General features: G+C 51.0%; 1 protein-coding gene across 1 annotated transcript; it reads left to right on the top strand.

Moving 5' to 3' along the window:
* The first annotated feature begins 32581 nt into the window (after positions 1 to 32581).
* Positions 32582 to 112513, top strand: KANK4 (KN motif and ankyrin repeat domains 4). The gene is made up of 10 exons (XM_062193375.1): positions 32582 to 32658; positions 79772 to 79841; positions 87016 to 88917; positions 90710 to 90821; positions 93324 to 93542; positions 95563 to 95650; positions 97016 to 97235; positions 102258 to 102400; positions 107136 to 107336; positions 112054 to 112513. The coding sequence occupies exons 2-10, from the start codon at positions 79826 to 79828 to the stop codon at positions 112156 to 112158; spliced, it is 3006 nt and encodes a 1001-aa protein (XP_062049359.1). The 5' UTR covers positions 32582 to 32658; positions 79772 to 79825; the 3' UTR covers positions 112159 to 112513.
* Positions 112514 to 121211: the final 8698 nt, after the last annotated feature.

The raw sequence follows: 121211 nt of genomic DNA, 5'->3' as shown, positions 1-121211 counted from the left end.
GCATTGTTCCAGTGTGAGCTTTAATCACGCGCAGTGGTCTGGCCACATAAAGCAAATGCATGGATCGCATCCATTTGGGGACAGTATAGTCAGTGTAAATCCCCCCGTTGAAGAAGGTCCTGCAATGAATGGTCAGAGCCCCTTCCCGTCCCTGGAGTCAGCGAGGCCTTCACTGTGCAGAGCAGACAGGAAGTCTCGTCCTTTTCTGAACTGGGGCCAGTCTGTTTAATAGAGGAACAAGAACGTCTTCCAAAGGCTGTTCCCCCTGTTCCTCCAGGAAAACACACATCGCTGTGTGCCTCGCTGCCTCCCAGGGACCATGAGCGTTGCTGCTCGATGACTGATTCTTCGCCATCTCAAACACCACCACCGCTGAGCTGCTTAGGAGGAAAACCTTGCCCCTCACGTCCGCCTAGGGCCCTGTGCAACTGGCATGCAGGTTCTGTTCGGTCTATCTTCAGAACAGTCCCCAGTCTGAATGCCGCGATCTGTGGCCACTATTACCCTGCAGAGTGATTCCACTTACCATGCACCATGCTATTGTAACTGTACAACCGATCATCAACATTAATGGATTTTGTATACATGAATTCATCTGTTCACTAAAATTGATTTGTGACCACAAAAATCAACACCTTTGAAGTCATTCTGTACACACCTGTGAAGCAGTAAAAAAATTTGAGTCACCTGATTCGCACGTTCTCAGTTGAGGTCTAACAAAAGGGTTCTTTTATCTTCTTGTTTCAGCTCTAGCACCGTGAACACATGTCCTTTTCATGGTCTACTTAGTGCCACATTTTTTGCATTTTTGTCCTTTTTTAAAAATATATTTATTTATTTGAAAGGCAGAGTTACAGAGAGAGAGAGTCAGAGGCAGAGAGAGAGAGAAAGAGAGAGATCTTTCATCTGCTGGTTCACTCCCCAAATGGCCACAACGGCCAGGGCTGGGCTAGGCTGAAGCCAGGAGCCGGGAGCTTCATCCAGGTCTCTCACATAGCTGCAGGGGCCTAAACACTTGGGTCATCTTCTACTGCTTTCCCAGGGGCATTAGCAGAGAGCTGGACCGTAAGTGGAGCAGCCGGAACTCCAACTGGCGCTTATATGGATGCTGGCACTGCAGGCCACAATGATAGCCCTGCATTTTTGTGCCTTTTGTTGTTGATCTCACTGTTTGAAGTGTCCCCCAAGCCTAGTGCTGGAGTGCGGTCTGGTATTGCTAAGCAAAGACAATGATGTGTCTTACAGAAAATATGCTTGTGTTAGATACGTGTTGTTCATGTATGAGTTGTAGTGCTTTTGGCCTTGAGTTCAGTGTTCAGTATTCAATACACATTGAATAAAGTGTCTTTAAAGAGAAACACACATAAAACAAGGTTATATTGATTGACTGACAAAAATGTTTTGACAGAGGAAGCTAACCCTATATTTCCCATAGGGGCAATAGTTCGCTATTTGCTAATTTGGTGTTCGTGGTGACATTATAAAACATAACTGTTGCGAACAGCAAGAATTGATGTACTTTCCTGTCATCTGACTCTCGGTGAGAATAAAAACTCCATGGGAGCAGAAACGCCGCCTATGCTGGAGTGATGCTCCACACACAGTAGATTCTCAGTAAATACCTGCTGATTGAGTGAATGAATGACTTGGGAGAGACTTTGGATGATGAGAAAAGTAGCATCTTTATTGTCATTGCTCTCTCACTGCAAGTGAGCAGTTCCTCCAACCATGTACAGAGGCAGGCACAAATCATAATGGACTAGGCAGGGGCAGGCGTGTGGCACAAAGTCAGCCACCTCCTGGGTGCTCACCTTACGCTTCAGCAAGCTAGCCTGAACTCCAACTCCTCCACTTAAATCAAGCTCCCTGATAGTACGCCCGGGAAGACAGCAGGTGATGGCCCAAGTACCCGCGTTGGAGACCCTGATGGAGTTCCCAGCTCTTGCCTTTTGCCTGGCTCAACCCTAGCTTTTGTGGGTGTTTAGGAAATGCACTAGTAGATAGAAGACCTTTTTTTTAATCTTTCTTTCTCTCTCTCTGCCACTCGGATGCTCAAATTAATAAATACATAAATCTATAAAGTACATTAAAATACTTTAGTATCTATGCCTGTCACAATAGAAATCACAGATATTTCCATAGCACATTGTAGTAGATAACCTGAAACATAGTTTATACTCATGAATACTTCAAATTAAAGTAAATATAACTAAGCCAATCAGAGACCTTAAGTCCCTCTCCAAAAAGCAAAGATAAGTAAAGCCTCTGCTCTCCTTAGAGCAGACATGCTCTACCCACCTTGATTCTCTGGGAGCTGTTACTGACAATAAAACTCCTAATGGGTTCTTTTATTATAACCTTCTATGCTCAAGCTAAATGGGTTTATAATCTACATAAGGGTAGCTTATCACCACCCACTTGCAATTGGTTTTGTTCTAGTTTTGCTTATACTAATTAACAAACTTACAGGGTTCAGAACTCAACACCTTCTGGGAATAACTGACCATGCAGGGGACACAGCCACTGGGGATGACTGAATGCTCCAGCTCATAAAGCGAATTTGTTAGATGAAATAGGCGAACGCTGCCTGACGGAGGACAGGCAGGGCCTGCGCTACACCCCTCATCAGCAGGAAGCAGCTTTAGAAGATATGATGATTCAGGCCGGCGCCATGGCTTAACAGGCTAATCCTCCGCCTTGCGGCGCTGGCACACTGGGTTCTAGTCCCGGTTGGGGCGCCGGATTCTATCCTGGTTGCCCCTCTTCCAGGCCAGCTCTCTGCTATGGCCCGGGAAGGCAGTGGAGGATGGCCCAAGTCCTTGGGCCCTGCACCCGCAGGGGAGACCAGGAGAAGCTCCTGGCTCCTGGCTTCGGATTGGCGAGATGCGCCGGCCGCAGCGGCCATTGGAGGGTGAACCAACAGCAAAAAAAGGAAGACCTTTCTCTCTGTCTCTCTCTCTCACTATCCACTCTGCCTGTCAAAAAAAAAAAAAAAAAAAAAAAGATATGATGATTCTACACCCTTAAGAGCTGGAATCTCTCCAAGGGTGGAATGATGTAGGCAGGCAGATAGGATAACATTGATTAGATTTGTGTGCTGGAAGACCACGCCTTCACCACGCCCCTGTGTGATCTCATGCCCCTACCTGACCCCACCTGTACTCCCACCTGCCAATCAGGCTACGTAACCACTCCCCTTTGGAAGTGGATAGAAGGCCTGGAGCACGGTGGGCCTCTCCCTTATTGCCCTTGCTGTGCTTGTTGCCCTTGTTGTCTGGTGCCTTTGGGGCACGCGGCCTTGGGGTGCCCGCTCTCTGCCTTCCTGCCTGCGTGCTTGCTCCACGTGGCTTGCTCCTGGCCTGCTCTCTGCTTGGTATGGACCCAACTTAGCCTCTAGGCTTCTCTTTCTCCCCTGAATAAAGCCCTCACTCTCCTGTGCATTTCTCTCACTGAATAAAATCCTTAAATAAATACATACATTGCCCACCACTGCTTATTATTTATTGTGTTAACAAAGAAATTCTTCTGAATCCACAGTTACAGTTTAGTAATTGTATTTGAGAACAACAGAGTTCCTTTGAAATCTTGTAGATTTTATTTTCTGCAGGTAAACCATTAAATGTCAAAGTATTTGGAGAAGAGATCCAGAGGCTACCCCACCCCCACCCAAGACTATCAAAAAAAAGCTCATGGTGCACAAAAACTTAAGACCCTTAGGAGGTCTAGTTTCAGGTCAAGGCCATAGCCGGGCAACGTGCCCAGGGTCATGAAGCTACCCAAATGACAGAACTGGGGTCATACCCAGTTCTGTCTCTAAGCCTCCCCAGAGTGACGACCCCTCTAGATGCCACTCTCCTGAACATCCCCTCAGTCCCCCAGCAGAGCAATTCAAAGGAATCCCATACGGTCCATCAAGTGTGGATGTGACTTAATGAAGGATTTTGAAGTGAGGAGACGATCGTGGATTATCTGCGTGGGCCTCATATCACAGGGCCCGTGTAAGGGGGAGCAGGAGTGTCAGAGTTACCAGTAGGCGGTGTGACAGAGGACGCACGAGGCTGGGGCCATGCCAGAAGAGGCTGTGCGCCACGGAAGCAGGTGGCCTCTTGAAGCTGGGAAAGGCAGGGTAACTGACTCCCTCCTGGATCCTGCAGAGGAGCCAGCCCTGCTGACACGTTGATTTTAGTTCCCGCAATTCTGTTTCAGATATCAGACATCTAGAAGTGTAAGAGAATAGATTTGTGATGTTCTCTGCCACCCAGATTGTCATCATTTGTTTCCATACCATAGGAAACCCTTGAACCATCTTGCCTCTCCACCCTTCTCCTTGCTCTCTCATTCTCTCTCTCACTTAGCACTGTCCAGAAGTTCCTCTGTGATGATGGAAGTGTCCTGTATGCGCACTGCCATCCATTAGCCCCCTGTGGCCACTGACAATTTGAAACATGGCTACCGAGGCTGAGCACCTGAATGGTAAATTTTATTTAAGTTTAATTAATCTCAAAGTAGCCACATGTGGCTATTGTCTACCACACTGGGCAGTGCAATGATTCTTTTTTTTTTTTTTTTTTTTTTGAAAGTCAGAGTTACGCAGAGAGAGGAGAGGCAGAGAGAGAGAGAGGTCTTCCGTCCAATGGTTCACTCCCCAGAAGGCCACAACGGCCGGAGCTGCGCCGATCTGAAGCCAGGAGCCAGGAGCTTCTTCCCGGTCTTCCACACGGGTACAGGAGCCCAAGGACTTGGGCCATATTCCACTGCTATCCCAGGCCACAGCAGAGAGCTGGATTGGAAGAGGAGCAGCCAGGACTAGAACTGGTGCCCATATGGGATGCTGGCGCTTCAGGCCAGGGCGTTAACCTGCTACGCCACAGCGCTGGCCCCATAATGAAATGATTCTTACTACAGTGAAAACATGGATGTGTAAGTCTTCAGACTGGCTGCCATGGCATGTTTTGTGAATGAAAATAGAACAAAATGAAGATGAAAACGAGTCTTGCTTTTGACCCTACAATGTATGTTTTAACTGATCTCGGTCCACCAGGCCTCTAGGAGAAAGACCTGGGCCAGGAACCTGGGGTTCTCACTTAGGCTGTGTTGCAGGGTCTTAGTCCACCTGTACAGGATGGACTGGGTCCGAGGAAAGGTAAGTGCGCCGCTCACCCGTTCCCCAGCCTCCTGGTCCCGGAGACAATCAGACGCAGCGGGGAGCCAAGTCTGTAGCAAGGACTCATTTACCTTTTGCATAATAGTACCTTTTATAGCACAAAACTGCAGAGTCATTGGGGCAGGGCTAAGGACCAACCAATCACTTAAAAAATCACCTTATGGGGGGATTTCTATAGGACTAGCCCTATGTCTATACACTTGTTACTAGTTTTGTTACCTCCCCTGATGTTGCGCAGCCAATTAGTTTTAGTGGTAAACAACTTTGGATTCCGCCCATCTTACTTCCTCTGGGCGCCATCTTACTTGGCTCCACGGGGCTCCGTTCTACGCAGCTGGGGGGGGGGGCACCCGGGGGCAGCTGTGCATGCGGAGCCCCCCCGGGCCGAGCCTGGCCTGGCCGCGCCATGGCCGCGCTCATGCCCCACACTGTGTGACATCAGACAGATCACTGCCGGGAAAAGGATGAGAACTAATATCCGGGGCAAGCACCTGGTGTAGCAGTTAGGGTGCCCCTTGGGCTGCCCATACCCCAGATTATAGTGCTGGGTTCAAGTTCTTTCTCTCTTCCAATTCCAGCTTCCTGCTAATGCACTCCCTAGGAGACAGCAGATTATGGCTCAAATGCTTGGGTTCTTACCACCCATGTTGAACACCTGGCTTGGATTCTGAGCTCCTGGCTTTGGCCTGGCTGCTGTGGGCATTTGTGGAGCAAACCAAAGATGGAAGATTTCTGTCTGTCTCTTTATCTGTCTCTCTCTTTGTTGCTCTGTCTTTGAAATAAATGAAAAGTAAATAAATAAAATTTAAAAAAGAACAAAACTGTTGTTTATTGAACATTAGGAAAAGTAGCAGGCATGAGGTGTTGGGCATTTTTAAAGATGATCACATTTGAAATGTCACAGCAAACCCACGCAGTGGGCACTTTTATTCCTGTGTTACAGGTGAGAAAAGCAGGATCGCAGATGTAAGCAACGTGTCCAAGTGGCCTAGGCTGCGAGGGCTACAGAGTGTGCTCAGAGCCCACAGCTTGCCCCTGCACATCCGGGCTTCTCCAGACTCTGCTGAGCATCAGCCTCCCACCAAGGACGCAGGGCAAGCCGGCCCCTCTCCATCTCCCCTCTCAGCAGAGTGAGAACCAAATAAAGGAATGGCTCAGCCATGCAGACAAGGCCACAGGGCTGAAGGTGCTCCAGGAAGGGAGCTGACATTTTCCAAGACTACAAGCAGGGCACAGAGCTCTGAGATGGTTCTGCACTCTGGCTGATACTGAAAATACTTGAGATTTTCCATTTAAGAAATGCCTAAGGCCTAGCCTGCTTCAATCATGTAAAAACCAATATCAGTTTGGAAACTCGTTGCTTTTCCAATTCCAGTCAACATTAAAAATGCAAATGCTTGCGATTTAAATATAGCCTTTGGCCACCAGCTTAGAGTCTTCAGAACACAAGGGGAACAGCAGTGGGCACCCATCCCCTCCCTCCCCACAACCGCTCCCCCTTTCTCCCCTGGGGCCTGGCCAGCTCAGCAAGAAGGAGACAGAGACGCCAGGAAAGCCTGTGTCACGCCAGGGTGATGGCCCCACTTCCAGCGCTGTGAAGGCCTGGATCCTCAGAGGCTGTCCAGTTCCACCCATTCATCTGGACTAAGGGCCCAGTTGGTTTTCTTTGCCCTTGTGTTCCCAGGACCTAGCCCTTGTGCTTGCTTTAGAGTAAGAGCTCAAGGAATATTCGTTGAGCAGATGAATCATTAATTCATTTGCCATCTTTTTTGGGGATACTCTTTCGTCCCAGGCACTATGCTAGGCCTTTAAATTGTTACAGCAATGAGTCACTTGGGAAAGCACTCCCCCAATTTCCCATCCTAGAAGGACAGTAAAAAGTACAAATAGATAATAATAACGTAAAACAGTGTCCAGTTAACCCATCCGTAAGCACTACTTCTAGTCTGTCAACAACAGGTGTTTGGAAATGTGCCAGACAGGGGTGAGTGTTTGGTGCAGCAGCTAAAGGTGCCATTTGGGATGTCTGTATTGCTTATTGGAGTGCCTGGGTTCGAGTACCACTTTTTTTTTTTTTTTTTTTTTTTTTTTTTTGAGAGGCAGAGAGAGAGAGAGGTCTTCCAACCGCTGGTTCACTCCCCAATTGGCTGCAACAGCCAGAGCTGTGCCAGGATCCAGGAGCTTCTTCTAGGTCTCCCACACAGGTGCAGGGGCCCAAGGACTTGGGCCATCTTGTACTGCTTTCCCAGACTACAGCAGAGAGCTGGATGGGAAGTGGAGCAGCCAGGACCTAAACTGGCACCCATATGGGATGCTGGCACTGTAGGCAGTGGCTTTACCTGCTATGTCACAGTGTTGGCCTCTTGAGTACCATTTTTGTTTCTGGTTCCAGCCTCTGCTAATGCACACTCTGGGAAGCAGCAGATGATGGTTCAAATCCTTGGTCCCTTCACCCATACAGGAGACCACCCGGATTTAGTTCTGGTCTCCTGGCTTCAGCCTGACCCAGCCTGACTGTGGTGGGCATTTGGGGAGTGATGGTTCTGAGAATGTGGAAGTAACTGAGCAGTAAGGTCAGCAATGACAGCTTCTTGGAAGAAGTGCCAAAAACCACCCCCATCGGGAGCCCATGTTCTTGATAATCTCCTCCACTCGAGTGTAAACTCCATGGGGGCTGGGCTTATTCACCTGGCACCCTAACTAACACTTCGTGCAGGGCCTGACACAGAGTAGCAAGTAGCCATGCTGAATGAATGGATGAATGTCAGGGACCCATGGGCAACTGTAAGAAGAGGAGACACTGACTGAGAGTTCGGTAGGTATTAAGCATTCTGCGTGCATCTTCTAAATTAATTGTAACCACCAGGAGCCAAAGACTAAATCAGTTACTCAAACAGGGAAAATGAAACGGAAAGGACTGTTAACCAGGTAGCTTGGAAAGGTAAAGTGAGAACTGTGCTAGTCCATTTGGACTGCTATTACAAAAGACCATAAACTAGATATTTTATAAATAACGGAAACTTAATTCTAAGAGTTCTAGAGGCTAGGGAGACCAAGATCAAGTTGCCAGCAGAGTCATTACCTGGTGGGGTCTTGCTTGTTGGCTCATAGTGTATCTTGCTGGAAGAAGTGAGGCCGCTCTCTGGGGTCTCTTTTTAAACAGCACTAATCCAGGGCTGGTGCTGTGGCATAGCGGGCTAAGCCATCCCATAGGGATGCCAGTTCAAATCCTGGCTACTCCTCTTCCAGTCCAGCTGCCTGCTAGTGTGTCTGGGAAAACAGCAGAAGATGACTAAGTACTTGGGCCCCTGTCACCTATGTAGGAGGCCTGAATGGAGTTCCAGGCTCCTGACTTCAGCCTGATACAGTTCTATCTGGCCATTGTGGCCATCTGGGGAGTGAACCAATGGATGGAAGACTTCTCTCTCTGTGTCTCTCCCACCCCCATAATTCTGTCTTTCAAATAAATAAAATAAATCTTAAAAGAATAATAATGAAAAAAGACATTACAAAACAGGAAGTCCACAGAAAGCGAGGAGGAAGTAGCAAGTCTCATTTCTCTCACGCCCTCTGCAGCACCACCCCTCCCTCAAACTATGCGCTAGAAGATCCACTAACAGAACTAAAGAGGGAGTCAGCCCTGAGGTCAGCATTGTGGCACAGCTGCTTGCTATGCTGGTATCCCATATGGGTTTGAGCACTGGTTGCTCCACTTACAATCCAGCTACCTGCTAATGAGCATATGAAAACAGTGGAAGATGGACCAAATACTTAAGCCCCTGCCACCTGCATGGGAAATTCTGATTGCTTTCCTGGCTCCTGGCTTAGGCCTGGTCCAGCCTCAGCCACTGTGGCCATTTAGGGAGTGAACCAGAAGATGGTTCTTTCTGTCTCTCTCCTCTTTCTGTCACTCTGCCTTTCAAATAAATAAGTCTAAAAAAAAAAAAGGGAGTGAGCTGACTGAGCAGAATGTGGTTGGCACACACCTAGGCCTAGGCACAGAAGGGATTTTGAGCTGAGACACCACAGCTTTATAATGGGCACAGGAATCTTCTTATCAATTCTGCAAGGCAGGCGCTGCTAGAATCCATTATACAAAGGAAGAAACTCGGGGACTAAGGAAATCAAGGTGACTTGTCCAATAAGCTGAGTGGCAGAGCCCTGATTTGAAGCCAGGTCCACCAGCTCTGGACAGCAGCGCTGTAGCAAGTTTCCCTCACCTTTCCGTGTTAACAAGGTGTCAGGGACAGCTCAGATCTAGAGGGCTGGAGTCAGGCTGGCAGCTGGTATGGGGTGGGGGTGGGGGGTTTAGGCATCACCTATAGGAGCAAGGAAGCAGGTATGGGCAGTCCTGCCAGTCTTCCACATGCCACAGAGTGTTTGCAAGCTGTGACGAGACCTACTAGCAGCTGGTAGCTCTTGCCAGTTCCGCAAGACACTGCTTTTTTCGCTTTACTGTCCTCTGAGGAAGCTCAGATCTTTATTCTTTGACCAGAAATCAGCCAACTAACAAACTCCTCTCCACCCTTCAGACACCATTCAAGTGTCACCTCCCCTTAGAAGCCTTCCTGGTCTCTGCAGAGCCAGTCACGCCCTCTGGGAGCTTGCAGAGGACTGGGTGCAGACTCCTGGATGGGGTCTTCTGTCCGTGTGCTGTGCAAGGCTGGGGGCTCCTGGAGGGTGGGCCTGGGGCTGCACAGGCTCCCCTGGTGCATGGTGGGCAGCCGGGTCTAATGATGGCTCCAAAGGCTGGTGTCTCCCGGAAGTGAGAAGCTTCTGTGGGAGCATAGGAAATCCCAGGACCATAGTTTGGACTCAATCTCTGACTTCCAAGTGTTCTCAATCTGGTGTTCCAATCTGCTCATCACATTTTGGTCAGATGCAAATGTAATCAGCGTAACGTCACTGCTAAAGCCTTCGCATTGCTTCCCATTGCTCTCAGGACACAAATCAGCTCCTTGACACCATTGCCAAGGTCCCCTGGCATTGGTCCTCCAGCCCCTGCTTAGCTTCCGTCTCACCTCTGTCAGCTCCCATCCTCCCGCCTGCTTCTGCTTCTCGCTGTAGCTACTGAGGCTCCTTCACTCTCCTGAACCCCCCAAGCTCTTTGCATCCTGGTGTTTGCCAGTGTGGTTGTGTCTAATGAGGGTCTACTCTTCTTCCTCCGTTTACTAAGTCTCTCCTACTTAGCTGTGGCTCCCAGCTGCTGAGTCACTTTCCCTGGGAGGTTACTGACAGGGAAACTGGATGCCCCCAAGGCAGTGGGTTCCAGATCAAGGCTAACAGCCCGCGTGGGGTTAGTCTGCATCACCAACCCTGGAGCTCCCAGGCACATGGCAGGTGCCCTGGAAAGCCAGCTGGATTCATTAATTTAAAACTTAACAGCAGCAACAAAAACGAGAGGGGTCCCCAAGCATTTTCTGCAGTTTGGAGTGGGGAAGTACTTTCTCCCCACATCCAGGGCCCTAGGGAGAGGACCTCAGTGGTCGGGCCAGGGCTCTGGGAGTGGAGCCAACAGACAGGGGCTGGTGCTTGAGTGATGGGGAGGGGAGTTTACTGCTGTGTTTGTTTCTTCATCTCCAAGATGGGTACAAAAGTGCCTCTCTTTCCCAACATGCGAGGTTGTGATGGGGTGGCACATGTGTAAACCCCATGTAAACTGTAAAGTGCTCTACGAACATCAGGCACAGTCATTTTCTTTTCTTTTTTCTTTTTTTTTAAATTTAATGCTTCAGCAAATGCTGAACACAGGACTGCTACCAATTTAGCTCTTCAAAATAGTGGTGAAAGTTCTCTAGCTGCGCTCAGTACTACTTGGCTTCTACACTTTTTTTGGACAGGCAGAGTTAGACAGTGAGAGAGAGAGACAGAGAGAAAGGTCTTCCTTTTTCCATTGGCTCACCCCCCCCAAATGGCAGCTATGGCTAGCGCGCTGCACAGATCCGAAGCCAGGAGCCAGGTGCTTCCTCCTGGTCTCCCATGCGGGTGCAGGGCCCAAGGACTTGGGCCATCCTCCACTGCCTTCCCGGGCCACAGCAGAGAGCTGGCCTGGAAGAGGAGCAACCAGGACAGAATCTGGCGCCCCAACCGGGACTAGAACTCGGTGTGCTGGCGTCACAGGTGGAGGATTAGCCAAGTGAGCCATGGTGCTGGCCACAATCATTTTCATTACTGTCATCTTCAAGAGTCAGTCCAGGCCATGGCCCAGTCACTTTTCTTTATAGCAGCCCAAACCTTGGCCTTGAACTCTTCATCTCCTTTCACCCCTGGAGCCGGGCCATGGCTTCTTCCGCACATCAAAGCCCCAGTAGAGGTCTTTTGTAGTTCAACGCTGGGAAAGCATACTTCCCTTGAGAGATAAAGAGCCAGGAGGAAAGGTGGGGAGCCACCTTCCTGCACCTTAGCCCCCAGGCCTGACCCCCTCCCAATTCTCAGGACAACCCTGCTCCCTGGTTAGTCTACGTCATTCCTGAGCCCCCGCCCGTTGCTTCTCTGCATTTTCTTCCTGTTCTCTGTGGAAGCCAGAGAGACTTGTTGGGTAATAAAAATCAAAGGACAGAGCTCGTCGAACTTTATCCAGATGCAGGACTGGTACATTCTAAAGAGTCACAATTCTCCTGAACTTGACTCTTGAATAAGGCAAAAGACATCCATGGAGTGAACATTAACGAGCCTATTAAATGTCAGGTATTTATGTGTTTTGCATCACTTAACCTCTCATCAACTATCCTCATCTTATAAATAAGTAAATTGGGGTTCAGAGAGGTTATGGTTGGGTGGATGGTATCTGGATGGGTAGGTATGTGTGGGTGGGTGGATGGTTGGGTGAGTGAATGGATGAGTGGATGGGTGGTAGGTGGGTAGACTGATGGATGGTTGAGTGGATGGATGGATAGTTACAAGGATGGATGGATGGTTGGGTGTTTGGGTGAATGGGTGGTAGAACTTCTTGCAAGAGTCATCAGGAAGTGGCCATCTCTCCCTAGGAAGACAGAACTACAAGTAGCACATGACTTCATATCGAAGGTACTCATAGAAGGGGGCCGTGTGGGTCCCTAGGCAAGTGTATGACAAACTGGCAAAGTCACTTCCTGGAGCAGCAGTCACTTATTTTAAACCTAAGAGTATAGAGAACGTAAGTCAGTTTTAAAATTTTTATTTTATGAATATTATTTATTTCCATTGTATTTGAAAGGGAGAGGGACAGACAGAAAGAGATCTTCTATCTGCTGGTTCGCTTACCAAATGCCCAGGTTTGGGCCAGGCTGAAGATAAGGAGTCAGGTCTCCCATGTGGGTGTTAGAGACCTGAGTACTTAAGCCAGCATCATTGCCTCCAGAGTGCACATTAGCAGGAAGCTGGATTGGAAGTGGAGTAGCTGGGACATGTGCCAGTCACTCTAATATGGGATGTAGAAGTACCAAATAGTGACTTCATACTCTGTACCAAACACTTCCCCTTCAATTTTCTGAAATTGCAGCTTTGGGGCCAGCAGAATTTTAGTCTAGGCTATTCCATTTACTCACTGTGTGACCACAGAGAAGTTACCAAACTCCTCTGCTCAGTTACGTCATTTGGGACCGGCATTGTGGTGCAGCAGAAGTAGATGACCTAAGTACTTGGGTCCCTGCCACCCATGTGGAAGACCCAAGTGGAGCTCCTGGATCTTGGCTTCAGCCTGAACTGATCCCAGCCATTGCAGCCATATGGGAAGTGAACCAGGGGATGGAAGTTCTCTTTGTGTGTGTGTGTGTGCGTGTGCGTGTGTGTGTGTGTGTGAGAGAGAGAGAGAGAGAGAGAGAGAGGGAGAGAGACTCTGCCTTTCAAATAAATTAATAAATAAATAAAATCTTTGAAAAATAATTACCTCATTTGTGAAATAGTGAACTGCGCAGTCATAGTTCTGTGAACTTTAAATGATACTCAAGTAAGAGACGTTAAGTACAAGTCAGTTTCCTCCTCTCTATCCCCTAGTCAATGAGCTCAGAGTGGTTAGAATCTCCCCTGAGGGGGGACATCCAGAGATGGCTGAGTGGGCCTGGGCAGGCCTCGCTGAGAAAAGAATAATTTCTCTCCAGGCACCCCAAGAGGAGATGACTCCTCTCTGTGGTGTGGCTCCCACTGTCGGGGACCCCTGAACCATGGCTTCAATTCAGGGGCATCCAAGAAACCTGGGCCGGGACCTCCAGGGAGTGGGGAAGGCTGGTGGGGGGTTAGGGACAGAAGTGGGGAAGAGGCTGAACTCCCCCAACAGCCAGGGGCGCAGACTTTCTTCTGCACACTCCCCTACGGAAGAACAGAGGAGAATGCGTTCCCTAGGTTGCTTCAGGAGGCGAGGGCGTGTGTGCTCACGCGCTTGCGTGGGTGGATGTGTGGGCAGTGGAGTGTGTGGGTGAATGTGACCCTGCGGGTGCGGGGTGCGTGGTCGGGGCCGTGTGCGTTTGGGGGAGAGTGGAGAGGCAGAGTGAGGCACGGGAGCACAGTGGTGGGTGGTGTGCAGCTGTGGGTATGGGGGAGGGAGAGTGTGTGGGGAGGGGTTTGGGAAGCTGCAGGTGTGTGTCTGTGTCACACTGCAGGGATGCATAAAACCACACATCTGAGCACTGGTAATAAACTTTTCGCCACTGGGAATCTGTAAATAAGTCATTTTCCACTCCATCACTCATCCATTTTTCCATCATCAACCCTGGCCTACAACAAGAAAAGCAAACCAAGAAAATCCCTTGAGGAACTCACCATCTAGTTGGAGAAGGTAAGACACAGATGGGTTCCAAGATGGTAATGAACACATGGGCCGCGAGCCAGGTGCTGTTCTGAGCACCTGACGTGTGTTATTGAGTTAACTGCTCACAACTCTACCTCTTGGATACTATGCTGACTCCCATTTCACAGATGAGGAAACTGAGCCTTGGGGTAACTGGTGCAAGTTCCAACAGCTGGAGAGGAGTGGAACTGGGAGGCGATGCCCACAGCAGCCCCTGCCGTGGAGTCCCTGGGCCTCAAACACGCAGGTGAATCCGACTTCAGTCCCTGGTGTCAGGAGGTCTCCATCCCTGAGTTCTTTTTTTTTTTTTTGACAGGCAGAGTGGACAGTGAGAGAGAGACAGAGAGAAAGGTCTTCCTTTTGCCATTGGTTCACCCTCTAATGGCCGCTGCGGTAGCGCGCTGCGGCCGGCGCACCGCGCTGTTCCGATGGCAGGAGCCAGGTGCTTATCCTGGTCTCCCATGGGGTGCAGAGCCCAAACCCTTGGGCCATCCTCCACTGCACTCCCTGGCCACAGCAGAGAGCTGGCCTGGAAGAGGGGCAACCGGGACAGGATTGGTGCCCCGCCGGGACTAGAACCCGGTGTGCCGGCGCCGCAAGGCGGAGGATTAGCCTGTTGAGCTACGGCGCCGGCCCATCCCTGAGTTCTGACGGGAGCTCAGAACAGGCTCAGGAACTTTGGGGATGGTATCGCCACCTGTTGGATATCCATGACACCCCAATAAGGCAAGAATTATTTTCCCCATTTTGAGAGAAGAAAACCAAGACTCAGACAAGTAGCTGGCGAGCTGAGGTGGTAGCACCCAGATGAGCACACAGGCTCATCTGACTCTGGCCCCTGCTCCTGGCCCCCTGAGAGGCTACCTCCCCTCTTCCAGCAGGTTCCACATGGAGCAAAAAACTGGTCCTGTCGACACTGCTGGGTAGGGGAGAGTAGGAGTGGGTGGGTGTCTCTTTCTTTCTTTCTTTCTTTCTTTCTTTCTTTCTTTCTTTCTTCTTTCTTCTTTCTTTCTTTTTCTTTTTCTTTTTTTTTTTTGAAAATACTATTTTGTAGCTTAATGATCCACTTTTTTAAGATTTATTTTATTTATTTGAAAGACAGAGTTACAGAGAGAGGTAGAGACAGAAAGAGAGAGAACACTCCCCAGATGGCCACAACAGCCTGAGCTACGCCAATCTGAAGCCAGGAGCCAGGAGCCTCCTCCGGGTCTCCCATGTGGGTGCAGCGTCCCAAGGACCTGGGCCATCCTCCACTGCTATCCCAGGCCATAGCAGAGGGCTGGATAGGAAGAGGAGCAGCCGGGACTAGAACCAGCGCCCACATGGGACACCAGTGCTTCAGGCCAGGGCTTTAACCCACTGCGCCACAGCGCCGGCCCCGGGTGTCCCATTCTAAGCCACGTCCACCCTGAGGGCCAGACTTTCTAGGCAGGCCTGTCCCAAGTCTGCTGGGTCTGGAGACCATGTCTCCCAGGAAACAGTTTGCCCCTAGGGAAGTGAACCAGGCAAGGCCCCCCCAGAGGCTGAGGCAGAGGGAGACCTGCTGTCTCCCCTTACCTGTGCCCCAGCTCTACCTGTCCCCACCTCCCGTGCTGTAGCGCCTGGTCCTGGGGAAGGCGGCCTGCAAGTAAGACCTGAGTCGCTCCAGCCTCTCTAGGGGCCTCCAGGCCTAGCGTTGCGCTCCCCTTTGATCGTGGGCAATGGCAGCTCGGAGAAGAGCTTGTTCTGTAAGTCAGCTGTGCGAGGAGAGGACAGCAGCAGCCAGGGTGGGGTGACAGTCGCGGGGCAGCGCTGTGCGTGGGGGAGGCAGGAAGGACAGCACACTGGGGCTGACTGGCAGCCGACTGGCTAACAGGACAGTCGCCTTGGGGAGCCCCCAGAGACAGACAGGCTGGGGGAGGGGTGGGAGAAGTGTGAAGGAGAACCGGGTTAGGAGCAGTGGTGCGGGAAAGCTGTGTATTTATTGTACGTTCTAATTTCTAGCAGTTAACACCCTTATTTCTTTTATAAATTTTTAATTTTTTAAAAGATTTATTTGTTTCTTTGAAAGGCAGAGAGAGAGAGAGAGAGAGAGAGAGAGAGGTCTTCCATCCGCTGCTTCACTCCCCAGTTGACTGCAACAGCCGGAGCTGCGCCGATCCGAAGCCAGGAGCCAGGAGCCAGGAGCCTCCTCCGGGTCTCCCATGTGGGTGCAGGGGCCCAAGGACTTGGCCACCTTCCACTGCTTTCCCAGGCCATAGCAGGGAGCTGGATCAGAAGTGGAGTAGCGGGTCTTGAACCGGCACCCAAATGGGATGCCAACACTGCAGGCAGTGGCCCTACCTGCTGTGCCACAGCGCCAGCCCAACACCCTTATTTCTATACGCGCTCCTGTGTGGCCAGTGGAGATTGGAGAAGCTCAGTGCCATTGTTGGCTGTTGTCCCTTCTAAGAGCAACACTTCAACAAGCAGCCTGGCTGTAAGGGAAGGGGCACTCAGCCTGCTGCGTCCCACTCCACCCCTGGTTGCCTGGCTCAGCTGGTCGGCCACCTGTGACCTAAGAACCAGGATCTACTGAAAGGGAGCTGAGCCGAATGTATTCCCGAGGAACTTGGATCAAGAATTGCTGAGCCGGCAGGTCGCAGTGGAGCTGGCGGCTGCAGGGCTGCACTGGGTAGAACACGGACCCGATCCTCAGTCCACGGTGACATTTTAGTTACGAGGATGCTGAAGAGCTGTGTGAACACAGCAGAGAGAATCTGGGAATCATTATCAGTCGCCTCCAACCACATCTCACGCAACACGAGAGGATGCTGACTTTCTGTTTGAAAGGGAGAGTGACAGAAAGAGACAGAGGTCTCCCATTAACTTGTTTGCTCCCTAAACGCCCACCACAGTTGGGGCTGGGCCAGGACAAAACTGGGAGCTAAGATCTCAATCCAGATCTCCCACGTGAATAGCAGGGACCCAATTACTTGTGTCATCACCACTGCCTCCCAAGGTGCACATCAGCAGGAAGTTGGAATTGGAAGGAAAGCCGGGACTCGAACCCAGGTACTCGGGATATAGCATGTAAGCATCCGAAGCAGCATCTTCATGGCTGTGCCGATTGTCTGCCCCAGGAAGCTGACTTTGAGGACCACGGCCCGATCTGAGTCACACCTCTGGAGAGAGGCGCAACCGTGGAGCGATGACTCACAGGGCCCAGGAGGTGGGAGGTTTCAGCCTCTCTTTCTGCCTGTGAACGTTGACAAAGGTGCTCTCCCAAGTCTTGGTTTTCATGTCCCTAAATCGAGGCAGGGACTAGAGCCTCTTCAGGTCATTGAGGGTGTTCAGGGGCTTGGAATGGGGGTGACAGTGAGACACTGGAGAGCGCAGCAGCTAGCCTTTGGGGGGAGGGGAGGCTCCTCTCTAGCTGCAGTAATTCCATACCTAAGGCCTCTCGATGAAGGGCAAGAAGAGGAGTAAGAGACTGAAGATCCTCTTTCCCTGGAGACTTTTCTACCTGACATGACCCGGTGGGCCTGTCCATTGACAGGTGCACCCCCCCCCCTTCCTTATGGGCTCTATGGGGAAGGAGGTTTTCAGAGTCACACTGGCCACAGAACGGCCTTACTTAGCCAGGCTTATTAATAGGAGCATGTCCACTTCAGTCTTAAAATAGCTGTAGAAAGTCATTTGAAATGAACTTCCAGTTGGGTGGTTAGAGCACTTTTTATTGTCTTCCTCTCAAGAGAGTTCAAGAACTCTCATATTTTCCTGTTTCATTTATAGCAAGGCAGTCATAACAGGAAGATCCATTGCTCTGGGTTGTTTCCGGAGTTGAGGACGCCCAGAGGGACACAGAGACAAGCCCCACCCCCTCACCACCCACTCACCATTCTACTGTGTCCCTAGAAGATAGTCATCCAGCCTTGGCACCATGCTGTCCAGGGTAGGGACTTCCAGCCTCAAATGGGAGGAGCCTGACTAAGGTTTTGTTTTTGTTTTTATACCCAGAAACCTTTTGTTTAAGGAATACAAACTTCATACATTTAATAATTACAGCTTTAGGAACATGGTGATTCTTCCCACTGTAGCCGCCCTCCTGCCTAAGGATTGAGTCAAAAGAATTGAACTTGGAGGTCAAAGGCCTTGACCTAGAACAAAGGCCCTTATGACCTATAACACCCAGGATTTAGTCTGTTCTGAATACTGTGAGTTCCTGACTACAGGGACCTTGTAACCAAAAAGTCCTTCTCTTACCTCAGCTCTCACCCTCCCCCAACATTCCTTTCCCTCCCTATGGTTCTCTTGATCCAGATTTTATTTAGGTGTTACACCTTCTAGAATCTTCCATCCACTGTGAACACATCTTTCCCTCCAGATCCTCACAGAAGGTTCTGATCATCTCAACAAAATCTTCGTTTCCTCTGCAGTCCTCTGGGAGAAAGGTGCCCACCCACACCCTACGACTCTGAAGGAGAAGTGGCAGCCGGGTGGTCCTGGCGCACTCTTCCAAACTCAACTCTTTGTTTGAACCTCATGACCTGCAACCACTCTCATTGGAAGCCCTGGAAACTGTCCAAGTCTCATTCATTGCAGCACTCAAGACCTGACTCACCATCTTCCTCTCCAGCCCAGGTCCTATGTCAAACTCAGAGATTTCAATGCCCAGGCAGACCACTGACTGGCCTATACTTCTTGGAGCCAGAATCTCCATCTGGGCTTCCCACATGGGTACAGAAGCCCAAGCACTTGAGCCATCTTCTGCTGCTTTCCCAGGTGCATTAGCAAGGAGCTGGATTGGAAGAGGAGTAGCTAGATTGGAAGAGGAGTAACTGGATCTCGAACCAGCTGCAGTGCTGCGAAAACCCAAAAATACGAGATGGCAGGACAGGGCAAGGTTGATCAGAAAACTGTGAACTTGTAATTATTACCAAAAATCAAAGCTGTCCTTGGGCTCCAGGGCTACCTGTGATCTGTTTTTGCTCTAATGAATGGAATTTATTCTCACTAATTGGTGCTCTGAATGCTGTAGGAAAAATCTAATTAAATAACTGATAACACAAAATTAGAAGACTTAGAAGCAGAGGTTATTGTCCTAGATTAAACAGCTATCATCTATCTATCCTTTTAAGTGTTAATCAAGCATTTATTGAGTGTAACCTAGTTCGAGGAACTGGAAAGAAAAGGATTGGAAGATATGGTCTCTTGTTCTATCATGGGAGAGATAGGCAAGTCAACAGCAGATTACTTTAGGGCATTGTAAATACTGTGACTGTGGGAAGCATCGAGTAGCACAGGGCCAAGAAATCCAACCTGGCGTAGGAGAGGTGAAGGTGGGGGTTGCATTAGTTATTTTTTGCTACAGAGCAAATCAACTTCAGCTCTTCATAACAATGAACATGCATTAGCTCAGTTTCTGAGGGTCAGAAATTTGGGTGCAGCTTAGCTGGGTGCCTGTGGCTGAAGGCGGTGTGAACTTGGGGCTGTTGTTGTCTCGGTGCCTGATGGAAGGAGGGGAGTCACCCTGAAGCACACTCTCTTGAGTGTCCACAGGCCCCGAATCCTCACTGGCTGATGGCCAGAGACATCAGTTTCTTGCCACTTAGCATCTCTTTAGGACTACACCCAATAAGGCAGCTGGCTTCCCCTAGAGCAAGAGTTCTGAGAGAGAAAAGACAGGGAGCCCAAGATGGAAGCCAGTCTCATCACTTTTGCCATATCCCATTTGTTAGAAGTGAATCACAAAGTCCAGCCCATACTCAAGGGGAGGGGAATATACAAGGTCATGAATAGCAGAAAGATGGGGCCGCTGGGGCTCATCCCAGAGACTGGGAGGTTATTTACAGCACGTGATGCTTGGACTAGATTCAGAAGGAATTAGACCATGGGAGGCAGAGAAGCCATATATGAAATAACCTGGAAGTGAGAGGAAGAGAGCCTGAGGTGGGAAGAAGTGCAAGTTCAGTGGCGTTAGTGAATACGCTGCTGTCTGTGAAGACTAGAGCCCAAGCTAGCGTCGCTGACAACTGTTTGATAGCCAGCTTTGTCATCCAATGGATCAACTGTGCCTGTTAATTTAATGTCAAGTTCTGGGGCTGGCGCTGTGGTGCAGCGGGTTAAAGCTCCAGCCTGCAGTGCCAGCATTCCATATGTGCGCTGATTCGAGTTCCAGCTGCTCCACTTCCGATCTAGCTCTCTGCTGTGGCCTGGGAAAGCAATAGAGATTGGCCCAAGTGGTTGGGCCCTGCACCCACGTGGAAGACCCGGAAGAAGCTCCTGGCTCCTGGCTTCGATCAGCTCAGGTCTGGCTGTTGCAGTCATTTGGGGAGTGAACCAGAGGATGGATGACCTTTCTCTCTCTCTCTCTCTCTCTCTCTGGGTCTACCTCTCTCTGTAACTCTGTCTTTGAAATAAATAAAATAAATCTTTAAAAATTAATTTAATGTCAAGTCGCTTGCTTAATATTTTATTGTCCACTCTTTTTTTTTTTTTTTTTTTTTACAGGCAGAGTTAGACAGTGAGAGAGAGAGACAGAAAGAAAGGTCTTCCTTTGCCATTGGTTCACCCCCCAAATGGCTGCTATGGTCAGCACACTGCACCAATCTGAAGCCAGGAGCCAGGTGCTTCCTCCTGGTCTCCCACGCGGATACAGGGACCCAAGCATTTGGACCATCCTCCACTGCCTTCCCTGGCCACAGCAGAGAGCTGGACTGGAAGAGGGGCAACTAGGACAGAATCCGGCACCCCAACTGGGATTAGAACCCGGTGTGCCGGCGCCACAGGCGGAGGATTAGCCTAGTGAGCCACGGAGCTGGCCTGTCCACTCTATTTTTTTAAGGTTTATTTTATTTATTTGAAAGTTAGAGCAGCAGAGAGAGAGAGAGGGAGAGGGAGGGAGGGAAGGAGGGAGAGAGAGAGAGAGAGAGTGTGAGAGAGAGAGAGAATCTTTCATTTGTTGGTTCATTCTCCAAATGACCTCAATGCCAAGATGGGGCCAAGCTGAAGCCAGGAGCCTAGAACTCCAGCCAGGTCTTCCATGTGCTGTCGTGGACCATCCTCTGCTGCTTTCCCAGCACATTAGCAGGGAGCTGGATAGGAAGTGGAACAGCTGGGACTCGAAGTGACACACTAGTATGAGATGCTGGCTTCACAGGGAGCAGCTTAACCCAAGGAGCCACACCAAGCTCCCACTCTCCAATCTATGTCTTAACCAAGTTTTCAACAGTTAAGCAACATTGAATGTTTCACATATACAGCAAATCCTCTTTATATGTAAGTTAAAGAAATTGAGCTTACAGTCAAAATGCATCAGAATGGTTTTCCAGCAGAGCACATTTTTAAACCACACAAATGTGAAGCATGACTAGAACTTCCATTTGTCAGTGGGTAGAGATCCCTTGACACTTTGGAACGTACACATTTATCCAATTTTAAGTAAAATTTTTATGTTGAACATACAGAAAAGCACGCAAAAAATAAAGGCACAACCCATCGAGTTTTTGTAAAGCTACATAGTCTTACAAATTCATCCATATTACAGAAATAAAACATTTTCACTCCAAAGACCCTCCTTGTGCCACACTCCAACCACTAACCCTCTCTTCCCCAAAGATAACTATTGTCTTGATTTCTAACATCAGAGAGAAGGTTTGCCCATTTGTACTTTGCATAAATGGAATCATGAAAGCTATACTCTTCTCTGCTTGGAACTTATCATTCACCTTTGTAAGATTCATTCATGTTGTTGCATGTAGTAATGTTTTTTTTCATAGCTGTGTAGTATTTGATTGACTAGATCACAATTTATCTATTCTTTAAATTATTTCCAACGTGTAGAAATTACACAAAATTACATTATAACCATCCATGATTATGCTCTATGATGTAGCTATGCACACATTTCTGTTGGGTCTATGTTTACAAGTGGAACTGCTGAGTCACGGGTGTGCATGTGTTCAGGTTTAGTAGATAGTGACAGTTTTCCAAGGCAGTTGCACTAATTTACACTCCCAGGACTAAGGTTTGTGAGTTCCATTTGGCCTTCATTTATATCTTTGCCAATAATTTATACTATCACTTTAAATTTATTTGAAAGGCAGAGTTACAGAGAGGCAGAGGCAGAGACAGAGAGAGATCTTCCATCCACTGGCTTACTCCATGAGTGGCTGCAATGGCTGGAGCTGTGCTGATCCGAAATCAGGAGCCAGGAGCTTCTTCCAGGTCTCCTACACTGGTGCAGGGGCCCAAGCACTTGGACCATCTTCCACTGCTTTCACAGGCTATAACAGAGAGCTGGATCAGAAGTGGAGCAGCTGGGATTTGAACCAGCACCTATATGGGATGCCGGCACTGCAGGTGGAGGCTTAATCCACTACACCACAGCATCGGCCTCAGTATATATTTTTAAAAGATTTATTTATTTGAGAGATAGGGTTACAAATAGAGAGAGGGAGAGACAGAGAGAAATGTCTTCCATTCACTGGTTCACTCACTAAACAGCTGCAACAGCCAGAGCTGAGCCAATTGAAACCAGGAGCCAGGAGCCTCTTCTGGGTCTCCCACGTGGGTGCAGGGGCCCAAGTACTTGGGCCATTTTCCATTGCTTTCCCAGGCCATAACCAGAGAGCTGGATCAGAAGAGGAGCAGCTGGGACATGAACCAGCAATCATATGGAATGCTAGTGCCACAGGCAGAGGCTTAACGTACTATACCACAGTGTAGTATATATCAATATATTTTTAAAAGATTTACTTATGTATTTGAAGGGGAGAGTGAGTGAATGAGAGCGAGATCTTGCATCCGCTAGTTCATTGCCCAAATGGCCACAGTGGCCTGGGGTTGTTCCAGGCCACATCCAGGAGCCCAGCACTCCATCCCACACAGGTGGCAAGGGCCAAAGCCCCTGAGCCCTCTTCCACTGCTTTCCCAGGTGTATTAGCAGGGAGCTGGATTGGAAGCAGAGCAGCAGCATTGCAGCCAGCAGTGGCCCCATCAGTATTTTTACTGTCCGCTTCCTGATGGGTGTGCAATGGTATCTCACTGACGTTTAACTTGCACTTCCCTAACAACTGATGATGTTGAGCACTTTTTCATATAACCGACCTTTTAGATACCTTCTGTGAGCTGTTTATCCTTTTGCTCTTTCCTCTGTCGCATTGTCCTTTTCTTATTGCTCTGTAGACCTTCTGTTGCGGATTAGATTAATTTCCTAGGGCAGCTGTAACAAGCCAGGTGGCTCAAATAACAGAACTTTGTTGTCTCACAATTCCGGAGGCTGCAGACCTGAGACCAACGGGTGACACAGCTGACCCCTTCTGAGGCTGTTCCAGCTTCTCTCCCAGTTTCTGGCAGTTTGCGGCCATTTTTGGTATCCGTTGGATTTAAAAGCCATTGTCTCTGTCTTCATCTTCACACGGTGACCTCCCTGTGTACATATCTCTCTGTGCTCAACTTCTGCGTTTATGAAGACGCCTGTTCTATTGGATGAGAGCCCACCCCAATCCAGTGGGACTTCATCTTAACTAATTACATCGGCAGTGACCCTACTTCCAAATAAGGTCATGTTCTCAGGCACTGGGAGTTAGGATAGCAACAGAGGAATTTTGAGTGGCCACAATTCAACCCATAACATGCATGTTTAAAAAAAAAAACCTCCAGTCTGTGGTTTGCTATTACACTCTTTTAATGGCGTAGTGGTAAACTAAAGATGGCCGCAAATTCTTTTTTCACTTTCCCCAGTGAGAGTTGATGCTTGTTCTCTGCCTTGAATCTAAATTTTCCCTGACTGCTTAACCATTAAAACGTGTTCAAAGTGATGGTGTCTCAGTGTTGGGCCTAGCCCAGGGCAGGTGCCACTCCATCCATCTGGGAAGTCTGCTCTTGGCACACTGGCCCCCGGGACACCACGCTGTGAGGAGCCCAAGCCACACGGAGAGGCTGTGTGCAGGTGTCCCTGAGTCAGCAGCCCCAGCGGAGCTCCCAGCCAGTAACCAGCACTAACCAGCCAGCCTCCTGAAAGAGCCATTGTGGACATTTCAGTGAGACGACCTCCAGATGAATCACCCCGGCGACACGACGTGGCAGAGCAGATCTGCCCAGCTGTATCCGTCAACCCACAGCACCATCAGAAGGAGCAAAGTGCTTGCTGTTTATGTCAACACTTTTCTTTAAAGATTTATTTATTTATTTGAAAGGCAGAGTTACAGAGAGGGAAAGGCAGAGAGAGAGAGAGAGAGAGAGAGAGAGAGAGAGAGATCTTCCGTCTGCTGATTCACTCTGCAATGGCTGCAATGGCTGGAGCTGGACCTATCTGAAGCCAGGAGCCAGGAGCTTCTTCCACGTCTCCCACGTGGGTGCAGGGGCCCAAGGACTTGGGTCATCTTCTGCTGCATTCCCAAGCACATTAGCAGGAAGCTGGATCGGAAGCAGAGCATCCAGGAATTGAACCAACGCCCACATGGGATACTGGTGTGACAGGTAGCTGCTTAACCCACTGTGTCACAACACTGGCCTCTTATGTCAATACATTCTGATGAACAGAAATTCTTAGTTTCAATGCATTTCCAATCTATTAATCCTTTTCTTTGCGATTAGAAGTTTTGAGTTCTGTTTAAGAAATATTTGCGGGGCCGGTGCTGTGGCATAATGGGTAAAGCCACTGCCTGCAGGGCTGGCATCCCATATAGGCACTGGTTCAAGTCCCAACTGCTCCTCTTGCAATCCAGCTCTTTGCTATGGCCTGGGAAAGTGGTAGAAGATGGCCCAAGTCTTTGGGTCCCTGCTCCCGTGTGAGAGACCCAGAAGAAGCTCCTGGCTCCTGGCTTCAGATCAGCACAGTGCTGGCCATTGCGGTCATTTGGGGAGCGAACCAGAGGATGGAAGACCTCTCTCTCTCTCTCTCTCTCTCTCTTTCTCTGCCTCTCCTTCTCTCTGTGTGACTCGGACTTTCAAATAAATAAATCTTTTTTTAAAATATAAAGAAATATTTGCCTTCTTCTAGGATATGAGTATTCCATGTTACCTTTTTTAAAAAAGATTTTAAAGATTTACTTATTTATTTGAAAGGCAGAGAGAGAGAGAGAGAGAGGTCTTCCATCCGCTGCTTCACTCCCCAAATGGCCGCAATGGCTGGAGCTACACCGATCCAAAGCCAGGAGCCAAGAGTTTCTTCCAGGTCTCCCATGTGAGTGCAGGGGCCCAAGGACTTGGGCCATCTTCCACTGCTTTCCCAGGCCATAGCAGAGAGCTGGACTCGAACCGGCACCCATAGAGGATGCTGGCACTGTAGGCAGCAGCTTTACCCTCTACACCACAGTGCTAGCCCAAGCAATGAAAATTTAATTCACCATTTTCTCATGGATCATTTATTAAGCACCAAGATTTACTTTTGCCTATGCCAGGATCTGAACCAGGTGCTGAAACACCGGACGAGAGATTGGCCCTCACTTGATGAGTGGCATGGGCAACAAACACCTGATTTAAATTGTGTTGAGCTAATGCTGGGAAAGCAGAGCTGCCATGGGAGTGGAGACCACACACTCCTAAGGGTCCAGGAGTTAGGGGTGCGTCAGAGAGATTCCTTGTAGAAGTGGTGTGTAAACTGAGGCCCATGGTATCATGGTTTAGATGTGGCTCAACTCCCAAAGGTTCGTGTGCTGGCTCTTTGGTCCCTGGAATAATGGTATTGAGGTGCTGGAACCTTTAAGAAGCGGGACTTAGAGGAAGACAATTAGGTCATAGAGGCTCCACTCTCGTGAACAGGTTCATGCAGTCTTGTTGGAGTGGATGGGTCTCCTGTGACCGCATTACCTCTCTGGAGAGCAGGTTGTTATAAAGCAAGGGCAGGGTTTCATACTGGCTGCGTTCACGGGAAATGTATGCCTGAAGAGCTGGGTGTGATGGCTTTGCTAGGAATAACATCTGTGAAAGAAAAGGCGCAGGGGGCAGTACTGTGGCTCAGAAGGTTAAGCCAAGGTCTGCAGCACCGGCATCCCTATGCCCCCATGTGGGCATAGGTTCCAGTCCTGGCTGCTCCAGAGAGACAAAGGTCTTCCTCCTCTTGGTTCACTCCCCAAATGGCCGCCATGGTGGGCGCTGCGCGGATTCGAAGCCAGGAGCCAGGTGCTTCCTCCTGGTCTCCCATGCGGGTGCAGGGGCCCAAGCACCTGGGCCATCCTCCACTGCCCTCTCGGGCCACAGCAGAGAGCTGGACTGGAAGAGGAGCAACCAGGACTAGAACTCGGCACCCATATGGGATGCTGGTGCCACAGGTGGAGGATTAACCAAGTGAGCCACGGCGCCGGCCCCTGCTCCACTTCTGATCTTTGAAGAAAAGAAAATGAGCAGCAGCAGAACTGGAAAGGGAAAACTGTTGGGTGGCAGATGGTGATGCAGACCCTAAAAATCTCCACCAACCCCCTAGGCAAAGACTGCCCATTGCTGGGCGCTGTGGCGCAGTGGGTTAACACCCTGGCCTGAAGTGCCGGCATCCCTTATAGGCGCCAGTTCAAGTCCCGGCTGCTCCACTTTCCATCCAGGTCTCTGGTATGGCCTGGGAGAGTAGTAGAAGACGGCCCAAGTTCTTGGGCCCCTGCACCCATGTGGGAGACCCGGAAGAAGATCTTGGCTCCCAGCTTCAGATTGGCGCAGTTCCGGCCGTTGTAGCCAATTGGGGAGTGAACCAGCGGATGGAAGACCTCTCTCTCTGCCTCTCCTCTCTCTGTGTAACTCTGACTCTCAAGTAAAAATAAATAAATCTTTAAAAAAAAAAAAAAAAAAAGACTGCCCATTGGACCAGGCTCCTCTGGGGAGGAGCCGCCTTTGCTCAGGCACTGGCTGGGAGCTGTCTGAGGAGGAGAGAGCTCAGCCCGACGGTGGAAGCTGGTTTCTGGAGCCAGCTTGAACTGGTTTGAAATAGATAATGCTAAATTTTCAGTTGTTAAACACCGCTATTATTAAAAACCAAAGCACATAAACTTGCCATTAAGTAAAATATATTAGAAACAAATACAATACCAATGGCAAAGATGTTCAAGATCATTAGCTCTTAGAGAAGCACGAATTAAAGATATAATGAGATACCTCCACACAGCATTTTTCAAGTCTTTAAAAAACAGTAATAATAACAAGTACTGATGAGGACAAGGAACAACTGGGTCCCTTACGCATTGCTGGTTGTAATTTAAATGGTACATCTGCTCTGGAAAATACTTTGACAGGCCCTTATAAAGTTAACCATCCGGACGGAGGTTGTGGCACACAGAGACTTAAGCTGCCATCTGTGATGCTGCCATCCCATATCAGAGGGCTGGTTCTGATCCAGCTCCCTACTGTGTGCCTGGAAAAGCAGCGGAAGATGGACCAAATATTGGGCCCCTGCCTCTTACATGGGAGTTTCAGTTGGGATTCTAGGTCTAGGCTCCTGGCTCCTGACTGTTGTGGCCATCTAGGGAGGCAATCACTCTGTTGCTATCTCCTCCCTTCTCTCTGTCATTCTGCCTTTCTAAATAAATGAATAAAATTTTTACAAAACTACTTTAAAAAAAGTTAAACATGCTGACTATATGACCCAGAAGTTTTACTCCTCTGTGTTTTGTACTAAAGAAATGAAAATTTGGGACTAGTGCTCTGGCGCAATGGGTTAAAGCCATGGCCTGTGGCTCCAGCATCCCACATGGGCTCCAGTTCAAGTCCCAGCTGCTCCACTTCTGATCCACCTCTTTGCTAATGCCTTGGGATAGCAGCAGAAAGTGGCCCAAGTCCTGGGCCCCCTGTACCCACATGGGAGACCTGGAAGAAGCTCCTGGCTCATGACTTCAGCATGGCCCAGCCCTGACCATTGCTGCCATTTGGAGAGTGAACCAGCAGATGGAAGATTCTCTCTCTCTCTCTCTCTCTCTCATGCTCTCTCTGTAACTCTGCTTACAAATAAATAAATAAATCTTTTTTAAAAAATGAAATTTCATATTGACACAAAAACCTGCCCAATATTCTAGACACAAGAAAGGGAAGGAGAAAAACTAATAATGCAGATTAAATTTATAAATGTATCATGTCTGTCAGTGTTACATTATAAATAAAAAAAATTGAGGAATTCTCGTCCAATATTTGAAAACTTACCTGATTCACAAGAAAGATGCTCATGCCGTTGAAGAATGAGTGAAGTTCCCCGCAGTCATTTGTTGTTTTATTGTCACATTGATTCTTACCATGAACAAAAGTATCAGCCAGTGTTCATCTCAGAACCATACTTGTTTGTTTGTTGCATGTTGGATGCAATAGCTTGGGTACCAGTATAAGAGTTGTAGACAAAGATCAACAAAATTTCTCTGTGAGCATCAGTTGGCTTTATGGAATATGTAACCTGGAGTATTGTTTATTTCATTATTATTTGTAAGTTGTCCACTCTACAGCTTTATATCAGTAAAATTTATAACAGTTGACACACGTGTGCACACACAGGTATAAGGAGAGTCAATCCTCATTATTTGCAGAAAGCATGGTGCTTGCAAATTTACCTACTTGCTAAAGTCTATTTGTATAAATCCCAGTCAAGACTTGCTGGGCTTTTATGTTCTTTCAGGACCATGCAAGGAGTGGGGAAAAGTTTAAGTTGCCACCGTGCTGGCCCCCAGAGGAGGTGAAACAGCACATGGCTTTTCTGTTTTCTAGTTTCATCTCTCAGACTGTAAACAAGTGTACTTCTGGCCATCTGTTGAGTGTCACAGCTTTCATTCTTTGGTGTTCTTCGTTGGTGATTTCCCTGTTAAAACAGTGCCCAGCTTGGTGCTGAAGTGCTGTCCAGTGCTCCTGGAGAGCACAAAAAGCTGTGGTGTGCCCTGTAGAGAAAGTGTGTGCATTAGATAACCTTTGCTTGGGCATGGGGTCTAGTGCTGTTAGCCAGGAGTTCAGTGACAATGACTCAACAATGTGTACTGGAAATGTCTGCATAGAAACACACATAAAATAAGGTTACAGAATTTCCCCTCTTGTCTGTGGGTTCACTTTCCATGATTTTCAGAGATCCAGGGTCAACCATAGTCCAAAAACTTGAAGTGGAAAGTCACAGAAATGCACAATTCATAGGTTTTACATTGTGTATCGTCCTGAGTGATGTGACGAAACCGTGCACTGTCCCCTTCCATCAGTTATTAATGTTAACCTCTTACTGTGCCTAATTTATAGATTAAGCTTTATCATAGGAATGCATGTATAGAAAAAGGCATAGTATATACAAGGGTTGGTACCACCCAGGGCTTCAGGCATCTGCGGGGGGTCTCGGACTGTACCCTCTGTGGATCAGTGGGACTACTGTATACACTGATGGGGTGACAGCTGTGGGCAGAGGCTCACAGAGACCTAACTTCATTTCCCCAGAAGCAATGGTTCAGTATTTTCAGTGTTTGAAGCCACTTCATAGCTTACAGAGATGAAAGAGAATCGACTATATACACGCACACGTTTCCCCACTCCGAGGGCTGCTTGTTGAGTATCTACCCTCCTGCATGGATGAGGCCGACCCCATAGGACTTGCCACACTGTGGGGGCTGGGGGCAGTCCTGTCTGGGAGGAGACCAGAGTGAGGGATCACCATATTTGCTCCGGTTTCCAGGAGAGATTTGGTGTTCAGGTCACCAAGCTCAAGTTTGAAGCTCACCTCTTCAACCTACTAGCTGCCCTGTGCCGGCATACCTCATTAGCCACAGGAGAGTGATACTGCGGTGTGAGTTCTGATGAGGCCATGAGTGTGAGATGCTAGCACGGGGCCTGACACGTGGGTGAGAGTGAATGCATATGAGTACTTCTACGCTCCACGCCAGACTCCAGCAAGGTGAGGCGGGGAGGCCCCCCATTCTCTGTGTCTGTGGCTTCTGGTCTGGGGGAGGGGGCGTGGGGGCTGCATTTGCTTGGTCTCTCTCCGTTTCCTGACATCCTCCTGTGAGCTTCCGAGGCCCCAGCTACCCCCCCCCCCCCATCAGACCTTGCTCCTTGTGACTCAGCTTCACCCTCGAGACAGTGTCACGGTGAGTCATCAGGCCGAGCGCCTGCTTTCGAGGACAGCGCCTGGCACTCCTGCTGCATCTTCCCAGGAAAGGTGCTGCCTCCACACCCCGGTGCCAGCCCCATGCCTCGCTTGGCTCCCAGTGCCCAGAAATCTAGAAACAAATTCTTCGTGTGATCCGAGAACGCAGAGGGAAGCGACTCCAGCCCCGGGAGCACAGATGCCTGACCGTGTGACCTTGGGCTAGCTGTGGAACGCACCTGCACCGGGCTGCCTGCTTCTAGAAACAAACACATTGAATCTTTCCCACAAGGGTGCTGGGAAGCCCGAATGAAATAGTGTGCAATGCTCCAGACACGGGGCCACAAACCCCAGGTCTGCAAGCTGCATCTGCTCCATAAACCCTTTCATTTGGCTTGAACACTGTCCACATGCACAAAGTATTGAGTGACTTCACTTAAATGACTGGGTTTATGGCTTCTCTCAGAAAAAAGAGGCTAGCCTTTGAGGCACAGCATCGCCAGTCCTGGCTGCTCCAGTTCTGACCCAGCTCCTGGGAAAGCAGCAGAAGATGGCCCAAGTGGTTGGGCCCTTGCTGTCCACGTGGGAGACCTGGGTGGAGTTCAAGGCTTCCAGCTTCAGCCTGGTCATTGTAGCTATTTGGGAAGTGAACCAATGGATTGAAGACACCTCTCTCTGTCTCTCACTCTTTGTAACTCTGTCTTTCAAATAAATAAGAAACAAATCTTTTGAAAATTATTGACTCTTAAAAGAATAAACAAATGGGAGGATCAGGCCATATACACCCCTTTTCCCTGGAAGGCAAAAATCGCCCGGAGCTGTCGCAGCAGCCTCTTCACTTGGAAGGGAGCCTGGAACGCCTCTCAAACTCTCCACAGTCCTCTCCCATCCCTATCACGCCCACCACTGGACCAAGGCTCTGTTGCCATTTTTTTTTTTTTTAAGATTTATTTATTTTATTTGAAAGGCAGAGTTACAGAGAGGCAGAGGCAGAGAGAGAGAGAGGTCTTCCATCTGATGTTTCACCCCCACCCCCCTAGATGGCCTTAATGCAGGAGCTGCACCAATCCGAAGCCAGGAGCCAGGAGCTTCTTCCAGGTCCTCCACATGGGTGCAGAGGCCCAAGGACTTGGACCATCTTCTACTGCTTTCCCAGGCCATAGCAGAGAGCTGGATTGGAAGAGGAGCAGCTGGGACTCGAACCGGAGCCCATATGGGATGCTGGTACTGCAGGTGGCGGCTTTACCTGCTACGCCACAGCACCGGCTTCCTCTTTTGCCATTTATTATTGCTTCTGCTCTTCGGTCCCTAGTGGAAGTGATGTCATTCCAATAACCAGGTTTCTGTCAAATGGAAACCGACAGTCCCAGAAATGTCTCTTGCCTCAAATTATCTCCTCCATCTGGGTCACAAGGCCAGCAAACACCGGGACACTGGGAAAGATGCGGGGTGGGGGGTGGGGTGGGGGGTGTTCAGCCCTGGTTGTGGAGTCCGGTGGGCTATCCCCAACACTGGACTAACCTTCACTGTTGGTCCTCTGTGAAACAGCAGCTGCTTTCTCCTGGAGTGTTGTGCACAACCTGCTGAGCTGAGCATTCAAGGTTAGCGATTTAAAGGCAAATATCTGGGTGAGTGTTGTGCAAAAGCTGGAGGGAGGGGGAACAACCTGACTGGCATCCCTTATGGAGTGCGGACGGAGGAGTCCGTCACTCTGCTTCCCATCCAGCTCCCTGGTAACGCACCTGGGAGGTAGCACAGGATGACCAAGTACTTAGGTTCCTGCCACCCATGTGGGAGACCAGGATGGGGTTCCCGTCTCCCTGCCGGGCCCATCCCTGGCTGCTGTGGGCACTGGGGAGTGAATCAGCAAATGTAAGCTAACTCTCTCTCTCTCTCTCTTCTCTCCTCTCCTCTCCTCCACCCCTCCCTGCCTTCCAAATAAATCAATACATCTTAAAAAAAAAAAAGTAAAATGTAGCTATTTTGAATTAATAAGATTGATGGGAGGGCCGAGTGGGAAGTGAAAGGCAGGATTCTTGAATAAGGCTCCAGCAATGGCTGGGAAAGGAAAAAGAGCCAACCCAGGAGAGGTAGTTCTACCGCTGCCACCCCGCGGGACCTCACTCCCACACACCCGCTGGCTGGGGCCACACGGCATGCAGATTCCTAGAGTCCTGTCCTGGGCACTCATTTCTTGTCTGATGATCGTCTCCACCTATCTGGAGCCTAGAGGTGTCCAGATGAGCCGAGAGAAACGCACGCACGTGAACGCGTTCTGGGAACGTGCAAAGCGCCATACACAGGCCACGAGTTTTCTGGTGTCTTTTCGAAAGTTTTCCTCCAAACCCTGCCTGAGTTCGGCAAGGCTAAGACCCTCCCCTCGCTTTCGCAATTCTGCCCCTTCCTGCACACCCAAGCCGGCGCCGCCTCAGGAGCGCTCTTCCCCCGAATGAAGGCGGGGACTCGGCGGGGCTGGCTGCGGCGACGCGGGGCGCCCGGCCAGTCCCTCCTCCGCCGCGGTGGGTGTGCCGGGCCCAGGCTGAGCCCGCGGGCGAGAGGGCGCCGGCAGGGGTGCGCGCCTGGGACGAAGAGGTGCGCCACCGGGGGGAGCGCGCCGGGACGCGGACCGTGCACCGTGCACCGCGCACCGCAGGCTGCGTGCGCCCCGAAGCCGCGTGTGCTCCCGGCCGCGAGACCCCAGGCACCGCGAGCGCCTCCCGCCTATTCCCGCAGCTCGCCAAGGTAAGGGGCTCCGCGACCCCATCCTGGCGCAGGGAGCCTGCGGACGCGTCCTTCACCCCGCCCTGCGCCACCCGGCTCTTGGCGCGGGCGCTCTGCCACTCTCCTGTCGCCTCCGCCGCCCGCCTCGCCCCCTCCCCAGCGCCGCGTCCCCGGCTCCCTTTAAGGCAGAGGCTGCGGCAAACCGGGCCGACCCGGCGCCCCAAACCCCGGAGTCTGGGATCCAAGACGCGCAAGAGGGAGCTTGCCCAGGGTGGGCGTCGCTGCCTTCCCAGTTCTGCGGAGGGAGGGCATCGGTGGGGCGGGGAGGCCGCGTCATCCTTGCATCCCAGGTGGTGCAGCCCCTGCCCAGCCTATCCTTGCGGGACGCAGCGGGAGCGAGGGCGCCCCGCCGCCGGCCGGGCGCTACCTGGAATCCAGCTCGTGGTCTTTCCTTTCGCAGAAACCGGCCCCTACTTCTCACCCTAGTGCCCGACGGCCCCTGGCTGAACTTTGCCGCGCTCCCCGGGGCCACGACCTTGGGTGGAGGCAGTGGGGCGGTTGGGGGACCGGGAACGGTAGACGCCTGGGAGGGCACTTTGTCGAACCCAACTTGACAAGCCTTTGCGCCCGGTGGTGAGCTCCGTTCTCTCTCTCTCTCTCTCTCTCTCTCTCTCTCTCTCTCTCTCTCTCTCTCTCTCTCTCTCTCGGCTCTCTTAAGGTCAAAGCGTTGACCCCAAGTTCTTCATCCCTGCAGAACGGCCAGTTACTGAGTGTGGGAGTCAGAGAGTCCGGCCTGTGGCTCCCACGCGCGATCTGGCCGCATTCTTGCCATAAAACCTCGATTCCCAAGCCCCTGGGCTGCGGGCCTGCAGGGTGCGGAGGGGGCATTCTCCAGGAGAGGGAGGAGGAGACCCCTCCCCCCCCAGGCTGACCCTCTGAGGCCTGAGCAGAGTTCTGTCTGTGGAGGGGTAAGTCAGATGCAGCAGTGAGGAGGCTGCGCCCTGGGGAGGAAGCATCTTGAATTAAGTGTGGTTCTGTTGGGAACCTGTCTGGGAGAAGCAGATCCTGGCTTCTTAGAGCATCTCAAGACAGGACCAGGGAACACAGGACAGGGGTCACTCTGATAGGGCTGTTCAAGTCCCACCCTCCTGCTGCACTTGCCCTAATGTGTCCCAGGAGCAATGACTTTCGGGGATTGGCTCAAGGTCTAGACCACACGTGGAGTTAGTCCACAAAGGCTCTGTGCCAGGCACCAGGCGAGGTGGTGAGATGCGAGTGAGAGCAGGACTGGCGCTCTCTGGACTCCTGGAGCGTGCTGCCCAGTGGCCGAGATGGATGCGAAGCCCATCACTCCAGTGTGTGCAGAACTATGAGTGGGATGGAGTGGGTGCCCTGAGAACCCCCGTGAGTCCCCCTGAGAACCCCCATGGGTCCAGTGTCACTCTGAAGTGGAGAGCAGGGAGGGAGTTGGGGAGGGCGGGAAGGAGCAGCCTGTGAGAGCACCCTGCTCTGTGGCGAGCACCGGTCGAGTAGACCTCGAGTAGACAGGTGAAAGCCTTTGTTTGCCACGTGACCAGGAACTGAAATGGGCAAGTCCCTTAGTTCTGCATCCCATCAACTGACCCATCAGTGTCTGCCTGCCTGCCTCCTTTCCTTTAAGATTTATTTTTTTGAAAGGCAGAGTGACAGAGAGAGACAGACAGACAGATATCTTCCATCCAGTGGTTCATTCCCCACATGGCTGCTAAAGCAGCCAGCACTGGGCCAAACTGAAGCCAGGATCCTGGAACTCCAAGTCTCCCATGTTAGAGGCAGGCAGCCCAATACTTGAGCCATCATCCGCCTCTCCCCAGGTGCATTGGTAGGGAGCTGGGTGGGAAGCTGTGCATCCAGGACTGGAGCTGGTACACTTGTATGGGATGCAGGCGTGCCAAGCTCCAGCTTAGCACTGCCCAGTGTCTTTTCTCAGCAGTAACCATGGGCTGGAGGAGGGCCCCTGCTAGGTTATCGTGCAGTGAGAAATGGAGAGAGGCCTGCATTTAGTCCATGCACCTTGGGCACAAGCCTGTGTCCTCTCCCTATGCCAAGAGCAGTGGTGCTGCTGTTCACTACTGCCTGTTGGGCTCCCAGCTGACCAGTTTCTGCCCAACCTCCAGGGAGAGTCCTGCTGGGAGTGCTGGCTCATCCCAGTCTTCGAATTCCAGAAGGAATTCGTTGCCCACAATGTAAATGTCATTAGGTGGCATACATGTAGTTTGCCGATCTTGGCCCTGCCTGCCTCTCTAGCCTCCTTTCTGGCTTCTCCCCGCGTCCCACCCCCACCCCCCAGCCAGGCCCCTGCCATATTGTGTTCACAATTGCACTTCACATGGTTCCTGGGCCACCCACAGCCTTTGCACGTGCTGCCCTTTGTCTACAACACTCTGGCACTTGTTCACATGCTAAATGCCTACATAACCTACAACTTCAACCTTCAGCCAGGGTCCCAAACTCCTCCGCAAAAGCCTCTCCCTCCCGGTCAAACACTGCTTTTTCTTTGTTTCTGAAGCTCCCTTGGACGTGTGTTTGTCGCAGGGAACCTCCACTGTGCTGAACACCATGATAGCGCATTTGTAGTACCTAGCACATAGTAGGATACATAAACAGCTCAATATATGCTTGCTTGATGGAACCCAGCTGGTTCAGTATTTCTTAACTTTTTTTTTTTTTTTTTTTTTGACAGGCAGAGTTAGACAGTGAGAGAGAGAGACAGGGAGAAAGGTCTTCCTTTTTCCGTTGGTTCACCTCCCAAATGGCCGTTATGGCCGGCGCTGCGCCGATCCGAAGCCAGGAACCAGGTGCTTCCTCCTGGTCTCCCATGTGGGTGCAGGGCCCAAGGACTTGGGCCATCCTCCACTGCACTCCCGGGCCACAGCAGAGAGCTGGACTGGAAGAGGAGCAACCGGGACAGAGTCCGGTGCCCCAACCAGGTCTAGAACCTGGGGTGCCGGCACCGCAAGGCGGAGGATTAGGCTAATGAGCCGAGGCGCCGGCCAATTTCTTAGCTTCTTAATGGAGGCAAGGGCTATATATATATCTTTGCTATTCAGGCAAAAATCATGGCTATTCACCTGCCAGTGGATGTAACTCAAATTATTGTACATGTGGTGTCACATGATTTACAGCCACCTGCCACCCCCCAGCCCCGCTGACCGCATGGCCAGAGCACTGGACTTTAATTTGGCAAGAATGGAAGGCTCGGTGAAGTGCGCTGTCTCCCTTAGCAGCCACAGCTGGTTGAGAGCAGGAGTCCCTGAGCTCCTGACTCCCAGCCCAGTGCTCCCTCCGGCTCTCGCGGCATTTCTTAGCCAAGCAGCCTCCTTTCGTGCCCGGCGTTTGATGAAGGCCGCTGCTCGGGGCCAGAAGATGGATGTCTTGGTTTTGCTTCAGTTCAGTAGCAGCCTAAGGTGTGACAGGGAGACAAATCTTATTATGGGCAGAGTTGACAATTGGGAAGATGGATGGGCCATCTCCCTGGCCTGTGTGCCGCCCCTTGCCTGCAGTGTTCTTACATCTGTGTTAGCTGGAGAGGGGACCACGTGTGCTTCACAGTTGTCTTCTGGGCCCTGGATTGTGCCATGTGTGTCAGACTGGGAGATGCCCTTAGTGGGACCACGCAGACCAGGGACCCAGGACTTGGCCTTGCCTGCCCTCTCCCCCAGCCCCTCCTGCCCCTGCTTTCTGCAACAAGACACCTGCTTCAGGCTCTGCCATGCTGACCTGCAGACCAGATCTCTGTTCGTTCGTAATTCCTTGTGTCATCGAAACTATACCAAGCCTCTGCTCTGTGCCAGGCTCCGTGAAGCTTCCAGTTTGTAAGGGAGGGTCATGGAGTGTGTGCCACTGTGTGCACGGTTCTGCTTCTCAGAGAAAGGGAAGAGGTAACTCACTCCTGACTCTCCTATACCTCGGGACGTGTGGTAGGGAGGAGTTTTAGGACTTTTGAATGTTGCAAATGTGCTCACTTTTAAAACTGACCTTGTGCAAGTTGTATCATTTCTGGGGCAGATTCGATTTTGTTCGCTGCAAAATGGGTTTGGGCACAGTCTTTTCTTGCCTGTCTCCGGATGGTTGTGCAGACTCAGTTATCACAAACCCACTTAACTGTGGGTGACGCAGGGGCAGTGAGGTGTAGCCATTGCATGCACAGGAGTCACACCTCGGCACAGTCGATCCCCACGGTAATCCTAGAGAGAGTTCCTGTCGTAGTCCCCCACGTACGGATGAGGAAGGAGAGGCTAAGTTACTTCCCCAGGGTCACAGAAAGAGGAACCCACAAAACTGGGATCTGAGGAACTCTGTCCGAAGGCCAGCGGCTATTCCTTGGTGCGGTTCTGTAGGAGAGTGCGTGGGAGAAGCTGCAGGGAGGCCCCGGGCATCCTGGAACTGGAGACCAGATCTATTCGCAGCCAGCTGTGTGGCTTACGGCTGGATGTGTAACCTCTCTGTGCCTCAGATGCTGATCTCCCAGGCAGAGTCGGGACTGAGAGGCTTCTTTTTTTTTTTTTAATTTTTTTTTTTTTATTTGACAGGTAGAGCCATAGACAGTGAGAGAGAGAGAGAGACAGAGAGAAAGGTCTTCCTTCCGTTGGTTCACTCCCCAAATGGCTGCTAGGCCAGTGCTGCGCCGATCCGAAGCCAGGAGTCAGGTGCTTCCTCCTGGTCTCCCATGTGGGTGCAGGGCCCAAGTACTTGGGCCATCCTCCACTGCACTCCCGGGCCACAGCAGAGAGCTGGACTGGAAGAGGAGCAACTGGGACAGACTCCGGTCCCCATATGGGATGCTCGAGAGGCTTCTAACAGGCCTTTCTGTGAACAGCTTCCAATCTACCCAGAGAACATCTCGAGGTAGGGTTAAAGGAAAGAAGAAGGGCTCTCCTGCTAAAAATATGCCTGTCACAGCTTCCAGGATAAAACAGAGGCTGTCCCAAGATTTCATGTGGATGGCTAATGTGATATGCCAGCGGTTAGAGATTGGTGTGTTGAAGAAGCTGGCTGAGCACTCTAGAGAGGGAGAGAGGCCTGCAGTCTTCCAGAGGCGGGCGACTCTATCTGCCCTGGCCCCCGCCCTGCCCCTCACTCAGCTTCCTGGGGACCAGGCATTGTGGGAGAAGAGAGAGAGCTCAATTCCCATCCCCCTCCTCCTTTTTTTTGTTTCCCCCAAAGTAAATAAAACTTGTTGGCTGGATGTATTTTTTTTCATGTGGCTGTGGCTTCCCCCTCTTTGTGTGCAAGGATCCTTTGCAGAGTTTCCTTTGTTTTGTGTGTGACACCGGGACAAGGGGCAGAGACTGTGGTGCAGGTGAGAATTTGCCCCTCACAGAGATCCAGGAGCAGCCTGCAGTGCCAAGGGCGCTGCACAGCCCGCCTCCTGCCCGGCGGCCACACACGCTGCTCTAAGTACCATCGACGGAGATTCTTCATAGCAGGGCAGTGGGCAGCGAGCAGCAGGCAGCGGGCTGAGTGTTTGCAGGTGCTGTGCTCATCGGCTGGTCCTCTCCCCGACTCCCTTACACCCTGGAAAGTGTGGCCGTCCTGCTCTCCAGGAAAGGTTTAAAAGACAGACCATCAGGTTGGGTGGTGGTTGAGTATAATGGGGTGGTCACGGGTTTCCCTGTATTAGTTACTGTGTTCTGTGTGGAGGTGCATTGGTAGATGATTGTCAGGTATCATTTGTGGGATTTAAAAAAAAAAAAAGATTTATTTGTTTGAAAGGCAGAGTTAGAGAGAGAGAATCTTCCATCTACTGGTTCACTCCCCAGATGTGTGCAATGGCCAAGGCTGAGCGAGGCTGAAGCTAAGGGCCAGAAGCTCCATCTGGGTCTCCCATGTGGGAGTGGCAGGGGCCCAAGCACTTGGGCCATCATCTGCCACCTTCCCAGGCACATCAGCAGGGAGCTGGATCGGAAGTGGAGCGGCGGGGACTTGAACTGGTGCTCATATGGGATGCTGGCAGCTCCTTGACCTCCACAACACTGGCCACATGTGGGTAATTTTAAATCAATAAATGGTGAAGGTGATGATCTCCTTACTCCTCAATTAAAGGGAGAGGTGGAGTGGAAGAAATGGAAAGTGGACTCACCACTGAGTGGCCATGCAACCTGAGCATAGTACTCAAGCTTACTGAACCTCAGCTTCCTATAACCCTGACTTCCAGCTCTTCTGATGCAGGAGACAGACTCCTTTAATCTGGTTCTGAGTGGGGAGAGAGACGCCGGAAAATGCAGTATTGATTGCCACGCCCCAAGCCTGGAAGGAGGCCAGGCATCCTAGAGGTGGATGATGCCTTGAAGGGGGTCCTGAGTTCAAGGTCACTCCATTGGCCCAGCCGGTCATTGGTCAGTCCCTGGTCATCAACTTGTGGTGCCACCTTAGGGTGCTGTAGGCTCAACTCAGCACCTACCCACCCTACCGCTTGCCGTCCTGACCCACAAACCTCACCTTCACTGCTTAGGTCAAGTTCTAGAGAAGGTCCCTTTGTGTGAGCTCAAGTCTCTGGACACTCCCGTTTTCTCAGCAGGCCACGTCACAGCGGGCTCTGGCAGCCTGGGCTTGGGACACGGTTGAGGTGGGCACCCTCCCTGGGCGAGCCGGCTGTCAGATAGAGTCTTCACGGAGGGGGTCAGGTGAGCTGGCACTCGGGAAGGTACTTGATGCAAACAGGAGGGTACTTCAAAAGTTGGTGGAAAATGGAATTAAAACATGAGTTTATGTTGTGGTGCGAAAACCTTTGGAATCTATGCATTTTTTTTCACAATAAACATTTAACGCAAACTTTTTTTTTTTTTTCAGCCCCCCAGCCTCAGGCAGCCCCATCCTGTACCCTGGGGCTGAGCGCCGACTCCCCTGCACAAACTTTTTGAAATGCTCCCATACTTACTGAATTGAAAGAACTTAGTAGGAATACTTATGTATTTTTTTTAAAGATTTACTCATTTGAAAGGCAGAAATACAGAGGGAGAAGGAGAGAGAGACAGAGATAGGTCTTCCATCTACTAGTTCACTCCCCAAATGGCCACATCGACTGGAACTTGGCCAATCCGAAGCCAGGAGGCAGCAGCTTCTTCCTGGTCTCCCATGTGGGTGCAGGGGCCCAAGGACTTGGGCCATCCTCCGCTGCTTTCCCAGACACATTGGTAGGGAGCTGGATTGGAAGTGGATGCCAGCACTGCAGGTGTAGGCTTCATCTACGGCACAGCACTGGACCCCTAGTAGGAATTCTTACCTTGAGGGGCCAACAGCTCCAGGGTGCTCACGCACAGAATTCAGAGGCGTCTGGGACAGGCATTGTAACTGCACTGGTTAAGACCCAACTTGGGATGCCCATATTCCATACCGGAGTGCTGGGTTCAGGTCTTGGCTGCTCCACTCTGGTCCAGTTCCTGTTCACATGTGTCCTGGAAGGCAGCAGATGAGGACTCAAGTATTTGGGGCTGCGTCACCCATATGAGAGACCCAGACTGAGCTCTGGGCTCCTGGCTTTGGCCTGGCCCAGCTCTGGCTGTTGCAAGCATTTGGGGAGTAAACCAGTGGATGGACAATCTCTCCCTGTCTCTCTGCCTTTCAAATAAAACAAAAATAAGTAAAAATGTAAAGGTAAATAGAAAATAAAGGATTCAGAGTCTGTGAATTTGGGTGGGAAAAGGAAGGACATCTTTATTTAGCATTTTCTTTGATTATAGATGTTGGCAACAGTGCATTTGCAACACTTGAAAGGTTGTTTTTTTTTTAAGATTTTTAAAATTTATTTTACTTGAAAGTCAGAGTTACACAGAAAGAAGAGAGGTAGAGAGAGAGAGAGAGAGGTCTTCTATTTGGTTCACTCCCCAAATAGCCACAACGGCCAGAGCTGCTCAGATCCGAAGCCAGGAGCCAGGAGTTTCCTCTGGGTCTCCCACGTGGGTGCAGAGCCCCAAGAACTTGGGCCATCTTCTACTGCTTTCCCAGGCCACAGCAGAGAGCTGGACAGGAAGTGGAGCAGCCGGGTCTCGAACCGGCGCCCATATGGGATGCCAGCACTTCAGGCCAGGGTGTTAACCTGCTGTGTCACAGTGCCGGCCCCGAAATGTTGTTTCCAATAGAAATGACAGACATTTTCACCTTATATTTTAGTTGCTACAGATATTTGAAAATATTATTTACACCGGGACCTGAGCTATGACATAGCAGGTGGGGCCTCCACCTTCAGTGCTGGCATCTGTACGTGCACTGCTTCGAGTCCTGGCCACTCCGCTTCTGATCCAGCTCTCTGCTGTGGCCTGGGAAAGCAGTAGAAGATAGCCTAAGTCCTTGGGCCCCTGCACCCGCGTGGGAGACCTGGAAGAAGATCCTGGCTCCTGGCTTCAGATTGGCACAGCTCCAGTCATTGCAGCCATCTATGGAGTGAACCAGTGGATGGAAGACCTCTCTCTCTCTCTCTCTCTCTCTCTCTCTGCCTCTCCGTAACTCTGCCTTTCAAATAAAATAAATAAATAAATCTTTAAAAAACATATTATTTACATATATTATGGATTTGAAATTACAGTAGGCTTTATGCCTGCTGCTAGTGCTTGTTATTTAGTGCCTTAATAAAGACATGGATTGCTATATTTACTTCTTAATTTTAATAATTCTGTTTCATTGTTACTGGTTTTCTATGTAGTTGAGCTATGTATTTTATTTTGTGCATTTTAAACAAAAGGTCTTTGAGCATCACCAGTTTTTGTGTGCCGAAGAGGTGAAGGTACAGGAAAGTACAGGTGCACTGACAGGGAGTAAGTGGTACTCCGGATTTCCCACCTGCTCTCCCCATGACCTTTCCTATACCCACCTATCTCTGTCTAATTAGTGGGAGACCTTCCTAAGCAATAGCAAATGCCACTTAGTAACTTGGCAAATTTACCAAAGCACAGGATTTATGCTTTTAATAGAAGGTAATGATGTGCATTCAGAGGTTGATTTCTAAATCCCAGGCACACTGGGTGGCTTAGCCAACTCCGCACGAACCCAGCGAGCCTGCCCTGATTTCTTGGCCAGTGCCAGGCAAGTAGCCCACTGAAGCAACCTCCACGTGGGCAGTTCGTCCTGAGAGGTGCAGGTGTCTGTGTGGACTCACAGATGAGTCACTTGATCAAGTGCAAAGTGGACAGCAAGGAGGGAGACAAAGCCCCTGGAGAAGTGGACAGCAGGGAGGGAGGCGAAGCTCCAGGAGAAGTGGCTTTGAAGATGGGGGGGGATGCAGGGAGGTGGGAGGACTGACCAGATGTTGGTTTGAGGAGTCCAGTGGAGCGGCATTAGAGAAATGGTCGCGTTTTGCTGCCTTTTGTTAGGTAGTTAATGTCTGCAACTCCTTTGAATACAGCATCCATCTACTAACTGCCCAGAGAGGCATGGCTGTTTTGTTCCCATTCTGTTGGTGAGTAAAGCAAGGTTCAACGTGTGGGCTAGGCCACCAGCTCAGTCCAGATCTGGCAGATTCTAGAACTCCTACAGGCAACCACAGGAGAGTATGTTTGAAAAACCCCAGACTGCCTGCTGGTCTCCCTAGCAAGCGCTTACTCTCCATCGTCGCCTTCCCCAGTTAAACTCTCCAGCCTTTGGCCTGTTCTCATGCCCCTTCCCTCCAATCCCCTCCCCACCCTTAGCGCACTCCCAGGAAAAAGGGTAGGGTGAAAATTACAAGTGAAAGCTATAGAGTCCAGCACAACTGAGTTCCAGTTCTGGCCCTGACACTTGGCTGTGACCACACGGAGCCTCGTGTGCACATCTGTGAGATGAGGATAAAGATGCCTCCTTCCTAGATGTACAGCTCCCCTCTCCAGTGCTTTGCAGCCATTTGGATAGATCTTTTTTTTATTTTATTTTATTTTATTTATTTGAAAATCAGAGTTACAGAGAGGAGATGCAGAGAGAGAGGAGAGAGGTCTTCCATCTGTTGGTTCACTTCCCAGATGGCCACAACGGCCAGAGCTGCACCGATCCGAAGCCAGGAGCCAGGAGCTTCTTCTGGGTCTCCCACGTGGGTGCAGGGGCCCAAGCACTTGGGCCATCCTCTACTGCTCTCCCAGGCCACAGCAGAAAGCTGGATCAGAAGAGAAGCAGCCGGGACTAGAACCGGCACCCATATGGGATGCCGGCGCTTCAGGCCAGGGCTTTAACCCGCTGTGCCACAGTGCTGGCCCCTTGGATAGATCTTTCCATTAGATTTCCTCCACTCTGCTCCTGGACTGAGTTGTCCCCATTTTCTCCCTCCCTCCCTCCTTTCTCTCTGTCTCTCCCTTTCTACCTCCCCCCACCACCACCTTCTTTCTCTGAGACAGAGACAGAGAGATACTGTGGCCTGGGTCCATCCACTGGTTCACTCCCTGAATGCCTGCAAAAGCCGGGCTGGGCCAGGCTGAAGCCAAAGAGTCTGTGTCATGGATGGCAGGGACCCAAGTTCTTGAGCCATCCCCTGTTTCCTGGGAGGGAACACATTAGCAGGAAGCAGGATCAGGAGTGGAGCTGAGACTTAAACCCGAGCACTCCAAAATGGAGCGTCCCGACCAGTGCCTGACCCTCTAGGCCAAACGCCCACTCCATCCCCACCCTTGTCACATGTGAGCCTGATTCCCTCCAGCCCGGCCTGCGGGCAGCAGGTCTCACCTCTGTCGCAGTGGCTTTGGCCTTGGTGAAGAGCTCGTCAGTGTTAGCGCCGCCACGGCGCGGAAGCCCTTGCCCGGTGCGTAGTGCAGCACCGAGCGTCGCGCCCTTCTCTGCGGAACCTTGATAACAGCGAATGAACAGGGTCCTTCAACACGCCCCATTCTCCTTGCCTGTTCCCAGCACCCCCAGACCCCTCCAGACCGGTTCTGGGCCCTACCCCTAGAAGTCTCTCACCTTTCTTTGGCCCCTGGCCCCTGCTTCTTCCTCCCTCTCTACAGTCTTTCCACCACCTCCCTTTGACCGGTAGTGCTGCTGCTCCAAGCGCAGGGCTCGTGGGCTCCGTGGGAGTGCTTCCGGTCCTGCTGGGGGCGGAGGAAACCTCACCAGCTACCTAGACTCCCTGTGCGGGCTTCTGGGTGGGGGCACTGAGGACCAGCCAGCGTGGGCGCGTGGCCCTCACTGCACACGGAGTAGCCGGCCAAGCCAGATGAGAAGCCCTGCCTGCCTGACATTGACAACGGTCAGTGGGCTGACCAGAGACATGTGAGAGTGTGTCCGTGGCAGCTGCTTGCTTGGACCCCTCCTGCACCTGCCTGGGGGCTGGCCTTCCCCCACCTTGCCCTCTTCTCCTTCATCCTGCCCTCATGGCCCTCAGTGCGGCCAGCTGCTCAATGCAGCCCTGTGTTAGCCAGACCCGCGGGTGGGGCCCAGGCGTCTGCGCTGAGAGCTCCGCCCACTGGCAGAGCTGAGGCCTGGCATTCCGTGCCTGAGAGCCATTCCTGGGGTGATGTGGACTTGGCAGAGAGCTATTGTCCAAACGCAAGTGTGGTCCCGGGAAGCGGAGCCTGCCCGCCCACTGCCATGTGGCCCTGTGGATGAGCCGCTGGCCTTGGCCCTCAGTTTCCTGTGTGAGAAGTGGGGACAGGTGTTGGACAGCCCCAGGAGGAAGTGGGTGTGCAGGCCGTGTCAGGGGTCATGGATCAGCTCATTTCTTTTGTAAATTGCCAGGATTATTTGGGCACTTCCCTGGCTGAAGTCTTGCTCCTTAGTGTGTGTGTGTGTGTGTGGTGTTTTAAGTATTTTTGTTTTTTTCATTTTAAGTTGTTTTTTTTTTTCTAATTATAAAATAGTTTCAAAGTTCGTTTGCTTGCCTTTAAAAAGCAGGTGAAAAGGTCTGATCTCATTGGTTCATTGGTGCTTTTCTGAGCTAAAGCTCCGGCAGACGCCAGGCCTGCTCAAGGCACTCGATGAAGGCCTGGAACTCCAGAACTCCTATGTTGGAATCCTAACTCCCAATGTGGTGGTGTTAGGAGGCGGGGCCCCTTTTGGGAGGGCGATTTATTTATTAATTTGAAAGGCAATTACACACAGAGAGACAGAGAGAGAGAGAGCTTCCATCTGCCGGTTCACCCCTGAAATGGCCACAACAGCTGAGCTAGGTCGAAGCAGGAGCCGGGAGCCTCTTCCAGGTCTCCCATGTGGATGCAGGGGCCCAAGAACTTGAGACATCTTCCACTGCCTTCCCAAGCACATTAACAGGGAGCTGGATGGGAAGTGGAGCAGCCGGGACAGCAGTCGGTGCCCATATGGGATGCCGGCACTGCAGGCGGCGGCTTTACCAACTACGCCACAGCACCGACCCCCTGTTTCTTTCTTTGTGTCATCTATTAGAAAGATTGAAACATGCAGAGGCAATGGCAGTGAGAAATTCTGGAAATACAATGGCAAGGGCAGAGTGTAGCTTTTGGAGAGAACCTTGGTGTATGTAGACAGTGTTAATTGAGATGGATACTTAAGATGAGAAGTGGTGAGAAGAAATTCAAGTTAAGCAGATCCTTGAAGTAGGGGAAGGATTCTGATGGAGAAAGATACACAGTGGCATCCTGCTGGGCAAGTATAGGATGAGCAAAGGCACAGAGGCATGACGTCATAGGTGGAAGGCGAAGGTGAGAAAGCACAGAGCTGTGACGACACAGAGGTGTGAGGGCACAGAGGGTGAAGTCAGGTGTGCGCGCAGAGCATGTGCAGGCACGGAGGTGAGAGGACAAAGGGTGTGAAGGCACGAAGGTGTGAAGACAGAGGTGTGAGGGCACGGAGTGTGAAGGCACTGGTGTGAGGACCCAGGGCACAGAGGTGTTTTGAACGAATGTGTGAGGACAAAGAAGTGTGAAGGGACACAGATATGAGGGCACAGGTGATGTGAAGGCATAGTCCATGTGGGTTGCATTTGTGATTAGTGCAGGAGTTGACGATGAGGCCAGAAAGACAGGCTAAGTCCACCTTCAGTGCCTACTGGTGGGCACAGGGGTGGCGTTTGTCTCATTTGGGTTTGGTTTGACTTTCATCATACTTAAAACAAGAAACAAATTCAGTTAACTTTTAAAAAATCAGATTTTACATAAATCCACATTGCTGGCTGCGTTTGAAAACATCAGGTCTGTTGGGCCGGCGCCGCGGCTCACTAGGCTAATCCTCCGCCTGCAGTACCGGCACCCCGGGTTCTAGTCCCGGTTGGGGCGCCGGATTTTGTCCCGGTTGCTCTTCGGTTGCTCTTCTTCCAGTCCAGCTCTCTGCTGTGGCCCGGGAGGGCAGTGGAGAATGGCCCAGGTCCTTGGGCCCTGCACCCGCATGGGAGACCAGGGGGAAGCACCTGGCTTCTGGCTTCGGATCAGCGCAGCACACTGGCCGTAGTGGCCATTTGGGGGGTGAACCAACGGAAAAAGGAAGACCTTTCTCTCTCTCTCTCTCTCTCTCTCTCTCTCACTGTCTAACTCTGCTTGTCAAAAAGAAAGAAAGAAAGAAAAAAGAAAAAGAAAACATCAGGTCTGGGAACATTAACCATGAATGAATCCCTGACTTGGCCGCGCTTGGCCGGAAGGTGCACGATGGGTCCACAGCCATTCACTTGCCTGGAATCCGCGGCAGCAGGTCACTCTAGAGTTAAGGCCGTGTGCTGGGAGTGCACCAAATGAAATGCTAGTGCCTTGCAGGGGAGGGGAAAGGAAATTCCAGACCATGCGCAGTGGAACCCCTGTATCAGATCAGGGCATGAATTTGACTGCTTCGTGGGAAAATTTTAATTGTGGATAGAGAGGTCGTTGGGTGGGACAAGTGGGATGCTTGAGGCCCAGTGGCTTGGCTAGAAAGCTCCGGGAGTGAGGGGCAGGGGCAGGGCGCCTGGAGAGGGGGACACGAGGAGCCCCGGGATGGGCCCTCTGCCCTGTGCTTGCCGCACTGTTCTGCTCTGCTTGTCTCCCAAGGCTCCGTCTTGTTCTGAACATTCTGCTGGCCGCTGCTTAGCGCCCCGGCCGTGGAACCGGACTCTGCAGTGGGAAGCGCTGTTGGAGAGAAAGGGCTGGGCTTGAATCCCCACTGTGCGCCCTCAGCCCCTCAGTAAAGTGAGGAGAATAATTCCTGCCTTCAAAGGTTCCCATGACCGCGCTTCGCACACACTTTTAGGTCTTGGGGAATCAGAGCCCGTCGCACCATTGAGGAAAAGCAAACCCTTTCTGCCCTTCCGGTTCTCTGGAGTCCCCATTCTCTACCCTTCGCCGCGGTGGGGAGGGCGCACAGAGAGAGTGGGTCGGGGCTGAATTAGAACTCTGCACCGTGGGGTCTGTTTCACATCCTCTTTTCTTTTTTAAAGATTTTATTTTTTATTTATTTGACAGGTAGAGTTACAGACAGTGAGAGGGAGAGACAGACAGAAAGGTCTTCCTTCCGTTGGTTCACCCAAATGGCTGCCACCGCCTGCGCGCTGAGCCGATCTGAAGCCAGGAGTCAGGTGCTTCCTCCCAGTCTCCCATTCGAGTGCAGGGCCCAAGGACTTGGGCCATCCTCCACTGCCTTCCCGGGCCACAGCAGAGAGCTGGCCTGGAAGAGGAGCAACCGGGATTAGAACCAGGCACCCATATGGGATTCTGGCACCGCAGGTGGAGGATTAGCCAAGTGAGCCACGGCGCTGGCCCCAGACATCCTCTTTTCAATGGCAGGTGACATGCAAGTCTCTAGTGGCTCATGAACAGCCACGCTCGGGTTTTGTTTTGGACACTCTCCCTGGAATCACTTGTGTTTGTTCAGCTGCAGAAGTCCTGGGCGGTGGAGTTCTCTGATAGGAAGGCAGAGCCGTGCTGGCTCCCGGGGACAGGAAGCTCCTGCAGTGGGCGCCAGCCCCGCTTAGCACAGGCAGACTTCCCACCTGGGCTTTGCAGATGGCGCCTCCCCTCCACTGGAGCTGACAACACGCCCTTTCTTCTGTGTGGCACGCTGCTGTTCCTGTCACCTCATCAAAGCCTCTGGCAGCTCTGTACAAATGGGTCAGTGTTGTTAGGTAGCAGCGGAAGCGGCTGTGGCCCGGAGAAGTCGTGCTATGCCTTCCACGCACACAGTGAGAGTTAGACAGATCTGGGTTAGGAGCTGGGTTTCTGGGCCTGTAAGCAGCACTGGGCAGGCTGGGTCATGTGGTCTCCTTCCTTCACTGTGTCAGGCAGCTCCCACGAGGGCAGGCAGGGCAGGCGCAGTCAGCCCTGGCTTGGGCCAGTGTAGGGCCTGGAGGGAGTGGGTTTTTGGAAAGTGTGGGGTTGTAGGGCTTCAAGTCCTGGGAGAGCCTGGTGGGAGCACGTGAGGGGGTGGGTTTGGAGGTCACCCTGAGGTCAGCGGGGTGGATGCACGGGAGCTGCAGAGGGACCTGGGACACAGAAGTGGGGAGCCAGAGTCAGCCCTCGTCATCTTGGCGAGTCTGCGGCCTCTTTGGCCTTGCCACCCCGCCGGTAGGTGGGGCCTAGTTCTTGCCCACTCTGTAGCGTACCTTCAGATCCTTGTCCACACCCGAGAGGACCTTCTGCTAATTCAGCTCCCGTCTCCGGGCCCTCCATTCCCACGTGCAGCAGATCACAGCTTAGGGTGCTTCCCATTCTGACAGAATAGCTGAAAGAGCTGCTCACACGCACTCCTGTGCTTAGGTGGACACACTGGCCTAATGCATTTATTTAGCCCACATTCAATATCACAGCTGCCTCTTAGACCAGTTCTTGACAGTAGAAATATAATGTGAGCCGCATTTAAGTTTACCAGTAGCAGGACCGGTGCTGTGGCGTAGCATGTAAAGCTACTGCCTGCAGTGCCAGCATCCCATGTGGGTGCTAGTTCAAGTCCCAGCTGCTCCTTTTCCGATCCAGCTCTCTGCTATGGCCTGGGAAAGCAGTAGAAGATGATCCAAGTCCTTGGGCCCCTGCACTCTCGTGGGAGACTTGGATCAGCCCAGCTCCAGCTGTTGTGGCCATTTGGGGAGGGAAACAGTGGATAGAAGATCTCTCTCTCTCTCTCTCTTTCTGCATCTCTGTAACTATGCCTTTCAAATAAATAAATCAATCTTGAAAAATAATAAGTTTGCTTGTAGCACATTAAGCAAAATAAAAACAAATAAAATTAATATATTTCATTTAACCCAGTATATCCAGAATATAAACATTTCAACATGTAATCAATAAAAAAAGAGCTTGCCTTCTTTTTTCATACTAAGTTTCAAAGGGAGCACTTTTTTAAAAATGAACTTCAATTTCTGTGTTTTTGTTGTGAATTGTGTTATGAAACAGAGACATAGAGAAAGCGCTCATCAGGTTCCCTTCGCAAATGCCGGCAGTGACTGGAGCTGTGCTAAGATGAAGCAGGAGCTGGGAACGGAGTCTGCCCTCCCACATAGGCGGCAGGGACCCATCTACCTGGGCTGTCACGTGCTGCCTCCCTGGGTCTACATTAGCACAAAGCTGGGTCAGGAGCAGCGCCAGGACTCCAACCCAGCCACTCTGATATGAGCTGTGGATGTCCCAAGCAGTGTCTACCCGCCTGTGCGGCACGTTTCATTCAGACGTTTGAAGTGCACAGGAGCCACAGGTGCTAGCAGCAGAGGGGTTCTGAGCCTTCAGAAAGACGTGTTGTGGGAGGAACGGCAGGGTGCTTGGGGGTGGCTGGCAGCCAACTTTGCTGATCATGGCTATGACCTGTCCCCTCCTGCACTTGTGGACCTGGAGGACCTGATGCTGGGAATGACCCCTTCCCCATTCTGCCCTTGTACACTGCATTCTCCACTTCTTTGCTCCTTTTACTTTAAACTTTACTGTTCCCTTGTTGTTGTTGTTGTTTTAAGATTTTATTTATTTGAGAGGCATAGTTAACAGACAGAGAGAGGTCTTCCATCCATTGGTTCACTCCAAATGGCTACAATGGCCGGAGCTGGGCCGATCCAAAGCCAGGAGCCAGGAGCCTCCTCTAGGTCTCTCACATGGGTACAGGGGCCCAAGGACTTGGGCCATCTTTCACTGCTTTCCTAGGCCAAAGGAGAGAGCTGGGTCGGAAGTGGAGTAGCCAGGATTTGAACCAGTGCCTATGTGGGATGCTGACATCGTCCCATCGTCCGCTTGTGCTGACCCTGCCTTGGGACCGCAGGAGCCACTTTGCACCCGCGCGCTTTGACCTCAGCTTTTTTTTTTTTTTTTTTTTTGACAGGCAGAGTGGACAGTGAGAGAGAGAGACAGAGAGAAAGGTCTTCCTTTTGCCGTTGGTTCACCCTCCAATGGCCGCCGCGGTAGCACGCTGCGGCCGGCGCACCGCGCTGTTCCGATGGCAGGAGCCAGGTGCTTCTTCTGGTCTCCCATGGGGTGCAGGGCCCAAGCACTTGGGCCATCCTCCACTGCACTCCCGGGCCACAGCAGAGAGCTGGCCTGGAAGAGGGGCAACCGGGACAGGATCGGTGCCCCGACCGGGACTAGAACCCGGTGTGCCGGCGCCGCAAGGCGGAGGATTAGCCTGTTGAGCCACGGCGCCGGCCTGACCTCAGCTTTCACGTGGCGACCCTCATCTTGGTCTCCGAGGCCTCACTGCCTGTTGCAGACCCCTTGCCCTCTCCCTGAGCTCCCGAGTGCACGCTCACAGCCGTGGCTCCCCGCGCTAGGCCTCGCCCTGCTGTGCTGAGAAGGTGGAGGCTTGTGACGTCAGCTCCCTCCGCGCACCTCCCTGTTCCTCTCCCTCTGCTCTCCTGTCCTTGCCAGAGCCCAGCCTTAGTCGCCTTCCCTTCCCGCCTTCGGAAACTCTCTCCATCAGACTGGCCCTTTAGGGAGAAGCCCCAGACGCTGGAGCCAGGACTTCTGGCTTCACCCTCAGCTCTGGTGGCCGCTACCATGGGGCTGGGCCCATCCCCGCAAGACCAGGTGCCTTAGAGATAAAAGGAAGAAAAACAAAATGACTGCACTCTAGTTTCCAGAGGCCGGGAAGTCCAAGATCAAAGGGCTGGGAGGCTCCGTGTGTGTGTGTGTGTGTGTGTATGGGGTGGGGGAGGCTCTTCCTTGCTCACTGCCAGTCGTCTTCCCCTGGGTCCGCACCTGGGGACTCTTCTCTGAGGGCACTGATCCCATTCATGAGGGCTCTGTTCTGCCCACCAAAGGTCCCCATTCTAACTCCATCCCGGAGGTTAGGAATCCACACGACTTTTAGGAGCAACACAAGCATTCAGTCTTGCAGCTTCTCTGTGCCTAGTTGCCTCCCTGCGAGATAAGAAATAAAATAACGAAAGCAGCTAACTCCTGTGGCTGTGGCAGGTGCAGCAGGCGCAGCGCCTGGAGCTCACGGCGGTTCCCAAGCTATTTCCTCTTCCTGGTGTCTCCCCTGCTTCCTCTACTCGCAGACACGCTCCCCTGCCCTGGAGCGCGCCACCCCCCACCCTGATCTGCTGCTCGTTTCTCTCCTGCAGGCGCTGGGATCAGCATTTTATGCACCTCACTGCTCTTATTCCCTGTAAGGAGGAAAATGGTTTTTCCCAGTTTCACATGTGTGGACACTAGGATTTGGGTGTCGAGGTGGGAGACCTTGGTAACCACACACTGGTTAGTGGCAGGGCTGACACTCAAACCCAGACCACCTAGCTCCAAGGCCCATGACCTTGGTCTTCATGCTTTCCTGCCTCTGGCCGGTCTGGCCCCAGGCTCTGCTCTTTTCAGAACTCAGTAAGCATGCTGAATGCCACAAGTGTGTACGGTCTTCTGTCTCTGTAGAGTTTTTTTGTGTTGTTTCATTTTGAAAAATTCAAATAAATATATTCGAAAGGCAGAGTTTACAGAGAGAGAAAGAGAGACACATACACACACACACACACACAAAGAGAGAGAGAGAGAGAGAGAGAGTGTCCATCCACTGGTTCACTCCCCAAATGGCCACAATGGGTGGAGTTGCATGGATATGAAGTCAGGGCCCAGGAGCTTCTTCGCAGTCTCCCCTGTGAGTGGCAGGACTTGGGCTGTCTGCTGCTGCTTTCCCAGGCACATTAGCAGGGAGCTGGATTGGAATTCGAGCAGCCGGGACTTGAACCAGGACCCACATTGGATGCTGGTGTTGCAGGTGGCGGGTTTATCCACCGCGCCACAATGTCGGCCCCTCTGTATAGTTGGTGTCCGTGTTCCCACTACCCTGCTGTTCTCTGGGCTCCTCTCTGGTGTTTTTTAGACACTTGTTGTTAGCATTTGAAAGTCTTGACTGAGCCCGGGTCCCTGCTGTAAAATTGTAAAATTCAAGCGCCCAGCAGCAGGGTGCGCACGTGTCTTTGAATAGGGCATGCAGGTGGTCTTGTGAAAGCGCATAGGAAATGTGTGTGATGAGAAAGCTGTGCATAGACTTCATTACTTTTTTGCATCGAAGTAAATGTGTGATTTCATTTCCATTTTTCCAAGAACTTTTTGGGGAACCCTTGAACCTCCCTTTCTCCCAGTCTCCCCCTCTGTAATGAGGCAGAGGAGCAGCAGAGCTGTTGGGGCTCTTGTGCTCTGTGACCCTGCTCCTTGTGCTGCTTACCTGGGGCCTGCGTGTGCTTGGCCCGTGGCGCCCATGATGGATGCCGGATGCCAGCAGGCAGTGCCGAGAGAGCACAAAAGCCATTGTCACAAGCTGCACGTTAGCCCTGGAGGACAAACCCGGCATTCAGGAGACCGCCCATAGAGGACATTATGTAATTATGCCCGCAATGTCAGATTATATACATTTGTGATGGTTCAGTAAAGGAAAAGAAAAGCAACTGTTCTCTTAAAAGAAAAAAAGACAAATAGAAGAAGCATTTAGTGAAAAGCATTAAGTCTGGCCAGACTTCCTGTTAGACTTGCCTCTCTTTCTTCCTTCTCAAAAACAGTCCTTTGATTTTTTTTTTTTTTTAATTCTTCAAATTTACTTATTTTCTTTGGAGGGCAGAGAGACACAGAAGACAGAGACAGAGAGAGATCTCCCATTGGCTGGTTCACTCCCCAAATGCCTGCAACAGCTTGGCCAGGCTGAAGCCAGGAGCTGGGAGCCCAGTTGGGGTCTCCCACCTGGGTGGCAGGGACCCCAGTACTGGAGCCATCATCCCCTGCTGCCTCCCGGGGTGCACATTAGCAGGCACCTGGAACAGGAGCAGAGCTGGGAGTGTATCCCAGGCGCTCTGATAGGGGATGCTGGTGCCCCAAGCAGCGTCTCAACTGCTGTGCCAAATGCCTGCCTCATCAGTCCGTCGTCCCGTAAATATTATTGGGTGTCTGCTAATGGGCCGGTGTCTGGGGGCGAACCCTCTCAGAGTTGTGTCCAGAGCCCAGCTTTCCTCTCCTGCCCCGTGTAAGGACTCTGAAGGTTTCCTGCGCTGCAGTAGAGCAGCAGGGGGCTGACTTCTAAGCCCTGCCTTCCACATTCCCTGCCCCCACCCGCCTTCTGGCTGCACGTGCCTCACGCCATCAGTGTTAGCATCTCTGCCTGGGGAGCTTTTCCTCACCGCACACACCGCATCTCTGATGCTTCCCGAGTTGCCTCTGCCGCTCCTGGAACACCCATGTCCTCGGGTAGCTCTCTGTGTCCCGTTTTGGACCGCATGGATTCCTTAAGAGGAAGAACCTGTGCCCTGCTCCATGAAAGCGCAGAACGCAGCCCTGCCCCGGAAGACCAATCTCTGGTGAGAGCGGGATTGCACACAGTCTGTCTGAACAGAAAGACCCCCTCCCCTGCCTCAGCCTGCTGGGCTGTGGCACTGTGGGCCTCGTGGCCCGTGGAAGCGACTGGAAGCCTCGCTGCTTCTTTCCCAAACGGCAGTGGGGACCGCCAGCCACAGGAGCCTCGTTGGCCCTGGAGGGCTGTGGTGAAGGAGGCATTTATGTTGGGCTTGGCAGGCTGGAGGCCTTTGTGCTCCCGAGCACAAGTGGGCAAGTGTGTCCGGCAGGCTCTGGCTGCACATGCATGCCGAGGGGCCGGGCCCTAACGCCTTCTGACCTGGGAAGCAAAGGAGGCATTGTGCGTGCTGGCAGTGTGCCAAGGGAAATGTTCCAGTTGTCCTTCCATTTTGAGCCCCTTCTTTTAAAGCAAAAAAGGCCAGAAGTGGAAACCTCTCTGCTGCTCCAATAGATCTACCTGCCGGTTTTATTTAATTAATTCATTTATTTATTTACTTTTTAAGAATTTATTTATTTATTTGAAAAGCAGAGTTATAGAGGGGAAGGGAGGAAGAGAAAAAGAGAGAGAGAGGCCTTCCATCCGCTGGTTCACTCCCCAAATGGCCACAATGCCTGGAGCTGTTCCGATCCGAAGCCAGGAGCCAGGAGCTTCTTCTGGATCTCCCATGCAGGTGCAGGAGCCCAAGGACTTGGGCCATCTTCTTCTGCTTTCCCAGGCCGTAGCAGAGAGTTGGATCGGAAGTGGAGCAACTGGAGCTTGAACCAGTGCCCACATGGGATGCCAGCATTGCAGGCGGCAGCTTTACCTATTATGCCACAGCGCTGGCCCCACCCGCCAATTTTGAATCAGCTGCTGTCTTCCAAACATCCCTCAATCTCATTTAATTCAAGTGCTCTTTCTGGAACATTCTGCTCTGGGTCAACACTCTACTGAAGGCACCAGGGAGGCAGGAACGGAGAATTCCCAGATGGACACGGGCCGAGCACACGCAGGCCCCAGGTAAGCAGCACAAGAAGAAGCTCCTGGCTCCTGGCTTTGGCCTGGCCCAGCCCTGGCTGTTGTAGCTGGCTAGCTATCACCTCTTCCTTCTCTCTGTCTCTTCCCTCTTTCTCTGTAACTCTGCCTTTCAAATAAATAAATAAGTCTTTCTTTAAAAAATAAATTGAAATCCAGCATAGTTTTTTCCCAATGTGCATTTTCCATGAACTTTTGGAAGGCCCTTTGGATCTGCCAGAACCACTAGCAAGGAGGTGGGCTGTACTTGCCCCTCCCCCACCACGGCCCCCTGCAGCAGCCGCCCTGCAATGTGGGGAAACTGCCCATCTGGCGGGGAGCTACGTGTGTGCCCGTTATGCCAGCAGCAGCCACAGACTTCTGCATCGGCCGCTCCAGCCGCTCCCTGCCCTGCCTGGTGAATGACAGAAACGAAATTAATTTGTAACCTAAACCCCTTGTATCTGGCCGGAAAATATGTCTTTCTAATGGAGAACCTGACAGAGTGCTGGAGCAGCAGAGAGCTTTTTATATGAAATTGGTGTCTGGGTAACGCGACTGCTGCTGTCTGGTTCAGTTGCAATTAGGCACCTCAAGGCTCCTTGGAATTTGAGAAGATTATTTGAAAAGTAATTGTGTTCTATTGATTAAATAATTGTCAGTTAATTAGAGGTCACTGCAGTTTTCAGTCTGTTCCTTCGCCAATAAATGTATCTTATTGCGGCACCCCCAACAACTACTGTTTTTATTTTAATCATCATCTGGTGTCTAATGAGCATGCTTAGTGATGGAGCTGAATGCGGGCTCATTCCTTCGCTAAATGCTGATGCCCGCCTCTCGCCTCCCCGTCGAGACTGCACTGGCTACTTGCTTCGTGGACAGTTACAGAAATAGGACGCAAAAGGCAGAGAACATTGTGATTAAGAGCTTGCTCTCCAGAATCAGACAAGCGCAATTTGAATTCCAGCCCTGCCGCATATTAGATTTGTGCCCCTGGACCTGCTGTCTGAGAAAGGGATGTCATAGTGATAGGACCACTGTGGAATTAAATAACTTAGCATTTCTACAATACCGCTAGCTAATAATAGTAATTAATAATAATGATGTAAGTATCTGCCAGTGTTACTATTAAGCTTCGATTTTCTTTTCTTTTCTTTAATATTGTATTTATTTATTTGAAAGGCAGAGTTAAAGAGAGGCAGAGGCACAGAGAGAGAGAGAGAGAAATCTTCCATCTATTGGTTCATTCCCCAGATGGCTACAATGGCCGGAGCTGTGCCAATCCAAAGCCAGGAGCCTCTTCAGGGTCTCCCACACTGGTACAGAGGCCCAAGGACTTGGGCCATTTTCCACCGCTTTCCCAGGCCATAGCAGAGAGCTGATTGGAAATGAAGCAGCCGGGACTTGAACCAGTGCCCACATGGGTTGCTGGCACTGCAGGCAGTGGTTTTACCCACTATACCAGTGCGCCAGCCCCAAGCTTCAGTTTTCTTTCTGTATTATAGGTGTGAAAGGGAATAATAAAAACATTAACATGTGAGTATTCAAAACTTTTTTAAAGATTTTATTTTATTTGAAAATCAGATTTACAGAGAGAAAGAGAGAGAGCGAGCGAGCGAGAGAGACTGGTCTCCCATCCACTTTTTCACTACCCAAATGGCCGTGATGGCCAGGGCTTGGCCAGACTGAAGCCAGGAGCCAGGAGCTTCATCCAGATCTCTTACATTGGTGGCGGGGGCCCAAGAACTTGGGCTGTTCCCTGCTGCCTTCCTCAGGCAGGGAGCTGGATCGAAAGTGGAGCTGCTGAGAAATGAACTGGCACCCTTACGGGATGCCAGCTTTGCAGGCTGCTGCAAAACTTGCTGAACCACAACACTGGCCCCCAGACTTCTTTGTCCAAACAATCCCCTTCCGAGGAAATCTCTGGCATAGGTTGCTTGGCTGTTGCTCCCCGACTGTTGTACAGATTGGGGCTCCCCAGTCACGAGTCAGTCCTAGACACCTGGAGCCAGTACAGAAAGCCCTCCGTATCCACAGGTTCTGCATCCGTGGATTCAGCCAACTGTGGGCTGAAAATAATTGGAAAAGAAAGTTGGCCTCAGTACTGAATATGTACAGACTTTTTTTCCTAGTCGTGATACCCTAACTACTACAGTATGACAATTGCATAGCCTTTGCACTGTGTCAGGTGTTATAAGTGACCTAGAGATAATTGAAAGCATACGAAAGAAGGTCCATGGATTATGTGCAAACATCACCCCAGCATCTATGGAGTTTGGTATCCGCAGGGGTCCTGGAACCAATCCCCTGTGGAGAGCCAGGGGTGACTGTTGGAGCTCCCAGGGCACAGGGCAGAGGGAGACTGGCAAGGGATGGGTGAGTGGGTGGCACAGGTGGGGACCTGGTGGAGGACTGTGCCCCGGGGACAGGGGAGCAGAGCATGCTGCTTCTGGGGCATTTGCTCTGCTGGAAATAGATACTGAGAACAGCAGAGAGGAAAGAAAACTTTAAGACTTTGGCTTTGTGCTAAGAATGCGCTTCCCTTGGTATTTTCTCTCGAGACTGCAGTGGAGGTTTGGATTGCTTCCAATTACTTTTTTTCTCCTTAACTGCTGTTTCTTTGAACACCACACCGAACTCAGCCTGGGCCGTGACGCAGCCATCTTTACCTCGTTTATAGAGCAGTCCTGACAATGTCTCCTGGGCACCCCGGCAGGGCTGGTAAAGGACCTACTCAGTGCAGAAGAGGTGTGTAGCTGGTGGTGGCCACTGTTTGCACTGTGGTGCATCCTGCTTTTCCTGTAGCCAGAGGCTGCCAGTGAAGGTTGCCAGCAGGTGGGTGATCTGCTTTTGGCATCCTTTTCTGCAGGGGAAGCCCCCGTTAAGCCACCATCAAATGGGGGGCACCTGCCTCCCAATTTTTAAAGAAACTGCCAATTCCGTGTCCTCCAATATCACCCAGCAGCCCAGTGCTATCGGCGTGAGGCTTGTAACACTGCATCAGGAGTGCGCAAAGCAGCCTCCCACCTTGGCCCTGCTGCGTGGAATGAGCAAGCCATGGAGCCTCAGTTTCCCCATCAGTGAATGACAGTGATGCCCAGGGTCCTGTTTTATAGTTCTCTCCCCCCAGCAGTAAATAATCCGCAGGACTAACTGAGCACTCGCCACCTGCAGAGCTCTGGGCTGGTGCCACAGAGGCCAGGCAGAAGCACAGGAAGGGGCTGGCAGAAAGCTGTGAGTCACCTAACACAAGCTCCGAATGCCCGGCCATCGAGTGACACCTTTGAGCTGCTGTGGGCTGTGAATTTTGGCAACACATTTGGCAACACCATTAAAACAAAGCAGAACCGAGACCACAGGTGAATATCACCTTCCTTTGTATTGTCAGATGGGAATGACTCCCATGTCCTTCAAGGAGAGGTTGAAGTTGGCAGAAGCCCCTCGCCCTTGCCTCTTTCTGGTCCACCTCTGGGGATGCCTGCCCACCTGCCTGCCCTGCAGCCCGCTTGGTGCATTCCTCATCCTCATTTGACCCACAGCACGTTTGCTCCTCTCCAGGCTGAACTTGCTAGAGGGTTAGGCGGGATGTTGTGAAATAATAATAAAAGCCTTCCAACTTGCCCGAAAAATCTGACATTGCTGCTTCCACCCAGGTGTCTGGGGATCGCTTCTCGGACTCGGATTGGTTTAAACGGACTTTCCTCAGTGTGCAGGCTCTGTGTATTTGAGCCAAGAACAACCTTCCTCCCAACCCAGAAGGCAGATGTGACAGCCCACGCAAGCTCTGGACTGTCTGCACCTGTGGCTTGTACTGGGAAGCCAGCTTGATGCCTGCGATGGCTTCAGCTGGATTCCAGCCACGGACAAAGATGCTGCAATGGGAGCGGCCCAAAGAGGGTGGGTGCGGGGGTACGCCCCCATGGAGCCTGTCAGTGCCTACCCTTGAGATGCCATCACTGACAGGGCCTTGGAGGGAGGGGGTGGAGCTCCTGGGAACCATTTGCTCCAAGTTGTGATTCCCAAGCACTCTTGACAGTGCTTTGGTTGCACAAAAGTCCCTGTAGCCCACTGAGTCTACCCGTTCCCATTTTCCAGTGGGAAAGAATCTGATAATACCAGAGGAGTAAAGGGCAAGAGGAGAACAAAGTGACAATGCAACAGATACAGCTCAGCAATCAATAGCAGCTCCTGGAAGTAATTGATGAGCAACACCAATTCATAGAATGGAAGTGATGCAAAAACAAGATAATGTCGATGCTGCATGGTAGCAGGCCAGGGACACAGCCGCAAACAAGAGGAAGTGGGTGGAAGAGGGATTGCCGAAAGGGTGTCAAGTGGCCCGAGTGGCAGCCACCACCCTCCCTGGAATCACTGGCTGCAACCGTTCCTTTTCGCAGCGTACTTTCTTCCACCTTGAAATCTGAGTCTCTGCCTGCTAAGCCAAAGTCACTCAGCCGGGTTGGCACTGTGAATTCCGATAACCTTGCGGACGGGGGACTGCGAAGGAGGGAAGTAACCCGAGCTTAGGAAGGGTGTTCACAGGCCTTGCCCAGCTGCAGAAAGCACCAGTAACAGAAGGCCCTTCCTGAGAACTGCAGGAATTCCGGCTGCTGGTCTGGGTGCCCCCGAAGGGCTTTGCAGTGTGGTTTAGTGATGGGTAGAGGTCACCCTCCTTTGTAGAACAGAGGATTCCTATTCTCAGTAAACTCTGCTAACAGGCTAATTTGTGTTTCTTAATGCCGGAGTTTACTAACCCTCACTAACTCACCAGTTATGTTCCCAGTTGTTTATAAAAATGGAATCCCATGTGATTGTGTCACTCGCCAGTAAGAACTGAAGGTAACACATGTATTAGGATCCGTTGATGACGCTTTTGGAACCCTTGCCCTCTACTGCTGGGCCAGGGACTTTGCTTTGAGAATTACAGATTTCAAGAATGGAGACACATACTAAATATAGCAAGAGCGCTTCAAGGGCCCTGGGAAGAGACCCCTGGACGCTGAACAGCTCAGATGAAGTAGTCTTGGTTCTTGCCATCAAGAAGCTTCCAGTCTAGCAAGGGGGATTGGACAATTGCACAGTGGTGAGGAGAGAGGCCAGAAGGACATAGGAACCATGAGGCAGGTTTATTAGCTTCCCCAATGTCTTGATAAATAAGAAAGGCAACCTTTAAACCTATGTCTGTTAGATTCCAAAGCTGACTTTTTTTTTTAAAGATTTATCTATTTGAAAAGTGGAATTAGAGAGGCACAAGATGGGGGAGAGAGAGAGAGAGAGAGAGAGAGAGAGAGAGAGAGAGAGAGATTTTCTATCTGCAAGTTCACTCCCCAAATGTCTGTAATGTCTGGGACTGGGACAGGCAGAAGCCAGGAGCCAGGAGCTTCACCTGGGTCTCCCACATGGGTGGCAAGGGCCTAAGAACTTGGGCCATCTTCTACTGCTTTCCTAGGCACATTAGCAGGGAGCGGGAATAGAAGTGGAGCAGCTGGGACTCAAACTGGTACCCATATAGGTTGCTGGTGCTGCAGATGGCAGCTTAACCTACTGAGCCACAGTGCTGGCCCCCTGACTTTTTCTTTAGCAAATACTTTCATGGATCTTCTGAATTTATTTCTTTATTATTTATTTTCATTCTGTTTGAAAGGGAGAGAGATAAAGAGAGATATTCCACTCACCCTCTGGTCTGCCTCTCAAATACCTCAATAGCTAGGGCTGGGCTAGCCCAAGCTAAGAAGTGGAACTCAGTCCAGCTCTCCCCCATGGATGGGGATCCACTACTTGGGCCATTGCCTGTTGCTGCCTAGGATGCGCATTAGCAGGAAGATGAAATTGGGAGCAGAGCTGGGAACTCCAGCCCAGCACTCCTATATGGGATGCAGGTGTCCTGAGTGCTGTGTTAACTGCTACACCAAATGCTGCCCCTCTGGGCTGACTTTTGCCACTGCCCTGTCCACAGGCTGAGAAAGAGGTTGTTGGGCTGCTGATCTCCTTTTGTAAAAGAGGAGATCTGAAACACGTCCAGGTGTAGCAGACTGAAATTTTCTGCAGGCTTCCAGTGTTCACCTCCCACCAAAGTGTGCATCTGTTGTTCTCAGCTGGAGGAGGCTCTGCTGGTTAGAAATTGGATTCCTGATCCCATGTGGCCACACACATTAAATAGTATTTCTCTACCGTGGGATGGCAGATGGAGAATCACACCTGAATGGGGCTCTCAAGATGCATTCCTGTGCAGGTGGATTTGATGGGCTGAGAGGGATGGGTAGGACATGGACAAGAGGAGATGTGAGTAAACTGATCTGGCCCAGTGGCACAGTCTGAGTAAGGGAAGAATCAAATTTAAATCAAATTTTTATCTAATTTGTTTTATTTGTTTGGAAGGCAGAGAGACAAAGATAGACAGGAGGGAGAGAGAGATCTTTTGTCCACTGTTTCACTCCCAAAGTGCCAACAGCTGAAGCTTGGAGGGTCTGAAACCAAGAGCTCAGAACTCTGGGTCTCACACATGGGTGGCAGGAACATAACTACTTGAACCATCACTGCTGCCTCCCAGGTGCACATTTACAGGAAGTTGGAATTGGGAGTGGAGCTGAGACTTGAACCTAGGCACTCCGATGCATTCCCAGGAGGGTCTTAACCATTGCACCAAATGCCTGCCCCTCAGATGTAAAACCCTGATAGAGAGGTTGAGAGTGTAGTCCTCACTGAGAACTTGGCCTGCTTCCTGTGCATTGAGCTGTTCCTAGGGTCAGGGTTATGAAGGAAGAGAATACTGGACTGGGCCCTTGCATTGTCTCGGTGACACTGGATGTCACTTTCTTCTTATGAAAGCAGAGTTAGATGAGATGAGCTGTAAAAATCCTTTCCAGCTCTAATGTACCTTGAAACTATCATGCTAAGTGAAGGGATGCTGTGGCATAGCGGGTAAGGCCGCCACCTGCAGTGCGGGCATCCCATGTGGCCGCCGATTCGAGTCCTGGCTGCTCCACTTCCAATCCAGCTCTCTGCTATGGGAAAGCAGTAGAAGACTTGGGCTCCTGCACACATGGGAAAACCTGGAAGAAGCTTCTGGCTCCGGTTGTTGTAGCCATCTGGAGAGTGAACCAGCAGACAGAAGACCTCTCTCTCCCTCTCTCTCTCTCTCTCTCTCTCTGCCTCTCCTTCTCTCTGTAACTCTGACTTTCAAGTAAATAAATAAATCTTAAAAAAAAAATAGACCATGTGTTGTATGATTCCATGTAGATGAAATGTCTAGAATAGGCAAAACTATGTGCACTGAAAGTAGGTTAGTGATTGCCTAGGACTGAAGTGAGAGTGGAGAGACCGAGAGTGACTTCCGGAGTTAGGAGTTTCTTCCTGGAGTAATAAAAAGGTTCTAAAAATACATCTGATCTTTTCAAAAAATCGTGCTGGGGAAACGGAATATTCACATGCAGAAGGATGAGGCTGTACCCTTATCTTACATCATAAGCAAATGGACCAAAGACCAAAACCCAAGAGATAAAACTGTAAGACTCTTCGAAGAAAGCATTGATGGAAATCTTTATGACATTGAATTTGGCAATAATTTAATGGATATCACACCAAAGCACAGGCAACAAAAGAAAATAGAGATTGAACTTCACCCAAGTTAATAACCTTTGAGCATTAAAGGATACTATCAAGAAAGCATAAAGACATCCTACAGAATAGAAGAAATCATTTATAAATCACGTGCCTGATAGAGATTAGTATCCAGAACATGTAAAAAGCCCCTACAACTCAACAGTAACCAAACAACTCAGTTCAAAAATTGACATAGGACTTGAATAGGCATTTCCCCAGAGAAGTTCTACAGTTGATCCATAAATACATGAAGAGATAATAAATATTGTTAGTCATTATGTAAATGCAAATCAAGCTACAATACAATACCACTTCATAACTCCTACACCTACTAAGATGGCAATCATTTTTAAAAAATTATTGGTGGGGATATGGAAAATCTGGAACCCTCATGGACTGTGGGTGTGAATATGAAATACTGCAGTTGCAATGGAAAACAATGTAGGGGTTTCTCAAAAGTTAAACATAGGGGCCGGTGCGGGTAAAACCACCACCTGCAGTGCCAGCATCCCATATTGGCACTGGTTCGAGTCCCAGCTGCCCCACTTCTGATCCAGATCTCTGCTGTGGCCTGGAAAAAGAAGTAGAAGATGGCCCAAGTCCTTGGGCCCCTGCACCCATTTGGGAGACCCAGAAGAAACTCTTGGCTCCTGGCTTCAAATCAGCCCAGCTCCAGCCATTACAGCCATTTGGGGAGTGAACCAGTGAGTTTAAGACATTTCTCTCTCTCTCTCTCTCTCTCTCTCTCTCTCTCTCTGCTGCCTCTCTATAAATCTGCCTTTCAAATAAACAAATCAATCTTTTAAAAAAGTTAAACAAAGTATTACCCAAAACCCAGCAATTCTTAAAGAACTGAAAGCAGGGACTAGAATATTTGTATACCAGTGCTCCTGGCAGCATTATCATGACAGCCAAAAGGTGGAAACAACCCAAATAGCCATCAACAGATATGTCCGTGCAACGGAGTCTTATTCAGCCTTAAAAGGTAAAGAAGTTTTGATAGATGCTACAACTTGGAAGACCTTGAAAATAAGCTAAATGAAATAAGCCAACAATAGAAGGACAAGGGAGTCTTTAAAATTTTCATGGAAAATGTGTATTATGAAAGAACTACAAAAATGTGTGGGTTTCAATTTTTTTTTTTCACTAAAATGAACTTAACAACCAACCCAATGAAAAAATTCTGAACAGATCTGAATAGATATTTCTTAGAAGAAATACAAATCGTCAAAAAACATCTGAAAAAAATCTGTCATTAGCCATCAGAGAAATGCAAATCAAAACCATCATGAAGCACCATCTTATTCCAGTGAAAATGACTATCGTAAAAATACAGAAAACAACAAATTATGGCAAGGATGTGGAGAAAAGTGAACCCTTATACACTGCTGGTAGGAATGTAAATTAGTATAGCCATTAATAGCCATTAAGGAGAACAACACAGAGGTTCTTTAGAAAATAAGAAATAGATCTATCATGTGACCAGCTATCCTTTTTTTTTTTTTTTTTGACAGGCAGAGTGGACAGTGAGATAGAGAGACAGAGAGAAAGGTCTTCCTTTGCCATTGGTTCACCCTCCAATGGCCGCCGCGGCCAGTGCGCTGCGGCCGGCGCACCGCACTGATCCGAAGGCAGGAGCCAAGTGCTTCTCCTGGTCTCCCATGGGGTGCAGGGCCCAAGGACTTGGGCCATCCTCCACTGCACTCCCGGGCCATAGCAGAGAGCTGGCCTGGAAGAGGGGCAACCAGGACAGAATCCGGCTCCCCGACCGGGACTAGAACCCGGTGTGCCGTCGCCGCAGGCAGAGGATTAGCCTGTTGAGCCACGGCGCCAGTCAGCTATCCCACTTCTGAGAATATATCCTAAGGTAGTGAAATCATCATAGGAAAAAAGATAACCCAGACTCCCAAATTCAAGGCAGCACTATTCACAATAGCCAGGATAATGTAATCAACTTAGGTGTCCATCAGTGGATGAATGGATAAAGACAATGTGATACATATACACAATGGAGTATTATTCCAGCATAAAAAAGAATGAAATCCTGACATTTGCAGCAATATGGATGAACTGGAGATCATTATGTTTAACTGAAACAAGCCAGGCACCGAAAGACAAATCCTGCATATTCTTTCTCATATGTGGAAATTAGAAATCATTTTAGGTGCTGGTTCAAGTCCTGGGTGCTCCACTTCCTATCCAGCTCTCTGCTATGGCATGGGAAAGCAGTAGAAGATGATCCAAGTCCTTCCCCGACCCCGCGAAGGAGACCCGGAAGAAGCTCCTGGCTCCTGGCTTCAGATCGGTTCAGCTCCAGCTGTTGTGGCCATCTGGGGAATGAACCAGCAGATGGAAGACTTCTCTCTCTGTCTCTTTCTGTAACTTTGTCTTTCAAATAAATAAAATAAATCTTAAAAAATTATATATGTGTATATGAATATATATAAAATTGTCTAAAATAGTGATTACTGGAAGCTGGGAAAGGTTGAGTACTAAAACACAGTAGGGTGAACAGTAGGTGTTTTGCAGCACAATGGAGCAACTATGGCTTGCGATGATGCATAATATCCCACATAAAACAACATATATGATGTATCTGTCCCCTGTAAAATAGATATGATATGTAATATCCTGTGGTAAAGAGCTGGAAGAGGCCACAAGAAAGGAGATGGCAGGCTCAAAACACAAAGAAAACATAAGGAAGCAGAAAGACTGGTTGCCCAGTACCATCAGTTAGCGCTATGTTTATATGTTGAAAAGTTGCATTGCACAATTAAAGTGTGTGCAAACCTTAAAATGTGCAAATATTACATGTTCATCTACAATTTAAGATAAAACAAAATAAAAAACTTTCAATTTCATTTTCTGTGAACTTTTTGAACGCCCCTCATGTGATTCCGCTTACATGAAACACCTAGAATAGGCAAATTCAGAGACAGAAAGTAGAGAGAAGTTACCAGGGCTGAGGGCACGAGGCAATGGGGAGCTGTTGTCCAGTGGGTCCAAAGTTGCGTTGGAGCTGATGAAAAGTCCTGCGTATAGATAATAGTGAATGCTACATAATGTTGGGAATGCGTTTAAACTGTACGCTTGAAAATAGTGAAAATTATAGATAGCAATACTGTGTGTTTACACTACAACTTTTAAAAATTAGATGATGTTGATGTTAACTTTGAGTATACTACAATCAGATTTCACAATTTATATGAGTGAATCATACTGTGTGTAGATTGTATTTCCATAAGACTGTTTGAATAATACTTTCCAGCTGCTGTGACAGTCTCTGATCCGTCCATCCATCCATTTATTTATTTGTTCATTCAGTACATTTTTATTGAGTTCCTACCATGCCAAGTGTTAAGAATCGGTCAGTAGCCGGCGCCGCGGCTCACTAGGCTAATCCTCCGCCTTGCGGCGCTGGCACACCGGGTTCTAGTCCCGGTCGGGGCACCGATCCTGTCCCGGTTGCCCCTCTTCCAGGCCAGCTCTCTGCTATGGCCAGGGAGTGCAGTGGAGGATGGCCCAAGTGCTTGGGCCCTGCACCCCATGGGAGACCAGGAGAAGCACCTGGCTCCTGCCATCGGATCAGCGGCCATTGGAGGGTGAACCAACGGCAAAAGGAAGACCTTTCTCTCTGTCTCTCTCTCACTGTCCACTCTGCCTGTCAAAAAAAAAAAAAAATTTAAAAAAAAAAAAAAGAATTGGTCAGTGAGGGGCCAGCGCCATGGCACACTAGGTTAAATATCTGCCTGCGGCGCCAGCATCCCATATGGGCACCGGTTCTAGTCCCGGCTGCTCCTCTTCCATTCCAGCTCTCCGCTGTGGCCTGGGAAAGCAGTGGAGGATGGCCCAAGTCCTTGGGCCCCTGCACCCATGTGGGAGACCAGGGAGAGGCACCTGGCTCCTGGCTTTGGATCGGCGCAGCTCCGTCCATCGCGGCCATTTGGGGAGTGAACCAACGGAAAGAAGACCTTTCTCTCTGACTCTCTCTCACTGTCTGTAATTCTGTCTGTCAAATAAATTAATAAATAAATCTTTAATAATAAAAAAAAGAATAGGTCAGTGAATAAAACAAACATGATGTCTGCCCTTTCCTTGCTTTAAACTGTGACTTTTGGGCCGGCTTTGTGGGGTAATGGGTAAAGCCTCTGCCTGCCATGCTAGTATTCCATACAGACACTGGTTTGAGTCCCAGCTGCTCCATTTCCAATCCAGCTCTCTGCTAATGGCCTGGGAAAGCAGTGGAAGATGGCCCAAGGGTTTGGGCCCCTGCTACCCATGTGGGAGACCTGGATCAAGCTCCTGGCTCCTGGCTTGGGCTTGGCCCAGGTCCAGCCATTGCTGCCATCTGAGGAGTAAACCAGTGGACAGATCTCTCCCTCTCTGTTACTCTTTCAAATAAATAAATAAATCCTTTAAGAAACAAACTGAAAATTTTTAAAGACTTATTTATTTATTTGAAAGGGTTACAGAGAGAGGGAGAAACAAAGAAGACAGGAATGGAGATCTTCCATCCGCTGGTGCACTCCCCAAATGACCACAATGGCCAGGGCTGGGCCAGACTGAAGCCAGTCAGAAGTCAGAGCTTCTTCTGGGTCTCCCACGTGGGTGCAGGGGCCCAAGCACTTGGGCCATCTTCTACTGCTTTCCCATACATGCTAGCAGGAAGTTGGATCAGAAGTGGAGCAGCCAGGACTCAAGCTGGCGCCCTTAAAGGATGCTGGTGCTGCAGATGGCAGCTTAACCTGCTATGCCAATAGCACTGGCCCCCTAAACTGCAAACCTTTAAAAGTAATCATAGCTAAATTCTTCAAGTGTTTTTATATACCAGGCACCAGCAGAATCGCGTTGTATACCTTACCTCCTGCAGTGCATACCATACTGAGCTGTGCTCTTCTTGATTAAAGAAATTGCACAGGGTCACACAGCCCGATTCGAACCTAGTATATCTTATCCCAAAGCACAAGCAGCTGGGTTTCAGCTACCTGGAATTGGGGTCTTTCTGGGAGACCTGTCAGGCTGGCTAATCATTGAAGGGAGAATTAGACACGAAGTGCGCAGACTTCCAGGCGGGAGAGGGTTTGAAAAATAAGGCATAAGTCAGTGGAGTTATGTGTAGCCACTGAACGGTAAATATTATAAAGAAGGCATAACTATGCTTTTTAAAATGGTCTTGTAACAGAATTTTATTGATTTAAACATTTTTAAATGTATTTATTCATCTACTTGACAGGCAGAGAGAGAAAGAGAGATCTGTGCCCACTGACACACTCTTCAAACACCCACAGCAGCCAGGGCTGGGCTAGGCTGAGGTCAGGGGTGGCAGGGACCCTTCACTAGCCCTGTCCCCTGCTGCTGTTCCTCAGGATGAAAGCTGGACCTGGAAATGGAGTCCAGACTCAAACCCAGGAACTCTACTAGCGGATGTGGGCGTCTCAAGAAATGTCTTAACCACTGTGGCAGACGCCTGATAAAGTTGATACCATTTTAAACAAAATTGAATTCATTGTTGAATGCATTATATTAATAGATAATATATTTGTTTATTAAGTATGGACTATATGCCAGTCTCTGTTCTAGGTTTATATGTGTTGTCATCTTTTTAAATCCTCCTATAGCTACGTGACTTGTAGGAAATAATGTTCTATTTCACAAGCAAGGCGATGGAGGCACAGAGAGGTTAAGCATTGGTCCAGAGGTTCACAGTGAGTGGCAGAGCTGAGATACCAGCCATGACTTGGAGCCAGGCTCTTAACCACTTTGATTTGCTGAAATACGCAAAATAGGTGAACATGAAAATAGTCGTATGCAGTGTTAGGGTTATGATGACTTTCACTCTTCTTTCCCTCAAATGATTTTTTAGTTTTTAAAAATGCATCATAATACTGATGGTTTTTAGAGCCAGGAAAAAAACCACATGTGACTGTGACCTTTCTTGTCTTCTTAGCTCATTGCCATTTCATTTTGCTGTGTTTGGTTTTGACTCCAGAAACTCAACAGTGCCACTGAGCACACAGGCAGGATATTGGGAGATGCTCACCAGGTACCCAAAGTGACTGCGGCTCATATACTGAGTGGGCTGCTCCTGTTCTGCAGCAGTCCCCTGGGTCTGTGTCCCCTCCTCATCATACTCTTAACATCGGTGAGGCTCTTCCTTTGAAAGAAGACTTTTTCCTGACTTGGAAAAAAGTCTGTTGTACCATGACTACGAGCATCACATTAGGAGCTGGCACTGTGGCATAGCAGCTTAAGCTTTGCCTGAGTGCCGGTATCCCTTATGGGCGCTGGTTGGAGCCCTGGCTGCTCTTCTTCCCATCCAGCTCCCTGCTAATGAGCCTGGGAAAGCAGCAGAGAATATGTTGCATCCACTCGTCAGCTAAAATAGAATATTGCAAAAACTGGGGACAGTCACACGTGAATTTTATTGAAAATGAGAGGCAAGGCAACCGATCGGGACCCACACTCCTTACCAGGGTGCAGCCCCCAACAGCGAGTTATGGTATTTTGTCCACTAGGGCTCATAATTTCGAACCCCTGGTATGCAGTGAACAATAAAAAAAAAAAAAAAAACCCAGAATATGATTGTAAGATAACAGTTAACAATAACAATCCCAGGAACAATAACAAACCCAAGATTTGGTTGTAAGATAACAGTGCAGGGTGCAGTTCTGTCAATTTAGGCAGAACACTGGGATTGTGTCCTTTCTCAGTTCCTTGGAATTTGGGCCCACATGGTTTCACAAGATACACCCTTAGCCGTTGGCAAGCAAAGCTAATATGTACAGAAGCAAGAGATCTGCAATTAGCTTTTAGCCACACTCACTCCATTTTGATTTTGACTCTACACATGGTCCAAGCCCTTGGGCCCCTGCACCCACATGGGAGACCCAGAGGAAGCTCCTGGCCCCAGATCATCCTAGCTCTGGCCATTGCAGCCATTTGGGGAGTGAACCAGCCGATGTTAGATTCTCTCTCTCTCTCCCTCTCTCTGCCTTTCAAATAAATAAATAAAATCTTTAAAAAAAAAAAAAGCATGTTAGCATCAGAAAGACATGGCACTGATAGTCTCTCTACTTGGGCAAGTGCTCTGAGCCTCCACTTTGTCCTTGGATAATAGAAATAGCAGCGCTGCTCTGTAGGACTTGTGGGAATTACACTGGCTAATGTTTGGATTAGACCCAGACTGCCTGAGGTTAAACTTTTTTCAAATATTAACCATTTGTGTTTCTCTTTTTGATGAGTTGCTTGCTCCTGCCCCTTCCTCATGTGTCGGTCTCTTGACCTTACAGTTTGTTTAACCCAAGGGCTAAGAGCATTCTGGAATCTTCTCAGTGGAAGGAGAGGTGTGGGGTGACCCCAGTGACCCCAGTGCTTTTCTTTTTCTCCCAGGAGAATTCCTTGCTGGTCGGGGTTGCCTACCCTCTGCCTGCAGTTCACCCTGTTTTACCCCTTTACATCATTTCTGCTGCTTTGAAGAGTCCACTTTAGAGTAGCTGATTCCCATTTTGGGTTGCTGCACCCGCAGAGTGGCACCGATTACTTCTCGTTTCGTTCTCTGCACATTTGAGGTGTGTTCCGTGAGAATGACTGTGGCCACGGCGGGTCCGGTGTGCGTGTTCCTCAGAGCGTGCCCCTGCTTTGCCCTGTGAAATTGCCCAGACTACAGAGAGCTGCCCTTCCTAAGAAGGGTGCTAAAGCCTCAGGGAGCGCTCTGATAGGGGCACATTCCTGAGATAGCTGAAGGTCTTTTCCCTCCTGCCTCGCCCCCTTGTCGCAGTTGGACGGTTCTTCGGTTCTTCGTTTTCTCTCTCTAGGAGCAGAAGGGACCTGGGTCGTACAGGCTAAGGATCTCTGAATTGCAGAAGGCATCAACCCTCGTGTCAGCCAAACTGTTACGGAAAACTGGAGAAATTATTGTTACCTTGGTTCTTTGTCTCACATGGAAGAAGAATTTTCAAGCGGACAGCAGAGAGATTTACATAGATTTATTAGAGTCAAAGACCTCCAGCCAGAGCGGAGTGGAGGGAGGCTTCCAAGAGAGGAAAAAGCCCAAAGGGTTGGTGGTCTGGTGGTCGTGAAGTTTTTAAGTACAATTTCAAAGGGAATAAAACTGGACAATCAGATTGGCGTTCAGTTTCCAGATGGGGACAAAACCCTTCAAAAGGCCTCATTTACAATTCTCCACCGTGTCTGGCCTGCTCAAGATAAAACAAAAAAGCCACCCAGAAGGGTGGGATAGGTAACTGGTTTTCACAACAAGAAGTGAGCTCAGGAAGAGCTCCATTGCTATTCTCATGGTAAATTTGGAGATTCTGAAGGAAGGTGGGGGAAGGAAGCAAATATTTTACACCCCAAATTTCATTGGGATCCCCTGACTACCTATTAACCCACCTGACTCCTCACCACAAGACTGGAGAGAGCACCCAACAGAAGCACGGACTCCTCTCATGATAGGAGGGCGGACATTGTGGCACAGCAGGTTAAGCCATGTGTGATGCCTGCATCCCCTATGAGCCTGCCAGTTCAAGTCCTGGCCCCTCTGCTTCTGACCCAGCTTCCTGCTAATGCATTCTGGGAGGCAGCAGATGATGGCTTAAGTGCTTGGGCTCCTGCCACCCACGTGGGGCACCCAGATGGAGTTTCAGACTGGCCCAACCCCTGGCTGTTGCAGGCATTTGGGGAGTGAACCAGTAGATTAAAGATATTTCCCAGGGCTGGCGCTGCAGCTCACTAGGCTAATCCTCTGCCTGCAGCACCGGCACCCTGGGTTCTAGTCCCGGTTGGGACGCCGGATTCTGTCCTGGTTACTCCTGTTCCAGTCCAGCTCTCTGCTGTGGCCCAGGAAGGCAGTGGAGGATGGCCCAAGTGCTTGGGCCCTGCACCCGCATGGGAGACCAGGAGAAGCACCTGGCTCCTGGCTTCGGATTGGTGCAGCGCGCTGGTCATAGTGGCCATTTCGGGGGTGAACCAACAGAAAAAGGAAGACCTTTCTCTCTCTCTCTCTCTCTCTCTCACTGTCTAAACCTTCCTGTCCAAAAAAAAAAAAAGATATTTCCCTATCTCTCTCTCCATCCATCCTCTCTGTAACTCTACCTTTCAAGTAAGCAAAAAATAACGAAAACATTTTTTTTAAGTGGCTGGGGATTCCTGGGAAGACCCCTCCTCAGGGTGACATCACAGGCTGCCTGGACAACATCAGCCATTCACTTGTATCCCGACATTTGCCTGTCCCTTGTTCACCTGCATGCCCAATTCAGGCTGTGTGGCTTAGCGTAGACTTTACTGGACCAGGAGGCAAAAAATCTGGTTTGACTTGGAGCTTTGCCTTTAAAATAGAAAAACAAGGTTTTGATTTTTTTAATGTATTTATTTATTTGGAAGAGAGAGACAGACAGAGATCTCTCATCCACAAATTCATTCCTCAGATGTCCATAACAGCCAGGGCTGGGCCAGGCAGAAGCCAAGAGCCAGGAACTCAATCCAAGCCTCCTATGCGGGTGGCAGAGACCCAAGTACTTGACCTATCACCTGCTGCCTCCCAGGGTGTGCACTAACAGGAAACTGGAATGGAGAGAGGAGATGCCATTCCAACCCAGGCCTTTGAAGTGGGATGCAGGCATCTCAAGTGGAGGTTTAACCACTGTGCCACATGCCCACCCCTACACTCCCTCCCCCCTTTTTTGACACGCTAACCTTGGAAACAGACTATTGCCTCCTCCAGAACACGGAAGATAACTTTCCCTGTTCTGTTACTTCCCTGATTGACTTACGGGTTACAAAGACACCGAAAGGAGAATTTCTCCCTCTAGAGCTGGCGGTCCCAGTGTCTGTCCCAGCACCTCATGCTAAGCTTGAGAATGAGCAGTGCTGCTTCTGCACAGGAGGAGACGTGAAGTGACGTCAGGGGAACTTGACTTTGGTCGGAGTGTGTGTGTGTGTGTCTTTTTTTCCCGTGTGTCTTCCGTGCTGGCATTTGAGCGAAGCTGATGGGTGGCACTGTCAGGGGAGGCGCATTTCCTTCCCGGATGCTGCAGTCTGTTTTAACCTGATGAGAGGCCTGAAGATTTCAGGAGAGCAGCTCCCTTGGCGTGTAAGGGGGTGTCTGGAGAAGCCGCCTGGGCTGAGAGCCACAGGCACTGGGGTAAGCTCAAGGAGCAGGTGGCCTGTGGTGTTGCCTGGGCTGCCAGACTCGGGAGAAGCTTGCCGGAGAGAGGGCAGACAGGCACAGTGGCTGCCGGAAGGTGAAGGGGAGCTGTGTGCTGAGGCTCTGGGGACAGGCAGGACCCAACCGGACAGGCACGTGGGTCAGCATTCCCCGGGGGAAGGTTGGGTCATGCAGGGAAGGCGTGCAAGCCTTTTGCCTCTTTGTCCTTGATAAGGAAGAATTTATCCCAGGAGAGGAAACGGGATGCTAGTCTTGGTCACACAGATAGACCAGAGGGGACCGTGATGGTTGGGAAGGCCTGGGACCAAGTGAAATGGAGGGCTTTGGCCACTGCTTCCCATGGAAGTGCTGTACACCCCAAGCCAGCTTGGAGGGGCTGCCCTGCGATCATTTCTATTGCATCACAGATGCACTTGGTTCTTTAGGATGTTTTTCACATAACCTTAGAGTTCCTGGTACATTTCTGGGTCCTTTTTGTTTTGATGGTTTGGTTTACATACTCAGTTAACATAGAAAAACACTTTTCTTTTGAAAAAAAAAAAAGAGATTTATTTATTTATCTGAAAGGCAGAGTTATAGAGAGAAAGAGAGACAGAAAGAGATCTTCCATCCACTCGTTCACTCCCCAAATGGCTGCAAGAGCTGGAGCTGGGCCAACTAGAAGCCAGGAGCCAGGAACTTCTTCTGGGTCTCCCATTTGGATTTAGGGGTCCAAGGACTTGGGCCATCTTCTGCTGATTCCCCAGGCTCATTAGCAGGGAGCTGGATGGGAAGAAGAGCAGCCAGCACTCAAACCGATGCCCATATAGGATGCTGGCACTGCAGGCAGTGGCTTTACCTGCTATGCCACAGCTCCAGCCCCAGAAAAATGCTTTTTAAAAAATTATTTTATGTACTTGAAAAGCACAATGACAGAGAGAAAAGGAAAGAGAGAGAGAGAAAGAGAGATCATCCACTGCTGGTTCACTCTCCAAATGGCCACAATGGCCAGGGCTGGACTAGGCTGAAGCCAAGAGCCAGGAGCTTCTTCTAGGTCTCCCATGCGGATGGCAGGGTTCCAAGCACTTGGGCCATCTTCCACTGCTTTTCCAGGCACATTAGCAGAGAGCTGGATCAAAAGCCAAGCAGCTGGAACTCGAATCTGTGCTCCGATATGGGACACCAGTGCCACATGTAGAAGCTGAACCTGCTGTGTCATGACAGTGGCCCCCAGAAAGATGCTTTTAACCATCAAGAAAAGTGAATGCTAGAATTCCATAGCCTTGTCCACCATCACATCATCCTGTACACTTCCAGAAGTGTCTGAGCCTCCATCTTGAGCAAGATATTCTAGAATCTTCCCAGGAAAATAAATCCGTGATCAGTGTAGTAGGAAGAACACAGACCCACTCCAGGAAGCGTCAACCCTAAGGAAGTCACTGAGACCATCCGTCTGTCCTTTTCTTTGTAAAGTACAGCACGGACACTCGCCCTGGTCTGGCTGCCCTGGGCACTAGTGTGAGGACAAATGCAGCCTGGGAGGGGAAGCGCTTTCCAGGTGTACCTGGATCCGTGCAGGCGGCGTGCCATGCCAGTGCTGGCATTGATTTCAGGCGGAAGCTGCCTGGCCTTGGAAATCGCCTGGGGAGGTCAGAGCCACTCTGGCATGTCTTACTGATGGGCTTCAATTCCTGGGACAGTCTCGCTCGCTTAGTGCCCTAGCGAGTCAAGGGGACAAGGTCCCCAGACTGCTCTTGCTAAGCCTGTATAAAGGAGCTCAGAGGCGGCCCCTGTCGGATGTCTCCAGCCCTCTGTATCTCCATCTAGTCCAGGAGCCCTGTGCCAGCACCTCACCCTTGCCTCTGCTCCAAGGAGTGGCAGCGGCAGCTCTGGGCTGAATGGAGACTTAGCCGCCCTGCCTGGGACACCCCAGCGCCCCGCCCCCAGCGTCTCGGTCTGCACTGCAGACTGGAGCCACTGAGCAGTAATTTGGTCGGCACAGCAGGTACCTCCTTGGCTTTCTCTTCCTGTTAGAATTGGATGCATTTGGGTGTCAAGGGCAGCCGATCGGGAGAGGAAGCAGGAAGCCGGGTTGACCAGTCTGGCCCCGGGTATTCACTGGTTATTGTTTCTGGCCCTGCCCTGCCCGGACGGACTCCCATTCACTGAGTGATCAGAGGCTCCGGGGTCCCGGGACTGCAGGAGGAAGTCTCTAACGCAAAGGCGGGAAGAAAGCAGCGCACCCCTGACGCTTTCAACTCCTAAGGAGGCTGCATCCTCATTAGCAGCAGTTTTATTCACAAACCACGTCAGCTGCAGGGAGGAGAAGCGTGATGAAGGGCGGCTGCCCAGCGCGGCTCCCAGATTTGCAGTCAGGGGGTTGTGTGCTGTTTGGATGTGTTTTCCGTGCATCGCTGCGAAGTGATGGCAGCTCTGGGAACTAACTTTCCAGCAGAAGGAATTTGACCGTGCTTCCTCTTTCTGCAAGCTCCAGGCTGAGCTTATTGAGTGGTGCATTCCTCTTGGACCCCCACTCACCTATTCCCGGGAGCAAAAAGGAAGTCAGTGTTTGCTTTTTCCAGCAAGGTCACGGATCACCTGACCCAGTCCTCTAACAGCTGGGAAGCAGACGGGGCTGTGCTGAACTCATTGTGCACAATCGGCGCTCGGCCTGCAGCCCCCGACCTGGCTCTCTGGGAAGGAGACGCGGAAGCCGTCCCAGCTTCTGGTTCCAGGCTCTGCAGGAGAGGATGCAAGAGGAGGTAATGTGAGCAGAGCTTTCCTTGAGAAGCCCCAGAGCCAGCTGCTGCAATGCAGGCAAAAAAAAAAAAAAAAAAAAAAGACAGGCACTTGCAGAAAAATGCGGGCATGGGGTTGTTGAGATTGTGTGGCCGTGTTGCTTGTTGAGTCTTGTTTCCTGTGTCAGCAGAGAGCCGACCGGACAACTGGGCTGGTGGAATCCTGTGCAGGAGTGCTAAGCAGCGGCTATGAGATGCCTCCTGCCGCTTAGCGCAGGTACCCTTTCTACTCGGAGGCTTGAGGTTCTGGGATGGGGCAGCTGTCCCTGCTGGGTAGGATCCATCCGTCCAGGGTCTGGGTGATTTGTTTTCCCTTTTGGAAAGAGCTTTGTCTTTGCAAGTGACCGTGCAGGCATTGGCTGGGTTCCTGTTTGGTGCACTACCTTGTGAAATATTTGACTTTGTCAGGTTGAATTCTCCAAGAATTCTCATGGCAGTGAGGCAGGGCTTTGAGCCGAGCTTTCTTTTCAAGGAAATCCAAGGTGCTGTTTATTTTGGCATGTAGCCTGTGCTGGGATGAAACACAGCATTCTGGTAATTGCAGACTAGAGAAATGTTTGGAGAGAACAAAAGTGCGGAACCTGGTTTCAGTTTCAGTCGAAATAAGGGAGCATTTCTTTACAATTGGATTTGAGGTTAGAAATGAGGTTGAGGGTGGCATCAAGAAAGCAGTAAGGGTGGAGGGGGAGCTGTGGGTAGTGCTGCAGAAGTTGGGCTGACCAGGAAGAAGGCCTTGCTCTTGGGCACCCAGGGTGCACCCTGCTGGCTCGTTTCTAACACAGCCTGCTACTTGCCCACGGACCGTCGTGGCCATCCCCACCTCTGCACTGCCCAGTTGGCTTTGAAAGGCTCTGTGGAATGATGGAGTTGCATAAGCCATCCTGCCCCTAAGTCACTGAGAAACTTGAGGTTGGCCACTTAGCCTCTCTGGGCTTTTGCGTCCTCATCTGTCACTGGACATGACACCCATTTGCCAGGGTTGTTTCTGGGAGGTGAAGGGAGGAATTGTATCCATGACCTGACTCCCAGTGTAACTGCTTAGCTCCTGCTAGTTTTTGTCTCCATGGTTTCCATTTGAAGACAGGTTATTTTGCTCTCCTTTTTTGTTGTTCGTTTCAGAACTGTGAAATAAGTATCCGCCTCATGTTAGACATCGGGAGTTGGGGGTGACACGAGAATGAGTCTTGCAAAAATTCTGGCCTTCACGTGCGTACTAGTAGGTGAGAAGAGAGGCAGAGACAGAGAGAGAATGCTGTCTAGCCTCAGAACACCTGCAATATGATGAGCTAATGAGGAAGGTTGGGCCTCTATTGGGGATCCTTGGGCTAGGACAAACAGAAGTGAAAAGTTGCAGAACAACATCAGGCATTAAAAGATGCTGACTCGGGTTGGCATTGTAGCACAGTGGGTTAAGCCACTGCCTGCAGCCACCGGCATCCCATATGAGTTCAAGTCCCGGCTGCTTCACTTCCAGTCCAGCTCCCTGTTAATGCGCCTGGGAAAGCAACAGAAGATGGTACAAATACTTGGCCCCCTGCCACCCACATGGGAGACCTGGGTGGAGCTCCTGGCTTGGCTTAGACTAGCTCTGGCCATTGTGGCCATTTGGGGAGTGAAGCAGCAGATGGAAGATCTGTTTCTCTCTGCCTCTCCTCTTTCTGTAACTTTGCCTTTCAAATAAAATAATTTTTTTTAAAAAAGGTACTGAATCCTGAGCGATACAGCTTAACAGAATGAGTGATAAATTGCTTTATGTCAAAGCTTTAAATACTCCAGAGGGTTGCAAAATTCCTCTTCCAAAGAGAATTCTGTGCTATCTCAGAGTAGCTTTGCTCCTCCTTTCCACTCACTTCTCCACGTCAACCATCCGCCCCCCAAGAGAAGCCCCCTGAGCTAAACTCCCACAACATCTGCCCCAAGGACCATGGATTAGGGTGGGAGGCTGGGCCGATGGCGATGGTGGGAGCTAGCCGTGGCCGTTCCTTCTTTTCTCCTTTAGAGGAAAAGTTGGCTGAGCCCCTTTCTTGGCTCCATTTGATTTCTGTAGCCTTGAAATCATCCATTCTAATAAAACTCAAGTCATAGAGAAACCTTAGGGGTTCCTATGTCGTTCTTTAGGAAACTGACCTAATGTGTGCTGGTGGCTGCCTGAGGCCGTAGGGTGAGATACACAGTGCGCAGAATTCCTCGTTCTCATGGAATGTGAGGGACTTCCCTGGTGACGGTGAGGATGGGAGTGTGTGCAGCCAGCGGGCCAGCTGCACCCGGGTGGCCCCACTGCCTCAGCAGGGGCCCGGCTGCTTGGTGGCCAGCGTGGGAGAGGCAGGGGAGCCTCCGTCCCCGCTTATGGAGAACTAGGGATCAGCCTGGCCTCAATGGCCAGGGCTGGCTTACAAGGTGGCCAGACGATTACAAATCACATCTGTTCCCACTGCAGGCTTGGAGTTGGCCAACCTTGAGGACAAATCCTGCTCCAGCACTTGCTTGTTATGTGCCCTTCAGTGGGCCTTTCAACTCTCTCAGCCTCAGTTTCCCTCTCTGAAAAAGGAAAGGCATAATAATCTTTTCTCTGGGCCAGCATTGTGGCATAGTGGGCGCCGGCAATGCCGGCATTCCATGTGGGCGCCGTTTCATGTCCTGGCTGCTCCACTTCCAATCCAGCCCCCTGTTAATGCACCTGGGAAAGCAGTGGAAGATGGCCCAAGTGCTTGCACCCCTATACCACATGGGAGACCCAGAGATCCAGGTGGAGCTCCTGGATCCTGGCTTCAGCCTAGCCCTGCGCCCTTTCGACCCTTTGGGGCCTCTCTGTCTCTCTTCCTCTCTCTGTAACTCTGCCTTTCAAATAACAAATGAAATCTTTAAAAAATTAATTTTAAAAACTCCTTTCTGGGTTATGATGAGGACTGCTTGAGATAATTAGCGGACATCAAGTGACCAAGAACGAGAGCTGGGCTGCGTGCTGGAGAGGGGGCCTGGGGTTTCCCCCACCCCCCTCTCCCCTCCCCAGGCATCACTTCAGCCTCTCCTGCTTGCCAGCAGTGCTCACTGCAGACTGCAGGCCCGGGTGTGGAGAGGGGTAGAGTGTCCTCCGCCCGAGAGCCCTCTCTGTACAGAAGGGCAGAGAGGCAACCGGCCCTCCCTCTCCTCTCCAGCGCCCACCACCTTACGGCCACACTCAGCTGCAAGAGCCTGCTTTGTCCCTCGCTTCTCTCCTCCACCAAACTAAACTCCAGGACAAGCGTCTTCAGGGAGCTCATGGCAAATGCGTATTATGAAATGATTATGCATGGATTTCAAAAGGGTTTTGCACCAAAATAAATCCTTTCATGCCATTTTCCATGAGTTTTTGAAATCCTGTTTGCTGGTCAGGGGCTTGCTTTGTCAGAGGGTGAGTGAGGGCCTTGGTGTTGGCATTCCTTCTGCAGAGTCTGCTTCCAGAACACCTGTCTGTCCTCTGCACTCCATCTGACCGCAGAGGGCAGGCCGCTGTGGTAGCTGCGTGGAGAAGGGTTTGGAGGAGCCATGGGAGGGAGCCAGGGCAGTGACCTTGGCGCACAAGCAGCACGCACAGAAAGAAGTCGTATTAAACTCCCTGTGGGCCGACTTCAGAATGCCCCTCTCACTTGCCGGCCTGGTTCTCCCAGCCCTCTTCTCCTGTGACTTGTCCCGTCTCCTTTCCCCCCTCCTTGGTTGCCAGGGCAGCACGGGGGGTGGAGGTGGGGGGGCTCATTCCTCATCCTTCTCTATCATCCTGTTTTTCCCAGTCCTTTCCTCATCACTGGTCCACTTTTCTTGTCTGGAGTTCATTGTCGAGTGTGTCGGGATCCCTAAAGTAACCCCACTGCTGCCGTGGCATCACACGTGTTTCTCATTATGCTGATGTATGTGGAGTTTACAATAATAAAAAGCCGATTTCCTGGATGACTGATTGTAGTGGGGGCAGGAGCTGGGTTGTGCACCATTTGAAGGAAGAATCTTGGGACTGGATTAAAACTTTGGGGAGACTGTGTGGTCACACATCATAAGGTACACTAATTCAGAGTCAGGGCCATATTCTACTTGAGTAGTTCTGATAGGAGCCAGCATTGTGGATGCCAGTTCAAGACCCAGCTGCTCCACTTCCAATCCCACTCCCTGTTAATGTGCCTAGGAAAGCAGTAGAAGATGGCCCAAGTTCTTGGGCCCCTGCACCCATATGGGAGACCTGGAAGAAGCTCCTGGCTCCTGGCTTAAGGCCGGTACAGCCCTGGCTGTTGTGGCCATTTGAGGAGTGAACCAGCAGATGGAAGATCTCTTTTCCTCTCTGTCTCTCTGTCTCTTTCCCTCTGTTTCTCCTTCTCTCTCTGTAACTATACCTTTCAAATAAATTTTAAAAAATAGTTTCTGATGTGTTCTGGCCACCTGGGTTGAACTCATACTACCCGTGGCTAGAAGTCACCTCCCGGTAACGGCTGCTCGTCGGGAGCAGGTTGTCCATCTTTGTCTTGTATTTGACGTGGATGTCACAGCTCTTACGTGGATCTCACAGTTATAGGCTCTCTGACTGCAGCTTTCTCATCCAGTGGAATAGAAGGACAAGGACAGATAGATTGCAACTCTTGAGATTACGGAAAGGCCAGTGTGCTGGGTCTGGTTCCAGCTCCGCACTAATACACTGATCTTAGATGTTAATCATGTGAGATCTTAGATCTTAATGATGTGAGATCTTAGAGCAGCGAATGTCAGCCTCAGTTGCCTCTTCTGCCCAGTGAGCGGGGTTGGACCAAATGCTTCCTTTGTGGCCAGCGGTTGCCAGCATTCCACAGGACACACCAGGATCGGGCTCCAGGCATGCGCCCAGGCTTCGAGCCTCCCTCCTGGAGGGCCGGGAGCTCGGGGGAAAAGCAGGGATGGGAGTCACTTTCTTGGGTGCTATGCTGGCTCAGCTCTGTCTTATTCTAGTGTTAATGAGACTCAACCCCTCTGTCCTTTCTTTCAGAGTCTTCAGCTGGAGGAAGAGTACCTGAGAGGCTGAGGGTCGACACTGCCGAAGATGGAGAAGACAGACGGTAGGCAGGCTGCTTCCTGTTCCCAGGCTGACAGGGACCCTGTGGACTGTGAAGGGGTTGTCACTGTAACCCTGGAAACAGCCTCCGAGAGGCCAGGCAGGCAGTGCTGGGAGGCCCAAGCCATGGACAGAGCAGCAGTGGCAGAACTTCCGACCCACGGGCCACAGAAGGCCTGCAAAATCATCTGGTGTGGCTTTGCCAAGGCAAACTTAGGCGGGATTTGAAATCCAATAAATCTCCAGCAGGCCAATTTTTAAGTTGATAATTTTGAATTTGATAATTGATAAGTATCAATCCTGTGAATAATGTTATAAATATCCAAATGGCCCTTGGCAAAAAAAAAAGTTTCCCTAGCCTTGATGTAGAGTGTAAGGAAACCTTACAAAGTGTGGAAGGGTGGACTTGTGTAATTTTTAGAGCATTCTCTCATCTCATCCGAGCACCAAGAAGGAACAGTGTGCTCCGTCTCCCTACTCTTGTTTTATAGATGTAGGACCTGAGGCCAACGACAGAGGCATGCTACTTGGCAAGAGAGTCTCTAATCAAGTCATTTAATGTCTCGGAGCCCCAGGCCCCTCATATACCAATTAGCCTTGCTGTACAACAAGCCACTCGAAAATTTTGCGACTTAAAGACATTCTTTCTCCAGATTCTGTAGCTTGCCAGGGCCTCTAATCTGGACTGGGCTGGCTGGGCTGATCTTTCCTGGGCTCATTCAGGTGTCCGTGGTCCTCTGGGTGACTTGGCTGGGGCTGAGTGGCCTAGAATGGCCATACTCACAAGCTTGATGGTGGACCTGTTGTCACCTGGGGCGTGGGTGATGACTTGACCACGTGTCTCTCATGTAGAAGGCCAACTGGGGCTTGCCCATGCGATGGTACAAGGGTTCAAGCATGAGAACACACACACCGAAATGTTTAGGCATTGTTCACCCGTTTGCATGTGACGCATTTGCTGTTGACCCACAACCCAGTGTCAGCAGAGGAGAGCCCCTCATCCCCCTTGAATCCCAGGGCCTGTCCTTTAACACAGGATACAGAGAAAAGACACCCGCTCCAACCCCACCTCTCCTCCTTTTCTCCAAATGCAGTGACCATGTATTCCAAGAGTCTGACCTTCTCCACAGAGAGCCGCCTTCGCAGTGTGTCCCTGGAAGTAGTCCCATGGGACACCAGCCAATTCCCCAGTGCCCTGGGGCCTGTCATCCAGCCACCTGGCTGGGCCTGCAACCTCTGCTCCTCCCCCTCCCCCATGGGACTGTCCACAGTTGGCTCAGGACAGCCCCCTCCCTTCAGGCACAGGTGTCTCCCTGGACAAGGAGGGGGAAAGCTCCTAGGCTGTCTCCACTTCTTGAACAAAGCTCGTTTAAGTCCCCTTCTGGCCGGCTATATTTTTGGCTGCTTTCTCTCTAGTTTCTGTTTTTCCCATTTCCTCTGAAACTGAAGTTAGGCCTTGGGACTTTTCTTACTTAGGGTCTCCTCTGGTGAGCTCACGCACCTGCCGCTCACTGGCACTGGAGTGCCATTCACATACTTGGCACTCCCTCCTGACCTCACCCCTCCCACCCTCCTCCCTCCTGCCTGTGTGTGACTCCCAGGCCGATGGCTGTGTCTCCACATCATTTACAATGACCCAGGGAATTGTTGTATTTTCACAGCAAAACTCTGCAGGCACTTCCAGGGAGCTCAGAGCCTCTTTTTTTACAAATGTATTTATTTTTTATTTATTTGAAAGGCAGAGTGGCAGAGAGAGAAGGAGAGACAGAGAAAATGGGTTCTTCCACCCACTGGTTCACTCCCTAAATGGCTGCAGCCCAAGATGAAGCCAGGAGCCAGGAACTCCATCTGGTCTCCCACGTGGATGCAGGGACTCAAGCATTTGGGCCATCTTCCATTGCCTTCCCAGGTGCATTAGCAGGGAGCTGGGTCAGAAGTGGAGCAGCAGGGATCCCAATATGGGATGCCTGTGTTGCAGGTGGTGTGACAGCTTAGACCACTGTGCTGCAATGCCACCGCCCCTCTGAGCCTCTTGAGTCTTACCTTCCCGTTTCTCCTGACTCATGTTCTGACTCCCCTTCCCCTCAAGACTGATCACACACGGAGCTCCGTATTCCATGGAGAGCTCTCCGAGAATCCGCCCCTGCTCCACTCAGAACCTGCCCATCCTGCCTCTGTGTGCCTTTGAGCAGCCCCTGCTCTGTGCCGTGCACTCTAATAATCAATCAGGCAGCGCCGCAAGCCAGACAACAGTAGAGAAATGGAGGCCTAGGGGAAGGAAGTTGTTTCCCCAGAATCCCACAGGCAGGAGACGGCAGCCGGGATTCAAATCCAGCCAGCTTGGCCCAGTGTTGGTTCATCTGATTCGACCATCATTTTGAGCAGAGACAGTCCTCTTCATTAATTCTTGCCCTGGCCGGGAGCCCGGAATTCTGAGCTCCTGCCTGCCTGTCACCAGGTAGAATTAGCAGGTGATCGTGGGCATCCCTGGATATCAGCTCAAGCTCACTGCCCGGTCCTGCACTGTCCTTTGCACAGGGAGAAAGAGAAGGAATGAGGAGTGACAGGTAGCAGGCAGGGCTCTATGATGGATTACTGTGTGTGAGAGAGAAAGAAAGAGAGTATGTGTGCATGTGAGAGAGAGAGAATGGGAGGAGGGGGGAGAGAGAGAGAAAGAGGCCGGCACTGTGGCTTAGAGGTTAAGCCTCTGCTTGCAACACCAGCATCCCATATGGGTACCAGTTTGTGTCCTGGCTGCCCCTCTTCTGACCCAGCTCTCTGCAATGGCCTGGGACAGCAGTAGAAGGTGGCCCAATGCTTGAGTCCCTGAACTCACATGAGAGACCTAGACGTGGCTCCTGGCTGCTGGCTTTGGATAGGCCCAGCTCCGGCCATTGCGGCCATTTGGGGAATGAATCCTTTCTCTCTCTCTCCCTCTCTCTCTCTGCAACTCTGCCTCTCAAATAAATAAATAAATATTGAGAGATAGAGAGGGAGAGAGAGCCCATAGGGCTAGCTACGCACTCACTAAACTTGCCACCCTGGTTGGCTGCTCAACTCACTCCCCCTTCTCTCCCTTGTGGAAGATTTCACCTCTGAATCTGGGATTTCCGTCTTGTTTGTGCTCTGGACCTGGTCCCGGGGCCACTGGTGCATCTGTGCACATCTTTTGCATAGAGGCGATAAGCAGGTAAATGATGCAATCTGTCCTCAGGAGCCTCCTTGGCCTTCTGGGTCATCAGTCTGCTCTCGACTTAGCCGTAGATGAATCTCTTCTCTCTGATTGGCTTCTGAGTTGTCAGTCTGCTCTCAATTTAGCCATAGATGAATCTCTCCTCTCTGATTGGCCCTGTCCTAATAATCTGGGAGGCTGCTGAGTGGACCAGACCGTGGAAGAGGACAGCAAAGTACAACTTGGAAAGGGCGATAATAGACACTGCTCTCATGTACTGAAACTGCTAGCGTGCTTCTTTGGGCATTAGTGGGCACTTGTTTGGAGTTTTGCTGGTGCTGGAGAAACACTTACTCCGTATCCACCTGAAGCCCAGGTACCTGCCACAGAAGCTCTGGAGCTCACTGGGGACCATCCATGGGTCAGCACCAGCACCCACCCTCTCCCTGCCTGTGACTGTGACGGAGCTGCCCTGCCTAGGAGCTCTTCAGCCTGCCAGCTGTACTCGGCAGGGAGGCTGGTGGCCTCAGTGTCTCCACTGGATGTGTCTGCTTGGTTTCATTTCGTTATTCGGTGATCACTGCACTTCCCGAGCACAGATAGCCACGTGGCATCATTAGAAGAGAGCAGAAGGAGACGTCAGGCAGGCGAGGTGGGAAGAACGCAGCCCCAATCTGTCATCAGCCTGGGGGTCGGGTGGGGGGCAGTCCCAGATGTGTCCCAGGCAGTTTCATCATTTGGACCTTTTATTCTTTTTCTTTTCTTTTTTTTTTTTTTATTTATTTATTTATTTGAGAGGCAGAGTTACAGAGAGGCAGAGGCAGAAGCAGAGAGAGAGGTCTTCCATCCGCTGGTTCACTCCCCAAATGGCAACAATGGCCAGAGCTGGGCCAGCCTGAAGCCAGGAACCAGGAGCTTCTGCTGGGTTTCCACATGGATGCAGGGGCCCAAGCACCTGGGCCATCTTTCACTGCTTTCCTAGGCCCTTAGCAGGGACATGGATTGGAAGTGGAGCAGCTGGGTCTCAAACTGGTGCCCACATGGGATGCTGGCACTGCAGGCTGCGGCTTAACCCCCTACGCCACAGCACCAGACCCTGTGCATTCTAAGACACCCATGTGGAGGCTACAATGCTTCTCAACTTAGCATCAGAATTCTCTCCACATCATTTCTGCCATATTCTTACGTCACAGCAGTCAAAGGCCAGCCAGGATTCAAAGGAGTGGAGAAACGAAACCTACCACTCAGCGTAGGACTAGCTTGCTTGTCCGACGGGTTAGAGATTGATGGTGGCCAGCCTGGAGACAGAGTGCCACAATGCCTTTCATTCTCTTGTTCTCCTAGAAAATTCCTTTTGTTCATTTAACACCAGTTGTGTGTCACTTTGGTGAAGTTATCCCCTCCTACCGAAGCAAAATTCACCTCCAAATCCAAGAATTAATTCTGAAAAACTGGAAAAATAAGAAGACTGTGCCTTGCACGTGTGACTGTTGCTTTCCTTACCGTGGTGTGTGTGTCTGTCGGTGCTCTGTTGGCTTGGCCATGCCTTCTTGGGGAGCAGGGCTCTACCTGATTGTTCTTCGTGTCTTTAGGCTCTGGCTTAGCTAATGACCCATGGGTACTTCATAAGCTGTGGTTGTGGCCAGCAGATTCAACTGCTGCTAGTTTATAATTGTGATTGTAACATTGTCATTATATATTTTTTAATTGTGATCAGTCACAGAGGACTTGTGAACCCCGCCTGTGTATGCAGCCATGAGTCACTGAAGTTGGTTTCCGTTGTGGTCTTTCCTGTCTCTGTAGGAGTTTGTCCTGAATGTTTGCTTTGTGCTGAGTGTTGCTCCAAGCACTTTGTACTTAACAGAGCCTCACAATATCCTTGTTTCCGTTATTATTTCCACATTATTGGTGAGCAGACACGGAGCAGCTAAGTGGTTTCCCCAAGGTCACAGGACAGAGATGTAGACCAAACTCCAGAATCTGTATTCTTTTTTTTTTTTGACAGGCAGAGTTAGAGAGAGAGAGAGAGACAGACAGACAGACAGACCAGAGAGAAAGGTCTTCCTTCTGCTGGTTCACCCTCCCAAATGGCTGCTACGGCTGGTATGTTGCGCCAATCCAAAGTCAGGAGCCAGGTGCTTTTTCCTGGTCTCTCATGCAGGTGCAGGGCCCAAGCACTTGGGCCATCCTCCACTGCCTTCCCGGGCCACAGCAGAGAGCTGGACTGGAAGAGGAGCAACCGGGACAGAATCCGGTGCCCCAACCAGGACTAGAACTCCAGGTGCCGGCGCCGCAGGCGGAGGATTAGCCTAATGAGCCGCGGCGCTGGCCTAGAATCTATATTCTTAACCTCTGTTTCCCTGCTGAGCCCAGCATGTTCACAGCACATTTATAGAACGGCACATGTGATTGGAGGTGTCTCACCTGAAGAAGAGTGGCTGGGAGACCAGTCCCTGTGGATTCAAATGGTCCCAGGGGCAGCTTGACCCCTGTGTGCTCTGTGGGAGTCGGTGGTGGACACTGTGAGGGTGGGGCCTTGGAGCAATGGGGAGCTGGCTCCTCCCCAGAGTTTGGGCCACCTTGAAAAGCCATGAGACCTACACCTCTTGGTGTCCCTTTTGACATTCATTGGCCCTTTGCCCTCACTACTTTTCCCCGTCTGTGACAAATGTGGTATTTCCTTCCTTGGCATGGGTCTTTGAAAGTGGAATTCATGTTTGCTAAGCACGAAGCAATGTCCAGGTAGAGAAGAGCATTGGCTGCACATTAGTGTGTGTTCCAGTTCTTTCTAACCTTTGTGTACCTGCAGGCTTGGGCGTCTGAGGAAGCTTCCATAATGTAGAAGGCATAGCTCATATTTTTAAAAAAAGATTTATTTATTTGAAAGGCAGAGAGAGAGGGAGAGATAGAGCTCTTCCATCTGCTGCTTCCTTCCCCAAATGGCCACAACAGCCAGGCCTGGGCCAGGCTGAAGCCAAGAGCCTAGAACTCCATCCAGATCTTCCACATGGGTGCCAGGGACTCAAGCACTTGGTGCACCTTCTACTGTTTACCCAGGTGCATTAGCAGGGAGCTGGATCAGAAGTAGAGCAGCTGAGACTCGAACCAGTGTTCATATGGGAAGCTTAACCTGCTGTGCCACAACACTGGCCCTGAAGCCGTAACTCATTGATACCTATGCCTTTCGCAAGACTTCCTAGTACCTGTTAGGGTAATGCAAGTTTTTTCTTTAATGCTGAGACGGCTGTATCTCATCCCCGAAAAACTGTCCTATCTATAATTGCCTATTAGAGCCCTGATTTAGCAAATTCCTGCCCCTTCAGTTCTGCCACTACATCACTCAGACCCAGGAAAGCAGCATTCAACAGTTTTGTTTTGCTGGCCTGCAGGCAGATTCCATAGTAGCAACGGAGATGACATGCTGCAAATTAGAAACCATTCCCTCCACCTTTTCCTCGTGGACTCTGGCTAAGTACACATTCATTTAATAAGCTGATGTTCCAGAGGCTGGCGCTGTGGTGCAGTAGGTTAATCCTCTGCCTGCCTGTGGCACAGACATCCCATATGGGCGCCGGTTCTAATCCAGGCTCCTCCTCTTTCAGTCCAGCTCTCTGCTATAGCCTGGGAAAGCAGTGGAAGATGGCCCAAGTCCTTGAGCCCCTGCACCTGTGTGGGAGACTTGGAAGAAGCTCCTGGCTCCTGGCTTCAGATTGGCATAGCTCCAGCCATTGTGGCCATTTGGGGGGTAAACCAACGGAAGGAAGACCTTTCTCTCTGTCTCTCCCTCTCACTGTCTGTAACTCTAGCTCTCAAATAAATAAATAAAATCTTAAAAAAAAAAAATAATAAGATGATGTCCCAGTACAGCCCCAAAGACTGAGCATCTCAGTGTCATTTAGAGGCCAGAACATTGAGGAGCACATTGTATGTGGCCATTTGGCCTCTTTATTCTGTGATTCTTACTAACTTTGTGCTTTTTTTTTAAAAAATGTGTTGTGTCTCCCAGCCAAAGACCAGTCCTTTCCGGGGAATGAAAAGAAAGACCCTCCAAAGAGCCATCCTTACTCCGTGGAGACCCCATATGGCTTTCACTTAGACCTGGACTTCCTCAAGTATGTGGATGACATTGAGAAGGGAAACACCATCAAGAGGATTCCTATCCACAGACGGGCCAAGCAGGCCAAGTTCAGCACTCTGCCCCGAAACTTCAGCCTTCCGGACAGCGGGGCCCGCCCCCATGTAGCTCTACCCCGCCAAAACTGGTCCCCAGGGGTATCAAGGAAGGCGCTGCTGGGGACTCGGGAGCAAACGCAGTCACTGCCCCTGGGTGATCTCCCGCAGGCCTCAGCCAGCAGCAATGAGCTGAGCTACCATAGGAAGGCCCTGCTGGCAGAGGCCGCCAGGCAGCTGGAGACTGCTGCTCCCGCGAACACCGAGCTCGCCTCTGGGGGTGCACGACCCCACCTCCTGAGAGCGTCCAGCATGCCGGCCACGCTGCTGCAAAGCAGGGCCCCAGAGGAGTTGAGCCTGAGCTCAGCGCCCCCGATCCCTCCTGCCCTCCCTCCAGTGCCAGGTGAAAGCAGTGTCTGTGATGGCACACTGGGCCCCGTGGGAGGGTTTGCAGCTGTGCACAGCTCCAGCCCAGGAGCATCAACCAGAGAGTTGGGAGACCTGGGGCCCGGGATCTCGGAGCTGGTCCTGGAGGCGGCCGAGCCTCCTGAAGGTGAAACGAAGGCTGTCAGTCACCTCCCTCTCCCAAGTCCTCCTTCCTCGTTCCCAATGGCACTTGTGGTTCTGGAGGGTGCAGAAGACAAGACCAGAGACGCCGACACGGTGTTCACCCCCAGCTCCCTGACCCCAAGCCCTCCACCTCTGCCATCACCCATCCCTGAAAGTGAGCTGCCCCTAGAAGAAATTGAGCTCAATATCAGCGAGATCCCGCCCCCGCCACCTGTAGAGGTGGAGGTGAGAAGCATTGGCATTCGGGTAACAGAGGAAAGCCTGGGTCTGGCCGGGATGGATCCTGGCAGCATTTCCAGCCTGAAGCAGCAGCTCTCAGCCCTTGAGGGTGAGTTGTCTGGAAGAACCAAGGAACTGGCTCAAGTCAGAGCTGCCCTGCGGCAACAGGAAGAGGAAACCAAGGCTAGGGAGCAGAGGATTCAAGAGCTAGAGTGTGCTGTAGCCCAACTGGAAGCAAAGCTTAGCCAAGGGAGCACCAGAGAGGCTGAGGGCCAGACTGATGCCACAGTGAATACTGACCCTCTCCATGGACTGGTGGCCAGGGAGTCATGCGACAAGAGCATTGGGGTCAACCTCGTGGGCATCATGGACACTGAAAGCTGGGGGGCCAGAGGGGAGGAGAATGGCCTTCCAGGGGGGCAAGACAGTCACTCACAAGGACTCGCAGAGCATGTGCCACCACCCCAGCTGTCACTGCCGCAGGGACCCAAGAGGGTCCTCACCTCCCCTTTACACAGCTGCCTCTCCACCGAACTCAGGATCGAAGAAGCAGGCTCTGAGCAGGAAGGAGACCCTCGGGGAGGAGCTGAGGGCCTGGCCAGGGGAGCAAGAGGCTCTTCATGGAGCAGCGATGGAGCAGCTCCCCCAGCAGGAAGAGAGGAAGCCAGTTCTGAGCTCCCAGGCAAGGAGCGGCCAGGAAGACCACCAAGTTCTCCAACCGATGCCACGATTGGGCAGTATGTGAAGAAAATTCAGGAACTGCTGCAGGAGCAGTGGAACTGCCTGGAGCACGGGTACCCAGAGCTGGCCAGCGCCATCAGGCAGCCGGCCTCCAAGCTCAGCAGCATCCAGAGCCAGCTGCTGAGCTCCCTCAACCTGCTGCTGTCTGCCTACTCGGCCCAGGCCCCAGCGCAGAAGGAGCCCCCCGCTCCCTCCTCCCCGCCAGTGGGTAAATACAGATGCCCGAGGCAGGGACCCATTCCTCCCTTACCCCACGAATCCGAGCAGGGAACAGTTTTAATGGCATGAGTATGCTTTTAAAAAATGGTTCAGCACCTCCAGAACTGATCTGTGCAGCAGCAGAGGCTCAGTACTACTCATGCCTGTGCTCTAAGTCAGGTCAGCACGTGCAGCTGTACATACAGTGCACACGTACATGCAGTTGTACATGCAAGGCACACATGCATGCTGTTATGTATAGTTCATACCTATATGCTGTTGTACCTATAGTGCATGCATGTAGGTGTGTTGCCATGTGTACATACACACAGTTGTACATGAAACGCATACATACATGCAGTCACATATATAGTGCATACACGCATGTGGGTGTACATTTAGTGCATACGAACATGCAATTTTGTGTACAGTGTATATATGCATGTACTTGTATATACAGTGCAAACATACATGCAGTTGTATAGAAGGTGCACACGGATGTGCAGTTGTACATACGGTACATGCATCTGTGTGGTTGTATGTGCAGCACATACATGCATGTGGTTGTATGTTTGGTGCATATGTGCAGTTGCACATACAGTGCATACACACATGCAGTTGTGTATAAAACTGCATACATACATGCAGCTGTGTGTACAGTGCAAATGCCAGCCAGGGAGGACAAAAAGGAGTAGAAACCAGCCCACACGCCATTTCCGAGCCTCGTGCCTGCAGCACTACATCCACCCAGAAAGGCCTAATCTCACTTGCATCGCACAAAGGCAAAGTCTAGGGCACCAATGGCCCAGCCTGGTGAACTCCAAATCCTCGTCTCCCTTCATTGTTTCTTAGTTGCTTTTATTCCTTTGGTTCCTCCGGGTTCTCACACCTTACAAGTGTTCTCTACCCTGGTTTTGGAGGAACAATAAGAGGAGTCTTTTAAAAGTTCATGGAAAATGCCTATTATCAAAAAGCTATGCATGGATTTCAAAAAAAATTTGTGCCAAAATAAACTTCTCTTTCAATTCCATTTTTCCATGAACTCTTTGAAGTACCCTGATCTATCCTGTGGTCTGCAACAGTTCACTGACTTCTCTCTGTGTGAGCATGTGTGTATGAGAGAGATTGAGCCATGCTCACACATGGAAATCAGCCCTTTGGCTGAGCCCCACTTCCCTTGTAACAGGTCATACACTCTTCCCTGTTGAGGGAAGTGGAACCATATTTTGCTTTGCTTAGCAGGCAGCGTGAGTCTGCTTCCAGCCACAGAGCCTGAGTTGGCTGCATTATCCCCATTTCCGGGCTAGTTTTAGTCTTGCCCATTGTGAGAGGCCTCCCATACGACTGAGCCCAGCGCGAGAAGATGTGTGCCCAACTCCCATGGCAGCCGTGAGCACAGTGCCATCGCTACCCCATTTCACCTGTGTCAACTTGCATGTGAGCTGGGAGGGACTGCTGAGACGCCCATGAGCAGAGGTGGGCACGGGACCGCTCATCCAGGACCCTAAGCTCTCCCTTACTCTGCCGCTCATTGAGCAAGGCAGGGTCCCAGCTTTCCCTCGGCACCTAGCAGGTCTTCCGAGAATGCCCAATCCCACTCCTGTGTCGTCCAGGCATAGAGGGGCACTATCAACACAGACATCATTGACCAGAAAGCCAGCCCTCCCCCGAATCCCCAATCATTTCATTTGCATTATCCTGGTTCCCTGGCCCCTTCACACACCTGCAACCTATCTCCCCTCCCAGCCAGAGTGCCAGGCATCCCCCAGATCATTCTAACCTGTGATGTTGTATCTACCTAGAGATCTCCCCGTCGACCAGCCTTAAATCCATTATGAAAAAGAAAGACTATGGCTTCCGTGCAGGAGGTAATGGGACCAAAAAGAACCTTCAGTTTGTTGGGGTTAACGGTGGGTAAGCATCGCTTGTGAAGCCCCGACCGCCTCCCCTGCTGCCCATCCTGCTGTTGTCCGTGGCCTTTTCTTTTCCTAGGGGGAGGCATCTGGTTTTCATTCTCCCCGGGAATTAATCTCCGTGGCCTTTAAAGCTGCTCCCTCCCGCCCCCGTGTGCATGGCTGGCTCCTTGCCAGCTGTGCTGGTCTGTTGCAACCTCTGTTTTTAATATGTCTTGGCTGTGGTCCCCCCAGGGCCCGGGTTCCTGTTGGAGGGGTCCACGGGCCCTTTGAAGTGGGCATTTAACCTGAGCCACAACATCAAAACCAGGACCAACTGTTATTTAGTGAACCTCAAATTTCATCCTTTTGATTCCTTTCTTCCTTTAACTTACTGCAAACCAAACCTCAGCTTTTGGCAGGGACGGGAAGGGGGGAGTGAAGAGAAACAGCCAGTCTGTTGGCTTAGAACACGGATCAAGCCTTAGAATATTTAGAGAGTTGAACGTTGGATTTAGAGTGTCTTCTACATCAGTCATTCAACAAACATTTATTCAATGCCAATGGTGTGCTAGGTGTTGGGGAGAAGGAGTCTGGAGAATCCTGGGCCCTGCCTATAGCTCACAGGTAAGACAGGAAGCAGGAGGTGCTGGCCTGTCCGGCAGGGGAAGCGCGGATGCTGTGGACACTCACACAGGAGGCCCCCAGCCCCGCCGGCGGTGGCTGCACAGCACTGGTCAGAATCCCTGCTCACTCGCGTCACACCAGCTGCAGATCAGGGGTGATGGCCACGGCCCAGGCACTGGGAGGGAGATGGTGGCCGTGATGAAATGGGCTGTCGTGGGGAGCTATGGTTCCCACTTCTGCTTAACGTGTGTCTCTGTGATTGAGACAAAACTGTTTTGAGCTTTCTCCAGTTTGTGTAAGGAGAAGAATCAGCCGAACGTAGCTCCTCTCTCCCAGCTTAAACACCCCCATTTGTCCTCACTGTGTCCCAGCCTGGCAGGTCCAGACTGTGGCCCTGAACTGCTCCATCTGCTCCTGCTGGCTCCTGTCCTCTGTTCCTCGGGGATTGGGGTGCAGGCGCCTCTCCTCGCCGCCTCTCCGGACCTGTTACTTTAGCACAGTGCTTCTCCCTCATGGTTGTGTGCTGGGAACACTGGGGGAGATTTTTAAAATCCCAGTGCCTCAGTCCCGATCCTGAAGACTCTGGCTTAACTATTGCGGGGTGCATCCGCGTATTGGAAATTCTCACAGTCCGCAGGGTGCACATGTGCAGCCAAGGTTAGGACCGTCTGCCCTGATAAAGGTAGCCCTTCCTCCCACGCTATCTCATGGCCCTCTTCCTTGCGCTCGTTGTGCTTGTCACCGAGTATAAAATAATATTTGTTTCCATGTTTATTTCCTGCCTCTCTCCACTATACGCTCCAGGAGAGCAAGGACTTGGGTGTAGTGTTTAGAACAATACCTTGCACACAGTAGGTGCTCAATAAGTGTCTGTTGAATGAATGATTGCATTTCCAGGTGAACTTTTTATGGGAGCAATCCTAAGATGAGCACGGCTTGGTAAGTGCAATTTGCTGTCCACTCAGAATCACAAAATCAAAAGGCTGTTCCAAGCACCAGGGAGGAAGAGGTAGCCAGGGTTTAAACCAGAAAGAATGCTAGGACAGTGAAGAGTGGGTAAATTTGCAAATTGGGGGACATAAGGGCCACTGTTCCAAGAAAAGACCTTTCAGGGGTTCCGTGGAGGCCACAGCCACTGGTTCCCGTTGTGTCTGGTGGCTCCACAGCACAAAATCTCTATCTTAAGCCCAGCGCTCCTTTGTCGGGGTCTCCTGTTGACATCAGTGGTGGGATCGGTAGGTCTCCCCAGACCTTGCTCCATGGCCTCTGTTGTGACACTTCTATAGAGTCACTTGTCCCCGAACACAGGTGTCACTGCTGGGAGGGAGGGCTGTGGGCCCTGTGGACTGTACCCGCCCTTTTTCTGCTCCAAGCAGCAGCTCCAAGAGGCCGTGGCCAGGAAAGGTGGATGCTGTGTTGGGGCATGGGCGCCCCTGAGTTCATGCCAGGCGCTACCTGGGCTGGAGCGGGGGGGGCCACGGGGGTGACCCACAGATGTGAAGACTCCTCAGGCAACTTGGGGCACTCAGTGTGGGGCAGGGGCTGCCTGTTTTGTGGCCCTCTCTGGATCTCTCCGGAGGATTCCAGAAGGAAATGCTTCTCTGGGAAACGTGGATTGCTTGTCTGGACCATCCGGATACATGACCACTTAGGGCCCTGGCTGTGGGTCGGTTTGCTGACAAGGGCTCAGTTCTTTATCTCTTCTCTCCAAACGGTGTCCAGCAGCAGAGCTGCAGCTCCTGGCCACCTGCTTCTCCCACTCAGATCCCCGGGGCTCCCATGCCCCAGCCTGCAGCGGTGAGGGTGGAGAGGGTATGTCACAGGTGGTCCTCATCGATGCGGCCATGGGCACTGGGTGGGCAGGCACAGGATGAGCGCCCCCCGTCTCCTTCCACAGCTACGAGACCACCTCAAGCGAGGAGACCAGCGATGAGGACAGCACCCCGGAGGACTTGTCTGAAGGCGAGGCTGAGAAGAAGCGTGACGGCCCGGAACACAGGCGGGCCAGGGATGCCCACCCAAGCTGTGAACCCAGGCAGGGCATCCCTGAGGACGCCAGCAACGCCGGCCAGGAAAGGGGGCCTGGGGACGAAGCCCCCCATGCCAAGGCTGAGAGGTGAGTCAGCTGGCTGCGGAGGCAGCACGTGTTCCTCTGAAAAGGCCCGGGGTGTGTGGTCAGCCTCTTGCTCCATCCTTTGTTCCTTCACTCGCTCATTTGTTCATGCATTCGCCAGTGTTCCATGACACGCACTGTGCGCTAGCTCAGCTAGATACATGTAGTTGCTGTCTACACGAACGGTGCCGTCACAGCCAGAGCTCTGCATATAAAGCCACCGGGGTAGGACTTTCAAGCGATACCTTGTATAGCATTGAACAATGCTGCAAGGCAGAAATGATTAGAACCCAGACTTTACAGGTGAGGAACCAGGCCTACAGCAGCGAAATGACACAGCTGGGCTGGTGGAGTGGGGATTCTGACCCAAGTCTTTCTGATTCTTTTCCTTTTTTTTTTTTTTTTAAGATTTATTTTATTTATTTGAAAGGCAGAGTCACAGAGAGGCAGAAGCAGAGAGAGAGAGAGGTCTTCCATCTGCTGGTTCACTCCCAAATGGCCAGAGCTGGGCTGATCCGAAGCCAGGAGCCAGGAGCTTCTTTTAGGTCTCCCACGCGGGTGCAGGGGCCCAAGGACTTGGGCCATCTTCTTCTGCTTTCCCAGGCCACAGCAGAGAGCTGAATTGGAAGTGGAACAGCCGGGACTCGAACCAGCACCCATATGGGATGCTGGCACTGCAGGTGGTAGCTTTACCCGCTATGCCACAGCACTGGCCCCTGTTTCTGATTCTTACCCACAACCTTTTCTACCTCTCTGTTGGCCATACTGACATGACTGTTTTTCAGAGTGACAGGAGGGGTGCTGGCATTGTGACGTAGCACATTGAACTGCTGCCTGTAGTGCCAGCATCCCCTGTTGGAGTGCCAGTTCAAGTCCTGGCTGCTGAGTTTCTGATGCAGCTCCCTGCTAACACTCCTGGGAAGGCAACAGAAGATGGCCCAGGTGCTTGGGGACTTTCCATCCATATGTGCAACCCAGATGGAGGTCCAGGCTCTTAGCTGCGGCCTGGCCCAGCACTGGCTATTGTGGTCAGTTGGGGAATGAACCAGTGGATGGAAGATCTCTCTCTCTGTGTCTTCCCCTCTCTTTCTATCACTCTGCCTTTCAAATAAATAAATCTGTTTTTAAAAAATGACAGGAGAGCACGCAGTGAGACCAGAGGAGTGCTGCCTGCTCTGTCGGGCACACCTGGATTCAAATGCTGCCCCTGCCTTGCTGTTCCTTGAGACAAGATCCATGTAAGCTGAGGTTGCCTCAGTTTCCCCATCTGTAACACACGGATAACAGGCACCTGCTAGGTCGGATCTGGGGACCATATGAGAAAAAGCAAGCAAAATGCCCAGCACTGTGCCTGCCGCAGAGTAGGCTGCTGGCGCTCAGTGGTAGGAATAAGACTAGGCAGTGTCTTTAGCCTCCTTGTTGCTGACACAGCCTGGTTGCCGGGGAGTGATGAGCAGGGCACGGGAGCTGCTTGTGGGGTGGGGCTGCAGTACTGGGCAGTGTGATGAGGCCGGCAGGGGTGAGTGGGGCCTCTCGGGGACTGACACCGACGCCAAGAGGAAAGAGGGTCTGCCCAAGTCCCAGTAAGGGCGGGGCGCTTGCCACCGCGGCCCCACCCCCAGCACCAGTCATTCACGTGCTGTTGGCTCTGGGAGTGCTCACAGTGCCCTTCATGGAAGAGCAACCTGAGAAGGTTGCTGGTACGGCTCGGATGCTGTGGCGGTTTCTGGTCACCCAGGCAGAATGTCCAGTGTCAGGAGACAGCCGTCCACTTCCCAGCGGGTCCGCCCTGCGTGCTTGGTGCACGGGCTCTGACCGCTGGCGGCATGGGTGGGGGGAGGGCCGCGTGCCGTTCGGAAAATCTCCCAAGTGGAGCTCGCTCAGGATGGCATGTGCAGCCTGGATCCCTGACGACTTTCCCCTGCCCTGGGGTTGCTGCCCAGCTGTTGAGGGTGAAAGCCTTTAGCAACAATAAAAATCAATATGGAGGACGGTTGTATAAGGGTATGTTTGTTTTCTTTAGATATAAACCCTCGGAAGAATTTCTGACTGCCTGTCGGGCCCTGAGCCAACACCTGCCAGAGACTGGGACCCTCACCGACGGACTCCCGGTACTTGGAGTTTTCGCTACTGTGTAAAGACCTGTGTTGTGCTTCAGCCGGTAGCGCCCCTGGGGTGACCTTGGGCCCTTGCCTGAGCAGCAGTGTGAGTGTGCACCCCGCGAGTCCTCCCAGCGCTGCCACCACGGTGGTGCCTGACGCTGGGGAGGTGGAAGCAACCTCTGTGCACAGACAAGCAGGCTGGGGGGCTCAGGGGCGTGTGCGCAGCTGTTGAGCGTCGCCCTGAGTGTCGTCTAACTGTGGCTTCAGCTCCACATAGCCCCATGGTTCGAGAGAACCGTGGGGCAGAGGAGTGAGCGTGTGAAACGGGAACTGGGAGCTCCATCCCCAGGACCCTTATTGGGAAGTGGGGTGAGTCAGCTCCGTGTTCACAGCCTCAGTTTCCTTGTCGGTAACCTGGGGGTGGGGGGCAGCCTGTCCCCTGTCCTCTCCAGCCCTGAATTGAATTCTGTAGTTGTTCCTGTTTTTCTCGGATCGTACCTATGGGTCAGAATACCGAAACCAAGAAAACACCCTTGTTGGCGCCTTCACGCCTTCGTGGTCCCGTGAAGATTTAAATGTGGAAAGCGTCGGTTCTACTTTTAATCAAGAGACACTGGTGTGGTGATATTTTCCCAAGTTACGATGGCTGCTGGCTGCCCCAAAGTGGAACAGCCCCATGGGCGTGTTTGCAACCCAGTCTGCTCCCCTTTGCCCAAGAGCCCCGGGAATAAGGCCAACCAATTCTGCCATGTTTCTTACTTGCCCAGCCCATTTTCATTACTTTATCTCGGGTGATCTGGCAAATGTGCCCAAAGTATTAAACGATACTCGCACTCTGAAAATATTATTCAGGCACACCTGTTCAGGTTTTATTTCAAGCATCAGTGGGGTGTGTTGTTGGTGTTAGCTCTCGGCGTGCATTTTTCTTGTTTGTAAAATGCTGCGACGTTCCAGCTGTGTCCGTTAAAAGCACACAAGGTCCTGGCAGAGTCTAGGGCAGGTAGGGTCCGTGTAGGCTGATTGTGCGTGTGAAGGAGAGGGTGCAAGGCAATCCTTGGCTTACAGAGATGCGGCCTAAATGTACAACAGATCCAAACTGTCACCGGGAAAGTGCTTGTGTGACAGGTGATTGTGTCCCCCTGCCAATCTCCCTTGTATGGGGGGATGGAGGGGTGGGGGGCGGCCCCACACTACAGAGGATGTCGCTGCATTCCCAGCCTTGTTGACTCTGAGGCCTCTTGGGAATACCTCACACAGGGAGCTGGAGGGCAGGGGAGGGCAGGGCTGGAAGCAACCACTTCTGAAGGTTCTAATGGAGGTCAAGGAGCCCTGGCTGGGGGAACCCGTTGGGATCAGACTCTTTTGGGGTTCCAGAGGCAGAGCCTGAATGCCATCAGCCAGGAGTGGTTCCGCGTCTCCAGCCGGAAGTCGTCCAGCCCTGCCGTGGTGGCCGCCTACCTCCTTGGGGTCCAGTCTCTGTCCCCACGTCTCCTGAAGCTGCTTGTCAACTTGGCTGACCGCAACGGGAACACGGCCCTTCACTACAGCGTGTCCCACGCCAACTTCCCCGTGGTGAAGCTGCTGCTGGACACAGGTCAGAGTGGCGCCTCTGGGCGGGCTGGGTCCCTGACCAAAGGGGGATTCTCCTCTCGCAGGCAAGGAACTCCTTCCCTGTTCCCAGGGCCTCTTGTAGTCCAGGAACTGGGCTGGGCCATTCTACTGCATTGCACCATTTACTCTTCATGGCATTCCTGTGGCAGGCTCAGGAGTGCCATTATTCTCCTGCGGCATTTGAGAAAACGGAGGCTCAGAGTCTCTGGGTCACCAGGCTGCTGGCTGGGAGGGTCTGATCGGTCTGTCCAGCTCCAGAGCACTGGAGAGACGTCTCATCTTCCTGTGACCCTAAGATACTTTTTAATCAAAGGTCATGGCTCTGTTTGACCAGTTTGATTGATCTATCCTTCATCAGATATTTATTGGCAACATATGAGGTCCACACTGGCCACAACACCAGGTGTCAGCCCTCCGTTTCCCGGGAGCGTACAGCCTGCCCATTGGAGCAGATGATGGCTCATTAGAGAGAGGGATCCAGAATGTGATTTAAGGACTCAGCAGAAGTGAGCTCATGTCCAGTGCAGAGAGCAGCATAAGTGCCCTGGAGCAGGTGGGGTTCTAGCCGGCAGAAAAATGTCCCCAGTGCAGAGCAAGCATCTCCAGGTGCCTGGAGACCAGTCGGATGGCTTGTGGCTTGGGTGGGATGTGAATGAAGATCGGCAAGGTAAGTTAGAGCCGCAGCACAGCAGACCTGCAGAGCCAGGCCAGTGCCGTGTGAACCTGTTGGGAAGGCACTGGGGAGTCAGTGGCAGGTGCTTGTGCAGGGAGCACCCCTGCAGAGCTGTGCTCTAACAAGGGTCATTTGGCAGTATGGGTAGGTTAGTGGAGGGAGCCGGCAGGAGTTGTCAAGACAGAAGGGAGGGGCCCCTTCTTCTGGGGCCAGCGCTGTGGCACAGCGGGTTAACACCCTGGCCTGAAGCACCGGCATCCCATATGGGCACCGATTCAAGACCTGACTGCTCCATTTCCGATCCAGTGCTCTGCTATGGCCTGGGAAAGCAGTAGAAGATGGTCCAAGTCCTTGAGCCCCTGCACCCACGTGGGAGACCCGGAAGAAGCTCCTGGCTTCAGATCGGCACAGCTCCAGTAGTTTGGGGAGTGAACCATTGGATGGAAGACCTCTCTCTCTCTCTCTCTCTCTGCCTCTCCTTCTCTCTGTGTGTAACTCTGACTTTCAAGTAAATAAATAAATTTTTTTAAAAAGTTAAAAAAAAAAAACCAAATTCCAGCAAGTTTCTAATTCCCCAAAGTTCTGTTTAGCAGCCTGAGGCTGTTCACCTGGACAGCAGAGGTGCATACATGATGGCAATTGGTGCTTTTTTTTTTTTATTAACGAGAACTAGAATTTTTTTATTTTTTGTGGAATGACTTCATCCTGCCTATTTATTTTTTAAATATTTTTTTTATTTATTTCCAAGGCAGAGTTACAGGGAGAAGGGGAGAGAGAGTGCGCTTCCATCCACTGATTCACTCCCCACTTGGCCGCAACGACCAGAGCTGGGCCAAGCTAAAGCCAGGAGCCAGGAGCTTCATCCATGTTTCCCATGTGGGTGCAGGGGCTCAAGGACTTGGGACATCTTCCTCTGCTTTCCAGGTGCATTAGCAGGGAGCTGGATCACAAGTGGAGCAGCCAGGACTCGAACTGGTACCCATGTGGGATTCCAGAATTGCAGGGGCAGCTTAACCTGCTGTGCCACAGCGCCAGCCCCTGCTCTCCTTTCTGATCTTTGCACTTTCAAGAGCAGATTCAATTACAGGTCTAACACTGAGCCAAATGTATTTGGTTTCAATTCTTCCAGGATTCCCGGGCTGGTGGATGCTGGAGTCACCATACCACATCAATAAGATGAGAAAGGCATGTGATGAAATGAAACCTTCCTCTGTGTCCCATTTTCCATGTCCTATGTTAGGGTTTTTTTAGTGCAGAGTCTGAACAACAGTAGTGACTGCTTCTTCTTTTTATTTTAATAAAGATTTACTTGTTTATTTGAAAGGTAGAGTTACAGAGAGGCAGAGGCAGACACAGAGACAGAGAGAGAGGTCTTCCACCCACTGGTTCACTCCCCTAGATGACTACAATGGCTGGAGCTGGGCCAATCTGAAGCCAGGAGCCAGGAGCTTCTTCCAGGTCTCCCATGTGGGTGCGGGGACCCCAAGGACTTGGGCCATTTTCCACTGCTTTTTCAGGCCATTAGCAAGGAGCTGGGATGGAAGTGGAGCAGCCAGGACTTGAACCAGCACTCATATGGGATGCCAGCACTGCAGGTGGCAGCTTTCCCCTCTATACCACAGCACCAGCTTCACGACCACTTTTTGAGGGTCTTCCTCGTCCCAGACACTGGGCAAGGTGCACTCTACATACACACCATACTACGATCCCAACAGGACTGTGAAGCACATATGAACTGCATTTTCCTGGTGAGGAAACTGTGGCTCAGAGATGTCAGTAACATGGTGGAACTAGTAGGTGGCTAAACCAGAATTTGAACCAAGACCTGTCACCTCCCTGTCTGGGTTTCCTCTGCTTTTCCTCAATCCAGATGAGACTTGGGGAGCACCTACTGTGTGTGCAACGAAGCCAAAGGTTAGGGATGGGCAGCCTTTGTCTCTAAGCTTCTCACAGACTTGTTGGAAGGAGTGAGTAGGCCAGGCCAGGCTGGAACTGACGACCTAAGATGTGGACGTGGTCCGTGTCCGCGGCTGTGGCCTTGGAGTCCGTTTGCTACTCATGAACTTGTGAGCATTTCGGAGGCTTCGCCCTCCAGCGCACTGCAGCAGCTGAAGATCCACAAAGTGGGAAGGGGCTGGGAGAATGGGCTGGAGGTCCCATTACTTCCCCCTCGCAGCGCCAGTCCTGGTCCCTTTGGGAGGCAGTTGTGAGGCATCCGGAAAGCATGTTGCAAACTGTAAAGTGCTGCACAGCCGCGGGTCACTGTTACAGTGAGTCCACAGCTCAGCCTTAGGTGCCCGCCTTCACTTCCCCGGAGCACCACTATGGCGGAGCCAGCCCGTCGAGTCACCAGCTGCTCAGCCCAGCGCCTTGCCCAGTGCTCCCCTCCGGGGAGGGCTGGCCTTGCTCCCTCGTGGCTGCTCCCAAGCACCTACGGTAACATCCTTCATCCTCAGTTCCTTTTCTGGGCCCATACCTCTCTCTCCTGAGCTGCAAATCAGGTTTCTGAAGAGATGAAAGGGAACTGGTAGCCTGGGGCTTGCTTACACATCATGAAGGCAAACATGAAAGAGGAGTCGCAAGGCAGTGCAGCTGTCCCCCGCTTTATCAGGACGGGTTGGAGGTGATGCGGGAGTTATCACTCAGTTGGCGTAGCTTGTCTGATCATGACAGCAGTCAAAGGGGCTTGAGACAAAACTGCAGGTGAACAAGCCATACTGACTTGGTTTGCTCACTGGCATCTTGGTATCGCCGTGGCACATTCCTAAATAGTTACCAGGTGGAGGGAACACTTAACCAATATTGGCTTTTTCCCTTCGGACAGAACTTGTAAGTGACTCTACCTGCCATTTTTCCATAAATCAGATTTGTTATAATGAATGCCTAAGTCTATAAGAATATCATTCTGAAAATAACGGTAATAGCAGTTACTATTCACTGAGCATTTACTGTAGGCTGAGTAGTGTTCTAAGTGCTTGGAATATATTAACTCAATAAATTGCACAATCACCCAATGAGGTGGCTTCTGTTAGCATCCCCATCTCACAGAGGAGGAAATGCTAAGAAAGGTCAAGTGTTTCAATCCAAAAGAGAAGGTGTGATTATTGCCCAAAAGAGCCATATGTCTTGTTGGGAGTAAGCAGGGGTACACCGGTGATTTGGTTTTCTCACAATACTGCCCTTGAGAGCTGGGGTCATTTACACAGCAGCCTCAGTCTATGTTTGTTTTACTTGTTTGTAGGATTTATTTATTTATTTATTTATTTGAAAGGCAGAGTTACAGAGAGAAGAGACTGACAGATCTTCTATATATTGGTTCACTCCCCAAATGGCCCAGTGGCAAGAGCTGTGCCAAGCCAAAGCCAGGAGCCAGGAACTCCATTCAGGTCTCCCACAAGGGTAACAGGGGCCCAAGTACTTGGGCCATCTTCCACTGCCTTCCCAGGTGCATTAGCTGGTTTGAAAGTGGAGCAGCCAGGAGACACTGGCACTCATATGGGATGCCAGCATTGCAGATGGCAGTTAACCTGCTGCGCCACAACACCAGCCCGTCTGTGTCTGATCATCTCCTCCCTCCTTGGGTGGAGAGGGACATGAGTATGTAACCCTAGGACTACACAGTAGAGATTTCTTCTTGATTCTCACCCTCTGCTTCATCTTCAGAGTATGCCAGTTTTTCATTCTGTTGTGAAATATGTGTACCTAATTGATGCAATATAAAAATGATGGCGATTCTCTTCCCTTTGCTTTCCAAGTGAGTTAACAGTTCCCAGATTTCCCATGTCTATCCTGTAGCATTTTTCATGCCCAGGTACTTAGCTGAGCAAATCACTGGGCCCTTGGAAAGGACCTTACAAGCACAGCCATCAACTTAAGACATGAGACAGCGAGGGCGAGACTTAAAATGCACAGCTGTGAGTGGTGTGTGGCCAGGTGAGCCACGACCCCACAGCCGGACTGATCTGAGTCCTGCCCCACTTCACCATCACTTGGACAGTTTATGTAACTCCTTTGACCCTCGGTGTCTTCATCTATAAATGAGATTAATTTCCTGTGCTCCTTAAGGAAATAAAGTCGTGATCGTTGGCCCTGTTGACCAGTTCTGGTCCCATTACAGACCTCCCCTGGCTGGGTATCCTCAGAAAACGTATAAAGAAAAGTGGCCAGTTGTAAAGCCTACTAAAAATGTAAACCAATGGTTCCCCCACTGTGGGAAGGTTTCTCTGTCCCGTGGCTTTCTAACCAACAGGCAATGTCCTATTGAACTGGCTGGCATGGAGTCTGGCGTCTGGCCCGGGGGAACTGTCCCAGCACCTGTGGCTTCTCTTGCAGGTGTCTGCAATGTGGATCATCAGAACAAAGCTGGCTACACTGCTGTGATGATCACACCCTTAGCTTCGGCGGAGACTGATGAAGACATGGCTGTCGTCTGGAAGCTCTTAAGGGAAGGAAATGTGAACATCCAGGCTACGCAGGTAGGTGGTGTGGACATGATTTGACATGGAAAATCCCACCTGGACTTGATTTCTTGGACCAAACATCCCTAAACAGAACAGTTAGCATCTTGAAGAGGTGTTTGCTGGTTGCTGTTCTAGGACAGCCCCTATGGATGACCCACCTTGATCCTGACCCACAGGCATCTAACTAGGCAGCTGCTCTTTAGAGGTCCAGTCCTTTCAAGCAATTCTCACCCCTGTCTTCACATCTCTCACTCAAAGCCTTTGAACAGTGATGAAGTCCCAGCCTGATGGAGAGAAAGTGTGGCTATCCAATGCAGACAGGAGCTATTGCTGCTTAGTCCCAGGGGATATAGCATCCCTCCTTCCCTGTGGGCCTCAGCTTAGCTCAGAGAGTTATTATACACTTCTGCTAGCGACTAATCTACCAGGCATACCGCCTCAGTCTTTGAAATCACCAGGTGTCAAGATACTCCCATCATTCCTAACTCCCCTCTCCCCAGTGTGAGTGACATTGTTCTGGGCACAGAAATCATGCCCAGGTTCCCAAATAGCAGAGACCAAGGCCAAGCTGGGAAGAGCTATTGCTGTAAGAGCCAGTGGGGCACTCTACAGAGGTGGTAGCTGGGAAATCAGGACATGTGGGCTCCACTAGTTCACTGAGTCACCTCCTCCCCCAACTAAGAACACCCTTAAAAGCCACCTCCCTCTAGCTCCTATCCTTTTGTAAAACCCTACCAGATGGCCTCCAGCTTTCTTACAATGGTTTCCAACTCCATGACCTCCAGGGTCAGTCAGGAAACTCTTGTTCTACCAGAGCAGCCCATTTGTTAGTGGGAACAGCTCCAGTAACTTTCTTAAACTGACCCAAGGCAGGAGACTCTGAAATCTTTTGTAGAGTGATTAAAGCAAAGCTGCCTGGGGTTCACATCAAAAAAAGATCATACAAACAGCAAGGGTGCACAAGGCAACTCAGAGGGTTGGAAAGCCTCTGTTCAGCTTTGGGTTCCTACACTTGACAACAAAGGGTAGGGATATGGCCCTTAACCAGTAAGGCTTGAATGAGACAAGACTTTGCATGGAAATTGGCATGGTCATCTGCCCAATTTTGACCACACAAGAATGGAGTGCATTTAATTCTCCTTCCTTCCTACAGTGAATGTAGATGGTAGTGTAACTGTCAGGAACCATGAAGAGTCTGAGATCGTATCTGCATTAAAGGTCACAGATTCACCTGCAGTGTCATCGACGCTGGCAGGAGACACACACAGAAGACAGGTATAACCCAGTTCAAAGCAGCAACCACAGCGTTAGCACCGCCTAATTCCCAGTCCCCACAGGACAGTGTGGGAAGGGGCCAGGTACCTGAGCACCGGGTGGGTCGCATTGCTAAAGAGGAACTGTGTGCTTGGGGAACCTGAATCTTTTATAATGAACAGCAAGCAAGACTGCCCTTGTTTGAGAAAGAGACACCATCGTTGTCTTCTGAGGCTATTCACCATCCCTACACGATGACCTAGAGCAAAAGGGCAGATGGTGCCTCACAAGACACTCAGACAGGCAGGAAACCCGTGGACAGTGGACTGGCAGCAGTACATTTCCCTCTGCTGTTCCACACTCCCCCGAAGTGATGGCAGACACAGCCAAACCCAAGGGCGAAGTCGCTTCAGCTCACGGCAGCCGCACTGATGGCAGCAAATACATATATGTAGAGCACTTTCTGGTTTTCAGGGTATTTTCTCCCACCTACAGCTCCTATTCCGGAAGACTCCATCCAGTTATTTTCATCTTGAATTCCGTGTTTCCCGTACACATGTTCATTTGCTTTGCTACATTGGCCCTCTTGCAAGAGGAGATGCCCAGCAGTGATGAAGACAACCCCCTCATTTTGTAGAGGAGACACAGACGACACAGCCCAGGTCACCAAGGGAGGGGATGGGCCTTTATTGCTGCAGCTGTTCCCTTCCACTCACCTGTGAGGTGCGGCAGAGGTGCTGGTGAAATGGGAGTGAGTTGGGGGTCCCTAGGTATCTACTACTTATTTCCCTTTGCAGTGCCTGCCATGTAGCACCACTCTGTCTATGGCCCTTGAATTCAATTTTATTGAGCTGAACTTCTAGGAGGAAGGAAGACGCCCTGAGTCAGGCAGAGGAGCCGACATGAGGACATCATGCCTGTGTCACTTGGCTTTAACAACGGTTGGAGAGAGGGGTCTGGGTGGAAACCACATAGTCTGTTCAGCCCAGTAAACAGCCGTTCCCTCAAGGCTGAGTGGAAGCAAACCAGAAAAGCAAACAGGTTTCTCTGGAAAGATTAGTCAGGATTCCAGAGAGGTGGGGAACCAGAGCATCTAATAATAAGAGGGTACTTCAAAAGATTCTTGGAAAAATGGAATTAAGATATCAGTTTGGAGGTGGGCATTTGGTGCAGCAATAAAGTGGCCCTGGGGGCACCCGCATCCCACACTGGAGTGCCTGAGTTCACGTCCAGGCTCCACCTCCAATTCTAGCTTCCTGCTGATGTGCACCTTGGGTCAAGGAAGCTTAAGTACTTGGGCCCCTGCTGCCCAAGATTGAGTTTCAGGCTCCTGGTTTCAGCCTGGCCCAGCTCTAGCTCTTGCAGGCATTTGGGGAGTGAACAGCACCTGGAAGATCTCTATTTCTGTTGTTCTCTATCTCTCTGCCTTTCAAATGAATCAAAACAAGTATATTTTAAAAGCCTTTTAAAAGATATGTACCCTGGTGCCAAAAAAAAATGTTGAAATCCATGTCTGGTTTTCATGGTACACACCTTTCATGAACACTTTGGAGATTGCTGGTTGTGCCCATATACCTGGGCACCTGTTGGCCGCTGTCTCCATCCCTCTGAGTGCTCATGATAGTCAACACTTACCCAGACTTGTTCACACTTGGGTCTCGCCACTGCCCCACGAGGAGTTCCTGCTATTAACCATCCCCATTTTACCAGACCAGGCAAGGTCACAGAGAGGTTAACCAGCACACATTCACCACGTGGCAGAGCCAGGGTATTTCTGATTCTAAACCCCTTTCTTTTCTTGACATCGGAACAAGGAGGCCCAACTCATCAGTGACAGAAAATTGCAGGTTTTTTTTTTTAAGACTTATTTATTTGAAAGGCAGAGTTACAGAGAGAGAAGGAGAGACAGAGAGAGAAGTCTTCCATCTGCTGGTTCACTCCCCAAATGGCCAAAACACTTCGGCCCAATCACTTCGGTCATTCTCTGCTGCTTTCCTACGCGCATTAGCAGGGAGCTGGATCAGAAGTGGAACAGCTGGGACTTGAACCAGGGCCGATATGGGATGCTAGCACTGCAGACAGTGGCTTAACCCACTGAGCCACAGCACCGGCCCCCAAATTGCAGCTTTAATTAGCCAGCACCCATCAAAAAACAGATCTTAGCACTTGTTATGTGCAAGGCACAGGGCCACAGGGACACAAAGCCTGGTGTCAGAGAGATGCTCCTGACCTTTCTGGAGCCTTGGAGAACCTTGAGGGCAAATATAATAAAGTTGCATGACTGTAGGAAAATACAGAAATATGCACAGTGTATGCAAGATCTATGGGAAATGAAAAACAATGGGCGAATTATGATCAGAAAAGTTACCACCACCATACATTACTATGTATACATCCTTCATCTCATTTGGTTCCTGCAAAAGGAAAAAAGAAGAAAAAAAACCAGACAAGATTCAAGGAAGACAAGTGCTGTGGATAGAGTCACAAGCCAGTAAACGGCACAGTGAGTGCCTGGACCTGCTTCCTGTCTCCAGTCCATTGCTGTGTGCACTGAAAGATGATTGTTGATGCCTGCCAACAAGAGATGGCCATGGGGCATGCAGAGATTTTGCTGAGACAAAAGGCTTCTGGGGATCTGAAAATACCAGAAGCACTGAGCAGACCAAGGCTTCCTAGAGAAAGCTAGGCTGGGGTGGACTGTAAGAAGTCTGTTGCTATACCCAAATCCTTAAGGCTGGGTAATATGTAAAGAAAAGAAGCTTACTTGGCTCACAGTTTTGGAGTCTGGAAGTCCAAGATCAGATGAAGTCATCAACTGGGCCTCCATGAGAACCCAAGGTCAATGGCATGACAGTGGTGGGGATGCGTGTGGGAGAGATCGCAGTGTGAGGCAGGAACCCGGGAGGACACAGATCAGGCTGGCTCTTTGAATAAACCCCCTACAAGAGACCAGCACTAATCCTTCGAGGGCAGCACTCCTTGTGACCTATTACCTCCCATTAGACCCCGCTTCTCCAAGGTTCCATCACCTCTCACACCACCACACTGGGGACCACACTTCCAGCACATGAACCCCTGGGGGACACACTCACACCACATCCAAACCCTGGCCGAAGCCATGTGCTGAAGCTTCAGCCTTCCTCTGTTGCCTCAGCCAACGCTCATCAGCAAGGACGTGGGGTTAGGCCCGCAGAGGCAGAGACCTGAAAGGCTTAGACCCTGCCATCAGCAGTGTCACGGGCCGTGAGAAAGTGGTAAGCGCTGAGGGCTGGATCCCGAGCCTGGGGAGGCAGGGAGGGGTTTGGAGAGGAGGTAGCATTTGACCGGGTTCTTGAAGTTTGCCGGGCAGAGAAGGCTGTGTCTCATACCAAGGGCAGAGGAGATTCCGACCCATGGCATTTTCTTGTGAAGTCTTTGCTGAGCACCCCCGTCCCCAACACCAGAAAGGGCCCTTGTCCAGTACAACCTCACCACGTCCCTGTGGCTCTGTGTGCAGGGTGGCCAGACTGCGCTGATGCTGGGAGTCAGCCACGACCGGGAGGACATGGTGCGAGCGCTCCTGAGCTGCCAGGCAGACGTCAACCTGCAAGACCACGAGGGATCCTCAGCCCTCATGCTGGCCTGTCACCATGGCAACGCCGACCTGGTGCGGCTGCTCCTGGCACACCCGGCCTGCGACAGCAATCTGACTGACAAGGTGAGACTTGCAGGCCTTTTACAAAGCAGGGGCTAAACTTCCAGTCCTGAAAGTGCTTTGCCAGCCACAGGGCATTAGCAATAAAACCAGCCTCATCAGGCTGCTGCGGGATTTAAGTGAGATGATACATGGTAGGTGCTTGGCGGCTGAGAGCTACGGAACCCCCAGCCCCAGCCTTTCACAATAAGGTCCTGGGGGACCCTGAGCCCCCTCTTGTCGTGGCAGTAATAGCACATGAGCTTTGTAGCAGCAGCTTAGATGAGCGAGCTTGGCTGGCCACTGGGAACCTGGGCATCTCGATGGAGGAGCCCAGCTTCCAGAGGCATCTTTCTGGTCATGACCTGCTGCATGGAGGGACCCAGGTATTCAGGCCAGCCGGTGTGGAGTTGCCAGATCCAAGCCCCCTCAATCAACTGCGTGGGAGGCGACGGCGGTGATGACGCTGATGACGCCGGTAGTGATAACTGACCGCTCTGTGCCGGGTGCCGCAGCAAGCATTCATGATGGAACATCGCATTGTACCCCTCTACCACCTTGAGGGACTCACTCTACTGCTGTTGCATTTTGCTCCAGGGAACATAGACACTTTTTTTTTTAAAGATTTATTTTACTTATTAGACAGAGTTACAGAGAGGTATGCACAGAGAGAGAGAGAGAGAGAGGTCTTCCATCCACTGGTTCACTCCCCAAATGGTGGCAACGTCCAGAGCTGAGCTGATCCTAAACCAGGAGTGAAGAGCTTCTTCCAGGTCTCCCACATGGGTGCAGGGGCCCAAGGACTTGGGCCATCTTCTACTGCTTTCCCAGGCCTTAGCAGAGAGTTGGATCGGAAGTGGAGCAGCCGGGACTCGAACCAGCACCCATATGGGATGCCAGAGCTGCAGGCTGGGCCTTTAAACTGCTGCACCACAGCGCTGGCCCCGCACAAGCACTTAATAGGCTGTAAACCCACAGTCACACAGCCGGTAGAGCCCAGCCTGGTTAAACTCCCAAGCCCCTACTTCCGTGACTGCTCCATCATCCGCATTGTTGTCACAAGGCTGCAGCCATGCCTCTGCCTCCCTGCCGAGTCCTCCTCCCTTGTCCCCCCCCCGCACCCGGCAGAGGACTCAACAGTGCCGTGAGCCAACCCCTGCCCTTCACAGGCCGGTCGGTCAGCAAGTACTCCTGGTCCCGGTCACTACTGCAGGAGGTAATTTTTCTGGAAGACTTGGGAATTAACTTTTTCCACGCATTCCTTGTAATCCCAGTAACTCAGTTAGGTAGGGTTGTGCCTGCATTGTTTCACTGATAAAGAACCAGAAGCCAACAGCAGGGGTAATTCGAGCTTTCCCTTGGAAGATAAGAGAATTGTGTCCTGCAATCAGTTTGCCTGCACTGCCTCCACAGAGCCGGCAAAGCCCTTGAGGTTTAGAAGGCAAAGCAAGGAACCCAGTCACCCAGTTCTCCGGGCTGCAGGAGTGAGGAGGACTTGGAGGGTGAGAGGGAGGAGTGCTTGCCAGGCCCGGGGGGCTCTCAAAACACCTGCTCAGTTGTCAACTTCCTGATGGCCTCGATTATGCCTTGTTTGTCTCTTGCCTGCCACAAAGCAGGTTCATAAGTTTCTGTCATATTGAAAGACACTGGCCCACACTTCAACACACGCACACGCACACACACGCACGCACTGGCTACCTGAGCCTGCCCTCTCTTCCTGTCGCAGTCAGGGTCACCTTCCCCAGGCCTGCCTCCCATTGCAGCCGCTTGCCGTGGGCTGTCCCCAGGGCTCTAGCAGGGCATTCGCAGGACCCTCCCCGGCCCCAGTGGTCCCTCAGCCCTTACCCATCAAACTCATTCATCCTCCTATGGCAAATGTAAACATATTCACACTAAGCTAAGTGAGGGTCACAGAGAGCCACGGTCAGGCTTTACCTCCAAACAGGTTGCCCAGAAAAGTGGTTTCAGAACTCTGGATGCGGGTGTAGCTCACGGGCAAGTGACCACGGCTGCTGTCATGGAGCTCATTGTCCACGTGGCGCAGGCCAGGAGCCCCTTCTGGCTCAGCTCCTTTAGACAGGACTGTCAACTTCCTGCACGTACAAAAGTGTTGCTGAGCAAGGTAGGCTTGCCGCTCAGTGTGCACAAATGCTGCCTGCGACAGGGACTTTTGGGAAGAAAAAGGTTTAATTGTGTGAGGCATCAGCAAGGGTGCCAGGTGGTTACAGCCCGACTCTGTCCTGGTGGCGACGCTGTTCTGAAGGCTTGGTGTTTGGTATAGCAGTTAAGATGCCTTGGCCCACATTGGAGTGCCCAGGTGAGCCCCAGCTCCAGCACCTGGTTCTAGCTTCCTGCTAATGTGGACCCCGGGAGGCAGTGGATGATGGCTCAAGTGGTTGGGTTCCTGCCATTCACTTAAGAGACCTGGATTGAGTTTCTGGCTCCAGGTTTCAGCCCCAGCAAGGGCCTGTGGCAGGCATTTGGGAAGAGAACTAGTGAATGGGAGATCTCTCTTTCTGCCTCAAATAAAGAAATCAATTTTAAAAAAAAAATAAAGCTTGTTGAAAAAATTTAAAAACCTTAGAGAGTGATTTAGTAATCTGACTTTTTGTTTTGTTTTTTTTTTTTGCTAGATCCTATTGGGTTTTGTTTCTTTTTTTTTTTTTTTAAAGATTTACTTTATTTATTTGAAAGGCAGAGTTACAGAGAGAGAGGGAAGAAGAAAGAGAGATCCTCCGTCCACTGGTTTACTCTCCAAATGGCCACAATAACGGGCTGGGCCAGGACGAAGCCAGGAGCCAGAAGCTTCTTCCAGGTCTCACACATAGGTGCAGGGGCCCAAGTACTTGGGCCATTCTTCACGGCTTTCCCAGGTGCTTCATCAAGGAACCAGATTGGAAGTGGAGCAGCCAGGACTGGCCAATTCCCATATGGGTTGTGGGTGCTGCAGGTGTCAGCCCAACTCACCACACCACAAAGCTGGCTGTTGAACAGAACATGAGGGGCCAGCACTGTGGCATAGCGGGTTAAGCCACTGCCTGCAGGGATGGCATCCTATATGGGCACCAGTTCCAGTCGTGGCTGCTCCACTTCCTATCCAGTTCTCTGTTATGGCCTGGGACAGCAGTAGAAGATGGCCAGGATCCACGTGAAAGACCAGGAAACAGCTCCTGGCTCCTGGCTTTGGATCAGCCCAGCAATGGCTGTTGCAGCCAGCTGGGGACTGAACCAGTGGATGGAAGACCTCTTTCTCTCTCTGCCTTTGCCCCTTTGTAACTCAGCCTTTCAAATAAATAAATCAATCTTAAAAAAAAAAAAAAAAAAAAGGACATGGGAGGGGGAGGTTCCTTTGGGGAATGAATTAAAAGCCCCCTTGAGACTCCCAGATCCAAATCAGAGTTTCTGGGTTCAAGTTCCTGCTCAGCTCCTGATTCTAGCTTCTTGCCTTGGGAGGCAACAAGTGAAGACTCAAGTAGTTGGGTCCCTTGCACTCACGTGAGAGACACAGATGGAGTTCCTGGCCCCTAGTTTTGTCCTGGCCTAGCCCTAGCTATTGCAGGCGTTTGGAGAATGAACTGGCAAATAAAAGATATCTCTTTTTCTTTCTGCCTTTCAAATAAATTATTTTTAAATAAGGATAGGTGAGGCAGGTGTTGCGTGACTGGTAAAGCTGCCACTGTGATGCCAGCATCCCATATGGACTCTGGTTTGAGTCTTCCTGGCTGCTCTACTTTTGATCCAGCTCCCTGCTAATACACCTGGGAATGCAACAGAAGATGGCCCTTGGGCCCCTGCACCCAGTGAGAGACCCACAAGAAGCTTCTGGCTCCTGACTCTGTCCTGGCCCAGGCCCAGTTGTGGCCATTTGGAGAGTGAACCAGTGGATGGAGGATCTCTCTCTCTCTCTCTCTCTCTCTCTCTCTCTCTCTCTCCTCTCTTTCTCTTTCCTTCTCTAATTCCACCTTTCACATAAACAAAATTTTGAAAATGGGGATTGGTTTTGGGAAAGAAATGGGAAACACAACAGGAGACTTCAAAATTTTGAGAGTCAAGAGGGTATCTATTAGGGCGTATGGGTTCAAAAGCACTATGATGACATCAAGTACCAGGTGCTATAAATGTGTAGGTCCCTCACTGCTGTGAGCCCATGTCTAGGAGTCAGCCCTTGGGAAATAATTAAAAATGGAAAAATAAGTTTTGCTTGTTTATATTAATGGGAACTTGAAAACAACCTGAGTCTCTCACAGAAGGAGAAAATGGATAGCAAATTATAGGATATTATGCAGTCAAAAAATTCATGTATCTTGATGACTACATGAGAACAGGGAAAAATCTTGTGGCATACCATGGTAAGTTTAAAATAAAAGCAGATATTCAAAATTGATGTACATTATCATTCCTCTGTTTAAAAACTAATAACAAATTTGCATAGAGCAGACTGGGGAGACTTTCAGGTAGGTCTGTGGATTGGAACAGGAAGAGTGATTGTTCCTCTGGTTTTCAATTGTTTAAAAAAGCATGGCTGTTCTCTGTTAGCATTAGTGCAGTCCTCACAGTGAGTGGGGAAGGGGCCAGCTCTCCCGACTCTCATCCCACCTGAACCTCCTTCTCTCCTGGGCTCTGTGGAGCCTAGGAAGAGACCCCAGCCACCAGTCAGACCCCTGACTCCCAAGCGTCCATTCCGTCTGGGCTGGGCGGCAGAGAGGATAACGTAGCTTTCTCTTTTCTTTCTCCCCTGTAGGCTGGCCGCACAGCTTTGTCCATCGCTCTGAACTCCCCCGCCCTCGTGGAAATGGCAGGGCTTCTGCGGGCCCACGCGGAGCAGGGCAGGTCCCTGGGGCCGTAAGGGCTGCCGCAGCAGAAGCAGCAAGAACAAAAGCTCCTTCTCTGGACTCCTCCCTCGCCCTTGGAGAGAGCAGGGGTCAGAGCCAGAGGGCTGCCCCTCCAGAGAACAACTATGTCAAATATGCACATACATTCCTCTTGTATATTCTGCTCATTAGGACGCTTTGTAGTCTTTGCCTTTGGGGCCAAGCCCCAAAACTGCTCGGGCTTCAGAGCAGGGTGCAAAGTGCACGGGAGTGTGGGGTGTGCATTGGTGTTGTCCAAACATCTAAAACATCTTCTGCCTTGAACTCCTCGTGACTCTCCCTTCTGTAGCATCGTGTAGCAAGCAGGCAGGCAGGCAGGCTGGCACAGTCGCACATTGGAAAAGCAATACTTTTTACATGGAGTTTGAAAGTGCACCTTTTTTTTTTTTTTTTTTTTTTTAGCAAGTATTCCCAACTCTGTCTCACTGATGAGGAGGGGCAGCCGCTCCGGCTGGCGTCCCCTGGTGGACCCAGGGACAGTCACCACATAGAGGGGAGCTTGCTTTGGAGGGGCTTCACAGAAGTCTTAAGTTCCAAAATCTTCCAACAAGGTGGGGAGAAGCACATTGGCACCGATGCCAACCGCAGTCTTGGCTATTTCTGAGTCATCCAGTGGCTCCCGTTCGCTCCTGGGAAATGTGACTTAGGAAATCCAGGCCGAGTCCAGTAACATCAGCTCTTCTGAGCCTGGAAAAGGAACAGAGAAATCAGAATGAGCTTCCTCCCGGGGATGGGTTGTGGTCATCTGCACGTCACCACCTCCCCTCCACAGCCATGGCCGTGGCCTCGTGGTAATGCCTGGTGCTTCCCCGCATAGCCCTGTGAACAAGCAGCTGCCCTGGGCCTCCCAGTCTTCTGGCTGCAGAGCCTTCGCGCCTGGCTGCCCCAGGAGCGTGAGAGCAGGGCAGGGCCCTCCCAGACTGACAGTGCCCACCACCAGACAGCTCTTCCCTAAGGCGCTGTATTCCCTGAGGCCGTGCAGGCATGGTTCATGTGCCATAGCTCGCATCCATGAGTGTGTTCTTCCTTAAAATCTCTTATGCAAAAACGCCCCTTGGAGGAGGCACAGCACAGTTGGTGAGCCTCACATGTTGGCGGGGATGCTGGTTTGCCTCGTGCTGTTGATGCTTCACAAAGCCTCCTTGGGCTCCTGTTTCATCATCTCTGAAAACAGAAATCATCATCCAACCTACATCCCAGGGGGTGCCATGCAAGAAACAGCTGGTGGAAGTTTTGGAATCCAATTTATAACCCATAAAGGCTGTCTACAGGAATGGAGCTGCACACTGCTTTTGCTGTTGTGATTCCTAAGAGCAGCTCCAGGGCTCGGGGCTGGAACACTGGCCGACGTGTGTTGATGCTGCTCAGAGGCGGAGAGACCAGAGCACAGAATGAGCTAAAACATGCTTTCAAAACACATTGCCAGAGCAAAACCCTCCATTAATCCACAGTCTAGCTCCGCGCTTTGCAAACGCTGATGTGCATACAAATCCCCTGGGAGCTGGTCAGCCTGCAGGAGGGTGGGGCAAGCCCTGAGCCTATGCCCCTCTGCCCAGTTGCCAGAGGCTGCTGCTGCTTCTGGGCTCCAGCCACACCTCAGCTGACTAGGCTGCGGCCTCTCCTTGTTGATGGTGTATTAAAATGCTGCCTCTCCATCTTCTGTCTTGAAGTTTCTTTGCATTTCTCTGCTCTTGGTTCCGGAAATCAGCAATGCAGGTTTTCTTATCCTGTTTTTACAGTTGGCAGAGGGCGGGGGGAGGTCCCTGTTGCTGGCTTAGGATCTGTTTCCACATCTCACATGAGGGTGACAACTTTCATCGGGCCACTTAACAAATCTCACTTGACTCCAGCTGTTAAAAATAGTTTTTACTGGAGAAGACAAACTGGTTAGCTTGAAGTTTGAAGACAGCTACTCATCATTACCAAAAAGTCTTTCCAATCTGAGACTCTTAATTTGTTCCTTTTGAATGTGGTTGCATAATCTCCTGCCTTCTTACCATTGCATTGCACTGAAATGCCTGAGCCCGCAATGCGGCGACAGGAGTAGGTGGCACCTGTCTCCCTCTCACTGACCCTCTGCTGCAGAATTCACTCAGCAGGTGTCTATCAAAATAGCAAGGTGCCTGATGCCGGTCCCAGCATTGGCTTTTTTTTTTTTTTTTTTCTTCTTCTTAATTTATTTTTCTTTTAAAGATAGTTACAGAGAGAAAAATCTTCCATCTACTAGTTCACTCCCCAAATGGCCACAACAGCTGGGGCTGGGCCAGAATGAAGCCAGGAGCCAGGAGCTTCTTCTGGGTCTCCCAAGTAGGTGCAGGGGCCTAAGCACTTGGGCATCCTCCGTTGCTTTCCTAGGTGCATTAGCAGGGAGCTGGATCAGAAGTGGAACAGCCAGGATGTGAACCAGAGCCGATATGGGATGCCGGCGCTGCAGACGGCGGCTTAACTCACTGAGCCACAGCACCGGGACATGCTTTTCCCAGGACATTAGCAGGGAGTTGGATCAGAAGTGGGGCAGCCAGGACAAGAACTGTCACCGATATGGGATGCCGGCGCCTGCAGGTAGTGACTCTACCTACCACACCACAATGCCAGCCCGAGCAGTAGCTTTTAAAGAGCATCAATTTTCCTGTAGAAAATTGTTTCCCAGGACTTTAAGGCAAAACTTGAAGAGAATAGAAACATAAGAAACAACTCTTCTGATTTACTTTTTCGAAAGGGCACCCAGGCAGACCAGTGCTGTGGCATAGGTAAAGCTGCCACGAGCTGTGCCAGCATCCCACATTCGCACTGGTTCATGTCCTGGCTGCTCCACTTCCTATCCAGCTCCCTGCTGATGTGCCTGAGTCCTTGGGCCCTTGCCACCCATGTGGGAGACCCAGAAGAAGCTCCTGGCTCCTGGCTTCAGTCCATTGCAGCCATTTGGGGGGTGAAACAGTGGATGGAGGATCTCTCACTCCTCTCTCTGTGTATCTCTGCCTTTCAAATAAGTTTTTTTTAAAAAAAGATGCTCCAGTTTTTTTGTTTTTGTTTTTGTTTTTTTTTTTTGTTTTGTTTTGTTTTGTTTTCAACAAACCTGTGGATTGTCTATTCAGGCTCCTGGGCTCCAGAGTTCTTGGTTTGTGAAGGAGACAGACTATGGCTAACAGTAAATATATAACTAATTAATGATGAAAGTCTGAACAATGCTGTGGAGTCTGATTGGGCCAGAGGGAGTCAGGAAGGCCTCATAGAGGAGGTAGCTTTTGAGTTAAGCTATTAGGATGTGTAGTTTGCCAGAGCATTCTAGATAGAAAGCAGGTGTAAATATGTGACAAGGAGACAGGAATGGGCTGTCAGGCACAGAGAGAACTTCAGAATGACTCAGCTTCGGTAGCATGGGAGAAATGCTGGGAGAGCAGATTCGAGAGGGAGGTTGGGAGGTCTGTCTCACTTGTGCGTTTATGTTGTCCCTTGAGGTGCCTGTCTCCCAGATCCTTAGAGAATCCAAAGCTTTCTTCAGAAAAAATGCACATCTGTGCAAAATTTGCCAACTTCAGGGATTCAGAAAACTGCATTTAAGAGAGTGGGTATTTAGCCTAGTGGTTAAAATGCCTACATCCCATTTGCAAGTACCTAGATTCTATTTCCAACTCTGACTGCAGACTCCAGCTTCCTGCCAGTGTAGACTGTCAGGTGCTGGGGTGATGACCCAAGTGATTGGGTTCCTACTGGTCTGATTGAATTCATAGCACCCAGCTTCAGCCCTGGCCCAGCCCCAACCATTGTTGGCATTTGAGAATGAACCAGCAGATAGGATCTATGTGTGCGTGTCTTTCTGTCTGTCTCTCTCTAAAAAAACAAACAAAAAAAATCTTCAGTGGGCAGTGAGGAGCCACTGAAAAAATTCTATGCAGTTTATTTATTTTTTTATTTTATTTTTTTTTCTTTGACAGGCAGAGTGGATAGAGAGAGAGACAGAGAGGAAGGTCTTCCTTTTTGCAGTTGGTCACCCTCCAATGGCCGCTGCGGATGGCACATCTCGCTGATCCAAAGCCAGGAGCCAGGTGCTTCTCCTGGTCTCCCATGGGGTGCAGGGCCCAAGCACTTGGGCGATCCTCCACTGCCTTCCCGGGCCATAGCAGAGAGCTGGCCTGGAAGAGGGGCAACCGGGATAGAGTCCGGCGCCCCAACCGGGACTAGAACCCGGTGTGCCGGCGCCACAAGGCGGAGGATTAGCCTGTTAAGCCACGGCGCCGGCCGTCTATGCAGTTTAGCCAACTGATCAGATTCACTCTTCGGGTTGATTATGGGGAGTTGGAAGCAAGTGATTGGCCAGTGAGAAGGTTCTCGAGAGATTCTGAGTACATAACAGTAATGGTAAGGATGAAAAATGGAGCCTTGGGCAGGCACTGTGGCTTAGCAAGTAAAGCCGCCACCTGCCGTGTCAGCCATCCCATATAGGCGCCAGTTCGAGTCCTGGCTGCTCCACTTCCAATCCAGCTCTCTGCTATGGCCTGGGAAAGCAGTGGAAGATGGCCCAAGTCCTTGGGCCTCTGCACTCACTTGGGAGACCTGGAAGAAGCTCCTGGCTCCTGGCTTCAGATCAGCACAGCTCTGGCTGTTTGTGGCCAACTGGGGAGTGAACCAGCAGATGGAAGACCTCTCTCTCTCTCTCCGCTTCTCCTTCTCTCTGTGTGTAACTGTGAATTTCATATAAATAAATAAATCTTTAAAAAAGAAAAAAAAAAATGGAGCCTTGCACAGGAGGCTCCAGCAGTGGGGATGTGCCATGATGTGGTGACCACCGGGTGGGTAAATGTTAGGAATTCAGGGCTTTATGCCCTAATAAGACAAAGAGGCAGCTGGTTGAGGCAGCAGTTTTGTTGAAAATAGGATAGCAGAGATAGCCTGGTGTGGTAAGAAGTACACTTGCGCCGGCGCCGCGGCTCAATAGGCTAATCCTCCACCTTGCGGTGCCGGCACACCGGGTTCTAGTCCCGGTTGGGGTGCCGGATTCTGTCCCGGTTGCCCCTCTTCCAGGCCAGCTCTCTGCTATGGCCAGGGAGTGCAGTGGAGGATGGCCCAAGTGCTTGGGCCGTGCACCCGCATGGGAAACCAGGAGAAGCACCTGGCTCCTGGCTTCGGATCAGCGCGGTGCGCCGGCCGCAGCGGCCATTGGAGGGTGACCAACGGCAAAAAGGAAGACCTTTCTCTCTGTCTCTCTCTCTCACTGTCCACTCTGCCTGTCAAAAAAAAAAAAAAAAAGAAGTACGCTTGCTCGAACAGGAACAACTAGCTGGTCTAAGATGCAATGCAGCCCCCAGGCAGGGGGCAGTAGCCTGTTGATGCTGTTTGTTGGGAGGGGCCCATGTGGAGTGCAGAGACCCATGTCCACAGCGATGATGTGGGCCTACCTGGGTTGGAGGCCCCCTTGATGAGTGTTTATTTTTTATTTTTATTAAAAAGCTTTTATTTAATAAATATAAATTTCATAGGTACAGCTTTTGGGATATAATGATTTTTCCCCTGGTACCCACCCTCCCACCCTCAAATCATCCCACCTCATACTCCCTCTCTCATCCCATTCTTCATTAAGATTCACTTTTAATTATCTTTATATATAGAAGATCAACTCTATACTAAGTCAAGATTTTTAGTTTGCACCCACACAGACACACGAAGTATAAAGTACTGTTTGAGGACAAATTTTATCATTAATTCTCATAGTACAACTCATTAAGGACAAAGGTCCTACATGCAGAGCAAGTGCACAGTGACTCCAATTATTGCTTTAACAATTGACACTCTTATTTATGATGTCAGTGATCACCCGAGGCTCTTGTCATGAGCTGCCAAGACTATGGAAGCCCTTTGAGTCCACAGACTCCATCAGCATTTAGACAGGGCCATAACCAAAGTGGCAGTTCTTTCCTCCCTTCAGAGAAAAGTATCTCCTTTGATGGCCCTGTCTTTCCACTGGGATCTCACTCACAGAGATTCTAGGATCATTTTTGCCAGTGTCTTGGCTTTCCTTGCCTGAAATGCATGGGGTCTTATCAGCTCCTTTGAGAACTGGGACAGAACTTTAGGCCATAATATCCTACCAAGACATGATATCCTCAGGGTCTTTCTTAAATTGAGCTGTTTGTCAGGAGTAAAGTTAACTATTTGTGTCCCAGTGACCTAGCAAGTCCTAGCAATAAAGAGGGGTCGGAAATGAACCCCAGGGGCTGGCACTGTGGTGTACTAGGTAAAGCCGCCACCTGTGACATGGATATCCAGGTGGGCTGGGAAAAGTCATGGAGATGACCCAAGGGTTTGGGTCCCCGCATCCATGTGGGAGACCTGGAAGAAGCTCTTGGCTCTCTGTCTCCACATCTCTCTTCATCCTCTCTCTCTTTTGATCTTTCTCTCTGGACCTCTCTTCTTTGCCCCTTCCCTCCGACCTGTCTGGTTTCCCCCATCGATATACCCTGAAAGGAAAGGCCACCACAAAACACACCAAACACCGGAGTAAGGGAGAAGGTTTATCGTCAGGTGGAGGAAATCCGACAGGCAGCCTCCCCGGGACAGAGAACAGCAGCCCAAACTGGGAGAACAGGTCTTATGTAGCTTTGCAGAAGTGAGGAAGTGGCAACAGCAAATCCCACTAGGGTGGGGGAGGAGCTGACCCTTGTGATTGGGCCATTTGGTCACCTGACTTCTAGAAAGCCAGGCTGGGCTTAGAATGTAGCTTATTGTACAAAATGGTGAGGGGCCAGAGTCTAAGATGACGCCACAGATCAGGCCGTACCATTTTACTAACAAACCCTTTCCCTTACTCCGGTGTTTGGTGTGTTTTGTGGCAGCCTTATACCAAATCCAGTCCCAGTTGCTGCACTTCCGATCCAGCTTCCTGCTAATGTACTTGGGAGACCAGCAGAGGATGGCCCAAGTTCTTAGGCCTCTGCACCCATGTGAGAAACCCAGAAGAAGCTCCTGGCTCCTGGTCTTCAGCCTGACCCAATCCCAGCCGTTGTGGCCATTTGGAGAATGAACCAGGGGCTAATGCAGGATCTCTTCCTGTCTGACTCTCCTCTGTCTGTAATTCAGCCTTTCAAATAAATAAAATAAAATTTGTAAAACCATTTTATGTACTTGAAAGAGAATGACAAAGAGAGGAAGAGACAGAGAAACCTTCCATCTGCTGGTTCACTCCCCAGTTGGTCAAAACAATCAGTTCTGATCTGGGTTCTGCCATCTGGAACTCCCATGTAGGTAGGAGGAGCCCAAATGCTTGGGCCATGCTCTGCTGCCTTCCCAGGAACATGAGCAGGGAGCTGGATCTGAAACAGAGCCGCTGGGCCTAGAACCGGAGCTGAGGTAAGGGATGTTGGCCTCACAAGTGGAAGTCTAACCTGATGCACCACAACACTGGGCCTCTTTTAAGTGTTTAATTAGCAAAAGGTAACTTGCATAGTGCTTAGCCCCTGTTAGTAAAATGGCACAGTCTTATCTGTGGCGCCATCTGTGCCCCACCACCATTGCTGGAAGCCAGGTGACCAGATGGCCCAATCACCAGTGTCAGCTCCACCCCCATCCTAATGGGATTCGCTGCTCCTACTTCCCTGCCTGCTCCCCACCCTGCAAAGGTTTAATAGGACCTGTCTCCAAACGTGTGGTCTCTCTCTTATACTCACTCACTCTCCACCACCCCCCCTGCCCCGGCCCATCAGGCTTCCCCACCTGAAATAAACCTTTCCTCTAACTCCGGTGTTTGTTGTGTTTTGTGGTGGCCTTACAGCCCCTATGGCAAAGCTCAATGAACAGTAGACAGCTCCCTTCTTCCCTAGACCTGGCCCAATACAAACAGCAGCTTGCCTTTGGTGAGTGTTCGGAACTGCCCAGACATCAGTCTGTGTATGCAATCAGTTACTTCACTCAATAGCCCTAAGAGGTAGGAACTAACATTATGCTTGTACATGTGAAGAAACTGAAGCACGGAGAGTTAAGTGACTCATCCAGGGCCCCACAGCCTTGAAGCAGCAGATCTGGGAAGTAAGCCAGGAGATCAGGCTCTGTGACGTCACTCCGCGGCCTCTGGCTCCCCAGCCAGTGACCCAGGCTGGGGGAGGGGTGCTTGGACCCAGTTGAGAGGACAGAGCTGCTTTAGGGCCCAAATTATGTCAGCGCTGAGCTGTGGGTCCTGCAGGGTGGCCCCAGGACAGAGGGGACACACAGGCAGAGTGGGCGGGACTGGACCTGTGGTGGTGAGAGTGTGCCATGCGCTCTGCACTCCTGGGGAAGAAGGGACTTCTGTCCCGGGCACAGGTGATCTGAACCCCACACTGGCTTAATCGCCCACCGCCAAAAGAGGGAGTCCCCACGGTCTAAATCCATGCCTTCACCCCCTCTCCATGCAGGGGAGAGGTGGCCCAGGGAGCCCCCTGGCGTTTCAGAAGGTCCCACCGGACTTCCTCTCTGACCCCTCCTCGAAAGAGCTCCTAAGTCTTGGCTTTGAAGTAAATGGAACCCTTCTGCCTTGGATGGTGCTCGGGACAACACATTTCCCAGCCCTCCTGTTGCCAGGGAAGAGAGAAATTGCCGCTCTCTTCCTCAGAAAACAGAGTATGAGCAAAAACTGTCTGCTGACCACCTCCCCCACGATGATCGCGGGGATGGGATCCAGGCCGGAAGCAGAGTGAAGCTCGGGCCCGGACCCTGCTCCACCTGCCTGCAGAGAGGCTGCAGGGGCCTCCTTGTTTCTGTCCTCTGTTGGCTCAGCAGGGCAGTCAGCCCCATGGAGGAACTTGGCTCTGCCTGTGACCAGTGACCCAATGCGTCTGCGCGCGAAGTTCCAGTGGCCACTGTGCAAATCTTAGCACGTGCTTACTTTAAGCTTTGATCCGTGATCAGGTGGATCCCTGTTTCTGGTATATTTTTCTTCCAGCTGGTTCACAGCTTGGAAATGGGAAAAGTGGTGTCGGGCATTGCCTCCTTTCCTCACCTACCCCTGGCTTTGATAACGAGGCCCAGCGTGGTCCAGCAGGAAGAGAGGAGGGCTGCA

This window comes from Lepus europaeus, chromosome 5 (assembly GCF_033115175.1).
Source record: "Lepus europaeus isolate LE1 chromosome 5, mLepTim1.pri, whole genome shotgun sequence".
NCBI lineage: Eukaryota > Metazoa > Chordata > Mammalia > Lagomorpha > Leporidae > Lepus > Lepus europaeus.
The sequence above is the reverse complement of the archived record's forward strand: the minus strand, read 5'-3'. Positions and strand labels throughout refer to the sequence as shown.

Bases quoted from the DNA above. Each gene is read 5' to 3' on its own strand.
- KANK4 (XM_062193375.1), top strand. The intron at 88,918-90,709 runs GTAAATACAGAT...GTATCTACCTAG, and splicing joins TCCCTCCTCCCCGCCAGTGG to AGATCTCCCCGTCGACCAGC. The intron at 97,236-102,257 runs GTCAGAGTGGCG...CTTCTCTTGCAG, and splicing joins GAAGCTGCTGCTGGACACAG to GTGTCTGCAATGTGGATCAT.